Here is a 129458-nt window from a genome sequence, read left to right as displayed (position 1 = left end):
AAAATACCCTTGTAAAAATGACTTTTCCCGCAACATTCCTAGAGGGATTTACATCGCGGTAGGTTTAACATTATGTTTTTTTTTTAATATATATTATTTTTTATTGCTGCCACTGAATTTGTCTTTTTGTGCTGAAAGAATTGCAATATTTACATACCAGACTATATAAAGTTAGAACTCCCTCTCATAACGGTATTGCAGATCCACACGCAACTTTTTTTTAAGTGGCAGTAACCATGCAGTTTCTAGTCAAAGCTGCTACAAATCCTCACAGTGGCCTATGGATGGGGTGTTTGGAGTGTTTGCATCCAAGTGCAACCCCTCTGTTGCACTTGGAGCGCTTTAAGGATTTACAAGAAATGCTCAAATGATGGCAGGAAATTCCCGCTGGCGCCGCTCCACGCCCCGCCTGAGACAGAGCGAGATGCGCCTTCTTCCTCTTTTGTGTTTATAAGCGTCTGAGCAGCGCGACAGCCCACCAGCCACACCGCTGCACCCGCCGGCCGCTCAGCACGACCCTGCCGGACGGAACACTGCTCACTAAGATACGGAGCACAGATCGCTAAGATGCGGCTTCCACTGATGCTTTCGGCTTTATTGGTGAGTACGCTGATGGATTTGTGTCTGTGGAAGAAATTACGCCATTAGAAAAACTCTGGGTTGCCCCCCCAGATCAGAAACAGATAATGCTTCTGTTGCAATATGTCGATCATATTACTATTGCAATGTATGGATCAGTGTGTTCTTCACAACCCGATGCGTTATCCACTCTAAATTGTGTTTTATCTGGCGTTTATATCGAACTTTTCCAGGTTTTCAATGCGCAATGCCTGTCATTCCAAGTTACTTTCAGTTTCGTTTCACACAATGGCGCTGTGGAAACTGCAGTCGGACACGTTATATTCAGAATGTCAGTATGTTTGGTCGAAAGCATAGCCTAAAAAGTCGAGAATTAAAATAAGAATAAAAAAGCTGCTGTTACTGTAACTGTCAGAGCAAAGAAAGTGTTTGCTGAATGTTTGGGACTTTCCACCACGCCCCTCCCTCTTAGGTGGTTTCAGTGGGGAAGTAAAAAGCTGCTGCTCTGTCTCACCATAAATGCTCTTTTCAAGGTCAGTGTGTGTGTGTGTGTGTGTAAAAAGACTTGGACTGACATCGTGACATTGTGCTGCAGGTGCTGACCAGCGCCCAGAGCCCCTGTGATCCACTAACACAGTACCAGGCTGAATCGGGACAGTGTTGCATGAAGTGTGAACCAGGTATGCACAGGAAAGAAAGTGTCATGTCCCAGACTCATGTCCTTACAGCCAGGATCAGTACTTTACTGTCACAACATGCACTTTACACTATACATAGAGACTTTTTTTTTTTTTTTTGTATCAGTAAGCAAAGTGTTTGTATGTTCAACAGGGACCAGCATGTCAGAGGACAGTCTGAGTCTGACAGTCAACCCGACCCACTGTCAGACTCCTCAGTGCAATCAGTGTGGGGAGAATGAATATCAGGACACATACACAGCCGAAACCATGTGTAAAGCGCAACCATACTGTGACCCAAGTGAGCTTCTCTGACAAATTAAACCATTGAAAATCTCCCGATAGACTTCTTTTTGAACTAGCACGGCTCATAACGTCTGTCTCTTTTTACAGATAGGAACTTTGTGTTTGTTTCCGATAAGAGCAAGACGAGTCGAAGCCCCTGCTTTTGTAAGCCGGGATACCACTGCACCACCGAGGCGTGCATCAAATGTCTGCCACACACCGAGTGCAAACCGGGACAAAGGGTCAAGTCCATAGGTATGACACGACTATGCAATGCAGGCATACAAAACACTGAGTTACATTAAATATAAAGCAAGAGCTGCTTTTTTTTATGTGTTTTTGTGATGTGGAGTGGCATTAAACCCGTATTGGTTATCACACCCTTTCAGGTAATCACAGCCAGGACACAGTGTGTGAAAAATGCCCTTCAGGAACATTTTCTATTGGGACGTCAGAGCCCGACTGTAAAAAATGGACAGTGTGAGTATGACAATAAATTTAAAGGAAATTTGTTTTTTTATACAATACTGACAGTACACAGTTATTTACTATAAGAGCATCCTATGAATCATGGGAAACTGGAATGTGTGGTAACAGGAATGCAACCATCAAAGTCCTCAGTATAAACAACAAGATTGATTGTTTCAGGGTGATTTGGCCACAGAATGTGTTTTAGTTGCTCCCATAACTCCCATTAATGTAACAGCATGAGCAAAATCTTGATCTCACAGGAAAGGATGAGCTGTCCTTTCACACTGTAAATATTAAAATGTGTAAATCTTTGCAGTTGTGAGCCTGGACATCAAGTTAAAACGAATGGAACAGCCACATCTGACACTGTGTGTGGTAAGTAGTGAATTGTAAAAAAAATGACTCACTTTAGATTTTTACTATCTTCACCTTTGTGGTTATTTGTGGCTTCCTGTGCAAAATGAAACTACGTTGTAGGCGTTGGTATGAAATGTGTGTTGGCCTCTGTGGTTTCAGTGGAACTAGCAGCATTCTTTTACTGTCTCACACATGTTGTAGTAGCTAAAGAATCACATTTTCAGAGAGAGAAACTCTACAGCACTTCACAGGTGCAGTCTGCATATAGGTCTGGACACATCAAAAGGAAAGGAAAAAAGTTACAGCAGATTTGCATATGTTGAAAAACTGTATTGCTCTTTGGTCTGCAGACCTTTCTGAAGACGTGACGGGATATCCTGTACTGTACTTCGGTCTCAGAGGGGCAATTTCTGATTGCGTAGTCCAGCACTCCCAAGCTCTGTATTTCTCAAACCACCCAAAAATGTCCAAATTTTATTTTATTATTATTCTTTTTTATTCGATATGTTGTTAGACATGGAATACTGAGTTTAGTGGCTGTAAAAGTGAATTAAATAAGCTAATGTAGACATTGCAAGAAGCATTGATATTTTATTAACTGACTTTACTCTTCCTGGTTTTGGCAGAGCCCATCTCACGACGGCATTTGGCTTGGATTGTTCCCATTTTAATCATTGTGATACTGATCGGGATTGGAATTGCAGTGTGGAAATGCAAAGGTACACTTTAAACCCTCTCTTTAATAACATGTATATGGAAATGAAAAAGCTGAAGAGCAGGAGTGCTGCCTGGAACTACTTCTTTTTGTTAAGATGGTGCTCTTTGGTTAAGGGCTGGGTCCATAAAAAACACTTGAAACAAATACCAAGGCACTCATCTCAGAAAAAATATAATGCCTTTATTAAGTTAAGGGCCAAACATGGTAAAAGGTCACTTCGACGCGTTTCGGCTGGAAGCCTTCGTCAGGAAGTGTGTGGTCTGACACCAAGACAGGTATAATTAAAAGCAAATGTGAGTCTGGTCACAGGTGTTGCATTTGAGTCATCAGTACCAAAAAACAGACAGAAGAAGCCAATACTAGGGCCTGACTGATGAAGGCTTCCAGCCAAAACGCATCAAAGTGACCTTTTACCATGTTTGGCCCTTAACTTAATAAAGGCATTTTATTTTTTCTAAGATGAGTGCCTTGGTATTTGTTTCAAGTGTTTTTTATGTATATGGAAATGTTTGAATCATAAATTTAATGTACTAAAACCCTGTCTGTTTTGTTCCTTTTGTCTCAGGTACTGCAGGTGATGCAAAAGGCAAAGTAAAGGTAAATCTGATGTTGTGATTATCTGATTTTCATACAGTGCAAATTGAGAAATTGTAACTGAAATGGGTGCGTTGAAATCCTAGTGATGTGCAGTACTTTGGGCACTGTAAGGCTGACAGCATTTTCCTCTGAAGGGCTGCGTGGAGTTTTGTCTGGAGGGAACCAAGGAGCCAGCGAGGGAAGCCATCCCGACAGTAGCACAGCCGACAAACGATGAACACTCCCTCTTATCTGAGACGGGACCCCTGCAAGAGGCAAAGACACCCGAGGAAGTTGAGGAACCCAGCGAGCCACTGATTGTCTTAGATGCAGCTTTGACTGACAATGGGAATTTGGTGGCACAGGAAGACGGGAAAAAAGAAGTTCTGTCCCGGCAAGAATCACAAACACAATCATGCCCGAGTGAAACTGTCTGACTGCTAAGCTCTTCTAATATTAATGTAAAGTCAATTGTAATGTACATGTGTATTAATGCCTTACACAAAAGCTGTAAATGCATGCCTTAATTGTTTAGCAGTGAATCACTGCATGCCAAAACTGTGAAGCCTGTCCCCCTCTGTCCTCCATACTTTATTCCACCCATAAATCATCAGATTGTTAGATTTCATCCAGTTACTGAATAGTTCATCCTCTGTTATAAGTCTGCCGGCCCACCTCATTCTTATTGCATTTTTTTTTTCTTAATAGACACCTTTCACGAGCTTTTAACCCTTTGAAACACAAGCAAATTCACTTGATTTCTTTCCAAAACATGAAAAGGGTGATTGGCAAATTAGCAGGGAATAATACATTTCCAGAAATAAGAAATAATCAAAAAAACAAACAAAAAAAAAAAACACTAGAAATTTTTTTTAAAAAGAAAGAAACAAATCTAAAAAAGAAAAAAAAATCTAAAAAAAATCTAAATCTAAAGAAAAGAAAAACGAAAAGATAGAAATAAAAATTCCCTCCCAAAAATCCCCCTCAAAATGAAATGAATTTTATTCAGAACATGGCCACAGTCACCTGGCTTTCAAGTTCAGGCTAGAGCCCAGCATCAAAATGCTGTACATGCCCACTTATTCATAACTACCAGGATGTCATTTCAAAGGGTTAATATATTCACAGTAAAAATGACACAAACCTGTAATTTTATGTTTAAAAAAAAAAAAAAGTCCTGAACATTCCAGCCTCTCACTTTTGAAAAGATGGCTGCACTCCTGCGTGTGTGACACTGCTCTCTACTTCCTGTTGCTGTGGTCTGTTAGTGTTGATGAAGTGTCATTTTGTAGCTCAGTATCATGCAGCATGCAGTGATCATGGCTTATAATGTATTGTTTACAAAACATAGTTTGTACATATTGGTACGAGGCAGTTTTACATGACATTAATGGTACATGGAAGCAGCAAGTGAAATGCAGTTTTCCTTATTTTGTTGGATGTGCATTAAAATGTATGCTGCTGGGATTTTGTATGGAAGTCTTTGCTGTTTCTCCTCATTTTATGGATTCAGTCGAACAGGCAGAGGACATTCACTGTAACTGGTGCTGTAGTAACTCATGTTGTCCTCAAGGTGGTGCTAGTGGTTCACTGAAGTCTAGTCAGAGTCCACATGCGATTGAATGGTGTTTTACTCTATTCATTTGTCCCTCCTGTGTCCCACTTTTGGAAGATGTCCTTAAAGACTCAAGCTAGAAATATATTCAAGGTTGGTGGAAAAAGTCACTATGTAGCAGTACAGCTGCTCCAAACCAAAAGAACACTGACTTGTTTAGGCATGTAGGCTCTTTTTTTAATAAACCAATTCTTCCTGTAAACATTTTTTATAGTTTGTGACAGATGATGTCCTGCAGCATTCACCTGTTTAACGTGGGATTTGGGCCACCTAAGAAGGGGCTCAGGTGGAGCTTATCTCCCCTCTGTGTGTTTCTGTTTGTGGGGATTTGAAGAGGTGAGGCAGGAAGACAAGGCGACTATGTGCATTTGAGGCCTTTTGCACCCAGGGGCTTTCCCATGCATTATCCCTGGATTAATGGAGGTGCAGCCCTTTGAGTTTACATGGAAACCCAGGGCACTGTTAGTGAAGAATCCCTATGTCAACGCCTAAACAATGCTAATGTTTCATTAGACCGGGGCTGCTTGTGCTCCTGTCTGATCTCGACAAAAGAGGACACCAAGAAGAAGAGAATTTCATACTAAGGGAGAATTTAAAGGAACATCTAAGACCACCTTTGGAACTTAAGTATAAGAATTTCCCTTATAAACTGAAAAAAGGATGTATTACCTTACTTATCCAAGGCCTCTCCTCAAAATGTTAAACAACCTAACAGCAAAGTGGCCTAAAATCTGTTTGATTGTGAGGATTTAATAGTCAAAGGTTTGATATGCAAAGTAAGCCCCATACTTTCTTTGGACTCTATAAAGGTGGATTAAAGATGATTTTCTTTAGAAAGATGTTAAGTGTACTAATTGGCAATAAAAGCTAAATTTTGTATTTTTATTTCTGATGAAATTGGGTTTTAAGTAGTAACAATGTTGTTTTCATCCATAAATAGGCCTATTCCGGTTATTTGAATAGATGCATGATACTTTAATGTGGTCATTTTTCAGAAAGAAAAAAAAATCTCAGCATGGCCTATTTTTCTATTTATGCTAAGGCTTTTATGTGTGTCCAAACTATACAGCCTATAAATAAAATGAGGCTTTGCATCAAATTCTATCAAATGGAAAGTGAACACGTCATATCCACTTTGCTGAATGCCACTTCATACCACATGAATAAAACAAGTCAACATGTCATCAGATATTTTGCTGAATTTTATTTAATCAAAAATATTTCTTCCAGATAGACAAAGGAAATATAATTTACACAGTGGCGATGGAAAAATACATCTACATTTATGTACAACAACATAACATGTTTAGTCTTTGGTCTCAAAACACTTTTCGCATTTTACTGCAAACTTCGGGAATTAATGATTCAAATCCCTGAGGGTTGAAACTTTTAAGTGCAAAAGACGCGGAAAATGTCTCTGATTTCTGTCTGAACTTCCGGTTAGAGAATTTCATGCGTGGAGTAACAGGACGGAATATACAGTCCGTTTCTGGAAGCCCACTCAGCCCACAGTTTTCCAACTTGGGAGCTGCTTGGGTGGAAAGTATTGTCCGAGGGTTTCTTCACCGGTTCCGAGGTGGCGGTCTCTGCCAGGGACCATATTTTGGGCTTTTGACTAACAATATTCTCTTTGCTCTCCAATGGTGAAGGCGTTTGCTCCGACTCCTTCTTATCAGCTTTGACAAGTGCAACCTGGCTCTCTTCATGCTCGCGGTGCAGCTGCTCCAAACGCGCATCCACAGGTGCCGAGCTGCCCAGCGCGCCGGCGGCTTCCTCCTCGGTGTCTGCATGCTCACCCTGCGGCTCCGTCTCATCCCGCTCGTCCAAATGACATTTCTGCAGGGGGCTCTCGTCTTCCTCACTCTCACCCTCCTGCTCCTCATCCTCCTCGTCTGATTTCCCCTTAGACGCCCAGCTGACCCTGTTCTCTTTCTTCAGGCGTCGCCTTGCGTTGGCGAACCACGTAGAAACCTGCGTGAGGCTCATTTTGGTGATGATGGCGAGCATGATCTTCTCGCCTTTGGTGGGATACGGGTTCTTCAGATGCTCGTTCAGCCAGGCCTTGAGCGCCCCGGTGCTCTCTCGAGTGGCCACTTTGGCGACCCTACCGGGGTCTTCCACTGTCCCGGCACGGTATGGCGGGTAGAAAGGTCCACCTCGTGCCAGGAGCGCGTGATGGTAGGTAGAGGTGGCCTTCAAGTCGAAACCGTTGTTCTGAAAAAAAGAGATAACGAACTTTTAGAGCCAGCGCTAAAGAATCGCATCTCTGCGTAATTACGCACGGCGATGCCCACTCTCGAGCAGAGCGCACAATTATAGGCAGGGAACTCTTAATTGCTCATATATCGTTGGAATTAATATCAAACTAGTGCAAATCATATGAGGCAAACTTTTGAAAATGAAATTAATTGTGCTTGAAAGTTATAGTTTACTCATCTTTTAATTTATAACTATATCGCAGGACAATAAAAAATCTTTGAGATTGTAACGCAATCATTAAATTACAGTGTAAAATGTGAATTCTGTCCGGCTACATCATAAATCACATTCAGCTTGAGCTTACCAGCTGTGAGATGTGCCTGTGGTGCGGATATGGGATGAAGTTGTATCCCTGTAGTCCTGAATATGCGATGGGAACTCCGGCTGCCATCGCTGCCAGATGCTGCGCTTGCTGCTGCTGCTGCACACCGGCGGGGCATCCCAGCACCGGTATCTGGTATCCAGTCGGCATGCTGATGTTGTTCCTCTCCAAGAAGAAGTTGCCAAATCCAGATTGTGATGCGGGCATCCTTCCTGCGTCCCAGCTCTTTGGGTATGAGTGGCGATCCCACCTCCTCGAGCCGTTTATATACACAGTTGCCTGCGCGTGAATGTGTGCGGGGAGGGCGGGGGGTCCCGCTGCTGTTGACTGACAGCTACGTTCAAAAGAGCTGCAGCTTTCACTGGCAGCAAATCCCATCAAAGGAGCCCTCCGCTGTTCCTTTTAACGTTTTCGTAAAGAGGTTAAATATGTGATACTCTCGACACAATTATCTCTGGAGAGTATTGAAATTTCAATTCAAATTCATCCATTTTTGCAAGAAAAGGTGAATAGCGTGCTATAATTATCCCTCCTCTCCATGCAAGTCTAACATCAGTCATTTTTGTCATGTAGAGGAAAAAAAGATAAATTTAACCTGTCATTCTGCTTTTTGTTAATGTATCAGTGCTGTTTCATACAAAATAACCAACTAGATAAATACATAAATAAAAAACACTGAAGTCTATTTTATTCCAAGTTGGAGCTTTTTTTTCAAAGTTAGTTCTTGGTCTACGCATAATAAAGGCAATTTAAATTAAATGTAATTATAGCCAGCACACCTTTTGGCGTCATATCAGCCTATATTCCCCTTCATTTGATGTTGAATCAAACACTCCTCCTAATGTCTGGCACTCACAGGCTTAGCAGCTTCAAACCTCCTGAATTCGGTTAACAACATCATGTCAGTCTCTAATGTGACACTTGGCGTCGCCTGCAGATCTCCACAGTTTGTCCGGGAATTGAATCAACTATCTGAATAGCCTCGACTCATGCTAATAAACAAAGAAAAGTGTTATCTCAGGCCCAGTCTCGCAAGTATCTCAAACACAGTCTAATTTGCTTAAGTTTGATTTAATGTGTGTTGGATTCTCCAAACTATCAAACCGATTTGATTTATGCCAAGACTAAAAAAAACGCAGAGTTCTTTCTTTCTTTCTTTCTTTCTTTCTTTCTTTCTTTCTTTCTTTCAGATATTAAAGTCTGAAAAATGCTTATAGTCTATCCCTCACAAGTTACCTGCCTGAGGGCCATAGCTTTTTAAATTGATAATTTATTGACTGACCAATAACAAACTGTCCTTTACAAGTCCGATGGTTTTGTTTTGACTGAAGAGCGCCGTTTCAATGGCCCTAATTAAATGCGGTTAAGTGAAACAGGTGTTGACTAATGTATATGATAATTGTGAGATAACAGATGCTAATGTGGGGGAGGCTGGAAGGATTGTTAAAGATAAGAGAAGATTACACTTCTTATTCCACTGTCCCCCCATGCCCTTCAAAAGAGCCTCACTTGCCTCAGTTTCTGTGCTCAAAGCAGCATACTTATTATTGTTGTCATTGTTGTTGTTGTTGTTGTTAGGCCTAGTAGTGCTGCCTGGGTATGTATGAGAAGTAGTCACAGTAGAAATTTTCATACATCAAATTATATTAAATAATGATTTTATTGCTTTCTTTACAAGTTGAATCTTGAATCTTGTTTTTTTCTTTAATTAACATTATTTTTATATTGTTTCAATTGTGTTTTGCAAAAACAAATCTGAAATCCTTATTATAGTAAGCTCATCAAAGAAACAGGGACATGATACTCTAACTATATTACTAATAGAATTATGCATAACATTGCCTATACAGGTACATACATTGTTATTCCATGAGCTCCAAAAAAAAAAAAAAAAAAAAAAAAAAAGTTCTATAATTTATTACTGATACCTGCCATGTGGCTTCACATTAGTGAAAGAAGTTCATAAATCTGTGTCTTTTTCTAGCTTTATGTCTTGTGTTTGACCGTCTACTTTGACAGTAAACATTTAATTGCTTTTTGGCATAATGCATCGTTGATAATATTAACATATATATATATATATATATATATATATATATATATATATATATATTTATTTTTTTATTTATTTATTTATTTATTTTATTTATTTATTTTTTTTTTTTTGGCTTGCAAAAAGAAATAGAAAACTGTTCAACTGCGGAACATAAGAAGTGCCATGAGATATTGAAGTGTACAAAAACGTTTTCAGGCCTGAGACTGAAGAAAATATGAGATTCATGGTCAACTTGGAGAGAGAGAATAACAGAGAGAGAGAGAGTGAGAGAAAGAGAGAGAGAGAGAGATGGGTTTTGGGGGGTGTAAGCCTCACTGGGGGTAGATGCAGAGAGATAAAAAGTGGTGTAGATGGAGCAGTGGAGGAAAGGTGGTATTTGGGTGGGGTCCACACAAGGCCCAGAGCAAATTTGGACAGCGGTCACAATAGGATGACTAGAGAGCAAAGAGTAGGAGGCTTAGAGCATCAGCAGTCTACATCTGAGCACAAACAGCTCAGGGCAGCAGCTTTTGTCCCTCTTGTAGAACGTCTTTTCTTCCTCTTCCTCTTGTTGCAGCTCCGCCACAATGCTGCTGTTGGTCCTGCTCTGACAGGTCGAGTCCGCTCTGTTTACTTTCAGGATGTCAGTCGTTTACAGAAGTGACCAAATGGAAGACGATTGTCCTCAGCCCCTGGTGAGATGCTGAACAAGATAGCAAAGAGAATGAAATTATCTCCATCTGTGATAAGACCGGGACCATTGCTCTGTATGGGAAGAAAACAGAGTCCTGTATTGACAAAAGGAATCTCAGCTTTATCCAACATTATATCCCACCAAAAGGAATGGGAAAAGTGGTTTTGGATAAAATGCAGCCCGACAGTGGAAGGGGCTAATAATCTAGTCAGGACAATAGGTTTAGGTGTGACCTCAATTACAGGCCATCACCTGGCTGTGAGCTGACAAAGGGACTAAGCATGTAATTAGAATAGCTCATAGGTAGGTGTGAACAAGACAACAAAAGCCTAAAGACAATCCACAGTCTTCAACACCTATTCCTTGTTAGTTTATTTTTACTGCAGCAGATACTAAAAGAGGGGAAAGTGGACAGAGAGTCATAAAAATCCAGCAGGGGGACGACAGTATGCCAGTGTGACAGCAATAGAGGAACGTGTTATAGTCATTATAACAGTATATAAATTATATCAAGTTGTATGTCTTTTACCCATGAAAAAGTCAAATGTAAAGATTTTAAATAATGTATGTTACACATATATTTTTCCAATATTCAGAAATTTTTTGATTAGATTTTTGTTTACTGCTACTTTGCTGCCTGCTCATATATCTAATAGTACAAACAATAAAGCTTTTATAAATTAATATGCTTTATTTACAGCAGTAAGATAGCCCTACCGATCAAAATACCAACAAAATACAAAGCAGCAGTTTGATGAGAAGAATTTACATGTCATTATACTAAAGAGCTGGGACAGTCAGTTGACAACAAATGTATGACGGTCTCCCCCCAGAGCTCCAATTTTCCTCCATAATGGGATTTTCCTGGGACCCCAACACAAATGGAGAGATGTAGGCAAAGTGTGAATGTTATCAAGCTCTCCCACCTCTTTACTATCTCTCTCCCTCTTTCCAGACCCCCTTCAAATCTTGGTCCTTTGTCATTACTCTTATCAGGACCACTCTATCATTCTTTTAAAGTAGTAGTGGCGCTGAAACCGCTTGCAAATGTAAGTATGTCTTTGTTTAGGGCCGGGCAGTGGCCCGCCTCTCTGCTCCCTCCTGGGTGCTCCCTGATTGACGGCCCTCCGCTGGGTGAGTGACAGGCAGCGTTGGTGAGGCTGAGATGGCCGGTGTGACAGCTGGGACTGCTGCTTGTGACGCCCTGTGTTGGGCCCCGGTGGGTGTTGGACCCCCAGGAGCCCCCAGCTACAGGCCTGGCCCAGTTTGCTTGAGCCCAGTGAGCCCGGCTCCCTGGTGTGCTTGTTGTTGCAGATCAGCTTGTTAGCTGCTGCGACGTAGGAGACATGAACGTCAACCTCTGGGAAGTCTAAAAGCTTCCCCTACATAGAACAGACTAAGCAGGCTATGAAGATTAATTTAACCCACTGAACCCTGATTTATTTTTGTTAAAGTTCCCTTTCCCAATATTGAACGACAATAGCACATACATGCTCTGTATCTGCTGGTTGCAGTGCTTCACTGAAGCTCCATTGCATTTAGATATAGAGAAATATTCAAACCTAAAATGCTTGTAATTTAGAGCTGCACCATTACATCAACTAGAAACTATTTAAATGTCTTGTCCATCATTTTATTCACATTTACCTGTAAATGCAGTAGGACATATTTGCTATTTTTGGGAATCCTGGGAGCTCCACTAGAATTTACGGTAAAGTTCTGTGGGTTTGAACAAAGCAGCCTGCATTAGTAATGACAAAACTACCACTTGGATACTGCTGCCTTGCTATGAAAAATGTTCCATATTTATCCTCTTCTATTGTTTTGCCAGGTGAACCCATTGTGTATTTCTAGGCAAACACTATATTTCCATTCAATCAGGCTTCTTCACCTTTAGGTTTAAAGGATAGGATTCAGTTATTTGCGATCTACACAGAAAGTGGTATAAGTGAGCAAACTGAAGTTCATGCGTCTATTATTTTCTCACTATGGCCTCACAGAGAGCAGCTAATGAGGTTATTGGGCATCTGTGACGTGACATCTACATTTCGACCTATTTGTGAAACAATAGCAACAAGGAAGCCGGGGACATTGGGCTCTGTGTTTCCAACTCAAAATAACAAAGCCTAGCAGCCACTGGTGGGAGGCTGTGCTCTCATGGAAATGAGCAACCGAACCAACAATGTAGCGCCTAATCTCTTCAGAGAGAGGAATCAGTTACACAGCAGTATGCACCCCTCAATGCTTTTCATTAGAGTCAGCGTGCTATTCAAACAGCCACTCCATACCCCCCTCAACCACCCCCCCCCAACTCACACACAAACACACACACACACACACACACACACACACACACACACAAACCTAATGTGTAGCCACAGGCTCTCCTCATACATGCGCTGGTTTCAAGGTAGCCCCCCACAACAGAAGGGTTGAAATAAGCAGGGCAGAGGGTGGTATGGGGGAGTAGGCCTCAAAGCATCGGATTAGAGTTAATGTGCCCTCCCTGGGTTATAATCTCTTCAGAGGGGGACTTTGTTTGAGGGGCTTGAGGGCAGTAAGATAAGTATCTATTACAGAAACTCCCTCTTATCCCCCCTTACATCCCCCCTTCAAAAATGAAGCACAAAAACACTTGCCTCTGTTCCCCTCTGTGTTGTCTGATATCCAAGACCCAAAAGCAAGTGCTGCCCTTTTCAGCTAATCAGGAATTAAGGTCTAAAGCCGTATGGAGTTAGCAGACCCCATATTTACTCCATCTGTAGCCCACAAAGTCAGGTGGTTGAAGTAAGATCAAAGACAGCTAAAAAGAGTGTGATATTGTATTGAAAGCATTCTTTAAAATTATTCTTATTACATTTCCGTTTTGCTTTGCTGACAGAGAGAAATCATAGAGTGACTGGCCAAATCACGAGATGGGAAATAAACACTTTATGATAAGGGTATAAATCATGTGCTTAGGTAACGAGCTAATGCTTGACTCATGATGTTTTAATACATGAATTAATGCAGGATGCGTCATGAAATCCTGTTGCTCACCATTACCAAACGATCAGGCCACTATGACTTCATGCGCTCAGTTCAACAACAATACTTTTATGAGAATAAACCCAGTGGTATTTTTGACACATTTACAGTTGTAAAACACTGTTAAAAATCACTTACACTGTGCTGTTAGGTTTTTTTCAACATGACGTTTTTCTCTCACCAGCTCTTGAAAACATCTATATTTTTCCATCAACTGAGATTCTATTATTTAAATATGAACAGTAACTCTATGAACATTTCCTGCTGTACAATACCTGAAACACATGTGCTGTATATCAATGGGTTAATTTGAACTGATTACATACATTTGACTCTCTCTCTCTCTCTCTCTCTCTCTCTCTCTCTCTCTCTCTCTCTCTCTCTCTCTCTCTCTCTCTCTCTCTATATATATATATATGATATTAATACAAAATGGCAATACAAAAAACTTTTTCTCTGACACAGAAAAAGTAGCCAAGCTTAGAAAAAATATCACAACTACTATTCTTGTTTCATGTCTTTCTTCTGGTCCTAACCAGAAGAAAGACAAACTAAACTTTTACGTATGAAGTTAATGTTAATGTATGAAGTAACTGTAGATTAACATTCCTTAACTGATTGATTACATGTGAACGAATCACCAATAACACTAATAGTCATTGTGATTTGATCATTTGTTAATGGTTGAACAACAGGAATTCATGGCACATCCTGTACTAATTTTTGCATTCAATCAGCATTACTTAAGCGTATGATTTGTACTGTTATTGGAAAGTGTTACGGGAAATTGAGCAGGTTTTGAGGTTTTTCCACGAACTGACACAAAATGCCCTCTATACTTCATTGCGTTCAGGCTTTACCATGTAGGAAAGTCTGGATAATAATATGAATCAAGTGAAACAGAGGCACACAAAGTTTGATACAAAATACAGTTTAATACCAAAATATCCTCCTAATATAAATACTGTGCAAAACAAGATGTAATGGAGACACATTCTTGTACAGACGGTACTATACAATTAGCTTGAGCAACCATGACAACTTCAGCTCAACAAAGCATTGCATAAACTACCTAACCACAGTGAGCGTCCTCCATCTTTACGGGCTTGTCATCGGTCTTTTATCAGCACAAATAGAACAAACGCAAAAGGCAAATACTGACATTGTGACGGATGCATGCTGAACCCTTTATGAACTGATGAACAGCTGCTGAGACACTGGTTCACTTAGTGCAAATATCTTTTTTTTTTTTTTTTAACTCTGAAATGTGTCACTGGATCGGGGTTAATTTGTGCATGAAAAAGTTAGTCTAGATACTCCTGTTATATGGCTGTTACCTGCTTCTCATAACTGTTTGCTTTGACACATAAACCAAGGGAACGGCGTGCATGCAGAGTCTGTGTGGCCAGAGCTCAATCTGTAAATGTGAGGCAGGTACATGTGCTTCAGTAACCTTCATTTACATTTAATGGCTTCCTAAAATACTTCCAGGCTATAGTAAGTATAAATATTGCTGATATCTACACAAAGCATCAACTAGAACAGACCCTAGTCAATATTAAAGCGTATTTGTTGAGCTGTTTGTGTGCACATATGCCAACTTGTGCGACTGTGTGTAGGTAAGCGCAAGTCAGAGTCTCTTCAGCGCGAGAATTTCCGGGGTCTGAACGCGGGGAGGATGAGCTGATGCGGCGCCGCCCTCTCCTCCTCGATGGGAGCCAGATCCTCCGCTGAGCCCCACTTCTTCTTGGACTGGAACAACGACGTCAGCTTCCTGTTCCTGTTCCGCTCTCTGGCCTGGGTGGCTTGGTACTCTGCGATCACATGTGACAAAAGTCAAAAAGTGAAGACTGATTATTCTCATAAACACAAAGCATTTGCATTACATTTTAATCACTCGTTAAATCTTAACACGCAATTAAGAAGAGTAAGTAAGACGCTCACGTAGCTCGCTGTCTTCCTCTGGCCCCTCTGGCTGTCTGATGTTCAGATAGTGGCAGGCGAGATGGCCGCTGTAGTCTCTTAAGTTTTCTTTAGCACCTGATAAGGGACAAAATTTTTGTAAACTGGAGACTGCTCAGGGGAAGCAGCACCTGAGATAGTTCACTGATACCTCACACCTAAAGCCTAAGGCCATGTGGCTTTCTAGATTCATGGTTATGCTCCTGAGGCTATCAAATGAAATGCATGTTATTTATGCATGTATGTACACTCAGTGGCCACTTTATCAGGTTCAGCTGTACAGTCTAATGCAGTTCAATGCAACAGCTCTGCCATAAATTCTACCTTTTAACAAAGTTTATACTGTCCAGTTTTTGTTGACATTGTACAGAATGTGTAAATTTAATTCTATATTTATTACGGAGGTTGTAGTTTGCAGAGGTCTTGTACTGGACAACATTATATTGAGAGGTGTTTCTATTTTTTTGTCCTCCCTATTTATATACAATGAGGGGGACAAAATACTCTCAATATAATGCAGTCCAGTGCAACAGCAGCACTAACTATGAGCGCAATGCCAAACACAGCTATTACTGTATTCTATTCTATGTACTCTATTACTATTCCTCATATTTCATTCATATTTGTCATTCAATGGTATTTTATTGTGGCTATTTAAATTCTATGACATTTTATTAATTGTTGTTTGATCTATTTACCATATGTCCCTATGAGCAGGTCAAGAATATGCCGATGACCATGTAATGCTGCAATGTGTAAAGGTGTGTATCCCTGCAAGAGAAAAACAAGTGTAAAAGCAAGGAAAAAACATTCACAAAGAAAACTCAAATATTGGTATATTGATTCTAAAAGATTTCTCTTTAGAGGGATGCTGGTAATGCTAGCTGGCGTGCACAAACACGACACTCTGATACACAAAGGGCTAAGGCTGCCCAACATGTTTGAACACCAGCTTTGACATTTAAGTTCAGGGGGCAACTGTGGAAAAGCGCTGAGAACAGTTGAGTACCTACCCCCTAGAGTTTCCCAGGCCCGAACGCAGCCAATGAAAACACAGAAGGAGATACCAATTAGCAAAGGTTATGGAAACACAAGATAATGATAAAAACGTAATTGGTCGGTAATTCGCTGAAAATTGCATGGCTTTCGGCTTTGGCGGAGTGGCACATGCAGACGCTGTTTTGGGAAACAATTAACATGACATGACATGATTTATTAGCAGAGTGCTCCTGCAGCCCTCCAACACGTGCTGTTGTAGTAATACATTTGCACAGCTGGATCTTCACAGAGACCGTTTAGGCACATTACATCACTGAGGGGCACAACACAAGAAACCTGCAGCCAAGGGACCCTGTTCCCTCGGTTATTATCATCAATTAAAATCAAACGACTTACATACCAATCACTTCCTGCCTGTGCACACATTTGATGAAACAGCAGCTACTCACGTGCTGCAAGAAAAGAGACAACACAACAAAAATGGCATGAATACGACAGTAATTTTGAATGATGCAGAAAGATAATTTAAATGATTTAAAAGGTTGCACTCACTGATTTGGTGTTGACATCAGCGCCAGCATCAACCACCAGCGTGGCCATATCCTCTCTGCCATGTTTGGCTGCCCAGTGCAGAGCTGTCTGTGTACAACAGGATCAGAGTAGAGTTAAATTAAAACTGTTAAAACTGTGTTAAAACTATTCATAATCATTTTTGCATGAACTACAATTCACACGACAGCACTCTAGTATAATTTATCACATAAAAGAATGTGGCCACAGTCTTTCCACCATCCTTATGTTTTTGCACGTCAGCCATAGTACTCAATGATGAGCGCAGTAATGATCCCCCAGCATCATTACTGTGCTTACAAGTTGCCTACGCTGAACAGAGCCAGTTGAGAGCTTCTCATTGGCTGGTGGAGGGCAGAGGGCCAGCTGTGCACAGAGGGGAGTGGAGGGATGGAGAGATGGAGAGAGATGGTTTCCTGCCATCTAACGGAGCCTAATTACAAAACAACACAGCACTGTGCCCACGGTTGGGGGGCCCGGCCGCCTGTCACCGGGGGGAAGATTGATGATGTTGGTGTGACCCACAGAGGGTAGACCCACCCAGGCATCACCACTACTGTCAGCACACGTCAAGGGGAAACATGGCCCCCGCTACATAAAACCTTGGAGATACACACATATGTCTACGCGTATGCAGAGGAGTGAATAACGGACACACTTTTACGTATAACCACACACACACACACACACACAAAAACACAGTCACATGCAAACCATATCAACCACATCCACCTGTCTGACTATTAAGTAGCGCAACTGTGATCAACCGTGTTTCCCTAGTCGGGGTCCTCCTGCGTACTTTGGGCAGGGTAATTATGTGCTATGAACAGGTGAAAGCAGAGTGTAGGTGCAGATGTCAGCCAAGTAACCACATCCACTCCTCCTCAGTCTGACATTGGACATAACACAGTCAAACCAAATGTAACTGTAGGTTGGATGAAAACCCACCAAGTCCAATTTTGGTGAGTTTGATGTTTTCACTTCAGCTGAAAGGTTACATTCTCCTCTGTGGGCTGAGAAAATTCGTTCATCTCTGGACTCTGGAGATATGAGGCTCCCAAAAACTGAAGAACATGAGTTTCCAATGTAAGCACTGGCGTTTTTGAAGCATTTTGAATGCGTCTTGCCTTAAAAAGCACTTTTCCATTGACATTAATGCCAACCCTGCAATCCAAGAAGTGCTAGTGCATTTTCCGAACTCAAATTATGGTGGAAACTGGGCTGGCAAAAAGTATAAAGAATTTAAATTTTTGTTGCTTGTACTGACTCATAAGTGATGCATAACATTTAGTGTTTGAAGCATAACGTGTCATTTCAAACTTAAAAGAGTCTCTAAACTCTTATCAGTGACACTTGAGACCCTTTCCCTTCCCTCATCCTTCATCTCAAGGTCTATGTACACACTGCAGGAATGGGACACAAGTCCTTCACCTGAAGACAAAGTCTGTGTTGGGTGTCAAGCCAGGACACCAAGAACTGACTCCATGACAGATCTCTAAGTGTTTGACAAACCCCGACACAGTGAACATGTGCAACAACTGACATTAGAAATATTGCAGGTTGCATTCAGTTAAGGCAGCGCAGAGGAGATAGGTATGACTTCCTGTGTCTACGGGCCGTCTGGGAGACAGATTGTGATAGATGCCGTCTGGCTGTAGTATCTCCATCTCTTTTGTCTGCCCCCCTGTCACATCCTAAAGACAGATTGGCCAAAGGGCTGTTTGACAGGCGGCCCGGCCGGTCTCCCAGTGGGCAGGGGTGATGGACGAGCCTGAACAGGATGCAGTGCCTTCCCTTCCTGCGCTTCTCGTTTCTGTTTCTGCCCACTGGGGTGTCCCACCGCCCTCCAACCTGTCCGATCACTCGGGGGACAGCTCTGTCCCCTGCCACCCACTCCCCACTGAGGGAAGCACTGGCTAAAAAGGACTGGGGCACAAATCAACAGGACATACAATGGCCAGTGTGGCCGACTCTTTCCTGAATGTGGTGGAAGACAGAGAGGAGTGATGGGCTAATGATGTACTTACAAACTGTAGGGCACGGAAACAGGAAGTCCATCACAGCCGGGATGGTGATCCATGTCATGAAGGGAGCAGGAAGACAAAAAGGCGACAGTGAGACTAGGAGTGATTAGTACTTAGGTGAGATGTGTGTGATATGAAGGTATGCCTTCATCTTTTAGCAAGTTCACCCTCACAGTGCTGTCTGACCTAAAGCAAATGGGCATATCTACTAACTCAATGTAAAACCACAGCATTTGTGCAGCGCCTGATAGGGCCTTAAGTTCTCTTAAAAAAATTGTTCAGGACAGGAAATGCTCAAGTCCTCACAGGACAAACAGGCAGTAAGCAATGACTTCTGTGTAGGGTTGGGCAATATATCATTAAATTTATATTGTGATTTGAGAATTGTGGATTTCATAATATCATGATCTGGCATAGCCTAACTGCTGTCTTTTCCTGGTTTTAAAGGCTGATTACAATAAAGGGATACAATTTTCTGAACTTAGACTGCTCCAGCTGTTCTATTATTTGCCTCTTCTTGCTTGGTCATCATATCCATATTAGTGAGGACTGCTCATCAGTAATCTTGTGCGCAAATATCTTATAAAACACCAATAGTCATCTCTACAATATTGTCTTGATATCGATGATGAGAAATTGTGATATTTGATTTTGTCCATACTGCTAAGCTGTCGATGGAGCCAAGTCCGAACGTGTCGTCCTAACATTGGCATGGATCCTAAGATTTCTTAAGACCAAAAATAAGAAGTCCTGTCTTCATCCTGCAATGTTACTTCTGGCTGTAGGTGAGCTATCTCTCTGTACACTATCTCTGGAAAGGCATCCACCTTTGCTGAACAGGGAAAGGCTAAGGGCTAAAGGGAACATCAAAGAGGCCTGAGGGGGACTTAGCACCTACCCAGGGACACGACCAACATTGTTCTACAATTAATCCCAGCCTGCTCTATTACTTTCAGATTATCTTTAAGTGGGTGAAGTCTTTGTGGTGCATTAAGACTCTCCTTAATCCCCCCCATCTCTCTGCACTTCAATGGCGGCCGTGCTATCTTGTCCGGGTGGGGATGGCAGAGGCTTAGGGCTACTCTTAGAAGGTGGTCTGCCATGGCCACAGGACGGTGTGAGAACTGTGACACAGGGGAGGGACAACAAACATGAGCTCAAATCTCTTAAGCGCACAGGGAGACAAATAAAAGGATTTGGGTTGTCAGGGGGGCACAGGAGCTAAAAAGCTATCTTTCATAATCCTTTTGATAGTGGACCTTTGAAATGCATGATCTGGATGTTTTTACACAGGGTTCTCAGAATACAATTAAGGAGAAAATCTCAACAAAATGAGGTTGTGGAAGTTATACAAGCAAAATGCAGGTCTAACCGCGAGGAGTTTTTGTGGAGCAGCCTAAAACTATATGCTGCGGTCCAGCCTGGGCAGTTTCAATGCAAGTAGTCCGGCCTAAAGTTGTAAACGAACACTCAAGAATCCCAGCAGGCTAGATATGAATAGATAATGAAGGATATATGCCAACGTTTTGGGCGAAATACCCTTTTTCCGACTTACCCAGACTGACTCAAGATGTTTGGTATCATTTTCACCTCTGTACATCCAGTAGTTCAGTTACCATGGGTAGCATTTCATGTTAGCTTAGCATAATGGCCTGAAGTCTATGGGAGTCATTAGCCAGGCTCCATCAAAGTGAAAAAATAAACCTTACAGCAACTCTGAAGCTGTCTTATTTAAACTTATTTAAATTTTTTTTAAATAATGAGACTTGTTTCAAGAGACGTTAAATGGTGAACATATGTATTCCTCTGTCTAGCACAGTGATACACACACCACTGAAGGTACAGGTAGATCCAGAGACAAGACGTGTATTTCAAATACACATGATACACTGTGGAATTAAAGCAGCTTTGGTGTTGCTGTAATTTCTTTAAGACTTCAAGTCTTTATGCTGAGCTAACACAAAATGCTACCCATAGGAGCCGAACCACTGGAGCCATAAAAATGGTATTGAACATAAATCAGAGAAAGGGTATTTTGCCCAAAACACTGGAGTATTCCTTTAAAGTCATGAATAAAGGTGACCTCTGTGTGCTGTATTATCAAACTTACCCCCTGAGAAGGATGGTCATGATCACCGTCAGCAGCCATAACATGTTAAAATAAGAAAAATAGGTCAGTCAAAAAACATGATATAGTAATTATATCTACATACCACTGCCTGCAATGTGATACATACAATCTACAATAAGATGCTAGATACTCACTGAGGTGAAGTCCTGGTTTGACCCGAGAGGAAAAGAAAGAAAGCATGTATCAGAGAGGCTCACTTGGACAACGTCAATAAATCAAACAGCCACAAGACAACAGGACAAACCTGTTGATTCAGTTAACAACGTATGACAACTTATGTTTATGTTGGCAACCTTTCGCTTGGTTGACATGACGTTTGTGTTACACTGCGGGGCGAAGCGGACAGTGGTGCTCTACCTTCTTGTTGGCCAGCGAGGGGTCCTGTCTGAGCAGCTGGGAGAGGTCAGGGACTCGAGCGCAGGCCGCTGAGTAGATCCACTCTTTCTCTATGGGGTCCAGCTAGCACAGGCAAACAGGGGTGAGGAGGGTGGGGCGAGAGGAGAGCCCAGCAGACATGTACACACACACACACACACACACACACACACACACACACAGGCAGGCCCTCACACATACACACCCTACTATCCACATCCTGTTCTGCACTCTTTTGATAGCAGTTAAGCTACAGCCCTCTAATCCATTTCCCACCGCGGACTGAGTCACAGCCAACTGACACACACACACACACACACACACAGTCTAGGAGACACCCATGATATGGCAGCTAGCTTCGGCTACTCAACTGTTCCCACTTTGACTTCTGTTATTCATTTGAAAGGAGCAAGATCAATAGCACACAGCATATCGAATAGAGCGTCTGATGCACCGCACGTGTGGAGCAAATTTCAAAGGTCATCAACTGACATAGAAAAATATTGATTTTGCAAATATAACAGTGGCATGGTTTTCTATGCACTGTTTGATCTCTGCTCTGGAAACTTGACTCTACAATGTTAGGTTGGTTATGCCTCTTCGCCGTTTCTCTGAGGAGAAAATAAACGGGCAAAGTGAAAAGGACTTACAGCGACGGCGGTGGAGCCCATGCTGCCCGTGCCCTCCTCGTCCTGCTCCGACTCCGACTGAAAGACACATCATCGAAGCATCGTGTGACTATTGCTCAAATGAATGCGTAATGGCTATGACACTGTACTACATAAATTGTACTCTTGACACAGTGTGACCTCAGGATTACCCAGTTCACACACCCACAACTGCAATCACACTGTCGTGATGTTTTCCAGCTGACGCGAAGTGACCGAGGGGTGTCAGACAGACAGAAGAGGTAATGAGACAGCGAGACAGAGGTGACGGTTTCACACTTACGGGGTAATGAATAACAATCCAATTAACAATTAACCAAAAAAGAAAAACAACACGCCTGCGGGCCAAGCTATGTGTTTTTGTCACCACTTCAAGTCAAAGGGATCGAGAGGAAAAAAACCTCAGAAACTAAGGAACACAGAGCGAACCGAAGTGTCACCTCGGCTGATTAATGTGAGAGGGCGAGCCCGTGTGTTTTCTTTGCCTTTTCCAAAGACGACTTGATTGCAAATTGTTCTCAGATCATACAGGGACATGATGTTCAAACACTCGGGCCTTTCATGTGTCTCGCACCGACTGTCACGCGTCACCGTGTTGAGCAGACAAAATGGAGGGAAAGTATTTATCCAACCTATTCCACACTGGCACATGTCCATTTTTTTTTTTTTGCTGGAAACCATAATAAGAAAGAGAGAAAAACAGACGTAAAGAGCCGGATAATGGGTTACAAGAATTCCTGCAAGTGCTTTCTCAACACTTTTTAATTTAACGCTTCATAAACAGTAAGCCTGGGCCTTTCACCTTGGCGTGTGAGAGAGAAAAACTGTGCCTTTAGAAACCAAAACAAATTTCAAAAGAGAGTTTTCAAAGCAAAGGGGAGATTTCGCTGACCGCTGAAGAACAGGCTGCATGAAAAACACTGGAAATCACACAGGGGAATAACTACTTACTGCCTGGCTTATTGTCAGGTTTTTTCCACAATAATGTTAACACAATAAAAACCCCAGCACCATTTGTTGCCCTATTTATGCAAATTATTTGAGTTCTTGACTGATGCACTTACAATGGTAAAAGAAAATGATGACACAGACTTTACAGAAATTTAAGTTTATAGTGACACAGTCTTTTCAGTTCTCTATGAATGTGTTACCTTTTCATGAGTCACCCTGCACTTTGAGATGTAATATTGTAAATAACAGCTCTTAACAAGCCTTAGTTGCTGTATTAAGTTGGAGAGTAACAGTTTATACTCTAAGCTGGCCCATTCAAAACAGTGTAAGACGCCGACCATGCAGCTTCAACAATGTGGAAAAAGCGTCATGTTATTCGCCGCCTGTCCTAAATCCAGAGTTCAATGGTGCGATTAACGCCTTGGGCAAACACACTAAATCTGATTGTAGTGCTATATTAACACGCTCCGACATATTTCATCTGTCTATCGTTTCGGGCCATCAAGGAAAGGCACATATCTTTCTCTGGGTTGATTCCCAATCTCTTTAATGGGCACAAATCATTATTATCTTTCTAATGAGTTCCAACATGTTGCTGCTTAACATAATAACAGAGGGCTTTATTTAAATGCAGATTGCCCCCCTGTCCCCCTCACTCCTCCCTTTCATATTGTTCCCCCCTCCCACTCCAATGTGCAACATTGGTTTGAAATCCAGGTAATTTACTTAGCACCACCTGGTGGGAACAGGAGGAACCACTGGTATGTGACTGAGGTTTTGGATGATCTCTGTGAAACTGTAAAACAAGAGGTCAAACTGAGCTGAAATTCCTCTTAACTAAAAATAGTAAAAAAAAAAATAACCCACAGTGATTTGTTCATTATATGCAATGAAATCCTACACTGAACTTCTCTCAAGAGGTCGATGGTCTAATAGTCACCTTTGACCCCGAATCTTTGTCCAGCTCATCCTCCCCGATGCAGTGTTCCTCAATTTGGATCACAGGAGTTTCTTTTGTGGTGGCTGTCCTGCCTGAGTCCTAGAAGAGAAAAAAAAAAAAAAAAACACACACACACATAACCTTACTGTGCCATGAGAGCGCTGATGGGTGTTCACAGGATAAAACATTTAGTCGTGCTAAAAAAATCTGCTTGCTGAGGTGAGCAGCCAGCGTTCACATTGTGTGTGTGAAGCCTTGTTTGTCCTGTGCGCTCCTCTTCTCCCATCAACATGTGTGTGCGCAGCGATCCTATTTGCTTCAGGGCCCGTCCGCGCAAACACGCGCCGACACTCGACCACTTTAAAAACATGTTAATCTTTGGAATCTACGCTCGAGCACTCAACCTCCACACATGAACAATGTGCAATGTAAAAGCAGTTTTGGTGGATTATGGTGCATTTAACCCCAGTGCGCAGCGTTTATTTTTACAGCGGTCAAGTGCCAAAGCTTTTAACAGCTCCACCCTTTATGTAAAGACGGTGTTGCTTTCACTTGACGCTGCCATTCTTCTCATGGCAGCTCACGTCAATTAGCCCCGGGAAATGAAAATATTTTTAAAGACATGAGCGCTTATTCAGTTCCACAGCGTCCCTCTGGCTGTTTAATTGTCCATGTCGCAGCTCCACTATAAAATGCTGACACATGGTAGGGCAGACAATGGCAGGCAGTGTACACTGACAAAGAGCGTCTTGTTTAGACATAAATACGCCATTCACACAGAGAGTAAACATGTGTTAGGCTGAGCTGACAGCAGATACAGGGGAAGATACATTTTAGCATCCCGTGTTGTTGTTGAATCATCCCGGCTCGCCCGCAGCTTATTTTCATACAAACAATAGAGCAGAATAGAGCAGATGATTTTGAAGTTCACCTCCTGTGAGTGTGTCTGGTCAGTGGATTCTGAGGCGATGCTGGAGCCACCGCACCACATCACCTGACCCGGCCTGCCCTCCTCAGTGGGGACGTCCTGCTGCTCCTTCTGGGAGGACACGTCCATCTCCTCCACCTGCACGCCGGCCGGGCTGGGCTGCCTCTGTCCGTCCCTGTTTGTCCCATAATCCCCTGTGTCCCGCTCCTGCAGTAGCTGCCTGTATTTCTTCTTCAGGACGAGGTACTTCTCACCCTGGGGGGGGGGGGGGGGGACAGGCAGAGGCAGAGAGCGCAAGATGGCTTTGTAAAATGGACAAATCTACAGCCTAATTTACAGTCATGTCTGTGTTTGATCATGGAGGCGTTTTGTATTCGCCCTTTCACTAGTGTCTTGCGCTTCATTACAGATACATTTCTCACTCAGCACTGAGATTTATATAACAATAAGGGGAATTCAGTCCATCACACAGGTGTTTCTGCTTCTGAACTGCACCTGCATTTTGAGTCTAGTAATAACCAGACCTCGAGACTGATTACACTCTGCATACAAATTCTGAACACGGCATGACCGGTTTCTGGCACTGAGCGTGGAAAAAACTGCACAGCTCTTTGACGTAACTTTCTTGTCGTTTATAATGATTGAGCAATGTATGTACTTTTTCATATTTAATCAGGTTTTGGGAGGTGTGTTACTGTCTGCCATGCGAGAATGTCAATTTTATGAATGTTTTATGATCTAAATCAGACTGATTAAATAAAAGATAGATGAAATAAAAATATCATAAAAGTTAGGTGACTGTTTAAGGAGTAGATCCAGTCTTCTGGGCAGCGTACGCCTACTTGAATTGGGACCGAGCTGATTCTGGAGGACTATTTATCTTAAGCGCCAATATGTGAAAATACTTCAGAAGACGAAAATAGCTCATTACCACAAAAACAAGAACTGAGGTAACCCCCCTGGGGAAACCAGTGGGTACATACAGTGCTACAGCAAACAAAGCAGGCAGATGGAGTGAATCCTTGTTAAGACAGACTGGCTGCCATGAGAAGCTCATTTTTAACACCGGTACATTTGGGTGTATCACAGTTTTTGTCCACAAAAGGTAAAAACAGTTTCGAGTTTACTTACATTCTCTGACTTCACCACTGCAATTCTGTCGATGATGAGTTTGAATTCCTCTCTGTATTTAGCTGCAGAGACAGAGAAAAAAAAAATTGGCAGGAAAACTTAAAAACTAAACAGAACTTCTCATTTCTCAAGAGTTACATAACGTTCACCTCAGAGGTTTGGATACACAAAATGTTAAATGGCTGGGAAAAAAGACACTGAAGCCCTAAGTGACACTCAACTGTTCCACGTGAGCCTCGGAAATAGACTCTGGAATAAACAACACTGGAATAAAACTATTTTTTTCCCCCCTTGGCGTTCAACACCAGATCTCTTACACAGACCCGGTCGTGACGGTGTGTGTTTGGAACAGATGTGCCGTCTGGGAGCTCCAGTCTGCGGGACGATCTTGTCTTTTCAAGTTTCTTTATCTGGAGGCGCCAAGTGGGAGGAGGTCTGCTCCTCACACATTTCTGGCTGACCAGGCACAATGTTGCAAAATAATCACCACAAAAAATAAAATGTCAGTACAAAACAAGAGGAAAGACGACCTCCTCCAGCATGAGGAATAAAATAAAACCTGTGCCCACTGACATATCAGTATCATGAATCTGTATTTGTACTTCCCTTGTGTGTATGGACTTTAGTTGAAATCCATGAGCTCTTGTGCTGTGGCCTGGATTTTTTTAGATTGGACTTTTTATGTTTCTGGGCTCCACATGTTTGCTTTGTTTTCCTTTAGTCCTGTTTCCGTCACTTTGTACCTCTTGTGCTCCTTTTGTAGCCCTGCCCGACCTGTTTCCCCTGCACACCTGCTCTGTATCGGCCTGTTTGCTCTGCCCTCCTGTTGCTCCCTGCCACACCCTCATCGTCTTCCTCGTTAGCCAATTCTTGTGCTTCCCCCTTGATTCCTGTGTCCTCCCACTCCAGCTGTGTCTCATTCTGGCGATTAGTCCTCAGTGTATTTATACTTGTGTGTTTCCCATCGCTCTTTGTCAGTTTGTCTTGATGTTTCCCTGGCGATGTAGCTGGCTTACTCCTAATGTTACGCTCCTACTGTCTTTGCCAGCCCATTTGTTCTGCCTACACGTCAGTCTGGTAATAAATAGTTATTTTCCTACAGTTCCTGTGTTTTTGGGTCCACCTGCCTGCATTCAATATCAGTATCAATACTGGGATAATTATTATCCCATTACTATTATGGCAGAAATTTTGTTGTGGTTTTAAAGGCTGCATTACAGTAAAGGGAGGCAGTTTTCCTTTATTAGGCTGTTCTAGTTGCTGTTATTTGCCTCCACCAGCTTGGTCATCAGATCCACATTAAGTATTTATCAAATTTCCTAAATGAAAATCTTATAAAAGCAAAGCGTTATCCCTATAACATCAATTTCGAGGTATTCGGTCCAAGATATCCCAACATTTTGATTATGTCTACATAGCCCAGTTATGCTGTTTCTCCTCTGGCCCGTAATTTACCTTTTGCTATGGGAACCAACCAAAAAATAGCAGGCCAGCTGCTTAACCTGTGCCTCATCAGATTAAAGCTGGTCTGTGCCAGTGTTTGCCACTGATGAGCAGATATTTCAGAGCTGCCTGGAAATGGAGGCCCACAGTTATCTAGCCGTGGTGGCTGAGCAAACAGTGTGGGACTGGCCCTGAAATGTTCCAGTCGTAGGTATTCCACGTATGCCTAGGTGTGCGTGGGTATGCAGCGCTGGACAATTGAAGTGTTTCCTTTTTCCTGACGCGGAAGGGAAAGAACATTTGTAGGGAGACAGTTGCATAGTTCACATTCACAACAACAGGAAACCCGAAGGAAGTGGCCACTTACATCTGTCTCAACAAAAGAATTGCTTGCTTACCAGAGTGGGTAACACAGTATCCACGTCTAGTTATTTATTAGCCAGAGGTCTGCACAAACAGCAGGCATGTGTGCGCACACAAACACACAGCACCTCAATCCAACATCGCCTCATTTCCCACCATGCCCCAATTTTGCCCGGTCCTGATGAAAAAGCGCCCCATTAGAGGCCTAGATCTAGTCAGGCATGTGGACTTAATTATGATTAAAACACTATCATCACAATTATGACATGGAAAGCTGCAAGCACATGCTATGACAGACTTTTAAGTGTGCTGGAAAGCATTTCCCTAATTGGACGGCCATGTCAGATGGCACACTATGAAAGCAGCTCACTAAACCTCTGTCAACAACTGCAGTGCTGACATAGCATCTGGACAGTACATGCTGACAACTGCAATACAAGGTCACTTTGGATAATCATTTGGGGAGGTTAAATATGTTAAGCTTAGCTGTGTCTCAGCTGTCCCACTGATAAAGTCTTGCAGAATGCACTGGATAGATAACTAAAGTCTTTACGAGCTCGTTTGTTTTCTCAGTCAATAAAACAATAGTCACACTTGCAGCTATAATTCGAGATTAGCCAAGGAGGGGTGTGTTAACTGCACGCACAAATGGTTTTAAAGGGGCTGAAAGGGAGAGTGAGTTGAATTATTTCAATGGGACAGCAAGCTGACTTGTATCATGGAAGGCCTCCTCCCAGCTCATAATGTCATAATTACTGTCAGTTTACTTATTTGTTCATTTTCATATTCTTGACTTCTCTATTAAATTATTTACTGTGTTATCCATGTTCTACTTCCAAACCAGTGCTATATAAATAAGGTTAATTATCATAATAAGGCTATAGTGTTGGGCTATAGAGGCATTAGCTTGACCGACTGGCATGGGTTAAGGGGTTCCCCACTCTTTTAATACTGATGACCCTCAAATACAATTGTAAATAAGGTTTTATCCTTCAAAACCTCCAAATTTTTGTTTGCAAGACACAGACCAGCATTACATAACCTTCACTGCTGTGGGTGGGTATGGAAGAACAGTGGAGGCAATGAAATCCATACTCCTAACAGTCTTCTTTAGACATGCTCTCACTGTACAAGGGAAATAACAGTGAAATGAACAGTTTGTCATGGCTCTATGGGACCTGATGGGAAGCCTCTTGGGGCCTGCTGCAGGTCCCAGGACCCAGACAGGCTCTGATCTGTGTAGTGCATGATCAGAGAGCCTCAGGCCCTGCAGGTAACAGCGCTGACATGTTTTCGGTGGTGGCTTGTCCATGCTGACTATTACTCACTGCCGGGCAGCTCCAACTGGCCTCGGGGAGGAAATGACAGAATTCCTGCTGAAACTGTATCTGCTTGCAGAGCCTTGTAATGCAAACCAGATGTTTTCTTTATACTGGGGGACAAAGAAACGGCGCTTATGTTGAGGAGGGGTTTGAGCAACAGGGCTGCCGCACGGTCCCTGCGATGGAAACGCGTTATTTGAGCGATATGGCGCATTATGAATGATCAGACAAACACGAGGTCAAGTGATATTCGTGCCAGTTTCATCCCTCGCTGCCCGTCCACGCTGCCTGTGCCCGCTTAACACGCGTATTCCCATTTTCGGCGGAATAAACCCATCTAGCTCAATCTATGATAGAGTTGATCGCTACTTACCACGTAATTGCAAGTCACTATGGCCAATAAAGGGCTTATATGTCTTCAGTATGTCTGCGTTTTTTACTTTGCCTGAATTGCCTCCGGATGAGTAGAAATAATCCAGCAGCGACTCTTCACTGACATCACTCATCTCAGCTGAGTGTTTACAGCGGCTTGGTGATGGCCCGGAGGATGTTCAGAGGAAAAAATAGATATAAATATAGGCTCTTTTGGTCTATGTTTTTTCTATACACACATAATGCAGTCCGCTCAGCTAATTTTGGGACAAAATGTATAGTACATGTTCAACTTCACTCCACCCAGAGCAGACCACTGCTGCGCCTCCTCCTGTTAACCCTTTGCAGGCGCTCAGTCTGAGTGGGGCATTTACAAGCAGCATCTTTCAAACTTCTTTCAAATAAAATAAAATAAATGAGAATTAAAAAATAAATTTATAAATTTAATTAATTTAGTTCAAAGCAACAGCTCTGTCATAAATTCTACCTTTTTTTTTTTTTTTTTTAGAAAGTTTATAATGTTCAGTTTTTGTTGACATTGTGGAGAATGTGTGAATTTAATTGTTTATTATTGAGCTTGTAGTTTGCAGAGGTCTTGTACTGGACTACACTATATTGAGAGGTGTTTTAAATTTTTTTTGTCCCCCCTTTTTATATATACATGAGGAGGACAGAATATTGGAAACGCCTCAATGCCAGCTCAATGCCAAACATAGAACTGGATGAACACCTCTATTACTGTGACAAAAAGAAAACCTGAGTATTACAGGCAGCAGAAAAGTAAACTTTATGGCAAAACAGTTGCATTAGTCTGTATCGGATTGTGCAGGTGAACCTAAGAAAGTAGTTTTTTCATGTTCCGCTGTAGGGAATATTTCATTTCACATCCATCTTTGCAGGCTTATTTAATTACTATGTTTGTTTTGATTTGATTTTCATTGAGAATTTAGTTTTGGCAGGGGGGGAAAAAATCATTAATATAGTGGACTTAAAGTGAAAAAAGTGGACTATTATGAATATGTGATACTGGTGTTGGCTCCAGTTGCAGTCTTGTGATATCCCTCGAGTGGCTCTTTAACACTGATATTTGTACAGTGTTGTAGAATTTGTACTTGTTACAGGAAAGGGTTAGGGTGACGAGTTCACAGTGAGGAGGCAGAGCTTGGGAAATTCATAAACACATTGCACAGGCTGATGATGTTTCACAACAAGACAAACAGGAGGAGGGTAAGAACTTCCTCCTTGTGAATGAATGAGGTTAGCGGTGAAGAAGGTCACTTGCGGGCAAAGTGTTTTACCATGAAGTCAGCATAATCCCAAAGCGAGAGGGCCCAGTGGGTTGCAGCCTGAGAGGAGGGCCAGGCAGTTTAGCATTATATGGTGCAGCACACACGGTCAGATTAATTGTGTCAATGCGTTGTGAATATTATTAAATGTGTTGGACTCACATTTTAATCCCTCCATCCTCCGCGAGCAGTCATACCTCCTCTTTGAATTGAGTTTTTCCATTTAATTAAGAAACGAGTGATTTCTGTTTCATGTTGTACTACTCTAAAAAAAAGACAATATTGTAATTACAGTAAGCTTCTTATCAGCTGATACAATTATTGAGGTGAGGAATTTACATTGTCACGTGAAAGTAGGACCTTATGTTCTCTCAATTTAGAAAACAACACAACTTTTGTGGGGATAAAGCAATTTGATCCCCTAACATATGTCATGTCTTTTGTGGAATGAATTTATGCCAGACAGCAGCTGGCAATATATTTATCACCTTGCTAGCATTAACAGTGTGTGTGTGTGTGTGCATGGGAATGGGGGGTGTAGAATAAGCCTTAATAATGATTAATTTTCTTAAGTCACCCACCAAGCTGATAAATTCCCAAGAGATGTGTCAACAGTGTGAATCACTTGTCACGCTGTGGAGAAACTTAAGAAGCGCAAGACTTTTTTTTTTTTTGGAAAATGTGCTCACAAGACTGACATAACACTGTCATAACCAGTCACTAACCAGTGACTGTCATTTGGGTAATTATTATCTTTATGCCACTTTTCCTGCAAGACTTTTGCAGGAAAAGTGTATCTTATGAGCACAGCATCATATAAAAGAAAAAGAAGAACTTCAGGATGTTATCTGCTGACACCTACACATCTGACAAAGCAAAAAAAAAAAAAAAAATGCTAAAAGCTAATTTGTTGAATAATCAATCAGTGTTGTGTCCTAGAAGTTATGTGGTTCCCACATCGTCTGTATATTTCTTCATAGCCACTTGTCTGCTTCAACACTGTTCTCAGGGGTCCACAAGGGCAAACTAGAGCCAGATGTTCAGCGGTGGCCCTCTGCACCCTGTCAAGGTCAAAGCAGCCCGCCTAATGGCATTGCATGGCACTGATAGAGGGCAGATGTTCACAGGGTTATCCATTCCATATGGCTGCCACTTGTCCATGGGCCTTTTCACAGCACAGCCCTTGTAAACACGCTTTAGTTCCCTGTTCTCTTTTTTCAACCCCTGTAAAACATGTCCTAAATCCAATCACCTAGTCCCTCTAAAGGGGATGATGTTGATTAATGGGAATGTGTAGTGGTAGTAGTGACCTATAAGCCCCTACTGAGATTACAGGCAGGCAACCAGCCAGCCAGCGCTGGGCTCAGGGCACCAGGAAACAGCTAGAGCTTAGAGGGAGATTGTTTAGACAGACAATGGTGTCTACCTGGCTTTAATCCCTGCTCAAAAAGAGTACAGGGGATTGGCAGAGTTTAATAAATGAAAGTGCTCCTATAATCAGGATTTGCCAAAGTGCCCCTTTGTGTTAATCGGACATTTTTTACAGCATGGTTTTTGACATCTGCCATAGCAAGTGGTGTTAACCCTCGACTGCCCCAGCCACAGCATATAATAATAAAAGAGGAGATGAGAAGGCATTTTCATCAGAACCCATATAGACCACAGTACCCCACAGTACACAGGGTATACAATCACTGCAACAGGACAAAGAGGAGCAAAATTGGAGCATATTGCATTTTAAAAATGCGTAGATTTGACTGAGCGAAAAGTGGTTTTCTCCACAGACAAAACCACTTTTTTTTTTTTTTTTTAACAAGGCTACTTTACTAAGAAAAAGCCAGAGAAAGTGAGGAAATACACTCCTGATCAAAATCTTAAGACCAGTTGAGAAATTGCAAGAATTTAAATTTTGCACTGTTGGATCTTAAGAAGGTTCTAAGTAGAGCTTCAAAATGCAAAAAGAAGAAATGGGAGTGAGAAAAAAAAAATTGAGTAAGCAATTTATTGCAAACAACCATTAAACTGAAATAGGCTGTTCATCAGCTGATCAAAAGTTTAAGACCACTGCCTTTAAAAGCCCAAATCTTGGCAAAAATGTGGATTCAGTGTCATTTTCTGTCAGGTATCCACACTCTCATGACCTCCTGATGGCAAAGGCAAAAAGCTTTCTCTCTATGAATGCGGTCGGATTGTTGAGCTGCATAAGCAAGGCCCAACAACAAGGCCCTCACAGCGTGCCATTGCTGCTGAGGTTGGATGCAGTAAGACAGTCATTTTTAACTTCCTAAAAGATCCTGAGGGTTATGGAACAAAAAAGTCAAGTGGTAGACACAAAAAAATTTCACCGGCCCTGAACCGGAGGATCCAGTTGGCTGTCGGTCAAGACATGGGACGATCCTCGGCCCAAATTAAGCTCGTCACTGGTGCCAACTGCAGTCCCATAACCATCAAACGGCATCTGTGAGAGAAGGGTTTTAAGAACAAAAAACGTCTTCAAAGGCCTCGTCTCCTTCAATAGCACAAAATTGCCCATTTGGAGTTTGCACGAGAACACCAAACATGGGACATTGAAAGGTGGAAGAAAGTTGTATTCTCTGATGAGAAAAAATTTAACCTTGATGGTCCTGATGGCTTCCAACATTACTGGCATGACAAGGAGATTCCACCTGAGATGTTTTCTACACAGCACAGTGGAGAGGGTGCCATCATGATCTGGGGTTTTTTTTCCTACAATGGAGCTTCAGGTTGTGCAGAGGCGTCAAACGGCAGCTGGCTATGTGGAGATGTTGAAGGGGGCATCCCTCATGACTAAAGGCCATTGTCTGTGTGGTAATGACTGGGTTTTTCAACAGGACAACGCTGCAGTTCACAATGCCCGCCTGATAAAGGACTTCTTCCAGAGAAATAACATCACTCTTTTGAACCATCCTGTGTGTTCCCCTGATCTAAATCCAGTTGAGAACATTTGGGGTTGGATGGCAAGGGAATTACAGAAATGGACACCTGTTCCAGACAGTGGATGCCCTCCATGAGGCCATCTTCACCACTTGGAGCAACATTCCCACTAACCTCCTGGAAACACTCACATCAAGCATGCCGAAACAAATTTTTGAGGTGATTAACAAGGAAGCTTTTTTGCCTTTGCCATCAGGAGGTCATGAGAGTGTGGATACCTGACAGAAAATGACACTGAATCCACAGTTTTGCCAAGATTTGGGCTTTTAAAGGCAGTGGTCTTAAACTTTTGATCAGCTGATGAACAGCCTATTTCAGTTTAATGGTTGTTTGCAATAAATTGCTTACTCAAATTTTTTTTTTGTCTCACTCCCATTTCTTCTTTTTGCATTTGAAGCTCTACTTAGAACCTTCTTAGATCCAACAGTGCAAAATGTAAATTCTTGCAATTTTTCAACTGGTCTTAAAATTTTGATCAGGAGTGTATATAAATATATATACAGACACACACTTGTGAAAAGAGACAGGAAAGACTGGATAGGGAAACAGGGGATGACGTATTTGGATTTGAAGACAGGATGGCACCAGGACGCTCCAGATGATACATCCCAAAGTTTGTGATATCATGGGATTTAATGTCACTATCCATGCAACGTGCAATATGAAAGACGATTTATTTAGAGCTAAAGTTCTTACAGCAAAAGTGGTACAGTTAATTTTAACAACTGCCCTGCTGCATCATAACATCAGTGTTGTGCGTCATTGTAGCATATTAATACCTGATAAGAACTTAAGAGTGAGAATGCACCCAACACGAGGACATCAGGGGGCTCCAGCTGGGTGCAGCACAGCCTCATTACTTACTTAGCAGAGGCTAATAGAGCAAGGATGTGTAATTACTTCATTGCTAAAATAGAAAGCTGCATTTTAATAATTAAAGTCCAGCATATCAGCTATAAAGCATAATAAAATTGTTTTAAAAATCAAGGATTACAACAGTAAATCCCAAAGGGCCAGATGTGAGAACGGGAGGGGCTACTGCATTCTGGGCCAGATTAAAGGGAAAATCCCAGAGGACTGCGCTGTCTTTTCCCTGCAGATTAGGGGCTTGTGTGGACTCAACATGCTGTAATCCACCGATTAGCTGATATAATCACCTGTAAATACACCTTGGCCATGGCATTACCTTGGACCATCAGCCCGTGCTCTGCCCTGGGGCACATGTGTGTGTCGGACACCTCACTGTTGAGGTGAATACTCCGACAAAAAACACAGATCTGACATGAAGTGCACTTTCTGGGAAAGAGAGGAGGACAGTCAGACTAGACAGCAGGCAGACAGACAGACAGACAGACAGCTGTACACAATATGTGATCTGAGTGAGTTCCCGGGAACTGTCCCTTCAACTAACCCCTACAGATGAATGTTGTTGAACTCCTTTAAATGTCAACTACAAATCCTGTGAAAAACTCTTCTCTAGAGATGTTCAAATGCATTTCAGGAGATACATAATAGGGCAAAATCAGCTGATGAATGATTGTAGATTGACATATGATCATTATGCATAAAGGTTGTGTATGTATAGATGTTTGTTTGTGTAAATGCTAAAGATACCAAACTTAGAAGCAAGTTGGATTCGATTTTAATCTGCTGTTTCAACTGTGAGCCTTGGTGGAAACCTTGCCTCGTTGTAAACACACTGCTTCGCCGATTTGACCCAAAGTGACAGGTACACCTTGACACAATGATGTGATAAAAAGTAAGCAAGAAATGAATTCCTCACAGGACTGCAACCTCGCCTGTGAAATTCTGCACCTCCCTACATGCTCTTTCGCCACCTGCTGGCTGCCTGTATTAAAAACACGAGACAGATGAAAATAGTATGACCAGTCAAGGTTGTTTTTAATGCGGTGTCATTCTGATTCAGGCTCTCTCCTCAAATCACTCCATTACATTGGATTAAAACATTAAAAGAAGGATTATAAAATATTTTAGGGTTTTTATTTTTGTAAGACACTTTAGAGACATTCCTGAAAGGGAGAACAAACGATTTTGGTTTGTAGCACATTTATGCCTGACAAGAAAAACAAATTATTAAGACTACATCAACAAAAAATTTACAAATCATGAGCAAACAATATAAACAATATCTTATATATAAAACATAGCAGGCGTAATAAATATTACACATAAACAAAACTAAAAGTAAACAAAGTTAACCTATTTGGTTTGGGCGACATTTGGAATAACGTTATAGGACTTGAAGCTAAATCATTGAGCTGAAAGCTAAACATCAGTGTGAATATTAACAAGATGTTTTTTTTTTTTTTTTTAAATTTTATTTTAACTCCTATTAGGCTGATATGGAGAAAGCCATTCAACTAAAGTCACCTCTGCATATTCACTCAGTACATGGATTATCCAACCCAAACTAATGTTCAATCTCTTATTACGGTTACCATTTTAAAGAAACACAAGACGTCAAATGTCTCTGGAAAAAAAGGTGCTCCAACACATGGAATACTTGAGTGAAGTCTTCTTTTTTTTTGCTCCAATGACCAGGTTCTTTCTTGTGCATTTTGTGTATGTGATGGTTTTAATACATTTAGGCCTCTGGGGTGACTGCACACTCAAGCAACAGTATACTTTAGTGCAGAAAATTTCTCACCACACTTTCTTCACCCATACTCAGTCAATACTCAGAGTCCTTTCCTCTCCTTTGCTTGACAGGAAACCAACTCATCTTCTCGTTAGTTCATCATACCAAATGGCATTAGTTCAACCATACGATTAACAGTTAGGAAGTAAGTCCATCACTAATAGTGATCAATATACTGATTGAAATGCAATATTTTATGCTCTGTAAGCTGGGACAATCACAGCAACTGAAAGCATCTTTCTATTCTGTCGTTTGCTGGATCACTTGTCTTTGGGTGCACTTTTTGCTGGAATTCTACTGGCTACTCAGGTCTCCCATCTTTGGGCATGATAGCATATTCACAGGAGATGGAAATCAGTTTGGTTCAGTCAGGAATCAAGGACCACGATTCATTCGCTCAAAAACGCACGTTCAGTCACACATTCAGACATTTGCTGTCACGCGTGCACAAACACACACACCCACCCACACACACTCACATACATGAGGACACAAACGGCAAACAATAAATGCAATACAATAAATTGTGTAACGGTAAATGTAAATTCACTCCGTAGTGATTCTTCTATTTAACAAAGATAACTGTGCAATATTCATTTGTTTTCTTTTCTTGAAGCAAACTAGGAGTAGTACAAATGCTAGGAAGTCCTAGGTGCTGCTTTCATCCACATCCAGAGGGTATTTTCAAGACTTGGTGCCCCTCTATTCTACTCCGATAGAGGAGACGGAGAAGGTGCTTGGCTTCCCCATCTGTGTCCCTCGATGTCCACCTCTTCTCCAATTCGGAGGCAGCAGAGATTGTACGACTTTTGCCTGAAGGCCCCATCTCCTCTGTTTGTGTCCTCTCTCTGCAGGGGTAGCACCTCCAAGCCTTGCACACTCCACAGTCCACCTTTAGGTCCCAGCCCCTTAATGCTACTTCCGTTACAAAGTGCAAGCAGTTAATGTCTCCCCGCCACTCCCCCTCCATGCAAAAAAAATAACCGGAAACCAATGCAACAGCAAAAAGGATAGTTTTTTTTTTTTTTTGTTCAAATGCAAAAATGGTACGGACAGTGTCCAAAAAACTATGGGAAGGGAGAGGGCAGTGAGAGAGAGTGCATTTGTGTCTCAAGAAGTTCAGTCCATTCACGCAGACTCAAAACTAAGTGTTGTTCCTTATTGTGGCCACATGCCACTGGGTCAGAAGCCTGCCAGAGTGGTTATACCTCCCTAGAAATAAAGAAAAGATAAACCAACTTAATTGATATGTTATCTAAAGTTAAAACAATTAACAAAATTTGGAGATCATTAAATTACATTGGCGTTGATGTAAACAAAGATACTGCGGTGTTACTTACGAAGCGGTGAGCGTGGAGTTGAGGACCAGAGTGGTGCGTATCCTGTAGAGCTGGGCTAGTGTCAGCTTCTTGTGCTGCTGGGCTGGAGACTTCTTGTTTTTTTGTGACCTTTCCCCTGGGCCACCACTGGCTGTTAACTCACACTTCCCATCCAGGGAGGCAGATGGTGCTGTCTCCCCGTCTGAGCTGTTGCCTTGAGATTCATTATATGGCCCAGTGAGGGCGCTGTGGACACGCCTGGCCTCGGCTTTCCTCAGGGTAGCACTGAGTTTGTCTGAAGGCATGCTCATGCTCAAGTAGTCTTCTGACTGGTCAAGGTCATTCGAGAACAGCTCTATGCAGTTTTGGCTAAGCTCTGACAGGCTCCTACTGTGTGCCATCGTCTTGGCAATGTCCATTTCCCGACATTTTGTTTGGTCCCGGGTATCAGAGCTGAGTGTATGTGTGCGGGATGCGGGGGTTTTCTCATGGAAGCGCTGCAGGAGATTGTCCTCAGAGCGGGACAGGGTCAGAGTGGACGGCCTTTGGAGGCAGTGGAGCCGTGGCTGAACGTGAGGCCGCCGCCGGGGTTTCGAAGACTGGACTACGGACAGCTGGGATCCCAGCGATGCTGAATCCTCATCCTCTTCTTCTTCCTCCTGCTCTTCCTCCACCTCCTCTACCTCTGCTTCTTCCCGCTCTACCTCCTCCTGGCCTTCCTCCTTCTCCCCCTCTTCCTCCTCGGTCTCCTCTCCTTCGCTTTGGCCAGGCCGTGACTGCAGCTCTCTCAGGAGCGACTCAGGTGAGAGGGTACCGTAGGCACTGTCCATGGAGAGAGAGCGACACTGCGGGTCCAGCTCCTCACTGGCAGGTCCCACCTCCTGATCCTGTTCTGAGTAAATACCAGAGTGTGGTCTCTGGGGGCTTGTGGACTGGGACTGCTGGACCTCAGGCCTTTCAGATAAGATGGGCAAGCCTGAGTTGCAATCTTTCTCACCGAGTCCCCCTGGGTCTGTGTTGGGGGTGGGTGTTTGTTGGTGTTCTCCGGGTTCGTCAATCTCCATCACAGACAGGGTCTCGGTAGAACCATCTGATTGCCTGGAAAGAGAGGATTAGAAAGTGTCACGGTCAGTTCTACATACATATCAAGGCGCATCGCTGAACTGCATACAGATCTATCTGCTCAACTGGAAATCTGTTCATGTACCTTTAATTGATAATGTTTTGAGCTTGCCAAGTGCATGAATGGAGCTCTAAATGTTAGATATTTACTATTTTCTGTGTAAACCTAAGATTAATGTATATTTTATGTCTTAGAATATGTATTTTAAACTGTTGAGTTGTTTTGAGCTTTGTTTTGAGCTGGTCACAGTGCCAGGATACAACCAGGTACCTTGTGTTCTGCGGGTCTTTGTGTTTCAGGCAAGGTGAACTCGTAGTGGAGTTGCTGCTCTCGTCTTCTTCCTCCTCCTCTTCCTCGCCCTCTAAACGCTGCTTCAGACTACTCTGCTGCCGGAGGACTTCCTCAGTACGAAGCCTCTGGAGCTGGTTCTGCATTACGACACAAAAAAAGGCTCAGTATGCACAAAACAGCCAAGGGCTTACATTTTTTGTGATTTAAAGTTCAAATTTAATTCTGTCCTCTGAGGCACGTCACCAGTTTCCATGTGCAAATCTCAGAGGTCTAATGAAAATGACCTCAGGATCACCAACCTGGACATTGCAGATGGCATCTATCCAGCTTCGCCCCTGGGTGGCGCTGTTGGCTTGGAAAGTGTACGCTGCCACTGCACTCTTGAATTCATTGAGGTAGATGAGGATAAATGAACCTTCAGAGACAAAAAGCAAAAGTTAGTAAGTCAACATTTCTTAGATAAACAGACACAGCATGTGCAGAGTGATATTTTCTGTTAGTCATTTTAATTTCAGCTCGCACAGAAATGTTCAGCAGCTACAGTTAGTTACCTAAACTCACTACTTTGGCTTATCATCACACCACTCACCAGGGTCTTTGAGCTCCTTACAGACGACATTGTGAATGAGGAGTGGCTGGCGGATGACTTTGACTTTCTCCACTCTTTTTACGGGTTTGGTAATGAGCAGCAGGTCCGTGAAGAGGAAGCAGTAGACGTCCATCTGATGGGAAAATACACTCATGTCAGTGCTGACAGAACCACACTTAGTGCTTTATACAACTATACAGCTTTTTATGTGGAGTGCAGAGCGACTATAAAGCAAACATGGCAAACCACAGCCATTTCGTTTTAAGTAGACTATAAAGATAAGACCTCATCATGGCGCCATGGTGTTTACAAGCAGTCATAAGGAGTCTTATAGCAGTCACTCTTACCCTGCTGTCTTTGCCCTCTTTCATTCTCAGCGCTCCCTCAAGATGGAGCTGTCGCGTCTCCTCTGGTCTTATACCTCTCATGGGAGCCATCAAGTCAAACCGGTTGTATTCCCTAAGGATCTGAAAGGGAAAGCAAAAGCTTTAGGACGAATCTCAAATGACTTCTCATTTCCTATTTCAAGAGCTACAGAGCCAGGTGAAGAACTGAGATGTCTGAGGAGGATCATAAAATATCAAGTGGTGCTCACCTTCTCCACCTCCTCACTGCTGCCCTCTACAGCTTCATAGGAGTCTATACGGGCAGAGATGGTGGCCAGCTTCTGCTGCTCCTGCCGCTGCCGCATCTGGGAGTCCACGCTGTTGATGAAATCCTCCACGGTGGCCACCTTGATGAGAAAAAATACACATCAATATATTCGTTGTCAGACCACTGGCCTGGATACGCTTTTAAGAAACCCCATTAATATGTAGTGAACACTGAGATGTATTTTCATTCATATCGCTGCCAATATTTGCTCCTGCCACCTTACCATGCTGTTGACGATGTCGCGGGCTGATGGCTCGTCTGTCTTCTTGAGAACACTCTTCAGTAGGAGGGGATATTTGGTCAGTCTCTGGTGAGGCTTTGCCAACATGTCGGCCAGCTTCAGACGGTTGCACTGCTTATTGGTCTCTGCCCACTGATGAGAGCCAAACAATGACAGAAAACCAAACACAGACACTGAATGAGCCAGCAAACAGATACCATCTGAAGAATCCCATGCAGGAGTTTGTCAGCCCTGGGATTTAATGTCGGTCGTTAACAAGAGAGTACTGACCGTGACGTAGATCCTGAAGAGCTCGTTGTCCCTGAGAAGTGTGCGCATGTACTCCATACAGCCCTCCTCCTCCATGCAGTAGCGGATATATGGTTGGAACCTGGAGCCAAACTGAACACGCAGACATAAACACAGACATGTGTCAGAGGTATTACTGGCATTGCCACAAGGAATAAATTATTTACTTCAGCCTCCTGACAGTCTGTAGCTAACACTGTATGAGAGGCAACCAGAAATGTTATGGGATTAGTTAATAAGCAACATTCCTGCTTACCTATTTTTATACAGATATTACAAATGAGGAGACAGACTGTCTAGCTGAGTCCTAAATGTGTGCATTTACACACACACACACACACACACACACACACACACACACACACACACACACACACACACACACACACACACGCACACACGCACAGTTTTCCAGCTCATATTCTGGTTGAGGCGCCATTTGACAATAGCTTCTTATATGTATTTTCATATCTTGTTCACAAATAGCCATATCCAGGGAAACGTTACACAGGCTGTTAACGCCAACAGTAAACAGATAAGGTGTTTACATGTCTCAGTATAATGGCTGACATATCGTAGCTGTCATAGTCTAATTTTTACTGGATATAAGCTTGGTTATGGTAGTCAATATACTGCATTTACAAGAATCAATATTCAGTGTGCACCTCATGAATCTCATTATGACAAAACTGAGGTGACATAGACCAAAAATGTTGTAATGTAATGTAATGTTGTAATGTTAATGCTTTTGTAAAACACACTTATTGAGTGTTGCCTCTCTACATTCTCTGATGCTATGCACATTTTGGCAGCCATACTGGAGGTCCTGAGCGCTGCTGAGCAGCAAATATGTTAACAATCGGTTGCCTTGCCAAATTAGCGGATGATTAGTTAACTAGCTAATAAGATCCAAAAAACATTTGTTGAGATTAACTGAACTGATTCTTTTTTTGGCTGGAGTAGAGGCTGACTTCAGGGCTAAAGAGGATGTGGTCTAACAACTACCCTAAATCCGCACCCAGTATATTTAGTATTTCCTAGCCTGGCTGGTTGGTTGCTGGTTTATATTTCATCTTTTTTCTTCTGTTTTAATTTTCTTTATTCAATTTTCCCTTTAATTTTGGGTTTAGTATACATTTACCGTGTGGCTACAACTCACCGTTCTGAAGCCGTGGTGGAGGTCAACGGGGTCAAGTAGAGCCCTGGCCTGCCTGGCTTTGTTCAGGGTGGGCAGCATGACCTGGTTCCACAGGGCCGTGTGGAGTCGGACGATGTCCTGGATGTTGCTGAAGAGCTTGGTGGGCTCCACATCAACCAACAGACCGCTCTCCTGCAGGTTCAGCAGCCCACACAGGAACAGCTGGCAGGGGCGACAGAAGAGAGTTCAGCACCTCTAAATACTGGAACCTCAAAAATTTTATTCTCATAAACTAAACTGAAAATGTGAAGTGAGACTAGCACAGTGTTAGTAGCACTATAGCAACTTTTCAACTAATTATCAGTGAGTGGTGATAAACTTACTAACCAAACTGAAGCATCCAATGTGATGTGCTCACGACTTACATCAGTATGTTATTTTGTGTGTGCACAGTAGCTCTCTTTGCACTTACATCAGTGATGACTCTGAGTTTCTTTATGTAGGTAGCTTCAGTGTGCAACAACTCCCATATTGCCTCTTGCTGGTGGAACTGGCGCCTCGTTAATGCCTGCACACACAAATTGCATTATTATCATTACAGTTATACACACACACACTCAAACCACTATGCACATCATGAGACTGAGTACAATAAAGTTAGAGATTGTCAACGCAATGTTCTTGCACAATATTACATTAGGCCACCTACGCGCTGAGGTGGGAACATGGTTACAGTAAGCAAAAAAACAGAAAGCTAGGAATGGGCGTTTTCATTTACATAGACAAGCCTGTTTCCTGGCAACCTAAACGTGATGCGACATTGACTTTAACGGCAACCATAAAGAGTGTTATCAGTCTCATGCTCAGGGAACTAAGAGTGAAGGGTGTTAACAGGAAGCAGGACGCATGGCTGTGTCTCCAAACTCCCTGCTCAATGTGAATTACAGTGTTTGAAGTGAGTAAGAAGGGCTTATAAGTGTGCTGGAGTGTATCCCCGTAGGTAATCAGACACCAGAGTGCCAGAGTTTTGCCATTTGTATTAGTTCTTGATCTGATTTCCAAATTGGAAGTCAGTCTGACTTTAGCTTCCGTTAGTTTCTAGTAATTTTTAAACTTATTTTAGATTTTAATTATTTGCATCAGCTTGAGCTGTAAAGGAAAATGTGTCTCCACTTACTGCTACCAGTGTGTCCAATGTTGAAAAAGGAGTTTCAATGCATTTATCAGTGTAATGTAACTACATGTAACATTTGGAGTTGAATGAAAGACTTAAATTAAAATAACAGTGACATTTATTTTTATTCTGAGTAGGTCTGGTCCTTCAGTAGCTTTTGCATAGATTTAGTTTTGTTTTCTTATTCATCCCAGTGTTGACTGATTCTGGGTGTTTCTTTAAACACTACATGCTCATATCTTCGTTCGTCTAGGTATATAGGAGCATGTATTTCTGTCTGTGTCTATTTGCTTTACCTCTGGGTTGTCTAGTAGCGTCTGCCAACTGTCCTCCAGGGTCAGGTTGGTCTCCTCCTCCTCCTCTTCCCATGAGTCCTGGTGGAAGGAAAGCTGCCGTGGTACCTTGGGTAAGCCAAACAGCGTATAGGAGTGTAGCTTGTTCTGGAGCTGCTCCACTCGGTCCACCTCCTGCAGCGGAGGAGATGAGGGGAGGTAGGGAGAAAGCGAGACAGATGATTACAAGCACGTACCACTGGAGAGCAGGAACAAATGTCCTGAACAGAGAGGGCCTAATTAGATCAACAGCATGACAGCGAGGAGAGAACCGAGAACAACTGTCAATTTCTGTCTTTTGTGCAAGCGCTTATTGTTACATTCAAACTGTAAGTCAAGATGAGCCGGTGTATTAGCATATAAATCCTCTCTCTACTGGCGCCTGAATTCTTAAATTCACTGGTAACTGCTATTCAGCCTTTTACTCAGTCTGGTGAGCCTTATGTAGTTATGAAAATGAGCTCTGTGCATTGAGACCAGCTGAACAATAGAAATGGGGGAGTGGGGCAAAAGCTATATAATGGAGGAGTGGGTCACACTTTAGACCCATTTCAGGAAACCTCTCCAAAAAGCACTGATCTAGGTTCAACATTAGAGTGAAATCACATGTGTATACATTTCACAATAGTTTTAAAAGGGAGTCTTATCATGGATTACCACTCTTTCATAGATTATATGACCATAAGGCTCCAGATCACCCCTGCATTAAGGAGGGAGCAGGAGGCCAGGTCCCAGTGGAGGGTCCCTGGCCTGGCCCTGAAGGGGTTAAGGGGCCAGACGGGGTGAATAGAGATGAGCTGGTTGCTGACAGGTGACTGACAGATACTGTCTCTATCTGACATCTGCTACCATGCAGGATGTGACCTCAGAAAAACACAATGGGCGCACGTGTGTGTGTGTGTTTGTGTGTGTGTGTGTGTGTGTGTGTGTGTGTGTGTGTGTGTGGGCGTATCCCTATTTGGTTGACTGTAAGCGTGTGTGTGCTTGCTTCATTAGGATGAAATCACATGGTTAGTGATGGAAACTGTTGTTTTTCAGTTTTCAGTTTTTGTGTAAATGCTGGAATTTCATCATTTACTGGACAGAAATTAAGTGAACTTTGCTCCACCTACTCCAGAGCAGCGGGATGTCTTTCTTAGGAAGAGTGTCTGAGCCAACAAGTCAGGAGGCTTTGAAGGGAAATGATCTCAGTGGGGCTCAGTGGATATGGGCTTCCGACCCCCTCCCACATGTTCTTGCTACTGTTTTGTTTTGTGGGGTTTTTTCTGTTTTATCTGAGGCAAGTCTCGGAAGCCCGCGACAACTATTACCATTTCTTTGTTTGAACAGGAATTACAAAGTTCTCCGATTTGTTTTCACTGCTTAACCAAGTATTGCAATCCAGGGCTGCTGTATTTCATTTGACTGTCTATGTCCAATCAATGGGTCTCTTACCTTGCCAAAAGCCCCTGCTCCTGCACTGGAGCTGAAGAAGCCACTGAAGCGGCTGGCAGCGCGGTTCTTCCAGCTGTCTGGCCCAGCTCCGACACTGGGCAGAGAGCCACCGATCTGCCCCAGACCATCCGGGGTTGGGATGTTCGTCTCCCCCAGGAACGCTGTCATGTTCTTCCTCTGCCGCGCCTGACCCTGCAAGGTAGACAGGAGGCAACCAACATTTACGTCAAGTAGAAGCAGCCATGAAGGAAGCAAGGAAGAAAATGAAAAAGAACGAGTTGGACCAGTGACATCACCTGGAGGGGGAAAAAAAAACTTTCCGGCGAGATGGATGGAAAGTGAGATAATGAGGGAAAATAGATAAATACACAAAGACAGGATAAACAGGAAATCAGAGGGGAATTCAGAGTGAGCGGTGACATCAGCATGACCGTTAAACCTATCCTAATGGTCATTCGCTCAGACACAAACAGGAGAGGGAAGGAATGCCACTTCCTCAGAGTGAATGCTCGTTACATCACAAGGACTGAGCAGGAGGGGAAAGAGGTTGTTCCATACGAACAGGCGGCCGGAGTCTGGCCATTGTTCCAACTCCATTGTTACCCTGTCAGCAGGCCCTGCCGTGCACCTTCACACATGCAATCTCAATCCACTTTACGAGCACCAGCAAAGCAAACAAACAGGGGCCACCCCAGTATCTGAGGAAGCAGTTGTTTTTGCCATTGGAGTGTCAGTGCCAAGGAATCTGCTGGTGGGGAGTCAGTAAAAATCAGGCCACTGACCCCCCTCTGACACACAGTGACAAGGAACACACATTCCAGGACACTGACTGTTAGCCGAAACCGGCGACATTCTTTCAGAAGAAATTCCTTCTCAGCAATCAAAACATTTTGGGAAGGTGATGGTCTGTTCAATGACAAAGACAGACAGCGAGGCCAAACCACTGTAAGAGCTTAAAGATGCATCCTCATGAATGACAGAACCAACAGTGGTGATAATGTGCGTGCACAAGTAGACTGAAGCGAAGCACTCGAGTGTGGCATTATTATGTCAGGCTGTGCATCACAGCGATCAGTGGCAGACAATCTTCTCAAACCTCTCCGATAAACACTTCTTAAATTGTGTTCCAAGTGTGTGCATCAACTGAAATGTAAATGTTACGCATAGCTCTGCCTTTGTCTCCCATTTTACGAAGAACACCAACAAACCTTTGTAACGCTACTTAACAAGAGTAGTGGCACACAAATGGTCTATTCAGTGTTGGACAAGAACATAATAAATGTGTGTGTGTGTGTGTGTGTGTGTGTCTTTCTCAAATGAGTATGACAAAGGAGACTAGCTTCACTGCAAATTTATTACTACCTTTAAAACAAAAACAAAAAAATAAAAAGGCAGAGGAACAAGAAGGGCAATTCCCTCCTCCAAATTTAGAGCTGCTGAAGTGAAAGGGAAACAAGTTTGGGCCTGGTTGGGAGTTTTTCAGGGGGAATCGGGGCCAATCGGTCAAGGACACAGGTGTCAGGAAGTGGTTAGGGGCTCTGCGGACAAACGGGGACGGTCAGGGTCCCCTGCTACTGACAACACACCGCTGGACAAACTAATAGAGCTGAAGCCACACGAGCTTAGCTCAGGAATTCTTGGACAACTATGACAATATGGGTGATGATAGATGAGCCACCAAGTTTTTTTTTTTTTTTTTTTTACTGTTGAAATAAAATATGAATGCAGCATGAAATTATAGGATGCAGTAGATGTTGGAGCTTTACCACAAGGAAACACTAAACAAAATATCCAACCTGACTTCCAAATATGGGATTACAGATGAAACAAGCAAACATCTTTCATATCCTTTTGCCAAGAAATTAGTTTCTAAAAGAAAAATAAGCTGAGGAGGTTACTTTCCATGGGACATACATATTTGTATATGTGTTTGCCGAGAAAATTGTTTCTTAAAAAAAAAGAGAGAAAATGAGGTAGTGTAGAGGGTACCATCACTTTCCCACCATAATAACAGTACTCACCATTGAAGCCAGAGGCATGTCAAAAGAAACAAAAACCATCCTAATCCCTCAATTGGATTCATGGATTGCAGCCCATGCTGAAGCCAGCTGCTGTGCTCTCTCTCAACTTCTAGTTTCCCGTCCGTCTCCCTCCACCAGACAACACGCACATCCACACAGTCTGTGCACAGTCTTGATGCCAAGTCTGAGCAGTCTCAGAAGTCGACGACTCCAACAAAGTGGGGTTATTCCCCCATCAAGAAACTTCTAGTGAACATCAGCCTTGAAGCGGCCCGCTCCAGCCAACAAAGTCCCAGTTGCTCCCCGGCACAGCGCCTGGCTACTACGTCCTACCGTCTCTGATAATCCTGACCGCAGGCTCCCTTTGAACTGGGACGTATCTCTGCTCTGTCCCACTGTCCAAACAGTCAGAGGTGAAGCCCACTCACTGAGCTGCCCAGCCTGCCTGCATTTTGCACAGACACTGGCCTGATGTCATAGCAACCAGGAGGATCCTGCCCCATTGTGTTAGGCAGGAAAGAGGAGGCGGGGCCTCGATAAAGAGAGGGCGATCTGCATGTAAGGAGGCGGAGTCAGTGCAACAGCTTGTAGGGGGCTCCCTGGCTCCAACACACATCCTGGTGCTCTGGAGATGCCAACTGCTCCTCTGGTGTCTCGTCTTTTGTTTAGCCACCTCTGACATCCCGTTTCCTTATTAACCCCCCCCCCCCCCCCCCCCCCCCCCCCCACCACACACACACACACACACACACACACACATGCACACACACACACACACACACACACACACACACACACACACACACACACACACACACACACACACACACACACACAAACACACACCCACACACACACACACACCACACACACACACACACACACACACACACACACACACACACACACACTCAATTTTGCCCTCCAGCCCCACTACTGACCACTTATTCCCCTCAGAGCTGGGTTTCTTTTTCCCTTAAACGCTGTAATTCCCTCTTAGCAGGGTTCTTCTTGGGAATGGGAATTTACCCCACAGTGGCAGTAACTGTAAACAACACTGAACGTCATGTACAACTGTTTGACATCAATTGTTCCTTGACTGAATAGTATATTTTTCCCATTCCCAAGGATTAGCTGAATATACCCAGAAATTACAGCTGGAAAAAACATGCTATTATTGTCTTACAAAACAAATAGTAACAACAAACCTGGCTTGATGAGGAGTTTCATTTCACATTTTGATCCATTACATGCAATGCTATCTTGCATTACTCTTTCGTTCAGAGACCTTTGAACAATGCCATGCTTACTGGCCAAAACAAGGAAAGAAACGCCCGATAAGAGCCAAACGGGAAATTCCCTTTGTTTACTTGCTTGTTTCAGCACATTCAGTATGCTGTTTATGCCCAGTAGATAAGATCAGGCACACACCTCCCTTACTGGCAGACACTTGAAAACACTGTGATGATTATAATGTGGGTTGACCAAATTTCTGTGGGTAGCAATGCTGATAAAGTAGCCGCAAATGTGAACCGAGTGTAAATACTAAACAGCTGTCTAAGTAACTGTGTTGACAAGATTTCTCCTTCCCCTCCTGTGTAAACTAGTCAGTCTGGAGAGTGTGTAGCGAGACCCTGAGCCTTCTTTGTTACAAAGCTGACAGCTCTGGGAACTGGGGCTGGTGCGGTGGAGCTAAAGGGGCCCAGCCAGGTTAATGATATCAAGCCTTGTGTCTGCTCAAAGCCTTATCTTATCACCCCCGTTTGTGGCATTAACCTTGGCTTGGAAAAGAAAAAATCTTTAAATGGGAAGGGATTGTATTAAAAGTAAGTGGTCACACAGAGCAGCGTCACCCCCGTCTCTCTCTCTTCCCGCTGCTACTGCCTTTGTTTATGTTGGTCACCAGATAATGACTCCCCTTGATCAGGTGGGTTGATTAACGATGGGAAAACAGTGTAACACTGATGCTCCTGAAGGCATGGGCACCGGCGCATACACACAGGAGAGCGCATTACAACTCGTGCGCACCCACACACACACACACACACACACACAAACACACATCACGTGTCCACTACCAGGAAACAGGAGTTAAGAGGCATCCCCCGGTGGTCAACACACACAGCACACTTCAAGGCCATTTGGTCATTTCAGACCGCTGGCCTTGCTCCAATAATCAAGGCCCTGCTAACACTACAACAGTGGAACAAACAGAGGCTTTCAGCCCGAGGTGAGATACGAGAGTTGTCAAAACAATCCTACTATCACTTGACCCCCATTCCTTTAGCCACTAATTGTAATGAGACTCCAAACATGTCAACACTGGACAAAAGGCCTGCCATCACACTCCTCCCAATATACAGCCACTCAGCCATACAGCCACACAAACTTTTAATGTTTCTCAATCAAGCAGATTAAATTAATGAAACTGAAACAAAGACTAAAAGGTCTTGTTTCTCTGTGACTGTGCCACTTATTCACCGCATGAACCAAGCTTTTAAACTCCACATATGTCACTGCCGCACATATACATCAAAAAGGTGTCAGTGAAGCCATCTCACCTGACAGTCAGTCGATATTTCTGTTGTGTGAGGAGGTGGCTCGGGAATCTCTGCGTCCACACGCAGCAGGTCCCAGCTGCGCCAGGATGAAAGACGACCAAACCGCACCATTTCCTCCACCGAAACAAAAAATTTCCAACCCTCAGGCAGAAGCCCAAAGCAAAAGGTAAAATGAGAGAAGACTTTATTCCAAAAAGTCAAGTAGATTCCATCGTCAGCACTGCAAGCTCCAGAAGGAAGCAAAGGGCTCAGTTGCAGCTACTTCTCCTCCTCTGCCAATATGACAGTTTCTGAGTCGCTGATTGTGCAGGTACGGTGCACCGTGGGTCAATGGTCACACACACCAATCATAAACCACCCTGCGCCCTGTATCCACCCTGCAGTAATCTCCCAGCACAGGCACTAGGGGAAGTGATTTCTCTCTCACACACCAGAGCACCACTCGCTCTTACATTTACCTTACTCCCACAGATACACACCTTCCCCTTCACAGCCTTCTCAGCAGGCCACCCCAAGCTTGTAGCTCCTCCCACTCTCTATATGGAGAAGAAGTAATAGTCTCACCCCACCCTGACTAATTAGTTTGACTAGACTGCAACTCCACAAACCGGCTAAATTTTACACATCCATTCTGGACAGGCTTGATTCATACACCTAGCATGCCTGTAGCAAATGCTTCATATGTTACAGCTGCAGAATTAATTGTGTGTAATTGTACTTTAATTTAGGATAATAAATAATCATAGAATACAGGCATGTAGGCAATACTGTTGATTTTATATATGTGTTCATATGTGGTCATATAATCTGGAAAATAAATGGGGATTATCATTTCAAATATAATCTCATAGATCTATCACACATATATGTTTCATTAAAATTGTTAGTAACAGCGTATACATAATGTGGATGTAAACGCTGTATAAAAACACTTTGCAGAATCATATTTATTTTACTGCTCTCAGATTAAATCAAACCAGCCTTCAGTCAGTTTTCCTTACTGGAAATACATCTGACAGGCTCTTCCTTCTGCCCAAGACCTTATCAGCTGCATCGCTGATACTTCCCGCGCTGTTAGCAAACTAAACTGACTGTTTTATAGAGCGCCTCATGTTTTAGTTGAATCAGCTTCTTGCCTTGACAATCAGATCTCCTGAAACGTCCTCAGATCAGAGGGCCCGTGTGACCACCGCCGATGCAGCCATTGTCATTCAGAGCGACGCTCTGTTAATCGACAATTGTCCCTATTGTGAGCCATCACAGAGGACAGATAGTGTGAGAGGTGGGAGCTGTTGAATTTGATAGTTTGGCTGAGAAACAATCTCTACTGCGGGGCAAAAAGTCAATTACCATCTGTGGATGCAGTGGCCAAAACAAATGTCACCTTTTGAAAAAAGAAGTACACATAATGACAATTGCTCCTGCCAACTTCTTCCTCCTTCCAAAACAAAGCACTGTAAAGCTTTGTTTAGTGATGAGGAACAGTCGCATGAATACAATATCATTCACAATACACAACATCATGGAGGTTCAGTATATGCTGAGACTGAGGACACCAGACATGCACCACTGTATTTGGTATCTCATCAACTGAAATGTTGGGGCTTCATTCATCACGATGAGCTTTTTAGACCTCCAGGCTTTAGTCAGTTTTTTTCCGAGAGCTGGGTCTTTGTCTATTACATAACATTTCCATCTACCTCTTCTGTTTATTACATAACAAAGTCTTTCTTTTCCAAAGCAATGCTAGCAGACCCCCGCTTCTCTTCCTGTCTGATAAATGAATATTGGAGGACTTGTAGTGGAAAAAAACAACTCAAAATCGCTCTGTCAGCAATTGTATTTTGTTTTCTTCAATATGATGAGAGAAGGTGTCATGTATAGAAGGAGAGAGGAGGATTCCCCCTTGAGATACATACCTTCCACATGTGTGGAAACCATTAAGAGACAATGACTACCAGGGAGAGCCAACCTCGTCAAACTGCCAAGTGTAACATGATCCCGGTCATGGTAGTTTACAACCATTCAGCCAAATCAAGCTAAGCTAATATACTTCATCCCGTTACATGGACAAATGGTATACATTTAGGAAGTCTGACTTGATTCAAATCCACTGTCAGTGGAGCATGTCAGAGCGGCAGCATTGGCCCGCCAATTCAGTGTTGTATTTGTTTTAATATGGAAACTGATGGACACATGATAAAATGGACGAAGCAACAGAGTGCGAAGATCACTGTGTGCGCTTACTGAAAATCACAAGGTGCAAAAGGCAGAGCTATCTTTACTGCTTGCCGCGACACATGGATATCAAGCAGTTTCTGTTCCTGAGAAAACACAAGCAGGTACCTGTAAGATCTGTATCTACAAAGGCTGGTGCAATATTGTGATGCAATTCCAACATTTGGTATGCCTCCAATATGAGATTTTCTTTATTACAGGGGACATACACTATCCTGGGTGTTCATTATTTCTATATCAAACAGGACCATTTATAAAGTAGGGGGATCCAAACTAGGTCACTAAAGGCTTTGAGAAGTCAGTGTTAGTTTGGGCACATTATGTGATGGCAGTTAATTATGTCAACCCTGCAGATAACAATGACCACTGGATAGCAGTCATTATGGTAATGGTATTCACCAACCATGACAAATTAAAATATAGTGAGAGTTTTCTTGGATGACTTAAATCACACGACTGGTCATGAAGGTTAAAAGTTGAACTGGGTCATAACTGCAGATATGATGAGGAATTAACGTAATAAAAAGGAAAGGTTGTAAAAGCATTGAAACTAACCGATGGTGCAATGGATACAAGGCACAGACAAGCAGCAGTGCTTGGAAGATTGGAATGTGTCTTTGACCAATCAGATCCCTTGGCTCAAGCTACCCATTGTAAAATAATCAATCCAGATAATCAAAGCTCTTTGCAGCCTACCACAGTGATGCCAACACCTATAAAAATGTAACATGCATGCAATAATAAATTTGAAATACCCCATTCTAACAAAGGGGGTAGCTCAGCTCTATACAGAAAAAGGACAGGATTTGGCTGCTTTCCTTTGAAGCTTGGCACAGGCCACTGCAGCACCAAGCTGTGATTCCGGTCACCAGGCAAGTATGTGAACGTCTTTGAGTACAGTCCTCGATTCCATAAAAAGGAGACATGCATGCATTTTATGGTAAGTGCCAAAGCTGCTGCCATAGAGACTGCCAAAGGCTGCAGTCAGCACCCACACATCCAAGTACAGCCTTTGTCTTAGAAACTGCTTTCATAAAGTATGGAGTGGGACCCAAAACGGGTCACAGAGTTTCTGTTGTTGAGTCTCCACAAGACAAGAGTAGCAATATGCTCAGCGCGTCTGGGTTCCATGGCAAGAGATGGAATTTCTCTTTTGGGTCCCAGATGGAAATCGTTTAATGGTCCCTGTCATATGGTTTCAAATTCAGGAAATGTCCTTTTGTAAGTATACCCGGCCCTCTGCCATGCAGCTGCAATGCACAGCACACCAGAGTATCAGGAGTAGCCCATCATTGCCACCTTGAGGACAGCATGAGAGCTGTTACTATCAAAGACATAGCATATTTTTACAACAGCTCAAGTACTTTCGGTTCTTTGCACATTCCCAAGCCATGTAACAGACAAGCCGGTACAAGTAAAAGGGTTGCAAGGTTAAAATTCTTCACAAAAAAAAACTCCTTAAAAGGGATTATGCTGTCTGTGAGTTGATGGTAGAAATAACAATGTCCACAGAACAATAGGAGGTAGGCTAAACTATGACTAAAACCCTGCTTCCTCAGCAACCTCCAGTGTTTACGTCTTTGCTGCAGTTTGCTTGATGACTTGGCCACAGACGACAGTAATGTGCTGTAACACCGACCTCAGCTCTCAGCCTCTACCTGTTTCCTAGCCTGGGGCAATGATGACATCAAGAGTGTGTTTTCAATATGCGGGTACGTGCACACACACACACACACACACACACACACACACACACACACACACACACACACACACACATGCATACAGTATAAACACGTGCACATTCATACTTAACTTGTAAGTGGGTCTAGACTTGCCTAAAGGGTGCACCACACCCCTGAACTTGTTTCAACTACGTATAAGCGCAGCTAGTCACCACAAGCCAATTACTCAAACATATAAAAACGCTAAGCACCACCGGCTGAGAGTGACAATATGCACTTAACTGTGTGTGCACTGTTGCTGTGAGGTTAGAGGTTTGAGTCTCACTGTGGCCGGTCAAACTAAAAATGCATGAAATCATACTATCTTTAGTTTCTATGAATGAAAGTGGCCATATCACATGTCACCCTCCTATTATCTTTGGGGGTCCATTTTTTACATCTCTAAATATATGATTAACATTTTTTTTTTTTTTTTTTTTGCTTCACATTTAATGATTATGTTTTGAATGTCCTGCATATATTTTGTACCCATCAGTATTACAATGGGTCGACACTGTACATTATATGTACATATGCATATAAGAAACATATCAACATATAAGACATATCAACATTTTACCTATATTTGCTTTAGTTCTTTTGGATGACACTGAGGAACTATTACATGCCATTTATAAGTGTCAAAAAATGTGACATTTGGAAGGAAAAACATAATTCCCACAAAAACCTTGATGCATAAGGGGGCTGAGTCGGAGAGGTTATGTTTTACTTAAAGCACTATTGAGGCAGTCAACAAGACACATAAACTATGTCACTCACAAACTTAGGTAACAGTTTTCATTATAATCATTTTCTGGATGTTTAAATTACTGGGGTCAAACTGACTCCAATTGATAAAAAATGTTAGTAAATTTGAAGGTAGCAGGAGGGTTAAAATACACACCAGTGACCCTAAACTTGTTTTAAAACCCGTCACACTGGCACTCACATGGCAAAGCAACCATTTTTTTCAGCTACTTCAGTGACTATACTGCTATCGGAAGCATTACACACATTTAATTAATTTAAATTCTTATTGGCTAAAGCAATAGATTATCTTGCCTGCATGAAACAATAATTATCATAACAATAAGTCAATAAACTCTGCTTCACATGTTGAATAACAAATCTTAGCTCTTCTTAAACAGATCCCAGAGAAGCACGCTAAACTTGTGGTTTATTGCTTAATTTTACTAATCAAAAGTGGCAAGCTTAAAAAGGTCTTTAGGAAATACAAGCCACCACAGTCTCAGGTCACTGTAGTCCTTATGTGCCACAAGTGAACCTGATGACTGTCTGCTCTCTATCCAAGCCCCACATTCAGCAGCCAAGCGGATCAGAGCCCTGCAGTCTGCAGCCGGCCTCTCAGCACCTCTCATCAGTAGCAAAACAACCACTTCCTGTAGTTGCAGGAAGCCCGGAATGGCAGAATGTGTTCCTGAGTCAACTTATCACATGAGTGCCAAGGATTCAGCCCACATCACAGAGCACGCTGGCATGTGTATGGTGTATGAGCACACACATACACAGACACACAAACACAGAGCTGGCAGTGGTTTTCAGAGGAAATGCACAAATACAGTCCCGGTCTTCCTTTGCGTAGATAAAGGTAATGGAATATGATGAGGTCATGATTGGATTACCATGAGACGCTAGAATGGCCTGAGGCATTGTGGGACTGGAGGACAAGGGGAAGATACAGAAAACAGAAAAGGGTGGGGCAAAACAGAGAGTCATAGGGTGTGTGCATGTTACGTGTGCACATTTTGTGGTTGAACGGGTGGTGTGATTCAGCTTGATGAGTCTAAAGGAGGTTAGTATGATTATGAGTTAAGAGTGTCAAAATACTGCCTTTACCACAAGGATTACCGCTGTCAAACAACTGTAACGATGCCACTATCCTGTTCTGCGAGCTGTCACTTACCAACAGGTCCACGCTTTCGCGCCGCCCCAGGGATCCGTGCTCTACCCTCTCGCTGCCTGGGGTGAGGATGTAGGGGCTCTGGCCTCCGGAGGGCTTCATGTTGGGCAGGCTGAGCGATCGCAGGTCCTTCACACCCTGCTCCACCTTCAGCTCGTCACCTGGCCGCGCTAAACAACAGAGAGGGAGAATGTTAATCCTGCAGCAAGAGGAGTCATAGGTACTGCAGGTAAAATAAATAAATAAATAAATAAATAAAAGATAAAACACAAAAGCCTGTCACATCCAAAGTGTTGCCTTAGTCTGACCAGCAGCCAAAAAAACTTTTTATGGTAATATTATGTGGAATTGCAAAGCTGCCCATTGTCATTGAAAAAACTGCTGCGACATTTTATTCCCAATCCTTGTTCAGGCATACATGAAATAAGACTGCCACATTGAGATACAGTCCATTGGTACAGCCAACCATACAGTCCTAAAGTGACACATGACAACATGTCATTTACCATGCAAAATTCCTCAGCTGATGTTAAAACAGCTGGTCATTTGCATTGATGATGTGTTGCAAGTTTCAGCGGTATGTGGGATGACGTCCTTTCCACACACACACACACACACACACACACACACACACACACACACACACACACACACACACACACACACACACACACACACACACACACACACACACACACACACACACACACACACACCTGTTTTTCCACTCATTTGCATACGGTGACTCAGGTAAGCAGAGGTTGATCATTTGCATTTTTTTTTTGTGATATGAACCTTTCTAAAGCAATTAATTAGCATTTGTGAAGCGATAAGCAGCAAATATTTGGTATTCTTACTCAATAAAAGACTGGAAGTATTAATCATTAAAATTATAATGATCAATATTCTGTTGATTGACTAATCTATTAATAATCGATTAATATTATTTATCTATTGATTGTTTCAGGTCTGTTCAGAAAACAATAGAACAGAATAGAATAGAATGCCATAGGACTCTCAGTTTGCATTTTCATGAAAGCCTGCCCTGTAGCATGTGACTGACTCCAGGCCAACAGCTGTGGATTGTATGCCTCGACCTCTGTGTGTCAGGCCGTATGTAACTCCAGACTGCGGTCGAGAGGTGTGAGTCGGGAGGGGGACGATTTCAAAAGGATAGCCGGCAGTAATTAGTCACGGCATAGGATCTCTTTTTTATGACAGGCTTAAATGGGCCTTTGATCCAGAGAAAGCTACAAGTGTAACTGCAAGGATCCAAGACGAGGGGCAACGTTCCCAGTTTCCTCTGAAGCCTCAAAGGAAAAAAAGGAGCAGACAGTGTCATCGTGTCCAGCCAGAGTTAAGACAAGGGCAAAATGTGCTGTGGCATGGTTTATCCTAACAACAGAGGTACACTGCTCCAGTTTGAATGACTTCTGGAGAGGAAAGTTTGGTCACTCCACGTTCTGTTTCTTCAAGAAAAGACAAAGCTGGTCCACGCCATCTGTCCTGCCCGGTTACTGTTAATTCATGGGCCAAAACACAAGAAAAGTTTTTTAACTGCTGGACAGAAAGCAAAAAAATGATTTTATTTTCTCCCTTGACGGAATGAATTTTACCTTTGACTTTGAGGTAGTGTCCACCGAAGTGGTAGGCCTCGAAGTTGAGGGACAGTGGAGTATTGGACTGATCCAGGAACAGGTCGACCCGAGACAGCTCGATGCCCTTCCTCTCAAACACTGGCCCTAGAACCTCTCTGGTAGCATAAGAAACGGGGGCGTCAATACAGTTTAAAAACAGCTCTTTTTGCATAATGTGCTGGTGCTACACTTTATTTGAGAATCTTTTCATGCAAACATTACGACAAAGGATTTACTAAAACCATTAGTAGACACTATAACATTTACAGGGTTCAAAGTCACTGGTGCAGTACAATTTTCTTGACCAATCAGGGCCTACAACTTCAGCCAGAATCAGTCAGCAAGTCAGCTCGTCCCCTAGCCTCTCACCTCAGGGTTTTCTTTTTCATAGCAGGTACAATTTCAGTATCAATGTCGACGTTGAGGTCAAACTTGAGGCTGAAGCACTCCTTACTGGGATCCTGCAGGGGGAAATGGGCACACATTAATTCCAGCTTCAAGCAGCTGGTCAGGCGTGGGCTCGTACAGTGTGTGTGAGCTCGCAGGAGATCCACAGGGGGGCTCCTTCTCCCCACACTGCCCGGCTCAGACAAAGAGCAGCCTGGGAGATACCAGTCGGCTACAGCACAGAGAAATAACAGCGTCTGCCGAGAGCGCTGGTTGCCTTCGTATTACACAACTCTCACCATTTACTACACATGAGAAAACATCTTTATACATGTATTTCTGAGTGACACAAGTGACATAGAAATTTTCCCATCCAAATCTTGTATAATAGTCTCTGAGGGGCACAATGTGGTGGACTCTTAGATGGAACAGAAAAGGAACTTTGGTTCCCTGCGGGGAGATTATTTCCTGTTGCACACTGTAGTCCAAGTGGCAGTATGACTACTTACATCAGTGTGTCTTCTCCTTGTCTTCTTTTTTGCCAACTTCATCCCCCCTGTTTTACGCTCCCTGCAAGACAGTTACACACAAACTGATAAGCCAATGCATCAACACAACCAAACGTGACACATCCAAGCAGCGATTATACAACTGATATCTTGATGCGACCATGACTTCACTTTTCCCATGCCTATGATTTGTCCTCCGGTTTCAGAAGACAAAACCTTTACTGACAGGCAGCACTGCTTGCACACTAGCATGACGCAACAGAGGGCTGACATAGTGGAAGGTTACCGACCCGCGGTCGTTGCCCCCCTCATCCTCTTCCTCCAGGTCAGAGGGGGGGCTGGTGCGTGGGGGACAGGAGCGTGTGGACACGTTCCGGGCCAGGATGGAGGCTGCAGGGGAAAGAAAACACAGTTACACTGTTAGGCTAGAGCACAGCTTAGGCCAGCTTTAAACTCAGTCATGCAAGTCACTCTTATAAAGAAAGGTACTTTAGTAACACATAGCGAGCACACAAGTCATCGCTGTGAGAAAGACAAGGCAGAGAACTTCACAGAAATCATCTCAGGAAGGGAAAGTTAAGCGGTGCAAGAGGAAAAGGATTTACATTTCGTGCCTTATTTAGACAACAAAAATGAAAACTAAGCTGACTTGATATTCCGCTGTGATCCCGCAATGAGCCAACTGGCATGACATCACCATATCTGTGTGTGTGTGTGTGTGTGTGTGTGTGTGTGTGTGTGTGTGTGTATAAACTGTGTCTCTTAAAAGTTGTACATACAAGGAGAACTACCAAATAAAGAAGTAATGCAAATCTACCTTGGGGTTGCAAGTCAAATCGGGGGTGCCGGTCAAAGTGCATGTTGTCTGTGTTCTCAGAATGGCAGCGTGAGTCACATGACTCACACAGGTGAAGGGGGCTTTTGCTATTCAAGTCTTGACAGTCTGGGTGGTGGCAAACCTAGAGGCAGAAAGAGCAAGGGAGAGAGAGAGAGAGAGAGAGAGAGAGAGAGAAAGAGAGAGAGCACAACCGAGTCAGATCAAGTACACAATGCCCTCGCATTAACGCACAAAAACAGCTGTTTAAAAGAATGGATAAAAGTGAAAAGGGCAAAACACTCTCACGCGCACTTAGAACACAGAGCTCCCTCCCCGACTATTGTTTCTGTCATTATCAAACGGCCATGGGGGCTGCCATTGTTGGCTGTGGCATTCCTGAGGTTTGCTGACTCCCACCTCCCTCCATCTGTCGCCCTCCGTGGGTTGACAACTAAGTTACTTAAAGTCGCACCAGTGAGTTTTCCCCCGTGGTGCGCCGATCTGGGAACAGCTTCCCCTCGCATCATCCGGAATCTCACCATAAGAGGTAAAACGGTGAAACTGACCGCGGGTCAGCAACTGGGCGAATTCCAGGCCTGCGAAGCTGCAAAGCCCCAGAGCTGAGCAGACAGGCAGCAGAAGGCTGTGGGATTAAGCTCTGCTCTGCCCGGGGCCAGACAGATCCACAACCCCGCCCCCCAAAACCCTAACCCCCTACCCACCCACCCCCTACCACCATCCCTCAACTCACAAGAGGGCTGGGAACACCAAGGGAGTCCTCCCGAGCAGCACCCGCACCCCACTCAGGAAGCGAGGATGTATGGGGAGATACAATGGAGGTCCCGCTAATGTACTTCCTGTCATTGTTTCCATGTACTCAGGAGGAGCACTGTGTCTGTGCACGTGTGTGTGTATATATGTAGGCCTCTGTATGTGCGTGTGTGTGTGTGTGTGCATATACAAAAGGGAAAAGAGCTCATGCCAGGGAGTCTGGCTTTCATGTAAACACAACAGAGGTAGATGTTGTCCCCTGGTGAAATGCCATCATATGGGCCTGTCCACAACATCATTGCAACATACAACTTAACCTGAGCCAAATGCAGCAGCGACAACATACATGCTTTGTCTGACCAGCTGTCCATAACAGTGTCTGAAAGCAGTCGAGTGGTTTGAAAACAATAGAACCGGTTGTTCTCTATCCCCACCCCTGGTACGGTACCGTCGCAGCGTGTGGATGGCAGCACGATTCTCCCTCGGCCCCGCAGGTTGGCTCCATATCCACACCGGGACCTCAGTAAACATCCAGCTAGCTCCACACAGTAACCCCCCTCTGAAAACACGCCGGTGAGCTGCTTATTAATCCACTCCTCTCAAAGTCTAGCCAGGTTAAGCAGTAATTTTTAGGAACTGGACACGGAGAGGGAGGAGGAGGTTAAAAAAAAAAAAAAAAGGGTGAGGAGTCCCAGCAAGGACATCAATGCAAGGCAGGACGGAAGAAAGAAAAAAAAAATAAATAAGAAGAAGGGTCCATCCAGAAGCTTTTCAGAAGTACAAAGCCCCCCTAATCTTGCTGCCTAATTGGTGCCTGTGCTCTGTCAAAGCCATCTGACGGTCCTGTAGAGATTAAACAGCCCCGCTCTGAGCTCCACTAGCCAGAGTCGTCTTCTTCTCTCTCTCTCTCTTTCTTTCTTCTCTCTCTCTCTCTCTCTCTCTCTCTCTCTCAACCCCAACTCCTCCCTTCCTCCCGTACACCCAGGGTCACTACACCCAGAGCCCCGACCAGTAAAGAGGCTTTAAATAGAAAACAGGGGAGGAAGGAGATTGGAAGACAAATAAGAAGGAGACAACAATGACAGCATGATGCTAAAATGCAACAACATCATGGCCTTCTTTGACACTACAGGCATGACAAGCACTCATCTAATTAGCACAATTAAGGTATGCATACTTTCATACTTCAACGCTGATGGAGCCAACGTGTCGGCGGAGCATCATCGTGGGAAACTTCAAAGGCATGTCTTGGTAAAGTGATGCCACACTGATATTTCATTTGGAAGACACCCTCAGCTCTTCCCTCGCTTTATTCTCTTGATCTGTAGACACTTGGTGACATGTGGCTTAGCCAGTTCAGTCCTTCAAAGACTCCGAAGTCCCATCAGACAGCGGTGACATGCTCCCCACGAGATGTGGAGACGCAAATCAGACGCCATGTTTAGACAATAACCCAAACACAGTAGGTTGGCCTGCCTCGACTAACAAGTTAGGGCGTTCACATTCCTGCTGCGACTAAAGCAGCTGAAAATATCTGGCACTTGGGCCAAAACAAATGAGCATGTCAGAGGAGGAGGAAAAGGCTCTTTTACTGGACCAGATTATACATGTATAAAAAAAAAAAAAAAAAATCCTCCATGCCTTGAAAGCCCTGCAGAGTGCAGCTAAAGACAGGCGAGGCTGAGCTACCTGCAGATATACACCTAGTGGAAGTGTGCTTTGACATTCAAACAGCTTAGGATATGAGCAGGGGGGGATTTTTGTAATACTGAACATTCCTATTGATGAGAGGGGTGATTGATTTTTGGGTAGGGGAATGGCCTGACTTCCATTATCCTGCATATTCTCTCCCAGCTGGATACACTTAAAAAAATATCTCGGAACAGGGCGGGAGAGGGGCGCGTAGGTGAGGAGAGTGTGTGTGTGTGTGTGTGTGTGAGTGAGTGATGGAGCTGGAGCTGAGTGCAGGAGAAGGTGATGCAGGGAGGACAGCTGATGGGCAGCTGCGCATGCCTGGTGTGGAGAGTGTGTGAATGTGTGTGAGACGGTATGTGTCATGTGAGAGTGTGTATGAGTGTGTGGCGTGTGTCCCAGGATGCCTGTTCTTAGATCTCGCTGGATTAGTGGGGCTGGTTGGGTGAGGGGTGCTGGGGGTTGGAGGAGCAATAGTCAATGTAGATGAAATGGCACACTCATACACACACACACACACACACACAACCACACACAGACACACAGACAGCTGGGAACACACTCCGGCTCCAGAATGGCCCTCGTCCTGGCTTAGCACATCCATTGCCACGTGGCACCTGCTTATGCACTCTTGTTTCCACACATACCATATACACGCCAAGCCACCGACACACACACACACACACACTCACACACAATTTGCACGCGTATACATAAATGGACTTGCAGAGGCAGGCATGCCCGTTCCAAGGCTGTGTCATCGATGAGCAGGAGGTCTGCCATGCAGTTTCTAATAAAGATGTTCTGTTGGAAGGAAGATGACTGCAGTCTCCTGAGGTGAATCAGGATTATTACCTTAACTCTTAATCCGCCAACAGTGTTACACCACAGGCACACACTCCATATGAAGGCTACTCCAACACACTTTACAGTACATACTGTTCCCACCGTCACATCAGAATGAGCCTCATCTTACTGTTTACAAGAAACATCTTCGCACGGCTCATCATGCAACAACCCAAAGAAATATGATGGTCTTTAGACAAATTTCATTCAAGCATTTTTATATTATGTATTCAATTATCCTTTATTTATCCGGGAAGGTCCCATTGAGATACAATCTTTCTTCTTCCAGGAGGTCCTGGGCAAATGCACCTGAAAATAACATAACCAAAACGATGGATTTTGTGGATTGAGCTGGCCAATTTTATTTGTCTCCGTTATCCTTGCCACCTCTATAAACCACTACCGTGTTTGGGCTACTTAAGGTAACCTTAAACACTAGCCACAGAAGATGGTCAATCTTTGTCTATGGATTGATATGATTAGGGGTGTGAGTCTGGCTTTTTTAAACAACTTAGTTAAATTTGAGTTTGGAAATCTCTATGTGAGTCAATTATTTGATTCACCACTTCAGCTAAAAAATACGGTATATATATATATATATATATATATATATATATATATACACTCTTTTCCTCTGAAATGTAAAAAACCATATTATAGAATCTGTAAGGCATTTCATATCAATGCAGGTCAAAATCTGAGCGATTTATTTTCATTTTCATTTCATTTCACTAAATGTTAGGCTTAACAAAAACATCACGCACGATTTCAAACCCTGACTGCAGCTTAGACTCCATGTGATGCAACACATAACCATCACAGCACTGCTTTGAGCTCCGGAGAGCGGGTCTGCATTATGAGACTTAATTCTCCTTCTGCCTCCATCACCTCATCCAGTAGGAAAACACTGATAAAATTCATGGGGTTACAAAGCCAACAGCACTAGATCAAACCCACTGTCTGTCTGCAACCTGCCTGCGTTCCCCCCGCTAACATCAGCCCTCACCGAACAGCTTGTCCTGCCAGAGCACACCTAGGGCTTATGCAACACTGTGCATCACTCTACGCATGCATGTATGTGTGAGTGTGTGTATGTATGTGTATGATTATCAGGTAAGAAGAGGGGTCAAAGAAGATATGAGTTGCATGCTACAGTTTCTCAGAAAGCCCGGTAACAGAGTCTGTCTTAGGAAGCAGGCAGCACAGCAGGCTATAACTGCTCCCTTGTGTTGTTTGCTAAGGTGGATGAATTTATGCCAGCAGCAGCAAACAGTGACTGGCCTGGCAGTGTCACACCCCGGTATTAGAAGTGGGCAGTGGGTGATGGTGTGTGAGAAGTGACAGATAACAGAAAGGAACATGTGGCAGCAGAGGAGGAGGGCTCCAGCTCAGGGTTTTAATAAAGATTTTATTGCATTTTGTTTACTGTGGTAGAATGTGTGTGTGCGGTTTGGGTGGTGGGGCACTGAGGGCAGGGCTGAACAATATGTTAAAAATGATCATATTGAGACTATTTTGACAGATAAGGTGATTACGATAAAAATTCATGGTTTTGATAGGAATGGCAACAGCAATTTTTGCATCATTTTCACTGAAAATGCTATTAAAATGATGATGATGTGATCTTTGCTGGGTTCTGTACCAAACAAACATGTTTTGTAGCATCTCTGTAACACCACAGTATTTCATTTATGATGTTTTTTTGTCACACATTTACCCTTATCAAAAGGTTGCAACTCCTGCAATTGAGATATTGCACTTAACTAAGATTTTTAATAATAATTCAATTTATTATTCAGCCCTAAATAAAAACAACTGAAGTTACTGCAACCATATGGAGACAGCTGAACACTATGTGATATAAATACTGCAGTATCACAAGCCTGCAAAACAATAGATAAAAAAAAAAAAAAAATCTTATCTGGATCTTTTTTTATTATCATCACCCAAGCATTGTGATAACAGGAACTTTTGAGCAATTCCCACCCTTTTATTGCCCTACCACAATAAACACACACACACACACACACACACACACACACACACAGCTGTTTATCCTGGTGATGCCCACGCCCAAAGAGCAAACTAAAATCCCTGCTGTTCTTCCAACAGACCATCATCAACCTCTGCCTGCTCCCACACTCCCAACACAAACACACAGAATGCACACACACACACACACACACGCTAGAGAACAAGAAATCAAGGGTACAAAAGAACAGCTTGACTAATGCTTTATATTAGGACAATAGTTAATATTGTGTGGCTGAGCTGAGCAGAGGCCACATTGTTTGGGCCGAGTTTCTGTGTGACACTAAAAGGTTTCGCTGCACTTCAGTCCTCACACAGTCCTTTGTTGAGACTGTGGGCGACATCCAGCTATACACTCCACTGTGTTACGCAGGCCAACTTTAATCCTTGCCATCACTCCACTCCCACAGAAAAAGGCTGCTTTACGGTCCTGTCCTGACATGTAAGTTATCCGTGATTTGGCAACTGGGTGCAATTCCCCTCTGCAGTAACTTATGTTAGCATTAACTCCACTCCTCATCAGTCATGAGGAACTGGAGGCGTCGGCTCAGCTGTCTCACAGTAGCTGCAAGTCAATGTCCTTAGTCTCCCACCCTCTCCTCCGTAACACACACCTTGGCCTTGTTCTTTCTCTCTCTCTCTCTCTCTCTCTCACTCACACACACACACACACACACACACACACACACATACAAAAGCATTCATGGTCATGAGAGAGAGAGAGAGAGACAAAGAGAGAGAGACACCTTAATGGATCCCAATAAATACGCCCATGCACGCAAACGATTGGTTAGATGGCGTACAGTCATGCATGGTCTTGTTCAAATACTGAGATTATTGTGAACTCGCACACACACCCAAACCCAGACAGACTTTGGTCGTACCACCTCATGCAGTGTAAAGCATCAAACTAGTCAAAGATAACGCGAGTGTCAGACTAAAGTACACATCATCAGTGGTTCATAGTCTGTGACTGAGAAGAGGAGACGACCGCTGTCTCGTTTTCACAGTCAAATACACAAACGCACTGACCTTTGAAATGTACACAGATCGGTACAGTCATGCAACAGCATACAATGCAGTATGTGTAGCAGTAACACAAACACAGGTGTAACACACCAGTAAAAATATTTTTTGTTTCTTCTATATTTTTTGAAAACCTTTCCATCCATCCATAACTGAAATAATATAACTGAAATCCCACATTAACTTTCTGCTTCATTTAGAAGGTTTAAAAATCAATATAGATATTAATAACTGGTGAAGCGCTGACGCTTTCCAACTCGAAACGTCCACATTCACAGCCTCTTGCAGAGAGGTGCCTTCCTCACAACCTATAAACGACAGTTGGCAAATTCATAACTGCAGATAAAAATACAGTATCAGCTTACAGTTTTACTGCATTAAGCATGATGGATTGGCACAAAAAAACGTTTTAAGAACCAAATGCCTGCAGATGGAGTGTGCTTTCCATCAAGCTGAGCTGACAGAGACCAAGCCAGTCCTGATTCTGCAACATGTTACTGTTCTGCTACCTGTTTTTTGGAGCTAATTTTCATGGTCCTCATGGGAGCAGTCCACACGACCCCATAGGGCCCCCCTATATGTGCAGAGGAGAGAGCCTGGTTTCCTAAACATTACACAGTTGCCATTAGCTGTGGCCCAGTAGGTGGGATTGGAAAAAGCGGCCAGCAAGGCTGCCAGAGATCAAAGGGGGAGCCTGGTCAGGCCTGGTCCAGGTTTGATTTATTTTTCAATAAATAAACGGTGCGTTGGTTGAGGAGTGGCAGGGGAGAGAGAGCTGCCGCTCGCTTTCTTTCTTCTGCCGCCATCTGTCCTCTGGCTGGGTGAGGAGGAGGAGGAGTGCCAGGGCCTGGCTTTTAACTGTGGTCCTTATGCAACAACAATGCCTGCCTGCCTGCTTCCTATTAACTCACTAAGTCTCCTCATTCTGGTACAGTACAGTCTTCACTCCTCAGACACATATGGATTTGCTCAAACGGAGGCAATTGTTGTGTTTCATCCTCCAAGGAGAGAGCAAAGTGTGTGTGTGTGTGTGTGTGTGTGTGTGTGTGTGTGACCCAAACAGATGTTGAATATGTTCATAAAAGGGCCTATACTGATAAACTCTGATGAATAGCATCCATTCATGAAAGAGATCAAATGCAGGTAAGGAGAGGAATGATTAAGAGAAGATGATGTCATCACATGCAAAAGTCAAGTCTGCAGGTGATAAACCAGATTCAAGCTCACAAAACAAAACAAAACCATATAGGCCTATTTCATGTTTCTAAAAAGGGTAAACAATTACTGATACTACTAAAATGTAAAAAACAAAAAACAAACAAACAAAAAAAAAAACCTGGTTTGAACTAAGTTCAAACCAGTAAAAGCATATTGAGTGTATGATGCTCTATTGAAGTCTGCCTGCCTTGACTCATCTGTTGATGAGTGCCTGATAGGACTTGAGGCACATGCTGGGACTGGGGGCAGTATTTCATAATGTCATCCTCCCTTGCACGGTGACACATGTTGCAGGAGGAGGATTGGTTTTTCCCAGATTACACACCACAGACATTTAGCAGAAATGTCGCCTCTTATCTGTAACAGATAGAGTGACTTTCATATTCATAAACTGAGATAAAGGAACTGAAAGCCTCCTGGGGACAGGACAAGCTGACATCCTCTTCCATCTGATGTTTAAAGTTACTAATGGCTGGTGTCTGAGCCCAGCTGTCCTATCTTAAAGGAACAGTTCACCCATTTTGAAACCTTTGATATTGTTTTATTTGATACTGACTGGATGGCCCCAGTGCTATTAGTCTGCTGTAATTGTTTACATATACCCCTAGTATGCTTTATTCAAAAATAATCCACTCAAACAAGGTTTAAAAGTAGTTTTACAAGTGCTGGAATTGAGAATTAAAATGAGATTTACATATTTTATATTATTTTATTTGATACTGGTTGGATTTGCCCCAATTACCTGTTGCAAAGCTATCCACAGCGTTAGCTTTCTCACAAAATAACGGTATAAAGCCACTCAAACAAGGTTTAACGGCAGTTTTAGTGTCACTGACTTATCAGATTCAAGAATTTAATGAGAATTGAACATTTCAAAAAGAAATAATTTCTTTTATTTAATTCCATATTGTTGAGATAGCCCCTAAGCTACTGTTACTACAACAATTAGCCTGTTGAAACTGGTTAGCTCTCTTCAAAAACAACAGTATAAACCCACTCAAACACGGTTTCACAGCAATTTCACAAATATCAGTTGTATTTGATTCGATTAACTGGTTCACGACGCTATAGACTTCGAAAATAATGTGTTTTAATTTTTAGCCAGAAGTCTTGTTTTCGGTTTGTTTAAGCTAGCGCAAGACACATCAGCCACAGTTGAAACAGAAACAGCAATTTGAGCAAAAATATCATGCTTGTACGCTCAGTGACCATATTTGTGTTTTATTTTTTGAGCAATAATGCATGTAAAACTGCTGTTAAACTTTGTAGGTGGTTATTTTGGACGAAAGCTAATCATACGGATATTTGCTTACTGTTAGCTATGTGAGCTATGAGAGGACAGCATCATGACCGCCATACACATAATGTTTAAGTGAAATAACATGAAATATTTCAAAATGGATGAAGTATCTATTTAACAGGCACTATATGCTGTAGGCTTGCGTGTTTGTCACAGACGGCCACAAACTCCAGAGCAAACACCTAGGACACGCTCACAGGAAATAACTCCTTTTTGTGAAGTAGGCTATGCATTCCATGGACAAGTGTGTTTCGACATGCAGCGAGGGAGACGCTTTGCCTGCTCGCTTCACGTGGAGAAAACAGCATGCAGAAGGTGAGACGTGCATAACCTGTCCATCCAACAGGAGACAGTTACACCACAGTAAAGCTGGGATCAGGGCCCTTTCCAGTTCAGTCAATTCCAAATATAAACGCAAGCGGGTGCAGGTTAGAAATGGGATTCAGGCCCATTTTATAACATAATCTTAAATATTTCATTGTCAAATTCTGAGGCAAATCTCCCCTGTGGTTTATTGCCCAAAGGGAGAATAGACCCTCACCGTGCAGCGAGGTTAACCATTTACAAGGCATGCAACTGCCATGCCATATTATCACTGAGGGAAAAACACCATACTGGATCTGCTGCTTAAGTAGAGAAACACCACTAAATCCTCTTAGGACTGAAGAACTAAAGATGGCCTCGCCTGAAAGAGAGCTCTTGTAAACGAGTGGTGACGATTTCAAGCAATTCAGGCTGATCAATAAGACCACACTCACCAGTAGATGCTCTCTCTCTCTCTCTCTCTCTCTCTCTCTCTCTCTCTCTCTCTCTCTCTCTCTCTCTCTCTCTCTCTGTGCTCTAACAAAGTCAAGTGTACTGAAGGCTGTCTCAGGCAATGCTGGCTGGACTGTGACGCAACCAGCCTTCCTATCCATAGCTTCAGGGCAGGAGAAGGAGAAGGAGAGATAGACAGGAGGGCGGTGTACAACGCCAAAAAAGGAGGAAGTGAGAGAGGGAAAAAAAAAAAACAATCTGGGTACCCCTTTTCAAATTAGAACTTGTGCTGACTGCTGATCTAGGCACAACCTGTTCCAAATTTGACTTGGAAATTGATTATTTGGAAGCAGCTTTCAACTTGGTATAGAGAGTATGGAAAGGAGAGAGAGCCCGGGCGGGTGCCAGAGGTGACCTTGCGTTGTTGATATTAGAAGCAGATGTGAAATATGCAGACAGTGGAGGAAAAACGGACTTAAAGGCTGCCGGGCTACGCTGATGTGTGCGCCATCCTCATGACTGGAAGCCAGCAGAAAAGCTCAGACGGAGACGGAGAGTGAGACACGGGGAGAAAGGAAGGTGAACAAATGAACCAAAACAAAATCTGCCTTAACTTACTGTCACATGTAGCACGTTCACCATCTTTTCTTTTGCGGTGAGTGAATCACAATCAATGAGTAAAGAGCAGCACAAAAACCTACTTCAGGCTAGACCGAGAAAACACAGATTTAACTTTTATTGCGCCATCGCGGCCATGAAGATATAAGCTCATGAGGTGCTCACTTACCATAGACACACACCTCTTCCCAGAAAAACCAAGCCCTCCGAGTTTCAGTGGAAGACTTGATTAGTAGTTCCAAGGTTCAATGGATGGCAGGCGGTGAGGGCAGAAATCCCAACCTGAGCCAAGCTCTCTCTCAATTAAGTGTGTGTGAGCGCGTGAGAGGCTCCTTCAACGTCACGATCTCACACAAAGACGCAATAATGTTGATGCGATCGACGCCGGAGTCGAATGAGCAAGAACATGTGGGAGCTGAGAGGCAGACTGTTTACTAAGGCAGTCCTCTGAGAACACGCTGATACACACACACTCATGTCAACCCCGCCTTCCCTCTCAATCACACAAGCTCACACACATCCTGGCTGACTCATGCAAAATAATATGGAAACCTACTTTTCTTTTTTTCTGGACAATTAGCCATGTTTTCCATGTGTCTGTAAAAATAGTTCTTTTATATTCTCTCTAAATCAGCTCTGTCCCTAGTGATTTCTGTGCTCAACTCTCCTGCCGTACTTGTCCCTTTATTTGAACTTTGACCTGGCACTGACACTGAGTCAGATCAGGGAGTAGGCTATAGGTTGCTTCCTTCAAAAAAACAAAAAACAAAAAAACAATTGTGGATTAGTCCTCTCTATAAAAAGAAGCAAGCTGTTATTAATAGGAGGATGCAAAGCGGGAAGTACTGACGTAAACCTCACACCAACACTTCAACTCAGAGTCACCATACATTCATCATACCGTGTAATAATACACTATCTGTCCTTTAAATTAGACGCGTTTTCTTCAGGGCTTCTGCTCACCAAAGGAGCAAATTGTAATTTTCCAGGGTGCACAGCACAAAGAGAAAGAGAGCACACCTACATTTTTGTTTGTTAATTATACACTTTTTTTTTTTTTCACAGGCTTTTGGTAGGCTGCTTGTGCCTGCCACATGCCTTGGCAGGGACCACTGCACTGACCATAAACACGCACAAACAGCCCACCACTCTCTGTTCTTTTGTCATTCAGGTTAAGCCTATGAGCCATGTTTAAATCCTACACAATTAGCTAGCTCACAAAAACAATTCGGGACCCTCCCCCAGGCTCTGGGCCACATGTTGGGAATGGAAGGGGAATTGTACAGGGTCGAAGGAGGAGGAGGAGGGAGGGGGCAGTGCTCACCTCTCCCTGTCCTTCAAAACAAGGCAAAGTGCGGACTCTGTCTCTGCCCCACCACCCCCCGCTGTCAGCCTTAATTAGAGGAGACTATATTTAAAAGAAGGGACAGCAGCGATGCAATTACCCTGAAGGATTAGACCCCAGTGGCACTGCCATTGTTGGAGGCAGAAAATGTGGGGCTGAACATGAGCAGCATTCCCTTGATGCCTGACCTTGGCATTAACCCTGCAATGAGCGTAAGATAAAGATTCTTTCGCAACGCCGAGTCTTCAATAGACTGAGTAAAGGGAAAGGTGAGAGGGGAGATAACAAGGATGAGGAAAGCAGAGTGAGAAAAAACAGGATTTAAAAAAAAAAAAAAAAAAGTAATGATGAGGAGTAAGGAAGGATTAAAAGATAGAATATTTTACCCGTGAGGCTGTTGGAAGTTCCACAGTTGCGTGGTAAGGTTTACATTACGACTGATTTAGGGAGCAGCGATTACTCATTTCCACTGTGATAATAACAAGTTTTGAATTGGAGATTTTTCCAAGCTTATTATCGCCTCTCCAGCTAAGCCATGCTGCCTCTACTCAGAACACTTCATTAACCAGCACTTGTTTACACTCTTAGAAAGCTCAAAGCAAACCAACAATTAGTGGGATTTACCATGAGGAGGCTCTTCGCATGCAAGGGATTTGGGCTTGTTTTCTCAGCCCATCTCCTCACTGGGGGCCTTCTCTTAAGGCTTTGAACCCCTGGTTATATTGGTCGATCCAACCAAGGCCATTTCCATTGCAGCATCAGTCAGGTACCCTTTTCCTGTTATTCCCCTGTCTGCCGAGATGCTGCTTCCTGCCAGGGATGCTCCTAGGGGGTTGAGCTGGCGTCACTGGGACCAACGTTCAAGCGTTTTTACTTCCCTGACAAGACATTCTGTGGATGGACACATAACTCAACATCCAGCTTGTTTGTGTTATTGTTGGACACATGACAAAAGGGTTTTCTACACAAACTCTGACGGACAGACATCCCCTTTTTCCATTTGTCAGAGGTGTTGCATTACTGCCGGCCTGTGTCTGATGCTGTAATCTTGTAGGGGATCTTAACAAAACGTATGATGGATGACAGGTTGATAGGATCTAGGTTAGGCAGGCCTGTCATGCTTCAAGTAAACAGCAATGAACTAAACTGAGCTGTATTTCCTTGTAATCAACCACTCATTCATGACCAGCTCTTTCATAAGACGTCACTGTACTCCAGCAGAAATACCCTGAGTCACCATCTCAAGCAAAGTAAACACAGAGATAAATGACAACATAACGTCCCCACATGTGTGCCTTTGCTCAGAATCGTCACTCTCTTTTTCTGGTCCATTGCTCCCAAAAGGACTGGGAAAGCAAAGTAACGGGGGAAGACGTCCGTGGGTTGGTTCACACAGATGACTAGAACGTCATGAGAGTGCAAGTGAGAGCCTGGAAACACGCTCATAAACAATCTGTCCAGTCAGGCCAAAAAAGGTCAAATGGCATTCAACTCAAAAGTGCATTCTCAAATGGACTGCCGGTCAATGATGTGGTCTTTTCACATTTAGTAAAAATTACTTCATGGACGTCCTCAAACCAACTTAGACTCACACTATTCAGTCATAAGCTGATTACCGTGTTAGAAACATGAGGGAAACCTACTTCTAAAACAGCGAATGTCTTTTAAACTGCCATAAGCACTTCATTATGATTTTGTCTTTGTAGCATGTTCAGTCTGGTCCTAATCATCAGTGAAGTTCATTGGCATTGGGCTGATTTTGTTTCACACTGCTTATAGATATCAGGACCACGCACTTCAGTAGCAAAAAAGCTACATTCATGCAGACATGTTGATCATTAGAGACATATAAGATCTTCATTACAGATGGCAGGAGAATCGAAAACAACTAGTGCAGTGCCCATTCAAAACTTGCCCAACAGGGACAGGCTGATTGCTTGGCTTCTGGTGTTGCTGCTGTAGTTTTCCAGAGAACTGCTCATCCAAACAACTTCACACTCGTCACTACACTTCCTTGGGTCCTCAACAATACAATTTCCAAGTGTGAAGTCGATGAGATGAACAGTTGTCAGGATGACCAAAGGACAGATATAAAGGCAGAGACTCCTTCCATTTTAGTTAGATGTGTTAAAATGTAAGGAAGGACCAGTGATGATTTGATTCAGATTGCATTTCTACCCCAAATGAAACACTGTGGGGTTTGCTCAGATGTGGCCTTGGACCATTTTTTCCAGGAGTGCCAGCCAACAGTTGTGTGGTGTGGATCAGAGGCATTTTGTATTCAGTTTGTGGGGTTTAGTATTCCTTCTTTATTTGATAGCTTACAATAAAGAGAAACAAAGAAGATGAGGGAGATGTGGGTGACATGCAAGACCCATCCAAGGTAGGATTCAAACCTATGATGTCATGGGTGTATGTGCTGCTCCTGGTGGCTGCAAATGGGCCTCAAGTAGACAACCCTGGATTAGATTTTTTGACACGTTCTCACCTGCCCAAACAGACTGAACAACAGTAATATATGATACAGTTTCTGATTCAACCATCCCACATTCAGGCATGTGTGACAGTACACATGAAAAAGTTTGCCTTTATAATATAGTTTATGTTGGGTTCTTAAAAACGCATTCTCTGGTTTCTTAAAAATGCTCTCTGTAGGAGGTATACAATGCAGCTAAACAGCTGTGAAAATCTTTTGTATGAAGAAGGCATTTCTTCAAAATAGCTGTAGGAGGGATTTTGGTTCCTCTGCTGGGTCATGATATATTTTATTCTGAGAGTTTGAAGAAGTGGGCTTGTGATTGGAAGGTTTCCAGTTAAAATCCTAGGACCAGCTGGGAAAATGTGGCTAGAAAAAGAAGATTTATAATTCTCTCCTTTGCCTTAACAAATACTATCAAGGTACCCTTGAGCAAGGCACTTAACCCCCAACTTCTCTGTGGTGAAGGTGATTGATGTCCTCCTATATTTAACTAAGATTGAATTGGCACTGATGTGTGTGACTGATAAAATGTGAAGCAGGACATCGCTGGAAACTTTCCTGGGTACAAAATGATTAAAATAACAGACAACTGTCAATGGACTGTTTTTTGAGAAGTGGCTGGTGTTTGGCCTCTTTCCTCCAGTACCGTGATGTCCAAATGAGTCCAGCATTATGACAGTACTGCAGAACACTGTTGCCATCAATAGGCTAATCCTTGCATTACTTCAGAGAGGATTTTTTTTCCAAGACTCTTACCAGGACTGACCCTGAAAGTCAAGGAGTTGAATCATCCATCGGAAAACCCCCAAGTTAGTCACTAGGCATTGCATTATGACAATAATACAAGAAGCACATTCTCTTAAATACAGTAGAGAAAATACAAAAACACAATAGGGAAAGGAAAAAAAATAGAGCAAGAGAGAGAGAGAGAGAGAGAGAGAGAGAGAGAGAGATGTTCAACTAGTAGATGCAGAATTAATTGGATTAACTGGCAAATTGCAGAGAACAGTACTAAAGCCAATGGTCACTCTTACAGATTTACTGTCACAGGATATAGGCTTTGCTGTCACGTCACATGCAAGTGTACAAAATCAAATCAGTACCAAACCAAAGCTGATGAAAGCAGACGGATAGCGTCAGACAAAAGGGAGTAAAGCGCTCACGCACATGCTTCTACTTGCTTGCCACTTGCCAACTCACGATGATCTGTCATGTTACAAAATTGCAGTAGAGACGCTCAGGAATAAATGTGGATGGTGATCAAAAAATTATGAACATATTTTCCTCTTCAGGGGTAAATCAAACACAACAGCTTACTTCTGGAAAGGATAAAATCATTTGAACAGACAAACTGAGTAGCTATAGAGCCAGACCACTCACACCTGGGTTTATTTTTAATTTTTTTGTTTTGCATGAAACTCCATTTCTATGCAGTTAAGTATAATTGGTAGTCTATACTGAGAAACTGTAACACTGAGACAGTATAGTTGCTTTTACTAGAAAGAAAAAAAGAACATTTCTGGAGCAAAAGCACTTTTTTGGGAAACTATTCACCCTACCCAGGGTTACAATAGTGCTCATGCAGGAAGCTGATTTTAAATCAAATTCTAAACAAGGAGCTAGAGAAGCAGAGGCATGTTCATCAAACATAAAACCTCTGTTAATGCACAACCCAAACAACAGCAACAAAAAAACTCCAACAGCTTTTCTCCGACAGTTTTATAGTCGTCATCTTTCTTGAGTTAGTAAGAGGGATCTTGCCTGTAGGCCCCAAAGAGGCCAGAAACAGCACAGTACATGATCACTCACACACACATGAACCAAATGGGAAGATATTTCCATCTCTCATAACTCTTGAGTACATCCATAAACTCTATGACAGCATTGCCCGCCATCAAGTCCAAGACCTTTTCAAACACAGACTGCATGTTCCTCATTAGCCACGGATAAAAAAGAACTGCAGAGCAAGAATGATGAGGAGAGGCTGAGGAAATTAAAAGGACGCATACAGCTGTTTAGAAAAACCCTCTAGTCTGCCTGTGTTGAGTGACTGACTGCTCCAGTCATGCACGCTCACTTAACACCTCCATGTACGTCTGCCTGACTTAGTATAATTGCATCACACCTCCAAATGAATTGATCTCTACCTGGAAATGGAGCCTAATCCTTCAGAACATTTCAATCCAGAAAGTGGGCATCCAGCCTAATGGTGATTTACTGTTACTTTAAAGACCATAGCATGTTCTCTGTCAATGCCAATTACGCTGTTCAGATCAGTTAAGAAGAAAGGTTTCTATATTTAAAGGTTGAGTGTTAATTTATTTATTTTTTCTTTAATTTGTAGAATTCTATGCCTTTGCTCTATGTTCTGCACTATATATTAATTTTAATTGTAAATTGTGTTGGGACCACACTGCATGGTGGTTCTGCACTTTAAATAAAACTGATTGATGGATTGATAACTTGACTGAAGCACACATTTAGTCAGTATATTCAGTGCCTCTGTATTTGAGTAAAGCTGCAAAGCATATACACGTTTTTGAAGTTTTTGTATTAGCATAGTACAGCAACAATATACAATCCAAGGGCTGGGAGATATGGATATGATCAAATATCACAACAGCTTTGACCAAAAGTCTCAATATCAATTTGGTGATGATATTAGGGATGACTCTTGGTTCTTTTATGATTTTAATAATAATAATAATAATAATGGATTTCATTTATATTGCGTTTGATCTAGATACTCAAAGCACTTTGCATGGGAGGGAGGAAACTCACCTCAACCAAAACCAAAGTGCAGCACCAACCTGCGTGATGATTAGGTGGCCAGATGGAGCCAGGACACTGGGGACGCCCCTGGTCTTTGCAATAAGTGCCATGGGATCTTTAATGACCACAGTGAGCCAGGACCTGGGTTTAACGTTTCATCCGAAAGATGGCATCTCCTACAGCACAGTGTCTGCAGCACTGCACTGGGGATTTTTTTTTTTTTTTCTTTAAGATATTTACCCACAAGACGTTTTCTAAACAATCATTAGTAATGTGGATATTATGCCCAAACAGGCTGAGGCAAAAAATACAACAGCTAGGACAGTCTAAAAAGGTTCAGAAAATTGTATCCCTTTACTGTAATACAGCCTTTACACTATATTATATTATGATATACAAAATCCCAGATGATTTCTAGTCTTGTATCACAATATCAATATAATATCAATTATTCGCTCAGTGCTAATTTAAAAGTTGAGGGATGAAACCACACATAACACAGAACAGAACTTCTGTAAGGTCTTCTACAAAGGTGCATGTGTCGATGTAACTACTATGATACTGAAATGATACAAAAGCATCAATGGAGGATTACTCATACTCTGCGACTGAATGGTGACAGAAGACAGAAAGAGAAACAGCGGGGGAGAGAGAATGAAACCATTTATGACAGGGAGACAGACAGCGCTAAGTCAAGTCAGCTGATTGAAACTATTCCTCCTGCTTTCTCTCTCTCTCTGACGGTGTCTCCCATCATCCACCTCTCCTCTGTGCCTCCAGCTGTTTGGGCTGGGAGGGGCCCATCACCGAGGCAACCCACACCTTACAGCTTGTCTGGTCCTGCCCTACGAAAAGCGAGGACAGGGAGGGAGCGATGGAAGGAGGGGGGGAGAGCGAGCGATCAGGGATAATTAGCTCTTGTATGTGGGAGCCTGGATCCCGAGAGCAAGCTCAGACTAGCTTTAAGCCCTAACCAACAACATCTAAACTAAAACCCACCAACTCAGGCCGCGCTCGGCACAGAAGCACCTCTGGATTCAACTCAGTCTTGCGATGGACACCTGTGGGCCGATTTAAATCCGACTCAATGACAGAAACCCACAGCAAAAGGTTCAGATATCCCATCAAGCCCCCCCTCGGATAGGCCACGTAAGCCTAATAGCAACCTTGGTGTGCTGTTGTGTAATGTGGTGACAACACTTGAGCCCCAGCAGCACAAGTACAGAACAGACATCTGGTGCGATTCCAGTGAATTATGGTGCAGGCAGGCTCACGCAATCCAAGCCCACTCATGCTGTGACTGGAAGCCCCTTTGGAAGCAGGAGACCAAAAGCAGAACCTGTCTACAACTAAACCTATCCAAACGCAGCGGAGGGGAGGCCTGAGGAAGGAGGGAGCATTTTCGATTCTATTCCCTCTCTCTCTCTCTCTCACACTCACTCACTCACTTTCTCTCTCTCTCTTTCTGTCCACCTCCCTCTCTCTGCCTGTGTTTGTGTCTGCTCTGTGTCCTCTTGCCAAAACCATCGGCACTTCAAAGGGATTGTTCGGAGTCGTTTAAAAACTCTTAAAAGTGAAATATAAAAGTTTAATGCTTTTGGTTTTCAAAGAAAAAAAAAATGCCCTCTTTGATGCATCTAAATCTGTTTTGGGGGAGAGGAGGCGGGGGGTATAAGTCAAAGGATATATTTATGTTCCCATTCTGCCTGGAAACATTTGTTTCTCTCAACGGTCAGGAGAATATTACAGTTAGCTCTTGATGAGAATAAGCAGCGATGAAGACATGGGGCTTGAGGTCAGGGGTGCTGTGACATTGCCCCCTGCTGTTTAAAGCTTGCCACAGGCCTCAAATATGTCAGGAGCAACAGCCACACGACAGTTAAAAGGAAAAATAAATCGAATTAAATGTCATTAAATTGTAATGCTTGATGCAGTATTTTATGATAAAGATTTGTAATAAACTCTTTTGGGCTACATAGTGTCTCTGAACAGGGTCCAAGGACAGAGGATGTTGTATTTCCTGTAAAGCCCTTTGCGACAAATTTGTAATTTGTGATTCTGGGCTATATAAATAAATAAAATTGAAATTGAAAATTGAACTTGCCTACTTTGACGGGACATACTCAAAAAAAACAAAACAAAGCAAAACAAAAAACCCCCCCCAAAAAACATGTTTTGCAGCTCTATTACATTCTGGTTTATTGAGGCTAATGTCAGTGAAGGAATCAGCATCTCGCCTCTTCCACACTGGATTTCCTTTGTATGATTGTTGAACATCAGTGCAAAGGAATAAGTAAAAAAAAAAAAAAAAAAAAAAAAAAACCCTAACCCTTTTGGTCATGATTGTGACAAATCGACACCATAACTGGACATTTCCTGTGTAATGTATTTTTAGCGAATTAAAAAATGCTCTGCTTTTGGCGTGATGTTTTGTCTGATCAGTTGTGACAAAGAGCAACACACAACCAAACAAAGAAAGTGACCCAAAGGCACATCACCAAAGGGTGTATTTCAACAGTGTTGACATCAGGTGGGTTTTTTCCTTTAATTACGTAGAAAAAGATACGTAGAAAAATACTGATGCATCAAACAGGATGTCCACTGTTGGCAGCTGGAAGCTCATCTAGATAAAAAAAAAAACAAAAAAAAAACAGGCTGGGACATGTGGGGTTAGATGACGCAGAGGTAAGCGGGAAGGCTGATGTGGCCCTTGGATAAAAACAAAGACGTTTTCTAGTTTGTCCCTGTTGGCCCACTGGCCACCCTGCATGTGCTCTGCCATCCCAGTCCACACTGGGCTAGAAAACCTTTTCCTAATCTCCTTACATAACATCAGCCGTGACATTGGCCAAGGAGACATGTGGTGTCTGACATGCTTTGTCCCACATGACCTACCCCCCTGCCCCCCGTGTCCCACAGCAGGTCACATACAGTACATACATGCACACACACACAGACACGCAACTCTGCAAACAAATCCTAAATCCTCAGTAACAGAGGACCCTTGTTTCATATAGGAGAAGGGGCGGACGGGGCTCAAGTGTTTTTCGTCTTTCAGGGAAAGTGGGGTTGGGAGACTCAATAATATGAGGAGCAGGAGAAGAAGCAGCCTGGATAGGGCAGGTTAAGCTCTTTAGCTCTCTCCTCTTCCCCCACTTTATTATTCTCAGTTGCCATGGAGAAAAACTATATATAACCGTCTCTCTCCCTGTGCTGTCTGAAGTCACCGTCTTCTCTCCTCCCTGGTACTTTCCTTCCCTCGTCCCCTCCGCTCTCTCTCTCTCCGGTGGATCCATTAAGAGGACAGCAGGTGACAGCATCTCGGTTCAAAAGGAAAATCCGACTAATGCCCGCGCAGCTCCGGTGGCAGGAGGGAGTTTGGGCCAAAGCCGACGAAACCCAAACAACCGACTGACCAACAGGCCAACCAGACACCGCGCCTGGTCATCTGGCCAGACTCCCGTTTTCAGAAAGCAACGACTTCAAAGGAATAATTCATTTCACAGTCTAGTGGCCAGACACAGAGCCTCGCTGCTCACACCCCTTTTAGCACCTAAAAGAAGAAAAGCAGCCTCCGCGCTCTGCTTCACCGTAGCTGTGTTGTAATGCAGCGGAGGCCCCGACACAGAGATCCAATAGTCTCTGGCTACCTCTGGGGGGGGGCAAGGGCTTAGGGGGACCTGTGCAGGGCCAAGGGGTGTCTGCAAGTTTCATCAAGTTAAATTTAAGACGTTTTAATGCCAGTTATATGAAATGTAAGACCACGTTTTGCAACTGAAAGCGAAAACAACTGTCAGAGTCTGCTTGGCTTGCGTGACCGGGCTGATTTCTCCCAGGAAAAACAGCGCGGCAAGAAACCGCAGCACTTTTTAGACATTTCTAGAAGTGACTTTAACTTTCCAGCAGACTTAAAATGCATTATTTAACCGTGTTCGAGCCCTTTGAAGGCTCTATTTGGATGACACCATTTAAGACGTTTCGGGACTTTTTCCAGGACCTATCCTGCCAGTAATCTCAGTCCCCACATGAACCTCGCTCAATCCACCCTTGAGTCTTTACCTTAGATGCCCGCCGGCGCTCAGGACACTCTGGATACTGGCACCCCACCCAATCCTCTTCCTGGACAGGCTTATCATCTGAAACAGCAAAATAAATAAATTAATTAATAAATGAATTAAAAAAAACCCTGAAAATCTGAGAAATTGTGGCTTAAACAGAGACATAAAACCAAACCATCCACCCAACCAGCCATCTAACACATCAACACACACATTTCTTGGTAAAGCCACTAAAACATATTGTAGGGCCCATCAAGAAGGCATGCACAGTTATTGTATTGTGATATAGAAAGAGACAGCTAGAACGCTAGACAGTGAGCACCAATGAGTTTATGAACACAAAGAGAAATAGAGACCAAGAACTCCTCTCATGAAATGGAATAAAGAGAGCTAAAGAAAGTAAGATTTTATGAAGAATGGGTAAACAGAAGAGGAAAGAGGGCGTGGTGCAGCGTTGGGAGGAGATCAGAGAGAAATAAATAATGACCTAAGCGACAGGAAGAAAACGGAGCAAATGAAAGGAAGTCCTATTTTGGTCGTGTACGAAAGTGCACCCGTCGCGGGGAGGCTCGTCGCGCTCAACTCCAGAATAACAAATCACCGATGTCAAATAAACCTCCAAAGCTACTTGACTGCCTTGGCCAGCACTGCATCGAAGCCACGATAAAAGGCGGTGTTTACCTCTACATCTCGCACATGTACACACACGATAAAGATATCATAACAGAGAGCCCGGGCGCACCAATATTTATCTGTCTGGTTAATGAGAAAAACAGAGCATACACGTGCAGGAAGGAGAAAGTAAGACCGGGGAAGGAAGACGCAGAGAGAGAGAGAGAGAGAGAGAGCTGGGGGCAGGGGAAAGACAGTAAAGGCCCTTGTTGCCAAAAGTCTCCAGTTTCCAGACATGACAGGACGCCGTAGCAAAAACTTTCCAGGAAGCTCGGATGTCACAACTTATTCATCGTAGTGCCATTTCTCTCGCTGTGCCTGAGCCGCCTGTGACAGACATTATATCATTAATAAATCATCACTATCAGAGATGAGCCGCTGATTAGAGATGAGCCAAAACAGGCTGGAAAATAAAGCGGTTTACTGCCTGAACAGCTGAAGCCATGCTCTCAGCATCCACGCAGAACACACGAGGTTTTGAGCGGGCCTCAAACAAGTCACCTTGTTTCCACATTGGAAAACAGTGTAATTTGGTGCGTACCGCAGAGCCCGCGGCTTCCCCGTTTGGCACTGCCACATGAAAAACTAAAGAAAACAGGTTGAGCTGCTGCAGGCTCTTGTCCCTCTGAAGGCAAGACAGGCTTATGGCCCTGGTAACTCCTCCTCCTCCTCCCCCCTTTCTTCCTCCCTCCCTGCCGTGTCCCTCCTGTGCTGGTAGCGAGCCGAGACGCGCTCTCAGCTCTCGCCGTGGCCTCTGCCAGCGGGCCTCAGGCTAATGGCTCCCTCAGGGTTTACAAGCAGCAGGCTGCAGAGGGAGCCTCCAGCTTTTATGGAGCCTTTCCCAAAGAGGCAGAGCCGCTCCTCGCCACAACAAGGCTCGACGGCCTTCCACTGTGACTCCGGGCGACGTGATCATCCCGGGGATGGGGCGAAGGGTGAACGCAGTGGATCCAACATTTTTCGGGCTGACATAAATGTTAATGGCATAAATCCATCACATATATCAGAGTGGGTTTGCTTTGATGTGAGCACAACTGATATTTGCTTACACAGGTGGTTGCTCGCCTTAGGATGATTCCTGACTGGAGCTCATAGTTTCTATTTTACTGGCGCGGGTTGTCAGAGAATCCGCGGAGAAGCGGCGCTCTGTAAGCCTGCGGTTGGGAAACAGATGTGCTGCTGCATAGTCAGCCGCGCAACGTGACTCAGCACCCTCCAGTGATCTTGCACACCTGTAACCCTCGTGGAAACCTTACTTTTATCACCTCAGATCCGACTTCAGCCCTAATCCACCCCATTTCCCCAAAACTACAGAACCTCTAAGCCCATATCATACAGTCATAACCTCTAATCCACTCTACGACCCTTTGTCCTCAACTCTAGACTCTCCCAAGCTCCAACACCACGTTTTCATATTTCCCATGGCATCAGGCCCACTTTTCACCACTTGACCATCCTGTTATATTCTGAATCACTCTCTTTTCTGCTGAACTCCAATCTTCTTTTCCTACTTACTTGTATCTTGCTGACTCTCTCTCTCTCTCTCTCTGTCTCTCTCTCTCTCTCTCTCTCTCTCTCTCTCTCTCTCTCTCTCTGGCTCGGGCCCTCTCCCTCTCTTTCTCTGATGAACAGGAATTCCTGAACTCAGCACTGCTGATTAAGCCAAAAAACAAACACAAGCACACACTCCACACAAGCATACACGTGACAGCAGACAATGAGCTCGCACACTAAAGAGACAGTGGAGCATCCCATCTACACAGCCTTTTGCTGGCTCACTCTCCACAGCGAGACAGCGCCTGGGGCACAGACCCATTAGCCATCCATAAATAAGCTATAGCACGGAGGGCATGTTTGTATAAAGCACACACACACAAGATGGATACTCCCCCACCAAACTTCATGCGCTCACCTTCTGTTAAAGATGAGCAGTTGGATAGGAAAAGTTGGTATCATGCACCTGTTTTTTTTTTTTCCTCACATCTCTTTTTACACTGCACTTCTTTAAGACTACTTTTCAGTCAAAATCATTTTTTTTTTGTTTTGTTTCCAGTGCTGTAGCATAAATTTTTCCTTGGATTTCCTGTTGATGTAGTGTGTACTTCTTCTTCTTAGCCATTTTGGCTCTCAATGCTCATGCATACTACCCGGTTCCTCCTCTGTTTATTGCAAACAAAGCGCTGTTTCTACAAGCAGAAAAGTAAAAACAAATCATTTCCTGTGTGTCAGAGGATTTTTCCAGGGACACACCAACCTGAAAGTGGGTGTGGAGGAACGCAAGTGACCACAGGTTGGATCGCGATTGTTTTACGGCAATCTGTTGCAAAGAGCAGGATGAAAAGAATTTATTATCATGAAAAGGTCGCAGATTATGACTTTATTTATCCAGCTTTTCATGCTCTTTTTTTTTAAAAGCAACGTGCTGCTTCGCATTCGTACCGTGCAACCCACATTCACACCGGGAGCAGCCCAGCTGTATAACCATTGACTCCTGTTGGCCGCCGAGCAACAATCCTCCTTTTTTTTTTTCTAACATTTGGGCTGCTGCCGCCGCATTCACATGACAAATGCACCTGCACGTTTGGGAGCGGGCCAAGATGTGCTCACTTTGGCCACACACACACATCAACGGATCCATAAGCTCACCAAAACAAAAAAAAACAAACAAAAAAAAAAGTGACCAAGGTCTACCGCTGCTCCCCCACTCCTTACTGCAGTCGCCACATCACCTCAGCTAGTTAGTGTGTCCTCACCTCCTGTCACATCACCTCCGCCCTCACAGCCTCACCACAGCTCCTTGTTTAGGCAGAGAGAGGCCGAGCCGGGCGCGATTAACAGTGAGCCTTGCACACGTTTTTATTAGGAATGTTAAGAATGCTTCCACTTGGTGAGCTCTCATCATGGCACACGGATGAGGAGGAGGGGTGTGTGTGTGTGTGTGTGTGTGTGTGTGTGTGAGCTTATTCTTTTGTTTGCTCAGGTTTCAGTTCTTTCTTCATTATAACACAATGTCTTCTTCTCTAGGTAACGTAACAAACACCTCCTGGCCGCGAGGAGGTTATGCAAAGACTCCTAGGAGACGGAGACAGATGGCAGGCAGGCAGGAAGGCAAATGAAGAGGGGAAACCTGGCAAAGAGACAGCCGCATCGTCAGATACACGCTAAGAGAAGACAAGACGGATAGCTGAAGCCGTGGCAGTAGAGAGGCAGGCGAGGAGGCCTTGCAGAGAAAGCAGGTAGGCAGGCAGGTATGGAGGCTGGCCTTTGAAGTAGTCAGATCCACAGGCCTGGGCAGAGGAGGGAGCCAACAGGAGATGTTAAAGAGGGCTGCACGACGGGGATATGGACAGGCGAGCAGACAGTTAGGTCAACTGCTCTGCTGTGGGTCAGCAGAGCCTGTTCAGTCCAGTGTGACAAATCCTCCTGGGGCAAAGATAAGTCTATCAAGCAGACAGGGCCTCTCTGCATGAGCCTGTGTTTACTTCATGCCAAGTGCTGGGCAAAGTTACTTTTAATTGCTTAGTTACTCGACCTTGTTAGTAAAAGATGCTCTATGCAAAATTGCCTATGCAAAACTTTTGTGCTTGAGTCTACATGGCTCTTACTGACTGCATTTCCATCAAACTTTTTAAAGCACATTTTGCTGCATCAAATGAAAACAAATGCTTGATGTAGCCTAAATGCCAAATGTTGAATAAAAAAACCTAATCCTATATGCTGGCTTGAGGTGAATGAACTTCTTATTCAATGAAATGAAACATACAGGAACCAGCGGTCTGTCTGTGCCCAGTTCCGGTGTGGCATTTTGCCCCTGGCTCTGGAAACAGGTCGCTTCCACTCTATCCCGGAAGAGGAGAGAAAATGTTGCTTACGTGACCTAAATGAGGTTGAAAATGAAATGCATTTTCTGCTTTATTGTCCATTGTACCATGCTCTTAGACTCAATCTCTTTCGTAAGGTTTCTGGCTGTGATCTACTCTCCGGTGAATCAATGTTGTTATATTTCTTCTTGTTTTCTTATGACTTTGTATTTATCCTTTTTCCTTTTTTTTTTTTTTGCAGTGTCCTGTAAGCCCATAGGGCTAGGCACCATTAATGGTGCATGACGCTCTCTGAGAAAAATAAAAACTGAACTAAAACTAAACTAAACTAAACATTTGCTGAATAAAAACGTGCATAGGATTTTATAACATGCCCGGTTGCTCTTTGACCTCTGACCTCAGGCACAGCTAGCCATCACGGTGGATGGTGGTGCGGTCGACAGGCACAGGTGCACAGACGAAGAAATCAAGACACTCTTTTGCCTCACATATGCAAAGAATGGAACGCCGATACTAAGACGGGACGGGAAACCGCAACGGGAAACTTGCCCAATATCAAACAGCTGTGGGCCGACTGTGTGCACCTTTGCAAAACTAGGCACACGTAGCTTGCAAACACACTGGCAATGCTGCTTTATTTTTTTAAAACAATAATCCAGCGTCATCTACATCGCGACTGCATTGTTCAACCCGCAGCATTTTGTGTGTATGAAAATATTTCAGCATGTTACATTGTAATACATTACGCCTGAATGTGTGACGTTGCATTTCGACCATGAAATCCCCTCGGCTGAACACTAGCGGCGCGCTCCTGTGCAGGTGAATGAGGCCGGGCCTGGTGAGCAGACGTTCACCAGCAGCAGGTTGCAGCTGTTATTAAAGCAGCATGTTCAGTGGCAGCGGGGGCAGGACAAAGCCATCCTGTTGATGTTGTTTTACCCCCATAGTGGTTAAATCACACACATATGCATCACACACACACTCACTCTCCCACCGTCTTTTTCTTGGTCCGTCTTTCTGTCTCGCTCGCCACATCTGAGCAAACCCTCGGTTCCCATGTTTAAATCTAACGCCACATAACAACAAGGGTAAATTGTTCCAGAGAGCTCCACTCCACAATTTGACAAAAACAAAAAAAAATATCTGATTTGACTCAGCCGAATTGTTTCTGGATAATCTAAATCATTCAGTGTTGATATTTAAAAAAAATGCAAAACTCTTAAAGCTCTCCATACATAGCTACAGAGCTCTACATAACTGTTACACTAAGTAGGCAATGACTGTTACTTTGTCACCATATTTAAGAGGAATCATGCGCAGATTGTCACATAGCTGGAATTTTTGAGGGCATTTATTTCTGAGAATACAGTAATTGGTCATTTACAGTTTACTATTATGTAAGAGTGTGACCCATTGTGTCAGGCCACTCTTTTTATGGGCTTTATGGGCTTAAGGATAAACTGAGGTATGAGAGAAGTATGTTCTCTTATTACTGGAACCCAGAGCTGACTCCGACCTGAGGAATGTTAGTGTGTACTTGTACTCTGGGGATACAGCACACGGGCCTGGCGACTGGAGAGCAGGGGAGGGGGGGGCTACGTCTGAGAGCTGCGGAGCGGGGGTTAAAGTGAGACAGACACACAGGGCGAGGTGCGAGATAAAAGATAAACTCAAGGAATCTGCTCAGATTCTCATCCAAGCCACACGCACTTTCGATTGTCGGTGGTCCAAACCTAATGATTTGCTATTTTTGTTAACCTGTCATGTCATGCATATTGTCAGCTTTGACGTATTAGGCTACCTCTACCTCAGTATACTGTGATATAGCAAAAATCAACGACTTTGTAATTCTAAAAAGATATAAACAGAGAACTATACATTGCTAGTGTGTGTTATACGATGCTGGGAGGCCCATTTACCTACAGCTTAGCCTGTGGTGCTAATGACTAGTTCATGATCAGGGCCTCCACTCACTAAACTTAGGTCAAAGAGAGCCCTAAACATCAGTGATGCTTTTAAATCACGGTTTAAAACTCACCTGTAGAGCATGGCCTTTCTATTGATTTAATACTGGGTTTTAATTGTATTGTTTTCCTCTGAAAGGTCCGTCATATCTCTATTTCATCCTCCCTTTTGACCCCGTCTACTCCACAGCACTGCCAGATGTATGATAATTATGGCATTTGGTTGATACTTTTGCCATTTGTATGATATATGATCACTAATGCAAAAAAGTGGCCCAATGTATGATAATTTCACCATTTCACACATGCATATGTAACTTTGATCCTGAATAATAAGTAACAGTTTCCAAATCAAGAGCATTTCTTTGCTTAGCTGACCATCCCCACATCATTCGACTCTATTGTTATGTCAGCATCGGATCGTTCCTGAAATGATTACTTCCTTGAAATCGATTGGAACTTTTATGAGATCATTAAAGATGTAAGACTCGCTGACTCACTGACGGGGTTTATTTTCTGTTACGACGGATAGGGAGGAAGCCGTTTCATAGATTGATTCGTTTTATTAATTGCAGGCCCATCCTCTCATTTATTAGAATTTTTTGTTTTGTTCTTCTCCATATGAAATATTTGTGACTCCTCGTATTGTTAAAACTTAATTTGATTGGCTGTGTTCATACAAATAGATGTATTTTTTATTTTTTTTTGCATTCAAAATATGGTCTCTGATAATTCATTATTTGTTTCTTATGTAGAAACCATACCTACCAACATGCATTTATGTTTAAACGCTGCACCAAACCATATAAAGATCACTACTGCTGCCTATTGAGCTCTATGGTGGCTGTGGACATCTATATAGGCTACCGAAGTTACTAAAATAAGTTGAACATGTTATTGAATTTTACTGCAGTGTGCTTTATTGAATTTTACTGAACTGTATTTTATTGTATTTTAATGAACTGTGCTTTATTTTATTGCCTTGCTTATTTTACTGTATTTAATTTTATCTGTCCCTGTTCAACACTTTATTGCTTTTGAAAAGTGCTTCACAGATAAAGCTTATTGTTCCAGATTTTATGCGGAGACAAACGCAGCAGAGTGTGCACTGACATAGCTGTGGTCTAATCAAGGCCGTGCACCCCCTGAAATCTGAAACAGCATGGACGCCACACCAGTTGTGTAAAAGTATCTTTATCCAGGAGTGGCTCAATGAAGAACTGGAACAACTGGCTAATTCTGGAGTTGGTTTTTATTTCTTTCTTTTTTATGGGGGGATATGGAGAGCTGACTTTTCCTACAGCGTCACACATTTTCTGTTTGCTGAGGATGTTGCTTGCAAAGTTGGGATGGTCCATCTGAGGTTAGAGTAGTGAGTTTTCCAGCCTTGGTAAGGAATGGAGGAGCTGCTAGGGCAGAGGATTGGGGTCCAGGGAAGGTTTTGGGGAAGGGACAGCATCTTAAACCCGAGCAGCGGCAAGGGTGAGTGCTCCAGCAGAGATGGGAAATGTTTTCAGTAGCAGCTCGGGGTTTAATTACAGAGATGGTGAAAAGGTAGGGATCAAAGCCTTAATGTTCCCTCTGTGGCATTCCTCTTCTCGGTCTGTTCCTCCCTGCCAAACAGGTCTGCCTCAGCAGGCACCTTCCCTAAGCTGGCCAGAAAACAGCCGCATTTCCAAGAGGCGAGCTGGCAGCAAGCACAGGATAAAGAACATTCCTCTGAAGCCCAGTGTTATCACTTCCCGTGCACTAATGGCACAAATCAGGCTGCGCAGCGGAAAGCAAGTGCCCCTGTGCCGCGTCAAAAAGCACTGAGAGGAGACAGAAGCATTTCACTTCAGCTATGCACTTCTTCCATGGTAAATATTTCATCTGTGGAGCTGCTCTCATCCACTCTTTCCCTCCCTTCTCACTCATGTGAGGTGTTCGCCATGCCAGGTCACTGAGTGCTTTCCACGGAAGAATAGAGCAATGGAAAAAAAAAAAAAAAAAACAGCCTTTCCATGATGATGCTGAAAAGCTTAGGTCAGAATCAATGATGCAAGTCAACAGGGCATGTGCTTGCAGTAAGATTTCATATAGCAATGTGAAGTAATGTCTGATTCATATTGCATGTTAAGTCAGCGCTGCCCGGCTCATGTTAGATGAGTAAGGATAAGACGTAGCGGAGTAGGTTTCTTCACAAGCGTTACACTGACAAGGTTCCTATTTCATCCTCTATGATGCTGAATAATTAACATGTTATTAGCCAGGGACATTTGCCTGACAGTATCAGATGTAAAACTAGACCCAAGTTCATAGCTTGACACATCTTCCTGGTGAGAAAAGAAAGTAAGCATGTCAGTCGAACGCCTAATCTAACGCCATTTTCCCAATCGGTGAGTTACAACCAAGCAGCAATAACTATATATAATACAAAAAAATATTCTTAGGGGAGATGAACAGTTTTGCCAGAGAATAAAAATACAAAATCCATTGATTGCTGGAAGGAAAATCTGCTGTGATCAGATACATGCTCCGACTTGCATGTCAGAGAAAGGAGTCAGATTTCTTGCTAATTTTTTTTGAATAATTCAACTGCAATGTTCTCCCGAAACAATTAGCATAATTTTGTAATTGCATGAATAACAGTGGCAAGATGTGTCATGCCACCAAATTCCATCTGAATCAGCTCAGTGGCGCTGGAGAAACCGCAAAATAAAATACTGGACAAACGGATGGAGAGCAAGCCATTGTCCCACCTCTGATTTCATTGTGGACACACACACACATACACAAACACAAACACCTTCACAAAAAACCCACAAAGCCCTAATTTTCACCACCCACCACTTAGTCAGGTGATCCGCCTCCTTCCCCAGCTTACCACAAAAATCATGGATGACGTCCAGGGATGAAGACCAGGAGTAGCGCTCCATTCCCACCTCAGGCAGAGAGGGTGGCAGTGTTTCCAGCTCATATGCGCCGCGCTTCTTCCAGTACAGGAACATTGTGACCGTATGAACTCAAAACTAACAATAAATAACTAAACCCGACCTCAACTGCCGTCAAACGATTCCCTTAAAACCAAAGTCACGCTCACACTCCTTCCACAGCGTCACTTTTTAAACGGATCAGGCTAACCTATCCCTTCAAAAAACATCTGATCTTCTTGAGGTAACGTCAACAAACCCTGCTCATCAACCATCTTTAAAAAAAACTGCCAGTCCGACTCAATTCCAACCTCTGCCAACTGCCAATATGTTCCTTCAAAAACTCCACCTGCACAATGATCTCATCCAGCTAGGCCATGAAACACTTGCTTTGAACCTTCATTCCAAATGTAGGTCCTTCCAGTCCAAGAGAGCAAAAAAAAAAAAACAGCTCAAATAATCTGTTAAATTTCCGAGGGATCACATTATTGACTCTAAAAATGGAATAAGTCTTACGAGCGCTATGCGGCTTTTAACAAGCGGAGTTAAGTAGAAAACAGTTTGATAGAAGTGACCCCAACCTTTCCACGGATCTCCTGAAAAGACTCACGCATGACTATAATCCTAAAGCTCTTTCAACACGTCCTCCCGTTCATTCTGTAAATGTTTTGGTCCTCTAGCAATCATCCACCGAAAGCCCTCCCAATGCGCTGTCAATCACCAAATACTGCCCTCTTCAAATCCATTTTACTGAGCTGTTCCCGACCAAGCGAAAGTCTTTCAAGCTGCCAAAACTTTTATCTCCACGAGCGAGCAAACGTCCCTCTTTGCCGTCTTCTTCCCCGAGCCTCAACTCCATCCGCGGTAGACTTTCTCAAACCCTGTAAAACTTGTGTATGAGGCAATCCGTTCATGCTAAAGTCCTGTGTAGGATCTCTGGACGATGGGGGGGTGGGGGTTCGACCCACTCCATCAGACAAATGTTGTATTCATACAGAGGTGAGATGCATGCTGGGATGGGCAATCTGGGCCAATGGGTTTTAGACTGGGTGACACAAAGATCTCTTTTAAACCCCCTCCTACATCCAGAGTGGACTTTCTTTATGTTTTGCGCAAACTGTAAAAGGCTGACATTTTTCTGCATTAATTAGAACCCGCGCCCTTTATGTCTCCGGGAAGATTTATTCCCTTTTTATGAATGCGTCGAGTCTGTGATGACTGGGCTCAGCTGTTTCTGTGGAAGTACAACGCACACATTGGGGAACAAACGGCCCTCTTGGACACTTGGAGATGAGAAAGACCCGATGACCAGAAGAATTCCCGAACACTCGAACAGGAGACAATACATTTCACTTTTCTAATGTCTTTGGAAAACAGTGGAAGGGTTAAAACCACATGCAGTTAGATATCTCAGTCAAGACATAATATTTTCCCCAATGTTGCTTAAAGGTTGATGCACTGCTATTATGCATCTAAAATGGGAGAAGAAATACTGTGAGAATGTACTGTGTCGGCCGGGGGAAGGGAGGGACGTCGTCACACACAACGACCCAAATGTCCAATTTTGGGATAAGAAATTAGAGGGTAGGATGGGAGCCGGTTTGCTGCTCAGCTCTAGGCTTTGCAGACATATGGTAATAATCTGAACCAGCTTTGAGCACGCGGCTTCCCTTTTAATGAAGAGAGCAGTCGTGCAGCATGAGAACTACGCTGCAAACACAAGGGCCAATTTCCACCTTCTGCAGGAACACAGGGGGAACCAGAGGAGATACGTGACGGCCTCCCTTTCATCATGTCTCCATCAGATCGCCCGTTAATAAAAACACAGGCATCTCACAGCTATTAAACAGCCTGCTATTGTGATGGCACTATTCAAATCTGTTTTTTTGTTGTTGTTGTTGTTGTTTTGGTGTGATTTTACCCACAAACAGCTTATCTTATCTATTCATTATGTATTTATTTCATGAGAATAACTTGGGTTTTATCAATTCAGGAATGGACAGTATACGGGAAAAACAAATTCTTTCCACAGTGAAGCCTTCTGGCAACTCTTTGTTGGTACGGGGGTAAATTTTCTGGCATGCTTTGGGCCCACTCATCCACTAGAGAGCCAGTTAAAGTCTAATCACAACCAGGATGCACAAGACATTTTCCAGTGCCAATACCAACTCAAAGTGCACAATTTTCAGTATAAAAATTGTTGCTTTTGCGCTTATATTATACGCAGGTGTGAACAGGGCAATTGCATGAATCCACTCTGTATGGGATGAGTCTTCTCCTGCAGCAAATGGAGAGCACAGCATTCAAATTGGGATGTAATTATACCGCTACCCATGCATTTAAGGAAAAAAAATGCATTGCCCAAAACATGGCTGAATTATTCCACACTACTTATTTTTGTTAACTCCAGTTCGCTGATGAGTCATTCACAAATTCCATTTTGTGGAGCTGAACCTCTTTTGACTGTTGTTTTCACTCTAAGTGGGGCTGAACAGTATGGTTAATAAAATAAATCATATTGCAATTAATCATATTACAATTAATAACAAATATCATACTGGCAATAAAACTGGTAATTTAAAATAAAATTGATCATTCACATGTGGAAAATACAACTTGTAAGCCAGAGCGTCTCTGTAGCACCATAACACTTAATTTATGACAATGTTTTGTCACACATTTTACCTTTATTGTGATTTGGATATTGCACTTGGCTGTATTGTTATTTTGACAATATTTTGAGTAATTGTTCAGCCCTAATTGTAAGTATGCAAAAACGTACTTTTTTCCAATATGCCACTAAGCATTTTAGGCTGATATCATCCATGTAGCAATGTTCAGAGTGAAATGATCCCATTACAGAACAGTCCTAAGCACTTGCCCTCATCCCATGATCCACTGGGGCGTCCAAGCATGACATTCCCACTACTGATAAGTAGCCTAAAGGGCAATCACTCACTTGTTTGAAAAGCATAACAAATACATTAAACATCAGTATTCCAAAGAATATTTTTTACAAATTTATGGGAAATGTAGATATGGTGCCAACTGCTGTGATGACGAAGGGGCAGCTGATCCGTCAGGATGATTATTATAAAGAAAAGCATTGTTCTAGTCCTTCAGGAAATGACTGCACAACAGTCACATCAGTAAACACAACTTACACCATTACACAGCCAGCGTTGGCTTGTTTTGACTACATTTCACAAACCATGTACATGAATATGAATACATTGTGTGAATGTAGAAATAATTGCATTCTATTCATGTGCTCCTAATTTAAATTAGGACAGAAATAGCATGCAATGCCTCCTAGTAAGCCTAGCCTGCATGAATTGGCTTCTCATTAGAATCGCACTCACTGAAGTATTAATGGGGTGTTGAGAAATGAGTGTTTGAGCAAGTACGGGTACGACAAGACTGTAAATGAGTTTGAGTGTGTGTGCTCCGAGGAAAGAGTGTGTGAGCTGGAGTGTTGACAGAGAGAGTGCAGTTGAAGGCTTATGCGTGCCCATGTGAAGGAGGTTTGGGGTTATATTTAGCAAGGTGGCCCATCAAACAGGCTGAGGTTAACCCTTCACCAGCAAGCTCCGACTGGGAGTCGCTGCAGACTCCTCCGCATTGGTGCGCTTGAAGTCGACGGCGCACAATGCAACTTTCACGCGTTTAGTTGCAGGTTGCAAGTCAAACTTTTGCTGTTGCTACGCCACCAAATCCACCCTGAACACAGCAAACGATGACGCAAACCAGCACCATGATTTTCAGTGGAAGGCGCCCTGTGGAACTCCAGCACAACCAGGCTGCATGGAAATAAAGCTGCATTCAAGCTGCACCATATTTAAAAAAAAAAAGCCGACAAAATTTTACCACCCAACTCGGGCCAACACCAAATCATACTATGACAAAAACATGATTAAATGGTGTGGAAAAGGCAACTCTATACAGCGTGCACCAACCCATTCATCTGTCACTGCTGAATCACAGTACAAGCAGCAAAACTCAGCAAGTGAAGAGGCATTTCAGCCAAATGTAAGAATATATTTCCATTGTACTATAGGTGGATTTGCATTTGACCTGTAGCTGCACAAAAGAACATAACAGATTATTGATGCACAAGTATTGTCTTCAAATGGTAGCCTCTGCACTGAGATCTCCGCCATCAGAAGCCTGCCACAAGAAAAGGGTGTAGGACCATCCCCACCAAGCAAATTGCTATCAGACATGTAATTTAAAAGTCCATCCTTAAACCAGCAGTTCAGAGGGACAAACATCCACTCTTCAACTTGTTGATACGAATAATCCCATAATTGAAACAATCTGGTTAAAATTGCAGTGAGCACTGCCCTTCAGAAGCCCCCCAATAACAGACTCAACAGAAATCAAAACACTTATTCCATAAAAGTACGGTCATTGTCATGTGGAAGGCTGCAATATGCATAAACAGTCATTTAGCCAGGGTGGAGGTTGTAAGTGTGGAAGGACACATTCGGAGATAAACATTTCTCATTATGTTGCAAAAGTTAAAGAAGGTTTGTGTGTGTATGTGTGTGTGTGCGCATACGTGACCTCAAGAGAGAACCTTTAATTATCCACTCTGCTGTCTTAGGAGAAGCAGCCCTGCTGGTCCCTTTATAACATGGTGGGGTCCAAAGGACAACAGACAGTAGTGATAGTGGTTAGGTTCTCTCGGTTATCCTAAATTATTAGTTATCTAATTTTGTTTCCAGTGAACAGCCCATGTGACTGATGGCGGTTCGGCAACACTTGAGTCCAAATGGAAAGTTTAACACTGCATGCACAAGCCCATTTTAAATTAAAGGGATTCTATACACAAATTAAATTTTATGTCCTCACTCCGGCAGACTTAAAATGCGAAGCAGAACCCTATGGTTGGTTGTCTGTCGAATGATACAGAACAGCTGAACGCCAGGACAGAGAACACACCTTGGGGGCAAAAGGCAGTGCACCATCTGCAATCTGAACCTAAGTAACATGTCTACTGCTGTGAAGCAACGGCCCACAAAAACGAGGCTAATAGTCGTACTAAGTGCTCCGAACGGGGATAGGAGGAGCCGATGAAAGACGAATACTAGAACAGTATAGGCCTCCGCAGCCATTTGCAAGTATTCTGAAAGCCCCTGGAAGGAGGGGAGGATGATGGGAAAAAAGGTTCATGAGAGAGGGGGGGGGGGGAATGGCCTCCAGCTGTGAGCATATGTTTATGACAATGACTTCATCTGTGACTGATAACAGTGGAACTGACATGGCAGGAATGGGCTGGTTTACATGCTGGGAGAATATGGTCCTATAAACACATCTGTATAGGATTCACTTCACTGGCTTAATGAATCAGAGCCACAGTGAACTTCTATGGATGTGGTGTTTTCCTGTGAAAAGGCAATCTGGGCAAATTTTGGTGTGATAATTAGAACTGAAGAACGTGCTCCGCTATAGGTATAAAGGAATACTCCAACAGTTTGGGCAAAATACCCCTTTTCCAACTTACCCTTACTACCATTTTCACCTCTGTACGTCCAGCAGTTCGGCTCCTATGGGTAACATTTTGCGTTAGCTTAGCATAAAGACTTGAAGTCTTTGGGGGGCATTAGCCTTGCTCTGTTAAAGTGAAAAAATAAACCTTCCAGCAACTCTGAAGCTACCCATAAGAACCAAACCACTGGACCTAAAGAGGTGAAAATAGTATTGAACATCTTGTCTCAGTTTGGGTAAATCAGAAAAAGTTTTTTTTTTTTTTTTTTTTTTTTGCCCAAAGCTCTGGAAAAAAAAAAAAAAAAACAAAAACATTAAGCTCACGAAACCCTTTAAAAATCCCAGTGGATAAACTCAAAAGTGCATGGTGATCAATGTGAGGAAAAGGCTGTTTTCCTCTTTCCTGAGTAGCTGCCATTTGGGAATCACATTTTTAACCAACTGCAAGATGAGCACAGCCAAAGCAATCAAGCAGCATATTACTATATATTCACTGGGGTTTTGTTTTTGTAAAGCTGGGACTGGGACTACAGCCTGACAGATACAGTATAATTGTGCCAAAACTGTCAGCCAGTAACAGTTTCCACCAACAAGGACAGGATCAGTATGTGTCAGAATATGTTTCCCTGATAACGCACTGTTTGTGCTTGATGATGGTGCTCGTGAACTGAGGCAACATTTACTCAAACCCTGGACTGACTGATACAATGTGCAACCCCCTGCTGCAGGGATTTCCACACACAGGATGTACAGTAGAAAACTGTTGAGATGCTAGGAAGGAAATGAACTTTATGGCAGACACAAGGAAGAGGATCAGAGAGTCATTGCATCAGCGCTGCGTGTTGACCTGTTCTTCCATTACGTCCTTAAACTGCACATCACATCCAGTCTGGAGACAGCAAGCTGACTGTTGTCACTTTATAAAGACTAGTCCTCGCTGTGGTGCATCTTTTGCATCTGAGCATCTTTTATTTAACCAGCATTGTAAAAAACAACTATATAGTGCAGAATTACCACTACAGCAATTAAAAACGCATTACTCAGCCTGACTTGTTAACATAATCAAGTGCACTGCAAAGAGAAAGGCGTAATAAAACAAATAGAGGGCGTCATGCAAAGATATTGCAGTAAAACAAAACAGTCCCACATAAAGCCGGGATAATTATTGCTTAGCACTGGAAGACAAGAGAGGGAAGAGGAAAAAAAAGAAAAAAGAAAAAGCAGAACACACTCTACCAGTGCCATCAGGAAAAGACAGAAAAGTAAAAGGGGTGAGAAGAGAAAGGAAATCACTGTAGCGGAAAAAAAAAAGTGGAACAATGGAAAGACAGTGTGAAGAAGGAAGTTTGAACTGTAGCAAGCCACGAGCCAGGTCAAAAATCCCTAACACACACACACACACAAACACACACACCACAGACATGGCATATGCACACAGATTAAACCAGTCAAGAGAGGCTCGACTTTCTGTAGCTTTGCAGCTTGGAAGACTGAGCGCTCCAAATGCTACCTCAGAGCTCTGCAGCTTTTGCAGATTTAAACCCCCACACAAACAGGCTGTTCTAAAGTTTGATGCACACAACCAGCCGGGGGATAAAGCAAGTCTTATGCCACCTGCAAGTGGGCACGGAAATCTGTCCACGCAGGCCATCATGTCTCCTCTGGATGTCCTCACTTGTGATGACACTTTGACACTTTGACACGGTGACAGCTCAGAGATCAGAGCCAGTTCCTTGAAGGTGTTCTCGGTGCTGGACAGAGACCAGACGAGACATCTGCTCCCAGATTAGACCGGTGTGTTTAAGACAAGCTTAAGACTCTGGTGGCCTGGAACATTGAAGGGTTCCAGACTCAACCAATTAGGGTCGCTCAACTTTAACTCCGTGCTTCCTACGCTCGCTGTGCTGTGCTGTGCTGTACTTACCCCACGAGCTGCCAGCACCGCTCAGTCTAACACCTCAGCACTGTGTCTAGAGGCAAAGCCCTTTTTGGGGAGAGCTGACACCGAGCTCGACCGTGTGCAAGCCCAGATATCACCGAGCGAGATCTCGGTTTGAATCTGTGAGTTATGTGCTGGGGAAAGAGGGAAATAACAAGTCTGGAAAAAAGCAATAAATAGTGTTAGCTGGAGATTTACAAGAGGTAAGATCTGTCATCTGAGGCTGTGCTGAGCAGTCCCCCTGTCTCCAGGCAGAGTCATGCTCTTCATCATCAGGAGGAACTTTGGGGATCAGGGTGTGCTGTCCTCTCTCTCTCTCTCTCTCTCTCTCTCTCTCTCTCTCTCTCTCTCTCTCTCTCTCTCTCTCTCTCTCTCTCTCTCTCTCTCTCTCTCTCTCTCTCTCTCAAATCACAGACTGAAATACTTCAGCCTCCAGCCGGGATAATTGTTCAGGTCACTTGCCAAGTGCAAGTCATTAGCTTGAGAAGTCGGGGCCTCGATGGCTGCTGGAAAGCATGAGGCAAGGATTTGGTGTCTGAGGATCAAAGTCATGGAGGCTTTGCTCTCATTTCACCGTCCCTCTCCCTCTGACTCTGCCGAGGCTGGTTCAACTTATTGCACAACTGGGAGCTGAATTACACCGAGTTGATCACAGTGGCATTGGAACATAATAAAACAACCACGCATGCTGTGACTAATTTTGTGACTGATGCTGACTTGGGCATGACTAATGAACCTGCAGGCTTGTACTGAATAAGATCTAATAGCTTGCCAAAGAGTGCGACTTATTGGCATTTCACATATACTAATATATACATATATACACACATAAAAAAAAAGACAATCAATGGTTGACTTCATGCGATTTTACTTACTGAGTCGTAATCTGAGACCGAGCCAGCTCCTTGGTGGCGATTTGTGCAGAACAGAATTCATGGTCCACTTGTTTGGCACCATCGATGCATGCAATTCTTTACCAAAAAAAATTAACACCTCCTCATAGATCGCGTCTGTCTGTCCTTGTGGCAGGCTCAGTGCAAATTCCCAGATGATAATTTCAACAGTCTCCTTTATGCCATCATCCGATTCTGCTCATCTGTCCTTATATTTCAGAAGAAGCCCCTTTTCCAAACCGCGGTGCGCTCGGAAGATCTGCTCTGTGGCGAGTACAAAGCTGCAGCTCGCATCACGGTGAATAGGCAGAAAAAAAAAGAGTGGCCAAAAAAACACATGCAGCGGTGACTATCGTGAAACTTAACCGGGGTGAGATAACAAAAGACGGTAGGCTACAATGGAAAGTAGGTGTAAATAACCTGTTGCCGGCTGCACACATGCGAAAAAAAAGAGAAATCTCCTCGACGTCCGCTGAAAAAGCCTCTCTGTCGCTGAAGCTCCGTCCGCGCAGCTCACTCAGGCACTGTGGATTGGAAATGGATGAAACTATATTTAAAAAGCTTCATCCACGGCCTCTAAGACGGCTAGTCCACCGGTGAGAGCCTCCTGATCAACTTTACACGGTGTGCTGTTGAAGTTGGGAGACATTGTCCCGCTGCCTGGTCGCTGGTGGTCAGCCCCTCTCCATTCATTCCCACAGCCGGGCTGAGCTACAAAGGCTGGCTGCAGTTCCTCCGCCTGCCCTCTGCTGCAGCTGGAGGCGCCAGAGACGCGCACAAGCCATGCAGCAGCACCGGGGCTCCTAGGGGCCCCCCAACCTTCCCAGGTACCCCCCAGGCAGAAAATCTACCAGGCAGTGCCTGAGAGGGTGTTTATCCACAGATATGGTGTGGTATAGTATGACTGTAATGGGCAAAAAGTGCCTAAATGCGAGACTAGCAGTACTGTAATGGAACATTTCTCCAGTGAAAGTCCTGGAGCTATATTATGAAATAAATAAATAAATGAAACGAAATCTCAATTGTCAAGATTAAAGTTGTAAATTTATGTGAACAAAACTCAAAAATTCTGAAACAATTAAGTCACAAATTTGTGACAAAAAACTTGAAAAAAGTTTTTCTTATACTACTGGGTTTAGTGACAAGGAAATACTCGTGATTTTAGCCCAGAATCACAATATTACCAGTATCCAGACACTGAAGAGACATTAAAATTTATGACTTTAATCTCAGAAATTCTGAGTTTTTTTTCTCCAAATATTACCCACATCCCCCGGCTCCATGTTTTTTTGTTTGTTTGTTTGTTTTTCCGTAAAATGGCCTGAATATGTTGTCATAGAAGTGAGCAACCTTTAGATTCAACTTTTAAAAACAACAACAAAAAAAAACAAGTAATGTAAGTACCAAGTAACGTATCAGTGAATTATCTGACAGTAAGAACCAAGTAGACTCAACCATAAAATAATAAGCTGAAACGGTCCTTTCCTCAATATATCCTGTGATCCTACAGAAAATATTAGTGGTAAAATCTGCTGAAGTTGTAGGTCAGACTGCTCCATGTCGGCTTATTGTTGGTAAATTTAAACTCTGACAGTGCATCATATTTCCATGATCTTTGTCTTTCATGAAGGAACTGCAGTCATCAGAGAAATGCTGGAAAGTAAAACATATGATTTTCTTCTGAAATGTAGTGAAGTAAAAGTATAAAGTCTCAAAAATGTCTTTCAGCACAGAAAAATCCCCATGGGCAGAGTGAAACCTGTCATCTAAAACAGGCAGTTTTGTTCATTCCTTCTTGACATCTCTTGAAAGTGACATGAAACTATTCCTCGTTTTGCTGGACTCCCCTTGGAAGTCTCTCAAGGCCGCCACTTTAGGAGCCACACCGGCACAGCCTGATACATCCATAGCTGTGAGCCTTAGGATTTGGTGATCCAACTGAGACCAGCTAGGGAAAAAAAGTTCCATCCAACTGAAAGCATCATAATTTGGTTTAAGAAATAAGACATAAGTGTTTGTTAAAATAAGCTAACCATTGCAGAGTGTGGAGTTAGACTACACCCAGGCATTGTTATAACTGAGGATGCCAAATTGGACTGGTTATGATGGCACGCTGCCCTTCCATTGTTCCTTTATTCAGCATAATTTCATGAAACTTGCAATCACTCTCTGCTGGCTGTGCTGTTTGCCCGCGACTACAACATACTTAGAGATTTGGACAGTGTGGCGCAGATAAAAGAAGAACTGAACTGTCATCTAATGTTTTTGCCACCAGAAAAATAGCATCAGACAACCTCATATCAACCTCGAGCCTGGAGTAAAAGCGGTGAGGCCAGGTTTTTGCGTGACTGTCTGTTGAACAGGTGCTCTCCATACTTCCTTGGATGATATTCAGGGCTTTGACCAGATCAAGATCAAGAGCTTCATTGATGCTGCCAGGGGCACCATATAAGGAACATCAACTTTCGGGAAAAAATACCCCATATTTTCCTTTTAATCTTTGCTACATGAGGCGCACTCATTCCCACACATTTACCTTGTGCACTTTCTCTTTTCACTGCTGCGATTTTGTTTCCAGGTAAGGCAAAATAGGTTTAACACTTTGTGAGCTTTCAGGATCCTTCATTTTGGGGGATTTTGAATATTTTATATCTTCACTCCAAACCTCAGTGGCTCCTCTAGCCAGCTGCAAAACAAACTAACTGTAAACTAACCAGGAGACAACACCCACAAGCAGCAATATATCTGCTTTTAGTACCATCCACTTTCATTTAAATTTAGTGGTTTAATCCACAAACAAACAGCATCTATCAAAATGTGTGCCACAGTATGTTTATTCCCACCACATTCAGCCAAATCTAGACTGTCTGGATGGCACCTCCAACTAGTGGGATCTCTCTTTGAGCTCTATGGGAAAACGTCTGTCCTGACGAGGCAAAAACAATGACACTGTCACAATGTGGCCCTGCTCTGTTTGTATGCTCCCACCCTCGACAAAGGGCTGGGAAAGAGTGAATAAAGCAAGGCAAGGGGGCAGAGAGGGGATGTCAAAATAGCCCACTTAACAAATTAGCAATTCTCTACAGTGTGAATGGGTGTTTACGACCGAGTCCTCCCTCGTTCTGCCAGTGATCTGAACAAATAGCCTCAAAGTTCACGGTCTACATGCCACAACAAGTATGCTTGAGATGGGGTCATGACTTCTTTTGTCTTGATTTGCAGTGCTGAAAGAAATACGCAATAACACACAGCTCGTCAATTCTTCTGTAATATACACAAGTCTATAGCAGCCTTTAATTGCAGCCTTCCACTCCTCTATGTGTAATTATGTGGAAATCTGCTACTGTTGAAAGCAATAGGGTGACACCATGCATGTGAGCACCGCTGCCCCCCTGAGGGCAAAAACTGAACACCACCTAAGAAACAAAATGAACTTTATTTTCCCCCACAGGCCTACAAAAACAAATTTGACATTTTGCATTTACAAAACTTGTCGGACGCCCTGTAAGTGCAGCAACACTGTAAATGTCTTTTCAGCCCCGTAAGAAATGTGTAACAGCTGAAGCTGGGTTGTAGCCCAACAATAGACAGACCAGAACTTGCCATTTGTGCCAACCCAGACAAACATTATTCACTGGCATAATGTGGATATAATACAAACAAGGCAGGATTGAGTGATGGCTTCATGAGCTGAAGTCATAAGAAAACCTCATCCCATCGACCTTGCCTTGAACCTTTTACTTGAATGTCAAATGTAAGCAGAAAGGGTGAAGTGTCTTGGCAGCGGACAATTTTGTCAAACAATCCAACCGTCAGAAAACAACTTCTTGTCCAAATCAGGTTATGGAAGTGTATTTTAGTCATCTGGAGGAAAGGAGTCAGCCCAGTTTTGAATTAATCACAGCTTTTGTCATGATTCTGAGCAAAGTCTTGATATGTCATTTTAAAAATGGAGAAAAAAAACTCCCTTTTTCCAACAGACGAATGGAATAAACTTGTACTGCATTGAATGGTTGTATGACGGTACCACTGTTTTGTGAAGTTTAACTGTTGAACGAACAGTGCTTGTAATGAAACTTAAAAAACGACCATGCCCACCGGTTGCATTGGTCTTCAGATAGGTTAGAGTCTTGACACTGACAAGGAAAGCAAAAAGAGTGAACAAAAGTTATTTCTCATTTAATATTTGACACATCATGTATTCATTGTCGGCTTTGGAATGTCTCCTTCCAGGAACAGACGCCGCACAGGAGCCTTGACTGAAACTTATGATACAAGTGTCTGTGTGATAGAAAGCACAGAAACTCAAAAGTATACTTCACGCCGTTGTCAAAAACGTTCTCAGCAGGGTGTTGGACATGGTTGAGAACAGCTGAGGTTATCCAAAGGAAGTCCACTGACAGGAAGGAGCCGGCAATCTCCAGCAGAGTCTGTTTTACTAGCTCCTTTGTCAGACTGAACCGTTTTATAAAAATATTCCTCCCTCTCGACCTCAGAGCTGTACATTCAAAGGCTCATCCTGGCTTGGCGTAGCCAGTCAACGAGGAGGGCAAAAGACAGAAGTGAAATCAGATGTGTACAAAATGTCACTGTGTTGTCCCTGATTGACCGGGCCTTATCAATCCCTTGAAGACACGCAGCTTTCCAGCCCCAGAGAGATCAAAACTGTAGTCTGTGGTGACGTAGGGCATCTCTCCCTCAAAGCCGGACTGAAATGGAGACAAAAGAATAGTATGTACTGCAGGAGGAGGGTAGGGACAAGTTTGTGTATAGTTATTCATGTGCTAATCAAGTTTAATGTGGAAAAAACGATAATTTAGCTTTCTGACATAATAGGAAGATGACAGGTAGAACCTTCTCCTCTCTGTTTAGAGTATTATGTATGACCTGAAATACCTGTGACCTTACCTGTGTGGCGAGGATGCAGGCTGGTAGTGAAATGGCTCCCAGAAGGAGACAGTTGACATTACGGAGTATGGAGGGAGCTACAGGAGTCAGCAGGAAGTACAGACCGCGCACCATGTCAATACCTCGAAGCACACCTGGAAAAACGCACCACCACACAATTAGGGGTGGAAAAATATGTTTTTCTGAGGCCAAGTGTGATATTTGGTATAGTCCCACCTGTAAATCCTGAAACCAATCATTTTTGTAAGAATTGCAATACAAATGTAAGTGCAAAACAGGCTCAGCTTTTTAGTCAGGCCGGTCTTACGCAACATTACATGTTGCGTAAACCAAGAACCTGCTAGTTTTATTCTGTTGCTGATTTCACAGTTTTATAAATGACACACTCCTTGAAAGAGGTCCCAAAAATACAAACTAGCCGTACAAAGCTGGTGGTGGGCGGCCAATATCAATAGTCTGCCAATATATGTCTGATCCTAGACGCAATTACACATACTGAATCTTCACATTCCATACAACTTTAATTAATCCACCAAGAGCAACTGCTTGAAGGATCCAGCCACATTAATTTGATGATTCATGTGGTCGGAGGACACCTACCAAAGCCCACACATGGGCAGATGGGTGCTTGTGAGAGCAGGACTGGGCCTCCTCGGCTCATTACTTTTTCCCCCAGGCAGCACAGACCCACCAGACTGGCATTGACAGCATAAAGCATGTGACTGGGTGCCACCTCGCAGTGGGTCACACCTACAGCCACTGCTGAATGTGGAACCTATGAGGACAGTTACGAAAAAAAAAAAAAAAAAAAGGAAAAATAAATAAATCAAAATCCACATTTAAATTTGTCATCAAGATGCAGCTTCCTCTTTGTACCAGTTTGTCACTCAACCTAAAATTTCCATCGCAGAGGACAAAAGAAATTCTTAAAAAGCCTAATGAGACTACAGGTCTACACATATTTATAATAGGACACTGAAATACTGTATCCTTGCTTACAGCTCTCAGTTCAGTCCTATAGTGCCCCCCTTAGGCAGATTGGTGTAATGTAGTGTTTTTGAATCTTTGGGGCAAGATGCATTCACCTAAGTATTACCAACATGTGGCCGTTATTCTATGAGATGATTCATGATGGAAATACCGGGACTCATCTCATGCACTGACTGCTGACAGCTTGCTCATGTACCTGGTACGGGGTGAGGCAGTGCAGAGGCCTGACAGGGCCCGGGTCAGGAGACTGCAGCTGGCTGAGGTATGCCAGCAGGGACAGCTCTCTGTGCTCATTAGTGCGCTGGTGCTTCCTGTCAAATGCAAGACAGACACACACACGCACACACACCAACTTTAACTAAAGCAATCTCCTTTAAGTGCAGCGTAAATAAGTTAAATGACAAGAATTTCTTGACAAAGTTGAAGTATACGACATTTGTATGACTGACAGCTGAACAATGTAATTACAATGAGGAGAAAAATCTATTACAACTGTAATTATATCTGCTCATATATCACTACATAAATCTTCATATAAATTCATGCTTTCTGCAATAATGATTATGGAGTAACTAGTGGTTCTGTGTAACCAACATCAACTACAGACCTTCATTTACAAGATAACTTTTTTCAAGACTGAATTATTTGTCGGTCTTTCTACTGTCCTAAGATGAAGGAAGGTCGAGGATTTGGTGGTTTTCAATAATAACAGCTTTCAAGTGTTCATGCCAACAGAGGCTGGTGGAGGCATACGTACGATGTTCCTTGGCGTGCTACTCCCTGAAAATCTGATTGTACGATAAGGTGGACGTAGCTCCTGGGGGGGCTGTGGCTCTCTGTAAACTCGTCCAGAGCGGTCTGGGCAGGTGGGTGCGTCTGGCACCCATGTGCTGTCCTGAGGAACTCCGGAGTGAGGGCGGGACACTGGGTCGACCCACCGTGACCGAGCTGCACTACATGTGAGACTGGGAAGATGCGGATCATGTCCACCAGGAGCTGGAATCCAAAACCTGCGGGCAGCCAAGACGGGGACATGCTTGGTAACTGTTTAGTCATTCTACATGAAGTTACCCATTTGTTTGGCTGCTGTCACAGAAGGAGCCAGTGCTGACCTTTGATCCAGCCCATGGTGTTGATGATGACGGGCGTCTCTCTGCTCTGGGAGCGTCGATGCCATAAGGCCTTAAGGGACTCCAGGTAGCGGTCCAAATCTGACTCGCATGACGACTGACCGTAGTAGATCATGTGCTCCGGAGTGCTCTGGTGTGTGAAAGGAGGGCCTGAAAAATAACTCAGCATAAGTCTCCTAATTCCCTCCCAAACAAACAGCACAGGAATAAAAGCTAAGCAATGATAATAATAATAATAATAATAATAATAATAATAACTGTCACAATAATAACAATAATAATGACAATTACCAAGTCTGACACCATCCAAATCAAGGCTGTACATTAACATTATTAAAGTTTTCAAGATTTTTTTTTTTAGCATTTTAGGCTGCATTCAAGGTTTCATGGAAGAGAGGAAAGATTAGGAAATGAAAAGGGTGAAGTGACAAAAGCTATAGGCTGGATTTGATTTTGATACATAGCATGTGTCTTAGCTAACCAAGCCACCAGGAGTTCACATACTGTGTTAGTAAACTATATATTAAACAAAACACAATCATACTGATAGTTAAAATAAGAAAAATCAGGAAGGCATGACAAAATACAACAATAAGGACAGATGTCAAATAATGATGTATATTTCTTATACATAAGAAAAGTTCATCTAACGAGAGAAAGAATGTGAAGGAACAGGGGGCGTGCAACATACCCAGAAGTGGTTCTCTGATAGTAGACAAAGATAGACAGCCAGCAGGAGTGACCTCTGTTTGACCCAAGTCAGCTTCCAGGTAATCTATACTAGCAGTGCTGTAAACAGACACACACACACACACAGTTAGGGTAACATGCGACTTGCAACCGTGTTCATACAAAAGCGCTCAGATATATACATTTACTTGAAAATATAAAACAAAAGTTATCATTATCACTATCTAGGAAAACTAAGTTGTTGTAGTAGCAAAACAGTTATTACAATATTACTAGAACATGCAAAAAAATAACAGCAGAATTTACTGCACTATTCACAATATGTACAATAAAAATATGTTAAAATGAAAATTTCAATAAAACAAATGGAAGAAAAAAAACAATAAACAATGTGGAAAAAGCAACTTTGTAGCAAATATACACACATGATCTACAAAATGTGTGGCCTTTTCATAATAAGAAGAGAACTTACTGATTTAGTAAGGTGTTGAGAAGGACGCGGATAAACGTTGATTTACCAACATTTTTAGTCCCACATACAAGGATCACCGCACAACCGTCCATATCACCTGTGGAGAGATCATGTTTTTCCAATCAGTTGCCATGGCAGGGTCAAATATCAAAACTTTTTATTATTTCGCAAACAGTAAAAACCTGGTGAGGTAAAAGCTGTTCATTACATTTATTTTAAACATATGCTCTGATGTGTGTGTGTACCTCTGCAGGCGTTAACCACTGTATTCAGAGCATCTCTGTAGCTCTTTGACATTGTCAGGCCCTCAATGTTGTTAGCCAGTGGAATCATACCCAAACCATTGAGTGGAGTGTCAAGCACAGCCGACATGAGCTCAGTCTACAAAATCAGGCAAAAGGAAAAGTTTTCCTCAGACATTTTTGTATGTTAAGAACTGGGACGGTTGAATTTGTGACACGGTAAATATCGGCATCAGCTACATGCGGAAAGATCAGCCAACTCACCACTGGAGGGCTGAACAATTCACTGAGATCTGCGAAGCTTGACAGAAACCGTGTCAGAGGCGTCTCCATGGGCTCTAGCAGGATCACAGACGAGTTCAAGCGTATCCTTTTTACCAGTTTCTTACGTGATGCTGGAGAAAATGTGTGTAGAAAAAAAGGTTAAGTATAATAGACTAATCTTAGCACAGTCTTTTCCTGCTAAGCAACCCAAAATGCTCTCCTTTAAGAAAAACACACTGTAGTCCCAGGTAAGTGAAGAGGGGAATTAATTTACAACAAAAACATCATAACCCTATAATATGGTAGACAGCTTCTTGAGTGTTTTTACCTGATGAAAGATATTTGCGAAGGATAGCTGCCGCCTCTGTTCCATCATCTCTGGTGTCATCGGCGCTCCCCAGAGCCACGATGGTCAGGGGACAATGGGAGGCAGGGGAGAAGAGTGGATATGACTGCTGGCCCTCCTCAATAGTGAACCCCATCACCTCCACTCGGCCGTACAGGCAGGTCAGAAAGCACTTTCCACGGAAACACAGGGTCTGGACAAGAATAATGTATCTCACTTGCTCAATCATTAGGGGTGGGGGAAAAAAATCAGTTCACTTAAGTATTGGTGATTCTTTTTTTAATTGATTTTTTTTTTTTTTATTTAATTACTGAATTTATGTAAAACATAGATATTGGTATCACATGAAACTACATGGCCTAAGGAATCCGCTGGTACCAAGCATGTCATGTTAGGTTGTCTGCAAAATATTGCTACAAAGTTAGGCTAAATATACATGAGGAGAAAAGGCATTTTCAAAGGGGTCGCTTGACCTCTGACCTCCAGATGTCTGAATGAAAATGGGTTCTCTGGGCACCCACGGGACTCCCCTTTGCAGACGTGCCCGCCTTCTACTAATCCCATGCAGTTTGGAGATTAAGCCATGCTGGTTTTGCATGCAGTACAAATATGTTATTTTGTCCTGGTGTAAAATGGTGTATTTGTGCAGACTGGTGCCAAAACAGTCTTGGAGTTGCATCAACTAGGTTTGACTGGAAAGCTTGTGGATTCAATGAGCCACATTTGATTCATGTGTGATGATGTTAGCACCCACAGTAGCCATTTCATCATAGTGAGACCATTTTTTGGAAACTTGACATCGATGCATAAACCTCTAAGATAATCACAGCCTCAACATAATTGCAATAAATCATAATATCGAATCACAATACTTGTAGAACTGCAGTACTTAAGAATCACAATACATATTGAATCGGCACCCCAGTATCATGGTAGTACTGAATCAAGAGATGAGCAAACCATACCCAGCCCTACTAAACTGCCCTGATTAAACTCATTATTAACCTGTGATGTCTTGACACCATGTGGACAGACGGAGTCCTACCTGATCCTTCTGCATGACCAGTACTGCGTGTTTCTGGCGGTCATCTCTCTCTGCACAGTAATGCAGAGCCTCTCCCTCCAGTCTACCTGGTGTGCCAATGTCCATGTCATCTGGGGACTCCACGCCGTTCCTGTATGTGGACTGTGCCAGGGCTTTCCAGTCCTGGGAGTCCTGGGACTCATCTGACTCATCCACTGTTAACATTGAACTCCCATTAGTTTGTGTTTGTGTGTGAGATTTCTTGACTCCAGGCGGAGAGGTGCTTTTCTTAGAGCCAGGGACAGTCTTGGCCTTCTTCTTCAGCCTCTTGACGTTGGGCTTCTTCTTCCTCACCGCTGCTTGGTGCTCCTGTATCACCCTCGCCATGACAGGACTGGAGTTGAGATCAGACGAGTTGATGGGAGGCCTGTGTCGCTTGCCCCTCACGTCCTTCCACTTCTGAGACTTCACATTGCCTTTGACTTGTGCGGGTTTGTTTACCTTCATGGTGCTACAAGACACACGCTTGTTCCTGTGTGCTGCTGATGTGAGGGGAAGGCGTAGCCTGTAAACAAAAGGGTATACGATACATGTCTTAGATATAAAGTTTCACGACCTGGCTCTGTGATCAAAAACAGTAGCAGAGCATCATTATCTTAACATTATCCAGCAGCGTTTCCTTGCAAACCTGCAGTCTGGGGCTAAATGAGATTGCAACCACACCGTAGCAACCGATAGCTAGCCATACTAACACACACTGTAAAGCATTCATTATGGTAACTTGAGATGACTAAATGCAGCACTAGCTGACGATATCAGGCTTCAATTTCAGCGATGAAGCATTTAAAGTGCACCGATACTGCTGAACTAGGCGTAGCGTTACCAAAGCTACACAAGCTAACTTCAAACAGTCGGTTGCTAACGTTGTTGTATTCAGCCGAGAGACAGGAAACTTACCCCCGAGCTGGGAAAACAACAATTAGAGGAATCACCCCTTGCCTTAGTATTGTGTTGATAGTCTGTATATCGTGGAAAGTGATATCAAGGAGCTAGCAAACCAGCCGCTGACACGTTTTTTGCAGCCGGCTCTGCTAACACGCTAGCTAGCTAACCGTGGCTAACATGTGTGAGCCAAAAACAGACGCCGAGTTCCGTCCGGGTGGTCGACTATGTCTTACACGGGGTGTAATGAGCGACAACAGCCTTACTATCGGATACCATTTTGTTGTTTTAGCCAGCGCACATTCACGTCAGTTTAGTAGCAACAAAAACGAACAAAATTTTTTGGTTTGAAATAATATTGTGCTTTGTGACAAAATTATCGTTTTTACCAGGCTTCTGGTTGGATGATAATGGACAATTGGCATTTTTCGCAGAGTTCGCTCGCCTGCACAGCGTCACATCCTTTTCCTTTCGCAGTTTCAGGGGCCTGCTCGAAACAAGGTGTACGAAGCTAAGCTCAGCTACTTTTCATTCCCTTTACAAACCAGCTGAAGCGAATGTAACATCCCAACAAATGACGGGAAATAGCCAAGTTCCGCCGACGCTGCAAGTTGGTCTGAAAATGCCTCTGTCGGGTGCGTAAAATGCTAAGGGAGCGTCTTTCAAAATATGTGTTTTGAATAAACGTCGAGATGTGTACGCTGCTGGGGGGTGCAATAATTTCAAGAAACCAGTCTCAGCGGTCTATATAGAAGTCTGTTGGAAAATACTATTAATAATAAAATACTGGTTCTGTTTTCCAAATTCAGACCTTGAAAAAAACTGCTTTAAAAATGCATAAAGTAGGCCCTATCAGTATTATCTGGGGTGTACTTGAATTAGCTTTCCATTTACATTGCCATAGAAGTAATAACTTGTTAATTAACATAAGTGGTCCAAAATGTACTGAGCATCAGTTTTAACCACATATGATATAACTTGTTGTGTTGTACCAATTACATGCAACCCTATAAGGAAAATCTAATAGTTGTGTTTGAAAGTCAGTGTAATGTCATTTGATATGACTGTCGTGAAGTACAACAGATGATTTTTTTTCTTCACCAGTAATGGTCATTAATTTTTAACTCTAACTGGAATTTGCAGATCTGTTGGGTGAAATCATTTCCTGGAGTCTCATGTGGCAGCAGTCTGCACTGAAGTGATGCCTGCCCAGGAGAGCAGCCATGCACAGCATGTGCTGTCCTCCCTCAACCAGCAGAGGGCACTAGGGCAGTTTTGTGATGCTATGCTGAATGTGGGTGATGGGGTGGTCTACCTGGCCCATCGCAACATCCTCGCCTGTTTCAGTGAACTGTTCCAAGACAGCAACATGCCCGCCATACCCTGCATGGAGGTTTGCCTTCAGGAGTGCCCTTACGATGGCCTGGAGCTGCTCCTGAACTTCGTCTACACCGGAGAGCTGAAGCTGGATGCTGTCAACCTGGAGAAGGTGCAGCGTGCTGCGTCCAGCCTGTGTGTCCCAGAGGCACTTGCACTCTGTCAGCGATTCATGGAAAGCTCCAGGGAAGAGGCTGTGCCTGTGAAACGCAAACGAGGGAGACCTAAAAAGTCCACATCAGATGCCTCCTCTGATTGTTCAGTGAAGGAGGAGGCATCAGTCGCAGTCACAAAAGATGAGCCCAGCTTTGATATTGCCACAGCCGTCGCCACCACTGCTGTTACCACTACCACACGGTCTGGTCGCAGAGTTAAGGGCCCCAGGCGGCTGGTTGGTGAGAGCCCCACTACCGATGTTACACTGACCGAAAAAGACAGCAAGAAGACCCAGCTCGCTCCTGTGGAGGAAGAAGGTTGTGATGCTGTTGTAGAGAGTCAGAGCCCCCTGCAACCTACTGAGGAAATAGAGGTAGAATACATTATACCTATAAATGGAGAAAATAAGAAACCTTTGTTTATATTATTACAGTGTAAAAGACTTGGCATTTGCCACAAATTGTAAGAAGATGATGATTATTAGGATGAATTGGGGGACATAGATATGCTGATGACATTTGTGTGCTGTTTTCAGATGACCGAGCTGCAGATTGATATAAACGACAACGGTGTCCGCCACGTAAATGACAATGAAGAAGAGGACGATGGGGATTTTGAGGGGCTCAACGAAGACTCAGATGAGGAGTATGTACCTGTTGCCCAGGCCAGCTCCACCGCCCCGTCTTCCTCCACAACACAGAGACGCAAAGCTCAGGGTAAAGCAGGCAAAAAGGAGAACGGTGAGGCTGCGGAAGACGACTCCAAGAAGGGCTCTGTCCAGTGTCCCACTTGCGGCAAAGCTTTCCGCAGCAAATACTATCTCAAAGTCCACAACAGGTATGGCTCAGATGCTTTCAGACTAGTTTCAACTTTTTTTATTTTATTTTATTTTTTTTTTCTTTAAATTGTTGTGGAAAGAATGGTCTCTGCAGGTCCTTAAAAGTCTTACAATGTCTTAAAATTCAAACTTAGAAATATTAAGCCTTAAAAGTCATTAAATAGTCTTATATTTGAGTTTATGAGGTCTTAATTTCAACAAACCTTTAATGTAAATTAATTTTTCCAGCTGTTTTTTGTTAAGGATGAGTCAAACTGTCCTGCACCAGAGTTATCAACATTTTTGATGTTGTAAAACTCAGCCTACTGAGCCTAGTCCTGCCTTTATACAAACCGGCTCACTTCATTCTTACCTGTAGGGAGACATCCACCATACCTCTTGTACTCACCTGTCTCAAGTTCAATGGGGAAAAAAAAGTCCTGGTTATAATTATTACAGCTGTAGTTTCTCTCTAACCTAAAGGAAACGGCTAAAACAACAGTTTATACAATCATTTAGTTAATAACCAACAACATTCATACCTAAAAGTAACCTCTTACTTGGACCAAATATGAACTACTTACCTTTACATGTACATCCAATGCTAATGTGAATCAGAAAACAGATCTTCAAAAAGTGTTCAACTTCATTGAAATGATCATTAAAAGGTTTTAAAAGGCATTAAATGTAAGTCTTTGACACCTACAGACACTCTGCTCTGTTTCTCCTCATTTTGCTTGTAGGCGACACACAGGGGAGAAGCCATTTGTGTGCCTTAAGTGTGGAAAGAGATACTTCAGGAAAGAGAATCTCTTGGACCACGAGTCCAGAAACTGTGCAAGAGTGCAGGTGAGTTAGGAAAGAGTCAGCCTATTATTTTTTTAACACTGTTGGCACATTAGTTAAATTAAATTAGCAGTAAATTAATTGTTGTGTCTTTATATCAGTTAGGATGCTGTCATGTTGTAATGGATCTGTGCTCTGTTACTGTTGTAGACGTACTCTTGCCCAACATGCTCCTCAACATTTAAGAGAAAACAAGAGCTACGCTTGCATGTTATCTCCCACACAGGGGACATGCCCAACAAGGTACACCTTACACCCCATAAACAGAAAACACAACCAGAAAGAGCTCATACCTTCAGCAGCACAAAGTAATTTTCAAGATATGGCCGGTTCCACATGTTGTATATTCACCAAAAGTTAATCATGCACCCTCCCTTGGCCACTCAGTGTGAAATGTGAACTTTTTCCAGTAAATGCATTCATAACTTTTAAAGATACCCTGCTAAAAATAGACTAACAGAGCTGGGTGAAAACAACAGCTCTCTTTGGCAAAAGTAATAAAAATTATATCACATATTTTTTTAAAACCTGAGTTTGTGTTTAGTCTTATTGAGTAAAATCTCCATTGATATTGTCATTTTAATTATTTTTATTTATCTTTTTAGTGTCTGTCATGTCCCGAGCAATTTATGCACAAGAGAGACTTGACAGTTCACATGATTAAGGTCCATGGGTTTCCCAAACCACATGCAGTAAGTCTTTTTTTTTTACTGTAAGTTTTTGTTTTTGACATGCAGAAATAAGGCTTCACCAAATTTTTCTGTGTTTTTGAATACTTTTTAATGTATACTTTCTGAGTACTTTTTAAGTGTGAGTATGAAATTTCAACTCTGTGACCGTAATCTTTTATCTGTAGTGTTCCCAATGCACCAAATCCTTCTTGACTCGGACGGAGCTGCGTGTGCATGAGGCAGCCAAGCATCGCGGTGAGAAGCCGTTTGTGTGCGAGGAGTGTGGCCATCGAGCCTCCAGCCGAAACGGCCTGCAGATGCACATCAAAGCCATCCACAGGTAGGTCATGGAACAAGGACCACCAGAACTTTTTCACACACTTAAATGTGCGTTGACCCTTTGTAGAGTATGTACTTACCCATGCATTAAATGATACGAGTATTTATAAATTGGGAGAATCTGTGTTCATGTATGACTGCATTAGAATGTGGCTCAACTGTTTTTTATGTCTGTCTTTTCTTCTAGAAACGAGCGTCCATTTGTGTGCACCTACTGTGGCCATGCATTCACACAGAAGACCAACCTAAACATGCATCTGCGTGTGCACACTGGCGAGAGGCCCTACCAATGTCACCTGTGCGGCAAAACCTTCAGGACGCAAGGTAACACCCTCCTCCCTTCCACCATCATTGCAGAAAATAGCTATATACATCCTACTGTGAGTTTTGAGCCTACTTTGAAAAGGCCTTTACTAAAGGAGCTACCACAGGTTGACTCAGTCTCTGTCTTTGATACCAGCCAGTCTAGACAAGCACCATCGGACACACACAGGCGAGCGTCCGTTCAGCTGCGAGTTTTGCGAGCAGCGCTTCACAGAGAAAGGGCCCCTCGTCCGCCATATTGCCAGCAAGCACCAGGAGGGCCGTCCCCACTGCTGTCACATCTGTAATAAAACCTTTAAAGGTAAGCCGTGACATGTTGATGGTACAGTTATGGGCCCTGTTCACATTTGGAATGTCGATATGGAATCTACTCAAGGACAGGCTAATATAAATAATATCCCTCAGAATGTGATATTCCTTGTTATAGCTGTGCAAAAACATTATACAGGCACCAAACCTCTGGAAATACAGTTTGTAGGCCAGGGTGTCTGTAACAACGTGATATTATACTCACAGTAATGTTTTGTCGCATATTTTACCTTTTTTTTGCAGCTTCTGCAATTTCAATATTGCACTTGGCCCTGTTGGAATTTCAATAACATTTCAAATTAATTGTTGAGCCTTGATTGTACTGTGAGTTCCTTGCCAATACTCAGCCCTATTCCTTGTGTTTTTATACCCTCACCAGCCATGGAGCAACTCCGCGTCCATCTGCGTCGTCATAAGGGCATGAGGAAGTTTGAGTGTGTAGATTGTGGCTACAAGTTCACTCGACAGGTAAGCTCTGATCAGTAACTAAGTTCACCCCACTTTGCGAACGGCGCTCGCCCAACCCTCACAGCTTTCCATGCGTCTCTTGCAGGCCCACCTGCGACGCCACAGTCTAATCCATAAACGTACTGAGAACTACAACCCCAGGCAGAGGAAGCTGAGGAACGTGATCGTGGAGGAAGGTCAGAGTGAGACCGAAGCAGCTGAAGCGACTGAAACAGCTGAAGCCTCACTTGTCAGCGAGGAGACGGACTACGACCCAAAGGCCCCCGCCGTCCAGGAAGCCCCGAACCCTGTTGTGCCAGGCCTCGATGCCAACAGCATAGTGCGGGTGGTCATCCAATCAGGGGATCCGGTGATGGAGGAAGTGGTGTCCAGCCAGAACGTGGGGCATGGCCAGACTGTGGAGAGCTTCACGGTGTCAGATGTCTTGCAGCAAACACAGATGGTTACCGGGTACGAGTCGACGATGGTTGTGGAAGGAATTGTAGAGGACATATCAGAAAGCAAGACCTGAGGACTCAAATGCCCGGGATTGAGTGTAGCCCATAGCAAATTTATACAGCCAATCCTAAAACAAACTGAAATGCAAGAGAACGTGAAGCGCAGCCTATAGCATTTGGCCTCGGTGATCTGAAGACAACTTGGCTACTGGTACATTTGCAGACATCTGTTGGTTGACAGTAGCAAGTCACTCCCATGCTTTTACTGGTTATTTTTAAGCGAGCTGCATGCCTGTGGGGGTTGCTCATTGTGTAATTATCCTTTTTGGTTTGTCTTATTGCGTCTTCGGTCATCCATGGGCCTTCTGTAACTGTAGTCTGGGAAAATCAGTGTTTTTGTAGCATTTTGTCATTGAAGGGATGAGTTGGATGGACCCAAATCTGCCGAGACTCCAAGAAGGAGTCCTGATGGTGGCTGATAAACAGGGTCAATGTGTGTAATGACTCCTGGTCTCGGATTAATGACCAAGTCTCCTTAACTATCTCATTCAGAATGTCCAAAAAGCAATCATATTTTTTCTATATAAATGGGCCTTCTGAAGATCCTCCTTTGGAGTCAAAAAGCTAAACAGATGTATTTTAAAATTATACTGATAAGGGATTTTATGGAATTGAATTTCTTTCCACGCTGTATGTCACCAACTGTCCAATGTAAATGAGAAATTGTGAATGTCAATAACCTGTTGATGACTCATCAAATGTGAAGCAGCAGAATAAACTCACAGACCTGCCTGCAGCTTTATTTATGGTAACCACACTGTAAAGGACATTTAGCACTATACAAACTCATTACATGAGGGAAATGATAAATTTACAAAATTGTTTAAACAGCACAAACTTGTATGAAAACTAAGAACAAAAATATTGCATTACCATTACTGTAGAAACACTTAAAAATACAATTTCAATTAAAGCCAGACTTTTTTTTTTTTTTTTTTACATAAGAGCAACTTGAGAGATTTTTCGCACTTCCAGTTGTGATTGCAGACCCACCACCACGTACATTTCACTGTTCTTGTTGCAGCTGATGAGTTGCAACAAGAACACCTTGAGCAACAAAAGCATAAATATCCATAAATAAACATAACAGTAAAACATTCATAAAAACAACTTTCAAAGAAAATATTGCTTCATGCACATTAGACTGGTGGTTATGAACTCAGATTTTGACCTGAGCCATGAGTGGTGAAACTTGTTATAGACTGAGACAAGGAGATGGTGTGCATCCAATGACCAACACAATATCTCAACCCAGCACAAGTTACATCACATGCAATCCTTCTCAAATGATATGACATGCAATCCTTCTCAAATCCTGCTATGACAACAGAAGATTCATCAGTGCAGCTTAGAGTGTATACGGTCTCTCTCCTGATAAGTCTCAGCTCCTACTGAACCCGACTAAGCTATTTGGCCAGCTACTATTGGATATCTGGACAGCTTTAGCTTTTGGAATGTAACCTGGTTACTGTTAGATTTCTGACCAATGTGGGCTCTTGATCTTAACAAATAAAGGAACAATTCAAATTTAAAATGACTGTGTATGAAGAACTAAAACTGCTGTTGTACGGATAGCCATACACAAAAACACCAAGCCACTCCATAATTCATCCAGTCAAGAGCCAGACTCATGGAAACAAGTGATTATCAGTATGACACCATAGCAGGCAAGTGGAATACAGCTCAGACAGCTGTAAACATGCTAAGTCGCAAAGTGCCTTCTCTGTCTTAAAGAGCTTCAGCGTGGTGATGAGGTGAATTCACAGTAAACCAATGACAGCCAACGATGGCACTATGGGGGCGGGAATACAGATTGAGCGGGTAAATTGAGATTTCTGAGTCCAATCTCAGTGTGCCGGGTTCACGTCCTGGTTCTGGTTTTGATTGAGATTGTTGTTCAGACTGTGGAGCGCCTGGTGCCGCTGGTGCCGCTGCAAATGGATGGCGTTTGAGTCGGGTATGCTGACGGGTTCAAACGCACTGGAAACCAGAGGCATGAACTGGCGGAATATGCTGACGCTGCCATGCCAGAAGGTGGGCTGCGGTAACCGGCCGGCAAGGGTCCAGGTGCGCGTGGCTGGGTCATAGGCTTCCACCACATCGGACAGCTCAAACGTGTTGTCATAGCCACCAGACACATACAGTTTGCCACCTAGGGCTGCCACGCTGCCTCCAACGTGGACCTGGGAGAGAAGTTAAACCGAGTCAGCAGACAGAAAACAAAGTGGAAACATAAGTAGCTAATGCCTCGATCACTATCATATCAGAAGAGGCGAAAGAATGAGATGTCATCTTGTTGCAAAGTGTTCACATGTCAAACTTTGTTCGGATGGCCATATCAAAGTCATATTTATTCCAAAATTTGAAATCAACCTAAAACTGCTGCAGATATTGCTTGCTTCAATGAGTTTCTAAGTAGAATCTTGAATTTAGTATCTTTAGATCCCAACATTAATGTATTTTCTGCCTCCTTTGCTACCTGTTAACACATTTCTGCATATGAAAGCCTCTCATGTCCTACTTGCAATTACCACACAGAGCTTTTTCTCCACTCGATAACATGTATTCACGATAAATCCAACAGGTTGTGAATACAGTATAGGCAGTGATCTGTGTATGCAATCACCAAGAGAAAACTACTTTTAGTCAATTTTTTTAATAAGAAAGCACACCAACAGTCAGTTGTTTGATGTCAAGTACAAACCTGATTCATTGGACTAATTTTGTCCCAGTCGTTTTTCTGAGGATTATAAACATCGACTTCAGCTGAGTCATCCCTGCAAAAAAAAAAAAAAAAAAAAAGACGCTGAAGTCAAACATCCTGCCAAAACATCAACGTTAACATTCATGTTACCTTAACTGACTGTGGCAAATGAGGTTTCAGTACAGCAAGTTTATCAAAAATCTGAAAGGCCACTTTTTTGACCAGTGGACAAAAGTTCAACACAGAGTACTCTGTGAAGTCAAGTGCATCCAAATAAACCAAAAGTATGAAGCTTTTCATGTCAAAAAATAAGAAAACACAATAATGAGTGAATTTAACTATATTTAATAATCTCATTTAACCACTGTGAGAAACTTCTATTCCAACAAATCCAAAGTGTTTTATGATGTGGACTTAACGGATCCAGTAGCTCTGGCTTGTTTTCTGTTTAAATGCTCTGTCATACAAGTGGTTGAGCTTTGCCAAAAACACATTTGTATAGTTAACAGTTAATTTGTTCACTCATTTAACAAAAACCTTCCTCAATTAGGAAGACATTGTTTTCTCTTTTAATATTTCCATAACTCTGCCATTTTTCTGCTACAAAGTGCACTGACACATGCGTGTGGCAACAACAAAATGCATGCTGATTACGTTGTGTAATCTCATACTGTTATCATTAGCTAGACTGCAGTTCTTACAGCAGCTGAAGGTAGCCATCGTCTTAATATATCCATCGAGGTTATATTAAGAGGATATCGTTGCTCTTGCTAAATTCATGACAGATTACTCCTGAAGGCCATTGGTGTATGGTGTACGTTTTAGGACATCCTCAGGCCACTGCTTCATGTCTCACACATCAGGCAAAACACCCTCGGACAAAACAGCATCAGAACCAGAATATGAGCGATTTTGGTTGCACAATATTTGAGTCTCTGTTCTCCTCACCTGACAAAATAGATGAGTCCATTGAGGGTGACTGTTTTCGGAGCGAAGGACCATGGGGGCAGCTGACCACAGTTGACCAGGGACCAGCGGTTGGTGTCTGTGTCATAGCTCTGCATGGCCATAGTGTCCTCGCCGGTCAGGGAGCCTATGGCATACAGACGCCCGTTGCAGGTGGTGGTGGAACAGTTGTCCATGGCGTGCAGCATGGGCGGCAAGGCTTCCCAGCAGTCCAGGGCGTGGTCGTAGCGCTCTGTGCTGTCTGAGGCCACCACATACAGCTGACCCTTCATCACACAGGAGCTGTGGTACTCTCGGGCCTTCAGCATGGGGGAGACCTCAGTCCATTCATTGACACTGGATTTGTAGCGCCACACGCCATCGTAGAGGCGGGAGCCATCAGAACCACCTGGAAAATGAAGAAATATAGTCTTCACAATGTAGTAACATGGAATACTCCTGTTTGTTGCTGATGGACATCACAGTGAGAGATCAAAGTTTTAAAAGTAATATTAATTATGGGCACCTTATTTCCCTGTGTTCATAAGAAGAGAATACAACTGGAAAACACTGTAACTAGGCCATGTTGCAGGTGCATGCACTAAATCTTCCCAAGTTAAAACTTTGCTGTGTCTGATCCCATAGCAACTGGATCTCATTTTCAACTTTGCTGCCTTCAACAAACTCAGTGTACCTTCTGTTAGTTTCAAGGGCAGGCTGTGCTCAAACTCAAAATAGACCCATGGACACTGTGAAAACATTAACACAAGGACATTGTATGAAAGGTAATATTCACCATCTGCCTGTCAACATGAAGGTACTTTCCCTAACACCAGCTTATCATGTGCGTCTTTTGTGGTTCATTGGGTCAAAGAGGGGATGAAAGAGCACTGCTAATAATTTATGGCCCCTCATCGCTGTCTTGCTAGAATCACAGGCTGCATGTGATAGTCTCTGCAGTTATTGGTGTGAAGGCCTGGGATGCTTCCTCAGGGGAAACAATGTCCCTCTTTGCAGGCCAGGCCAGGCCACTGCTAATGATGAAGATGGTGATGATGATGGCCTCAAGTGGATGAGCCCACCGTCACAGTTCTGGCAGCACACCATGTCCTGCCTCATTTTGCCTTGTTCACACATACAGCAGCCGCTAGCCAAAGAGCCTGCAGTTTATTTATAAGCGCTCTGCCCAACTGCCATTTCATAAGATGAAGAGGCAGGACTGGAAATCTACTGAGGGGAACTTTCAGGTTACAGTAATATACACAAAACTGTAACCATGGCACATCATCTGTTCCTGTGTTATTCTCTAAGTGGACCACCAGATGTAACCAAACTTAAACTTAGAGGAACTTACAGTAAGATTGCAATAGACAAAACAGATTTTAACTTCTGTATTGTGCAGTCCTTAGTAGGGCTTATTTCTTGGAAACTGAAACATGGCTTATGTTGTTTTCAAATTCAGCACTGGTTTTCAAACAATCCTGACATCGATACCTGTCTTCGTTAAACAAAAACACGTTTCATTATACGATGGAGTAAATTATTCCCCATACACTGTTTATACATATATCTGCTCTTCTGAACAGTACAAGACCACACTTCGTTGATGCAAAGTTCAATGAACTAAAAAGTATAAGTTCTTAATGCAAGAAATCAAATTTTGAAACTTTTAAATAGCTCTTGATACCACCCAGTGCCTTCTAATACTTTAAAATCAATATCAATACCAAAAATCAATGCTATTCCAAAATATCTTATGCTACATCTCTATGACCAAAATTTAATAACCCAATATTGCCTCGCGGACATATTGAAATACTTGATATTATCGCAATACTTGAGGGACACATTAATCAAAACTGTCAGGGGGGTAATTAAAATTATCTATACATGTTATCAGTATTACTGTACAACTGTTATATGGGTAACTTGCTACTTACTGATTTTTTAAATCAAAAATGGTAAATAAACATTAAGTCTGAAATTAAAATCAATAGGGGAGAGTGGGGTAATTTGTGCCAAGGGGCAAGTAGTGCCACCCCTGTTATCTAGAAAACCATAGAAGAAGTTGGTCATGTGACCACATATTTTTGAAGAGGCATCCATTTCACTCATCCTGCAAAGAAGGGAGACACATGGCTTGAGAGGTAAGCACATTTAAGTTCAAAAAACATTTTTTTGCCCTCCAAAGTAAAATTTCCATGATCGAGGTTTTTTGATTGCTGTGTTTGAACAATTATAGAAAACTTTGAAAACAGTTCACACAGGTTTTAGTACTTTAGTAAGCTACACCATGAGTCTATACAGTTAGCATGATGTTAGCTCAAAACAGCTGGGGGATGCATTTTTTTCAAAATGGTGGGCTTGGGGTAATTTGTGCCAAAGGGCCTTGGGGTAAGTTGTGCCAGTGGCACAACTTGTGATTATATACTATATATTACTTTCTTGTATTTTATTGTTATTGTACATTCTTTTCTTACCTTTGATCACTAAAACTATTCAGATTCAGATGAAGATGATTTTCAGGTGCTCATTTTGGATTTTTTATTTTGTTCTGGATATGTGTTCATGTGGCGCGAGGCCTTGTTATAGAAAAGTGGCCTGTGATCTTGTTAAAATAATAAATAGATGTTAAATAAATAATTTTGTGTTGAATTTATTTTGCTTTTATATAGCATTATCATTTGGGAGATTAAAATGATCTGTTTTACTTCAATTATCAATGGCACAATTTACCCCAGTGTATTCTCTCTAATGGCACAATTTACCCCGCACCGGGGGCAAGTTGTGCCACAAAACCACTTTTTTTTTCGAAAGCTATATTTCTCAAACAGTTTATATAAGATCCAAAGTGATTGTTCCCAGGGATGCACAACATCCTAAACTATATTTGCATATTTTAGTTGGAGGCATAACTGTAATCCCCTCGCTTTAAAGGCACTTTAAGTAAAAATTGGCACTACTTACCCCACTCTCCCCTATTGTTGAAAATATCAACAATAACTGCAAATATCGCCATATTCAATATTATTGGATATCGACCCAGGATTAATCTGTATTCTTCTGATGCCCTCTTCTGTAAAAATGTCTGAATGCCTACAATCAACTTACCTGTGACATACATATCATTTCCCAGGGCAGCTATACTGTAGCCGCCTCCAAGGTGGTCAGGGAACTCGGCCAGGTAGCGCCACTGTCCAGTCTGAGGGTTGTAACAGTCCACAGTGACCAGCTCATCACAGTCCTGGTCGCAGCCTCCCACCACCACAAGGATCTCCGCCAGCCCCGTGGACGGCCGTGGCCGCATGCGGTGGCAGGGCCTGTCATGGCGGTCATACTCACAGGACTGGAAGCTGCGGGCCTCACTGACCATACGGAGGCAGGTGGGCGACAGGTACACTAGCGGGTCGCTTTCCACATGGGCCAAGAGGAAGAACCTCCTGACGAAAGGGAGTCGGACCTGCTGGAGGAGCTCAGGCCAGTAGTGCAGTCTCCTCTGGAGGTCGGCCTTCACCCAGCGCACCGCAATCTGATAAGCTGTCTCCTCCCTGTCCACACACAGCTCATCGTCTGACACAAACTCAAGGAGTCGCTTCCATGGCAACCGCTCAAAGTCCGTCCCTTTGGCCAACTCCATTATGTTTTTGAGGACGAAGCGGCGTGCGCTGGCGGCCAGCTCCCGGCAAGCGTAGGCCTCTGCAAAGTCCTGGATCTCCAGGCAGTTGGAGACATCCAGCCGCTGCTCCAGGAAAGCACAGCAGGCCTCTTTGACCGATGGGAACTGGAACAGATCTGCCGTCTTCAGCAGGAGGTCTACGTTATCCTGTGTGACAGTGACCCGTCCCGTGTAGCAGAAGTCCACCAGCAGGCCCAGGAGCTCAGCCGATACCTCATGTAGAACCACGCGGTCCATGGCACTTTCCCTCAGCGTTCCGGCAAACATGGCTCGGAAGTAAGTGCTGGCAGCGGCCAACACGGTGCGGTGGCAGTGGAACTCCCGGCCCTCGGCACACAGAGTGACGTCGAAAAACTTGCGTTCGGCACGAAGCTCGTGGATTCCTCGAAGCAGGTTGAAGGCATGGGCCGTGTCGAAGAAGGGCAGCGTGGATGGCTGCGTCTGCAGGACTGGCTTCTCCATCTCTCCTCCCTCTGGCTGTCTCGATGTCTAGTGGTTGTGTTCAGAATTGTACTCTCATCTAAAACAGAGGCACACCAGAAACATCTGTCATAAATTCCAACCTGACATGTGTTATTTACCACTGCCAAAAACATGAACATACACAGTGTTTTATAAAGGTATAGGAATGTAGTAAAAGACTATCCTGATGATAAACAGACTCAAAGGCATTATTTCACAGTTAACTTGAACAAATCAGAGAACTATCACAGACCAAATATTTAATCAACTGATGTTTATACAGCTCAAATATCAAAAAAACAAAAAAAAGGCAAACACATCAAATCAATTTCAATCAGTTCATTTCACTAGCAAACGACAATCAGCTATCTCAAAAATGATATAACCAAACATGTAAGCAGCGCAACAGACCACTGATTCACATAAACAAAAGACTTCAACATGAAAACAGCCAAATTATTATCCCCCCTACCTGATGAGCCTTATCAGACGTCGTGTAGCACAAGCACAGTGACACAAAGAAACTGAAGTCTACCTTCTAGAAAATACGTCAGTGAAGCACAGCTCTGGCAAGTGTGACCAGCTCCTTTCCCGTGTTTAAGAAGGAGAGCTTGCTTGTGCTCTGGGCTATAAATATACTGGCAGTGTCCATTTCCAGGGAGGGGTAGGGGGTTTGGGGGAGAACACCTAACACACTGTGGGCTGAAGCTGCGGGGAGAGTATCAACCCCCCCTCCGATCTGTCTCTGTGGTCAATCAGCTCTCTGACTAACTGGCCTCTGAGACGAGAGCCAGCTGAGCCCGGGCCTCCTCACCACCTTAAGCACAGCAGCAGACCAAAACACAGAGCTTCCCAGCCGTCATAATATCCACCAATCAAACTGTAAAAGCACTACAGTGGCAAAAGACCTGCTTTGATCACAGAAGGCAAACATAATGAGGAAGACTAGAATGTGTCAGAAACTAACTGTAGCAGGCTGTGTTAATCATTAAAATGACTCATTATTATGATATCTCTTAGGGACATAAATGTCTTATCAACTAAATGTTGCATTTATACCCACTTAGAAATTTACTGTGTATTTAGAAAAGAATTCATCTGGCTAAGAGACAGTAAAATTTTGATTTAATGTGCTATGATAGTACAAACAGAGGAAATATAACACAGTATGTCTCTCTCCCATGTTATTGTACTGTGGCATGACCAGACAGTCTTGTACCCAAAGTGGATTTTTTTCTTTCCAATTTTGCTGCTAATGAAAGAAAACACAGTACTTTATCCAATTTTGACCCGGGAAATGAAAAGGTCTCAATAAGACTACTTAAATATCTGAAATGTATTTACTTTCAACTGGCAATGCATTCCTGTTGCTGATATTTTATTGTATTTTTACCTACATTTTACTGTTTATCACTCCTGATAATGATAGGAATAGGAACAAAGGAAAATACAATACTAAACTAATTACAGCTGGTTGATATGGACATAATTAAATATCACCAAATCTTTGACCAAATACCTCGATATTGATATTGTGACAATACAGTGAGGACTACTGGTGCTTTCATAAGATAACATGATAAACATGAAAGTACTGATAAACAACCATATGTAATAGATATGATGACCGACAAAGTAGAGACAAATAATAGAACAGCTACAACAGTCTAGTAACTCAAAAAATGTAATTGCTTTACTGAAATGTAGCCTTTGCAACCAGGAAAAGACTAAATTTATGCCATATCATGTTACAATATACAAAATCCCAGACGGTATCTAGTCTCATATCACAACATCAATATAGCATCGGTGTTTTGCCCAGCCCTAATCATAATATCATGTCATTACACTCTAGAATTGAACAATTTTGATTAAACATGAGTTATTAGTTACGTAAAACTTATATAAACAGTGGAAAAAAACTCCTATCCAAGAATCCTGTTAAGGTTTAGGGATAATCATTCCTTCTCAAAATAAACAGGTATCTGATTGCAGAGGTGTGTTTGAAGGTTGTAATAAAGTTCACAGTCGAAACAACAACACTGGGCCCAAGAGCCTACCACACATTCCACATGGGGGTTCAACAATGCAGCGGCCCACATAGCTCTGAGAGGGATCAGGCTGCTCTCCTGAAGGGCACACTGGGCCTCAGGAGCTCACCCTGCACCACACACACCTTCCGAACTTCTGTGTATTTACTTTGACTTCCACTTACACATAAATAACGAGTTACCATCCCTTTGTGCTTTTTTTGTTCCCCTTTCTCCCTGTTAATGGGCACTGTGCAATATGAGAATATGTCTTCCAAAAGTGAAGTGGGCCTATAACTCTCCTACAGAGGGTAGGTAAATATCCCACAAACAACTACAGGTATTGAGCAACTTGAAATCACTGTGTTTACCAAGCCAGCCCTTAGAATAGCTGACAGAAATGTATACTCTCGGAGGAAGGGGAGAGAGAGAGGGAAGCAGAGAGAAGTGGGGAGGGGTACAAACTGATCGGTATGTGTAGACGGGGTGAAGAACACAGAGGGAGCAGTGTGACCACCAGCATGTGACGACAACCTGCCAGCTACCCCGCCCACCTGGACAGCCTTGCAGGAATGGTGAAACGAACCACATGCCACCAGCCCCCAACACACACACACACACACACATGCACACACTTCCTTCATCACGAACCGTAACAGTAGTAGCTTATCTTGCCCGGGAACTGAACTCATGACCTACAGTTTTAGAAAATGATCTATCAAGAGAAACACCCTCAGAGAGGTGCAACACTCTTAGTCAGAGGTCTTAGTAAAGTTCCAGAAAAAACTCAGAAGATGCTTCATGGAAAATCAAATCTCACACTATCTTTGACAAAATACCTGGATATAAAGATTGTGAAGATATTGGAAGGATGTCTATGATGTTTCCTAAGATACAAAAGTATTGGGCCACCTAAACATTAGAGCTACAGGAGCTTTTACAACATCCCATTCTAAATCCATAGGCATTAATAAGGAGTTTGTCCCCCACAGCAGGTATAACAGCTTCCACTCCTCTGGGAAGGCTTTCTACAAGACTTTGGAGTGTCAATGGGATTTTTTGCCCATTCATCCTTGAGAGCATTTGTGAGGTCAGACACTGATGTTGGATGAGAGGGCCGGGCTCGCAGTCTCTGTTCTAGTTCATCCCAAAGGTGTTGGATGGGGTTGAGGTCAGCCATGCCTTTATGGAGCTTGCTTTGTGCACTGGGGCACAGTCATGCTGGAACAGGGCCTTCCCCAAACTGTTCCCACAAAGTTGGAGGCACAGAATTGTCCAAAATGTTTTGGTAAGCTGAAGCATTAAGATGTCCCTTCCCTAGGATTAAGGGGCCGAGGCCGACCCCAGAAAAACAAGCCCATAGCATTATCCCTCCTCCACCAAACTTTACAGTCGGCACAATGCAGTCAGGCAGGGAAAAACCCAGACTCATCCATCACACTGCCAGATAGAGAAGCGTGATTGGTCGCTCCACAGACCATGTTTCCACCACTCCAGAGTCAAGTGGTGGCGTGCTTTACACCACTCCATCTGACGTTTGGCATTGTGCTTGGTGATGTGAGGCTTGCACGCAGCTGCTCGGCCATAGAAACCCATGCCATGATGGTCCCAGCGTACATTTTTTGTGCTGATGTTAATGCCAGAGGAGGTTTGGAGCTCTGCAGTTACTGAGTCAGCAGAGCATTGGCCACTTTTATGCACTTTGAGCCTTAGCACTCAGTGACCCCGCTCTGTAACTTTTTGTGGTCTGCCACCTGGTGGCTGAGTTGCTATGGTTCCTAAACACTTCCACTTTGCAATAATGCCACTTACAGCTGATGGTGGAATACCAAGGATGGAAGAAATTTCACAAACTGACTTGTTGCAGCGGTGGCATCCTATTACATTACTATTACTGTACCACACTGGAATTCAGTGAGCTCTGTAGAACGAGCCATTCTTTCACAAATGTTTGTAAAGGCAGACTGCATGGCTGGGTGCTTGATTTTCTACACCTGTGGCAATGGGACTGAATGAAACACATGAATTCAATGATTAAGGGGTGTGTCCCAATAATTTTGTCCATATAGTGTATCTAATCTCATATCGTTATATTGATATAATGCTGATACATTGCTCATCCCTAGCTGGATGTGCAACTAGGTCTGATTTCCATGTTAGAGCATTTGTTCACAACATAAAAATCAAAAGACACTTATGACACCAATTCATGGACAAATGAGAAAATACAACAAAACCATACAAAAATAAAAACTTCACCATTTAATATGCATCCCGCATCATTCTGATCTTGTAAGAGAGGCCTCAATTTTTTTCATTGCAAGACTTACAGTAACTGTGCCACAACCTCATAAAACTATGCTGCTTTTAGGAGTCCAAGCTTTCAGTGAGAGCATGTTTATCTGGGAGCTGTTCTGTGCATGTGAATGGAGTAAATCAAAAACAGACTGCACTTGTGTGCTCACAAAATGTTCTCTTGGTTACAAAACAAGTAGTGTTGCCCCTTGCTGGTATGAGCTTGTAATTACCACCAGTAAAAAGTAACACACAGGGTTTGCATTGCTCTGTATTGTTGTTATTTCATCATCAACAGCAAAAGAATAGCTCTACTATAAATGCAGAAATACCTTGTTGAAATGTGTTTATTACAATACACAGGCTGAGTTAGGGTTGGGTTGGGGGGGAAACAAGGCAAGCTGGATAACTGGGCTCTTTCTGTGCAACAACTATTACAAATGACTCCGATCAAGAACATGGTGATGCTCTCTGAAATATGACGGCCCTCAGATTCTATCAGTCCACGACAACACAGCTGTGTTTTACAGTTTCTCCTGCTCAGGCTGCATACTGAGGTCGTGGCAACCATCAGAGTGAAGCGATCTAAAACCCCTGGTCCTCCACAGCTGAGCCTGGCTTGGCCATAAAAAGGCAACCCCAGGCAGCCACGCTCACCACATTCCAACTGAGGAGGGCCAGCGAGGCTCCCACAATGCAGCAGCAACACCACTCACATGTGAAAATGGGAGTTTCATTTCACCTCCTTGCTATGCAGATACCACAAAACTGAGGAGTCCATAATAAACACATATGCAACATACAAATTATAGCAAATAACTATCAGAGGCGGCAAGGTCCCAGATTCAAACGCGCATCCTGCGTAAGTGTCCTTGAGCAAAGCACTGCAGCCCTACCAGCCTGGAAGTGGGCGAGCAAATACTTCAGCATGATATATTTTTTTTTATTCTAAAAGGCTGCTTCATACTGGTGAGGGAGGGCAGGATGACTGTTGGTGTCACCCAGCAGGCTTGCTCAGTGTGTTATGACTCAGGCTTTCCTACCAGAGATGGCTTCAAATGCTCAGTACTTTGTCCTTTCACCAAACCCTGAATTCCTATCATTCCTGTTCCTGCAACAAAAGTCAGACCAAACATATCAACCAGGCAGTGCTGCTAGACTACCCCACATTATTGAGCACAGTGAACCTTAAGCTCTGAATAGTCTGGGAAAATGTCTTATCCTAAACGTTATGCCCATGAGGATATTCAATTCTCCAAGACCAAATAGGAAGATCACATGTGGGCCAAAGGCCATATGCAAAGGAGCACAGTTTGACTAAAAGCTATGTGGCATAGTCGTTATAATAATGTAATAAAATGATGCTAAAAGAACTGGGCTATATCCTGAGTACACTTCATCTCCCTGTACTTAAAAACACTCCCTGTAATAAGGGAGTAATTAGTATGTAGGTACAATTTCAAAATGCCCGCTGCAACAGAGTTGTGTAATTGCTCCTACACAAAACATGTTTACAAACAGGTGACAGCCCACGTACGGCACTGAATTAGAGGGCATTCACACACATTATTGAACACAATTATCTTCAGAAAGTGCCATATTCATATTTTTCTATCGCTGTGACCAGGGAGGCTGTTAGTGTCTATCTGTCTGCCCTGTTTCAGAAAAACCGACGACCTTTCACGGAGAAAAACGCACCGCCGACTCTAATTTGTGTACTTACCAACACACACGAACTTGGTGTCACGTTAAGATGACAGTTTTGTGGAGTATACCGCAAACACATTTAGCACGTCAAGATGAAATTAAAGTTTGATGCCGCGGACCTCTCCTGTCTCCTCTGCGCCATGTTTCCCTGTGCTGTAACGGATGCTGCCTTCAGGGACGGTCGGAAATATCGCATAGATGGACACACCAAGCGTAGACGGCAACAAAGGGGTAACGTGGAGGCCGTGACCACAGTTTGTAAATGATATGCATTTCACTTTTTTATTTTATTTTTTAGATTCTAATAAATGAAAGAAAATTAGGTTTAGTTAAAACTAAATTGCACGTTCGATTAGCTGAACATGTGCACAAAAACAGTATTAAACAAAATTTTCTTCAGTATCCGATTATTGTTGTCGTTGTTGTTGTTGTTGTTGTTGTTGTTGTTGTTGTTGTTGTTGTTGTTGATGATGATGATGATGTTACTACCAGGCCGTGTCATAGCAGCAGGTTTACTAATTTAACTAATTGAGTCAAAGTGTTTTACAAAATACTCTCAAATGTGGTGGAAAGGGATAAGAAAAACGAGTTAAAACCAAAACTTTTACTTCAGACCAAATGTCGAACTGCATATTTTATCTCGAACTAAACTGTCCGGAAACACGATTTAACTCTTGGGGAGTATTTTCTCCTACCTATATTTTTGTGAAATACTCCCTGAATTGCACGTAGAAGCCGCTGTGGATATATAGGTGGAGCACTTGAAGGCAGCATTACATCAATTCCCTTGGGCACTCCTCATTGGATAAAACTCAGTGACGTCGGCCGGCACAAGCTGCACACAAGTTGCATTCATACAGGCGGTATTTACATAATACTTCCATCCTGGTAATATTGTAAAAGGGAAATGATGTGGGAAGTTTTTTTTTTCTTTCCTGTATAATCTTTGCCTCAAAAACAGAAACAAAGTAAAAAAGCAAACAAGTAATAAATTGCTTAGAAATAAAAACATATCTACATTTCCTATAGTGTATATTTACAATATTCTCTAGCTATAATAAAAGTAAATATAGGCTACATAAACAGGTACAGCCTGTTGTAGAGGTAAATATTACTTACTGACCTTACATTC

The 129458-nt window shown here is 43.1% G+C and overlaps 7 protein-coding genes across 12 annotated transcripts; 2 read left to right on the top strand and 5 right to left on the bottom strand.

The window, feature by feature from the left end:
* The first annotated feature begins 469 nt into the window (after positions 1-469).
* Positions 470-4542, top strand: cd40 (CD40 molecule, TNF receptor superfamily member 5). Its single transcript, XM_030056491.1, has 9 exons — positions 470-600; positions 1175-1259; positions 1411-1557; positions 1650-1796; positions 1931-2021; positions 2329-2387; positions 2996-3088; positions 3653-3684; positions 3819-4542. The coding sequence occupies exons 1-9, from the start codon at positions 568-570 to the stop codon at positions 4098-4100; spliced, it is 969 nt and encodes a 322-aa protein (XP_029912351.1). The 5' UTR covers positions 470-567; the 3' UTR covers positions 4101-4542.
* A 1925-nt stretch (positions 4543-6467) lies between these two features.
* Positions 6468-8079, bottom strand: irx7 (iroquois homeobox 7). The gene is made up of 2 exons (XM_030055973.1): positions 7842-8079; positions 6468-7492 (listed from the first exon to the last, which is right to left on the bottom strand). The coding sequence occupies exons 1-2, from the start codon at positions 8064-8066 to the stop codon at positions 6719-6721; spliced, it is 999 nt and encodes a 332-aa protein (XP_029911833.1). The 5' UTR covers positions 8067-8079; the 3' UTR covers positions 6468-6718.
* Positions 8080-14780: 6701 nt separating this feature from the next.
* LOC115361811 (ankyrin repeat domain-containing protein SOWAHC) lies at positions 14781-30045 on the bottom strand. 2 transcript variants are annotated; one of them, XM_030055461.1, is made up of 16 exons: positions 29796-30045; positions 26295-26356; positions 25167-25418; positions 24236-24334; positions 22327-22383; positions 21659-21760; positions 21436-21447; positions 21281-21283; positions 20121-20294; positions 19174-19176; positions 17129-17215; positions 17026-17028; positions 16591-16593; positions 16276-16348; positions 15560-15655; positions 14781-15429 (listed from the first exon to the last, which is right to left on the bottom strand). In XM_030055461.1, exons 1-16 carry the CDS (start codon positions 29926-29928, stop codon positions 15257-15259), a joined length of 1332 nt encoding a protein of 443 aa, XP_029911321.1. In that variant the 5' UTR covers positions 29929-30045; the 3' UTR covers positions 14781-15256. The 2 variants fall into 2 exon arrangements, with proteins under 2 accessions (XP_029911321.1, XP_029911322.1); XM_030055462.1 differs by lacking the exons at positions 19174-19176; positions 20121-20294; positions 21281-21283 and adding an exon at positions 18655-18660 and having other exon boundaries at positions 29796-30040.
* A 5974-nt stretch (positions 30046-36019) lies between these two features.
* Positions 36020-98392, bottom strand: plekhg5b (pleckstrin homology domain containing, family G (with RhoGef domain) member 5b). Of its 4 annotated transcripts, none has more exons than XM_030055457.1 (21): positions 97678-98391; positions 80006-80082; positions 59093-59234; positions 58566-58665; positions 58276-58336; positions 57749-57840; positions 57359-57495; positions 55746-55912; positions 45278-45469; positions 43808-43978; positions 42810-42905; positions 42359-42559; positions 41182-41292; positions 40894-41043; positions 40612-40749; positions 40364-40483; positions 40017-40149; positions 39727-39842; positions 39407-39564; positions 38035-39111; positions 36020-37906 (listed from the first exon to the last, which is right to left on the bottom strand). In XM_030055457.1, the coding sequence occupies exons 1-21, from the start codon at positions 97757-97759 to the stop codon at positions 37897-37899; spliced, it is 3531 nt and encodes a 1176-aa protein (XP_029911317.1). In that variant the 5' UTR covers positions 97760-98391; the 3' UTR covers positions 36020-37896. The 4 variants fall into 4 exon arrangements, with proteins under 4 accessions (XP_029911317.1, XP_029911320.1, XP_029911319.1 ...); XM_030055460.1 differs by lacking the exon at positions 97678-98391 and adding an exon at positions 81218-81284; XM_030055459.1 differs by lacking the exons at positions 80006-80082; positions 97678-98391 and adding an exon at positions 69520-69702.
* Positions 98393-101112: 2720 nt separating this feature from the next.
* nol9 (nucleolar protein 9) lies at positions 101113-109230 on the bottom strand. 2 transcript variants are annotated; one of them, XM_030055256.1, is made up of 13 exons: positions 109093-109230; positions 107783-108326; positions 106720-106930; positions 106392-106522; positions 106131-106266; positions 105886-105982; positions 105415-105512; positions 104706-104873; positions 104351-104603; positions 103790-103904; positions 103204-103378; positions 102604-102737; positions 101113-102404 (listed from the first exon to the last, which is right to left on the bottom strand). In XM_030055256.1, exons 2-13 carry the CDS (start codon positions 108266-108268, stop codon positions 102282-102284), a joined length of 2127 nt encoding a protein of 708 aa, XP_029911116.1. In that variant the 5' UTR covers positions 108269-108326; positions 109093-109230; the 3' UTR covers positions 101113-102281. The 2 variants fall into 2 exon arrangements, with proteins under 2 accessions (XP_029911116.1, XP_029911115.1); XM_030055255.1 differs by lacking the exon at positions 109093-109230 and adding an exon at positions 108719-108948.
* Positions 109200-115361, top strand: zbtb48 (zinc finger and BTB domain containing 48). Its single transcript, XM_030055254.1, has 11 exons — positions 109200-109338; positions 109847-110609; positions 110772-111073; positions 111797-111902; positions 112050-112142; positions 112505-112591; positions 112756-112910; positions 113097-113233; positions 113370-113534; positions 113922-114010; positions 114096-115361. Exons 2-11 carry the CDS (start codon positions 109905-109907, stop codon positions 114519-114521), a joined length of 2265 nt encoding a protein of 754 aa, XP_029911114.1. The 5' UTR covers positions 109200-109338; positions 109847-109904; the 3' UTR covers positions 114522-115361.
* On the bottom strand, positions 115222-128474 carry klhl21 (kelch-like family member 21). Its single transcript, XM_030055257.1, has 5 exons — positions 128343-128474; positions 121268-122352; positions 118160-118565; positions 117212-117284; positions 115222-116690 (listed from the first exon to the last, which is right to left on the bottom strand). The coding sequence occupies exons 2-5, from the start codon at positions 122292-122294 to the stop codon at positions 116355-116357; spliced, it is 1842 nt and encodes a 613-aa protein (XP_029911117.1). The 5' UTR covers positions 122295-122352; positions 128343-128474; the 3' UTR covers positions 115222-116354.
* Between the last annotated feature and the right edge of the window lie 984 nt (positions 128475-129458).

Source organism: Myripristis murdjan, chromosome 7, assembly GCF_902150065.1.
Source record: "Myripristis murdjan chromosome 7, fMyrMur1.1, whole genome shotgun sequence".
Classification (NCBI taxonomy): domain Eukaryota; kingdom Metazoa; phylum Chordata; class Actinopteri; order Holocentriformes; family Holocentridae; genus Myripristis; species Myripristis murdjan.
The sequence above is the reverse complement of the archived record's forward strand: the minus strand, read 5'-3'. Positions and strand labels throughout refer to the sequence as shown.

Coding starts and splice junctions, on each gene's coding strand:
- cd40 (XM_030056491.1), top strand. CDS start 568: ATGCGGCTTCCACTGATGCTTTCGGCTTTATTG. Junction 601..1,174: donor TGATGCTTTCGGCTTTATTG/GTGAGTACGCTG, acceptor ATTGTGCTGCAG/GTGCTGACCAGCGCCCAGAG. Junction 1,797..1,930: donor ACAAAGGGTCAAGTCCATAG/GTATGACACGAC, acceptor ACACCCTTTCAG/GTAATCACAGCCAGGACACA.
- irx7 (XM_030055973.1), bottom strand. CDS start 8,066: ATGCCCGCATCACAATCTGGATTTGGCAACTTCTTCTTGGAGAGGAAC. Junction 7,493..7,841: donor ACAGGCACATCTCACAGCTG/GTAAGCTCAAGC, acceptor TCTTTTTTTCAG/AACAACGGTTTCGACTTGAA.
- LOC115361811 (XM_030055461.1), bottom strand. CDS start 29,928: ATGAGTGATGTCAGTGAAGAGTCGCTGCTGGATTATTTCTACTCATCC. Junction 24,335..25,166: donor ACCAGACACACTCACAGGAG/GTGAACTTCAAA, acceptor TTTCTCTTCTAG/GACTCAGGCAGGACAGCCAC. Junction 15,656..16,275: donor CCTGCTCATAGGGACATATG/GTAAATAGATCA, acceptor GTCCCTTATCAG/GTGCTAAAGAAAACTTAAGA.
- plekhg5b (XM_030055457.1), bottom strand. CDS start 97,759: ATGGTGCCAAACAAGTGGACCATGAATTCTGTTCTGCACAAATCGCCA. Junction 80,083..97,677: donor CGGTCTCAGATTACGACTCA/GTAAGTAAAATC, acceptor TTGCTGTTTCAG/ATGATAAGCCTGTCCAGGAA. Junction 39,843..40,016: donor TAAGGAGCTCAAAGACCCTG/GTGAGTGGTGTG, acceptor TTGTCTCTGAAG/GTTCATTTATCCTCATCTAC.
- nol9 (XM_030055256.1), bottom strand. CDS start 108,268: ATGAAGGTAAACAAACCCGCACAAGTCAAAGGCAATGTGAAGTCTCAG. Junction 106,267..106,391: donor AATTGTTCAGCCCTCCAGTG/GTGAGTTGGCTG, acceptor CTGATTTTGTAG/ACTGAGCTCATGTCGGCTGT. Junction 103,905..104,350: donor GTAGCACGCCAAGGAACATC/GTACGTATGCCT, acceptor TGCATTTGACAG/GAAGCACCAGCGCACTAATG.
- zbtb48 (XM_030055254.1), top strand. CDS start 109,905: ATGCCTGCCCAGGAGAGCAGCCATGCACAGCATGTGCTGTCCTCCCTC. Junction 112,143..112,504: donor CAGGGGACATGCCCAACAAG/GTACACCTTACA, acceptor TTATCTTTTTAG/TGTCTGTCATGTCCCGAGCA. Junction 112,592..112,755: donor GGTTTCCCAAACCACATGCA/GTAAGTCTTTTT, acceptor TTTTATCTGTAG/TGTTCCCAATGCACCAAATC.
- klhl21 (XM_030055257.1), bottom strand. CDS start 122,294: ATGGAGAAGCCAGTCCTGCAGACGCAGCCATCCACGCTGCCCTTCTTC. Junction 118,566..121,267: donor AAATGATATGTATGTCACAG/GTAAGTTGATTG, acceptor TTCATTTTCCAG/GTGGTTCTGATGGCTCCCGC. Junction 116,691..117,211: donor AAATTAGTCCAATGAATCAG/GTTTGTACTTGA, acceptor CTTCTCTCCCAG/GTCCACGTTGGAGGCAGCGT.